The sequence below is a fragment of the Amphiura filiformis genome, chromosome 7 (genome assembly GCF_039555335.1).
Source record: "Amphiura filiformis chromosome 7, Afil_fr2py, whole genome shotgun sequence".
NCBI lineage: Eukaryota > Metazoa > Echinodermata > Ophiuroidea > Amphilepidida > Amphiuridae > Amphiura > Amphiura filiformis.
In genome coordinates, this window is record NC_092634.1 from 51,364,745 (window position 1) to 51,508,923 (window position 144,179).

Here is a 144,179-nt window from a genome sequence, read left to right on the forward strand (position 1 = left end):
CGATTACCTGGCTGATGGTGACTGTACTCACGAAGTTTTATGCCCATAGGACAGTTTTTACTAATTTGACCTCAGATGACCCCTTGTGACCTCAGATGACCCCTTGTGACCTCGAAATGACCTTCCAAAATTTGGCTCTAAATGTTGACTGTACCCACCACGTTTCATGCCATACGACAGTTTTTAGTAATTTGACCTTGGATGACCCCAGATGACCCCAAAATGACCGTCCAAAAATTTGACTCTAAAAGTTGACTGTACCACCAAGTTTCATGCCCATACGATATTTTTTACTAATTTGACCTCAGATGACCTCTGGGTGACCCCGGATGACCCCAAAATGACCGTCCAAAATTTTGACTCTAAAAGTTGACTGTACCCACCAAGTTTCATGCCCATACGACAGTTTTTACTAATTTGACTTCAGATGACCCCTGGATGACCTAGGGTGATCTTGGCCCACTAACCGAAACAAACTTGTTCTGTCTAAGGTCCAGATGCATCCACCCACCAAGTTTGAGGAACGTGCGACCCCTAGTCGCCGAGAAAATAGGCGGAAATCAGTTTTTACTAATTTGACCTCAGATGACCCCTGGGTGACCTTGACCCACTAACCAATACAAACTTGTTCCGTCTTAAGTCAAGATGCACCTACCCACCAAGTTGCATGCCCATGATGACAGTTTTTACTAATTTGACCCCTAGATGACCTCTGGTGACCTTGACCCACTACCCAATACAAAATTGTTCTGTCCCGGGTCAAGACGCACCCACCCGTCAAGTTTGAGGAACGTGCGACCCCCAGTATCCGAGAAAAACAGTTTTTACTAATTTGACCCCTGGACGACCTTGGGTGACCTTGACCCACTAACCAATACAAACTTGTTCTGTATGGGGTCAAGCTGCACCCACCTACCAAGTTTGAGGAACGTGCGACCCCTAGTCTCCGAGAAAAAAGGCGGACAGACAGACAGAGACACAGAGTCACAGACTACCAGTATTATTATATAGATTCGTTTCCAAACTGTTAATTTTCATTTATTTTATTTTATTCTATTCTATTCCTTTTTTAGTTTAGTTTAGTTTTGTTTAGTTTTATTCCATTTTATTCTGTTCTATTCTATTTTTTTTCAATTTAGTTTTAATAGTTTTAAAGTATTATTTCAATATTCTTTTCCAAACTTTTAATTTAGTTTTATTTTATCTTTATTTTCTGTTTTGTAGCCTACTATACTAATTTGGTACGATCGTATTGTTTTTTGTATAAGGCCTATTATGCGTTTTTGTTTGTTTTATTTTGTCTGTATCACTTAATTAATGTTATGTCTGTCTGTATTTTGTACTGTTTCCTTTTGATTTTGTTTATTTGGTATTGTTTTCTGAATCTGACATGTTTGGGAGTTGGGGTTTCTTTTGTTCTATTTTTGTTTTTCCATTTTATGTTTTTCTTAATTTTTTTTTTTTTGCGTATGCTTTTCTTTGGGCTTGCTTTCTTTTGGATAGGCCTTTTTGTTATATTTATGTTTGTTTTTCTATTTTTTGTTATGCTATTGTTTCTTTATGTGGTTTTACTTTCAAAAATATTTTTAGTCATAATTTTGTTTTATTTGGTCCGATTTTATGTTTTACTGCATGTGTTCTTAACTTCTTATTATTATATTGCCACTTTTGGATGGATTTCAGTGGTTCCTGTTGGGTTGTTGTTGGCATCTGAGTCTGACTCGCGATATCTGATCGGTTTGGTTTGGGTCCAAGTTGGTCTTTTATAATTTTCCTTTAACTCCCGATATTATGATCGGCGAGCTAATACACAGATCATGTGTAGGCGCCAGAATGAAAAAGCAATTTTCTTCGTTTTACCTCATTTGTTTGGCTCGAAATTAAAAGGGGATAATGCGATCAGTACGAGCTATCAATGAAAACTAACATTTAAATAGGAAGCTATTTTTTATGCAAATCACACCCGCGGTGTAAAAAGGGGCGAAACGCACAGCACAGGCCCTGCTCGCGCGGTTTTGTTTTAAATTTGTCTCGCACACTGGCCAAAAATTTATTTTATACACTTTTAACAAGTTATTAAAAGCAGGCTGAAAGTTTTAACAATCAATGGTAACTGGGAAAATATTATGAAAAATTAAAGGAGTGTTTCGTGATCCTAGCATCCTCTTTTTATGACATTTTTCAGTACATATCCACGAAAAAAGCCTATTCCCAAAATTTCAGTTGATTCCGATTTTACGTTTGCGAGTTATGCATGATTATGTGTATTACACTGCTCCATAGACAATGCGTTGTAATTTCGTTCTGGTGCACCAGAACGAAATTCATATTTCACGATATTTTTGCAAAACGAATTAATCTGCAAGAAATATTTTGTACATAAACATTATGTAGCCAGAGGTTTCCAGTGATATAAAAATCTCAACTTTTTTGAGAAAAGTGGGGGATGAGGCTGTGGATCACGAAATGCCCCTTTAAGACTACCATATTTTTCTTTATAATTATCTTCATAAAAATTCACGTATAACACACTTTAACACGAAGTTATCAATTATAAAAAATGCATGTTGAAAAAATGCATACACATATTAAAATTTAAAAATATTGTTATAACCACATACGCGGACAGTAGGGACCTCAATTTATAAAACACACACACATCAGTACACCCCCCCACACACACACACATTTGTTGAATATTCCCATGAGCATATGCATTCATTGGAGCGAATCCTTGATCTGTTACCAACAAAGGAACATACGACCCTTCCGGTCACACATCGATCGTCATGATACATCCACAACCGCCATTGCAGTGCATTGCATTGCATAGGGGGCGAGATGGCACGTAGGCGACGTGGCGCATAGGCGAGATGCCGTGTAGGCGAAGTGCGTGTGGGCGAGGTGTCCTGATACCCTCTACTCTAGGAACATGTGCGCATGCGTTGTCGTCAGCGGTGCAGTGAGCCCCCAGTCAGCTTACACTGCGTCGCGAGATCTCCTATTCATGCAGTCATGCTGTCAACTTTCTCAAATTTACTGCCCGGGAATATCTGGTAAGGAATCGGATCTTTGCTCACACATTGTCTAGAACTGTCCTATTTTGTCTTCAGCTAATTTCATGAAATGCATGACTGCTTGAGTCAACAGCAATGGCCAATGCAGACATAGACCGTAACAAACACCAAATTGGTCTATGACCTTTGACATGCATGCATTCTTTTGTGGAGAGTTGACATGGTCTTTCAATTTGTGCCGCCTTGGCAGACTTGACTATGCTTCAGTGGTCATGAAAGGATTCAATAGATAACCTCTGCCCCACTAATCCCCAGCAGCTATTGTCTGAAATTGCTCCTCGGAAGATATATAACAACTCAGTCCTCAAATGATTGATACTGATAGTCATATATGGTCATTTTCACGGTAAAGGGTGTAAGTTAACTTTTGATTTTTAGGGTCAAAATTTCAAACCACTTAAATATGTTTCTGTTTACTGAAATCATGCATAGAAGCAACTTAATTTCAAGTAAAATAATGTTTCAAGGCTTAAACCTTTTGATTTCTAATAAAAAATTTGACACATGCTGGCTTTGAGCAACGCAAACATTTAGAATAGAATCTACTCAAATGTCACCAAATGAGGGACACGGTTGAGTGACTCCAACGCAAGTAATTGCTATACTTGGTACTTCAGTCAAGTATCTGAAGTGGATGATGACATTGGACAACAGTTTATGAGTGGATTGAAGGAGATGAGTACACAAAGAATGCTGGGTGTGCAATCACCTATGAAAATAAAATCAATAAACCCTAGTCTAAAAGTTTGCGTTGAGGAAAGCCAACATGTTTGCATAACATTTTGGTTAAAATCTAAGAAAAAATGTATTTTACATAACCTCAGAAAATTTTGACATGAAAGCTGGAATACATGTGAAATTCCATTCCAAAGTAAGTCAACAGATATAAGTTAAATTTTATACCATGTTTTGCTATGTTTGTAATTGCAGTTTTGAAAATTTTAACATCAAGTGTCATTTACAATGTCAATGGAAATTTCCAAACCTGAAACATATTTTTAAGTTTTAATTGGGTTCCTAAAATAATTTGAATGTCTAACTTCATGTACAAATACTACTTGATGAAAGGAACCTCCCAGCCAAGTTTCACAGAAATTGGAGTTATTTTTAGAATTGGCAATTCAAGCGATTTGTGTTTCGGAGGCTTCAGTTAACAACACAGGTGATCATAAAAGTAAAATATTTAGCTAACTACTACAAGTTGACATAAAAAATAGGTAAAAATATCACAATTACCAATTTTCATGCTTTGCTTCTAAGTATTGAATTTCAGTTGTGACAAAAATTAAATTATCACAGCAAGTCATTTTTTTGTTTCGAGGCTTCATGTTAACAATTGTTAAACATTGCAGAAGTAGTTTTTTGAAAACAACAGTGTTGGGATCATCTAAGCTGTTATTTTCTTGTGTGTATTGAATCAATGATTCTATGCGGCAGATATTGTAGATTTATCACACATTAATTTTTTCACCCATTTGTTAAGTATGGTGTTTTTTGCATGTGAAGCCTCCGAAACAGGCTTTTTAAGGTATCAGTATATTTTTCAAACATTAACCATAAATGTCAATTTTTTTTTAAATTTATGACATTCTGCACATATCAAGTAATAATTACAATGCAGATATCAGTATGAAACACACCAATTTAGATATGCATAGATGATAATTAAGTTTACTGTTGTTTCGGAGGCTTCATTTGTTTCGGAGGCTTCAATTGTTAACGGAAAGTTTGTATTGGGTCCCATTTTCAAACGGTGATATATATCTCCACGATTTAAAAACATGTGACTTGAGGATCTAGTTTGCTACATTTTAATAAATAGATTGGATGAGCTCTTTTATTTATATTTGCACAAGCTTGCTGAACAGTTTGTTTCGAGGCTTCAAAAAGTTAACGGAAAAACGGCTATTTGAAGTCAAGATTTTATAAAAATTTTAAAAGCTTGCAAATCGGCTAATTTTTGTTACCCATTTCAAGTTAAGATAACAACTGTTATGAATCAAGAAGAAGTGAAGAAATAACCAAGAATTATGAACCAAAGCTACACCCATTAAAGTTTGTTAACAATTGTTAACGGAAAATGAAGCCTCGAAACGATAAATATCAAGTCCGGTTCTCAAAAATACAGGGCCGTTCACAATTAAATCTAATGTGGCAGTGTTTACTGAACATATGACTGTACTTTCAGGATAAGAAAATTATCCATGAACTAACTGAAGAAAACACAGGGTTTTACAAAAATGTTACTGTTTTTATAGTTTTTCAAAATGGCAATATTAAGTACATTTAAGCCTGCTAAAACTGAACGCAGTAACTCCCAAAGTTGATTATGCTACCCAAGGTAGCTGCTAACTAGATGACTTATGTGGCCAAAAATTATGGAATTCTGTGGCTTTATTAGAACACTACGGATTAAAATGTTAAAAATCCAAAGTTACACCCTTTACCGTGAAAATGACCATATTGATATAACGGAACGACCAAAAGATAATGATTAGGGGTTCATTCATATATTTTCATGACTAAACGGTTGTTTATGCCCGAGGGCCGCTTCCGAGGGCATAAACAACCGCTTAGTCATGAAAATATATGAATGAACCCCGCTCATATATACCAGAACATTTTGTGATTCTTATTTCATCAAAATAATAACAAAAAAGTTACTAAAATGCACGATTTTCCTGCACTTTTCCTACCCGGCAATCTAACATCCGGGACACCGGGCATAAACCAGGGACGGATTTAAGCAGTGGCCCGGTGGCCCGGGGCCAGTGGATTTTGCGTCGGGCCAGTAAACTTCCAACAATGCTGGCCCGGCGGGCCAATAGATTTTTGAGCCTGATATAACACTCACGAGACAAGATATCAGTGATGGTCATATTTGCAGTTTTCTGCTCTGCCTGTCATTTGAAATTTATATCTTTATTCAATGATTTCTTTTGTATAATATTTATATTCTTATTCTTGCATTGCTAGCAAGTTAGAAATACATGGCCACTTTTTACGATGATAGTAGGCCTATGTACTACTTAGCTCTTCCATGCGCTACATAATTATATCTGATGATGATAGCGATACCGCAAATACCGCCTAGTTTGAAACTTTTGGAACTAAAAAAGGCTGGACCTGACTGAACTTGTGTTTGTGACTATACCGATTGAGTACATTCAGTAAAAAACAAATTAAAATGTTAAGGTTTGCTTGACTTTAAGGGCTCGGATAGTGATGTTTCCACATGTTTTTTGTGGGACCTGAGAGCGCATCAGACATACGGTATCGAATTGCATTTTGAAAACCAGGAATATCAAATAATTTTGATTTTTTGATATTTGCGATATGATACACCTTGTATGATGACAAATGATTAAAAATTGATATAGATTTTTCCCTAAAAGCACCGACAAAAAAGTTGGGTTTTTTTTTTGCAGTAGATCATATTGAAAAAGCTGGGCCAGTAAATGTATTGCAGGGCCACTAGATTTGCCATTTCACTGGCCCGGAGGGCCAGTAGAAAACTGAAACCTAAGTCTGTCCCTGGCATAAACGCTGTTTATGCCCGGCTCTCGACCAATCACGCGCGCTGTTACATAGCGTGTATGTATGAACTGACTATCATTGCTAGGGACAGGCACATCTGAGCGAGGGCGCTATTTATTTTACTTGATAATAAAGCCCATATGTAAATCTGTGCCATTTTGTGCCACTGAAAACACCATTTTTGGAGAAAATGATGAATAAAACCAAAATTAATCTGTTTCAGATGCTCTAGTTTGCATTGACAACAGATTCAATGCTTTAGGAAGCAGAATGCAACATTGATTTCACTTTTGAATATTTTTTTCTGTGAGATATGCCTTGGTGAAAATCACCGTTTTGGTCAAAAAAAGGGGCATTTTTGGGAAAAATTTCTTTTTTGACCCAAAATTCATCTTCTGACAAAAGGGAAACATGGTTTGACAAAAAATTTCATCCTTTTCACATAACAATTCCAGTTTACTTACATTTTTTGTATTTGCTGGGAGAAAGCACTTTTTTGTTATCGCTTGGGAAAAATCATTGTTTTTGCCTAAAATGGACCCAAAATGGCCGAAAAATGGCAAAATTTGACCAAAATTAGCACAAAAATCACTTTTTTACCACCTTAAAATTTGAATTTTCATACAAAATTTCACAGATGTGTTGAAAATGATAACATACATAATATCCAACAAAAATTAGATTAAATTACAGTGAAAACAAAAAATTGACAGGGGGGCACAAAAATGATCAAGTCCCCCATGCACTCCTAATCTATGGTAAGTCTTATCAGAGAAAATGGCCCAATGTTCCGACAGTAATTTCGTCATTACTTCACTTAGCAATGCAGTAGAAGATTGGTTTTGGTGTCAAATTGTTTCTGAGAAGTTCTCTCTTCCAATAAACAACAATTCATGTTAGAATTAATTTGAAATTTTTATGCCTGTCCCTATCATTGCCATTGAGGACCGAGTTCCGCAGTCTATGCCAATGCATGCCATGATTCCACTAGACTAGTAGACTCGCTAGTGGCACTAAAGTCTTATTCAGATTCCCTTTTACAAATTAAGCGTACTGCTAGCCGTCCAGCGCGTATTATTTGCACATGGTCCAATTGCACACGCTGGACGTCGCGCGCGTATACGCGATTGTATTGGTTATTAAAAGCTGTCAAATGAAATCTGAATAAAATTTTAGCCCGAAACATCATGATTCATGCCCTGTTCCTTCCTCAGTAGGTAGGCCCTATTATACCAGACAGGTCTAATTCTGCATAAAACCGGGCAACGTTATTTCTATAGATCTGCTGCGCATTCAAATTGCATTGTATTGCATCGTAATTTCATTTGTGTCTATGCTAATTATGTTTACACAACATGAACTCACATGTTTTCAAGCAAATTACCGACGATAATAGGTGATCAAAAGCGATCGGAATGTTACAAAAGTACAGATCGCATTCAGCTTACTTCATATGAGATGATCTTTGAAAAATACGGCATAATTTGTCTTGGTGTTTGCGGAATGCCATGCAGTAAAATATTACCGTATTGGTCCGAGTATAGTCCCACCCGTTTTTTAGGTGAAAATTTTTCACAATTGGGGGGTGGGATTATACTCGAATTTCAACAAAAAAAATGCATTGAATTTGAATGCATCTAGATATCATTAACAGAGTATGACATGAATACAAAATATCAATTTTCATATTAAAAATACAAAACATCTTGAAATTTTTTTTTATTTTTTTAGGTCAACCATGAATGATCCTAGCATCTAGGTCTAGGTCCAGGGACATTACAAAACCGAAAAAAAAAACTATACTCGAACGTGGGACTATACTCGGACGAATACGGTAATACGCTGCGGCAATTCATGATTGACAACTAACAATCGGCGTGTCCTTCAGTATCCTCCACTGTCAATTTCTTATCCACTCACTAATCCTCACAAAAGCTTTGTGTTGATTACGTAATGTGTGGAGGCAAATTGCAATAAGTACAATGAAATAATGAGTAGGGCGGGCTCCGAGGCGGGTTTCTTCTTCATCTTAATACGTAACAGTAAATTGTTCTCCAAAAAAACCTGGAAGCTTGTCGTCTGGCGCTCTAGCTGAAATACAGCAAGATAATGTAAGATCAGTCTTTCAGTCTTCAGTAAATGTAAACCTGTATTTTAGCTAGAGTATCTTGAGCTACCCTATACTGCCACTGGTACTAGTTAGGCTAGCTCACATCACACACTAGTGGCGCTATTCGTCCTACAGGGAAGTGGAATCAGGAGGGTGAAAGTGCATAGGAACAATGCCGGAAACTACGTCACGCTATTGTGCGACATAGGCTACATCATTTTTAACGCATGCGTGTTCATCAATACAGCTTTAGACTCCTCCACCTTCGCAACACGGTACGTGGAGTGACTGGAATCACACTGACGGCGGAGGAGAATACTAGCTGGTCAAACAGTATAATTCTATCAAGCATATAATACCTGAACAATCATCGTCATTTGATCTATTTACTACAGAATAATATATTGTATAAAAATATACACTCAAAATATAATTTAAAAATAGTAAACCTCTTAACTATATATTTGTGTACTAAGTCTAAAATATAAGGACACATGAATAAAATCATGTAGAAGACAAAATGGCCGCTAATTCGCCTATTGTCTAGACCTAGGCTACATCTTCCGGTTTCGTCACATTATTTCAGATGCCTATCCCGACATTCATTATTCCTGGTGGAATGTGCATGTATGGTCCAAAAATGGCTTTACTGTGGGGCTCAATGGAGAAAATCACTAAAAATTAATTTTGACAACCAAAACCTAAATAAGTGATGTTGACTTTAATGTTGGTACTGGCATGATGATGATACTGGATTCATAAACTATCACATAGTGCAATCCATGTTCCACCAAGTCGACGCTCGATTTAGCTCAAAAGCAATTTGTGTGTAAATCAAGACCACCCAAAACAGCTTTCTTACAGTAAAGAATAGGAGGTCATCTGGGGTCACATACAGTAGTGTGCATTGTACATGTGCCTGCTGTCACAATTTCACACACAAAATTTTGGGCAATTTGATGACACTATTTTTGTCTGTAACTTCAAAAGTATATGCACTAGAAACATGATTGACCCCTTATTGGTTAGGTAATTTAATTCTCTTTCAAATGAAAGAACTTTCAGCTAAAAATATTGAACTTCAAAATTTTATGAACATCCCTACAGTTATACTAGTGGTGGGAGTATATTATTAGGCCAAATAAAAAAACCCAACATGTTTCACGTCCCCTCCCGCTTCCTTTTTTGAGGTTTCTTCAATTTTATTTTTATTTTTTGAAATTTGGTTACGGGATAAGCTACTTTAAAAAAAAAATATGTGATGAAGGTATGCTAGTCAGCGAAATTCGCCTAGTAGACCGGGGACCAAACACAATAGGGTGCTTGCACAGCCTACTACTGTACTTCCTGCAAGGACAAGGTCATCAAATATTGATCCAATTGGGAATTTTGCTGGAGGACAAAAAATGTACTGTGCACTGTACTGAGCAATGGGAGAAATTCAGGTTCATGACAAACTGGCCTGAAAATGTTCAGTTATCAGCAGAGGATTTGTTCAGAATTATTTCTTTATATTTTCAGCAAAAAATTTTAATAATGAAATTGTGTTTCAGTATCGGAGACAAGTTTTCCTGTCTCAGAGCATGACTTTGCATTGAAACAGTGCAGAAAACTGAGCTTGCTTGCAGGGGTAGCGTTAACCCCCGATCGGGGGTGAGTGGCCCCTAAATTTAAAAAATATCAATTTTTCACCCTCTATATTGGGAATATGTGCAAGCTCGGGGGTGAACTCTGACCCTCTACTTTTGGACCTTACTCCTACCCTGACTACACTGCACAATATTTTTCACCCCCTGAGATTTAATTTTCACCCCATGTGTTTGGATTTTCTGCAAGCTCGGGAGTGAAAAACACGGGAAAATAACCCCCGACTTTTGGGCCTTAATGCTACCCCTGCTTGCTTGTTCTCAACCACGCTTGACTGACTTCAGCACAGGTCACTTAGTTTGACCTATTGACCTACTGTACAAGGGCCATATACATTTACATGTAGAAATTTCCAATTTTTTTCAAGAACAGGTCGGTCAAGGAAACCTACATTTTTATGTTTTCTATACTTCACTTGACCCAAACATAAGATTTTTTATGGTGATGAGATACTCACACATGGAATTTTAGAGGGATTTTGATAGCAGTTCCATTAAAATAAAAGCTGCTATCATCATGAGACTAAGATCTAGAAACACCCACGTAATGCTGTTTTGGGGAATTTTGCTAGCAGAATCTTTTTGATGAAAGTCGATCTTTGAAAAGATGTAACTTTGCCACGGAAAGTGCTATGACAAAATGGTTTTCAGTTTTGAATTTCTTTACTCAGGCTTTAAAATTTGATATATAAAATGATGCAGTTTGATGGCAAATTTAAATTCACCTGGCATACCTAAAATATGTCTAGGAAGTCCTTGCTAAAAATATACAAGTCAATTTCTTGCCCCTCCCCCAGGGCTCATAATTATTGCACAGCCCCTTACTTTTTTCTCTTTCATAATTTCATATGACACCACTCTGCTGGGGGTCATACCTTCTTGGCATTTGAACAGTGATGCCAATGCCGCGCCTTAGGCGCACAATTGGGCTACTTGGCGATCACTTTCCGCTACTCAAAAAAGCATGCCGCTACTTGCCTAAAATTGGGCTCAACAGTAACAGGGAATTCCCCATGTAAACAAACAAGATGGCAGCAGCCCGCAGCAGCACAGTTTATCGTGTTGTGTCATGCTTACCATTGGTGCTGTAATTTCAGCTATTCTAACATTTACAATTCATAATTCAAAATGACTGAAATAAATGTTAAATTTTTTGAAATGTTGAACATTGGAGATATTCCTGCTGGATAAAGTTTGATCAAGGGCTTTAATTTTATTTATATATTTTTTTAAATATTTAAAAAATATAAATGGCGCCGCGCGCGACTCGGGAAGCCACGGCGCGCCACAAATGGCTTGCACGCCGCTATTTGGGGAGCGCTTCTCTAAACAGTTGTAGAACGTATAATAAACTAACGCAAAGTTTTTATCTGGTCAAAATTTCTCAATGTTTTCCATTGCGGACATACATTTTTTTCGTTGCGGACGTATAAATTTAAATATTTCAGTTTGTATGTCCGCAACGAAAAAATGACATCATTTCTTAATAGTGGACAGGGATGCAAAATCAAGACACCACATGCAGATAAGTCAGTTATCAACTTTCAAAATATGCAAACTTTTATTTGTTTGAAACTAAAAAGAAGATTTTAAACAAGGTGGTTAGAGATGGCAGTTTTTGGAGTGAACGTCTACAACAGAGGTCAATTTTCACGTTTTGTAGTGTACAGGGTAAAAAATGAACTTGCTCTGATTTTCTTAACATTGGTAACAAATTATTTATCTATATGGTCGCATGTCACAAATAGGTCACCCAAAAATGGAGGAGCCGTAACATGAAAATGCTTTCTTCCCACTTCAAGTATGATTTATTCTAAAAGTATGATACCTATTTTAGATAGTTTGGTGTCATTTTGTAGATAATTATGTTCTTTGTCAAATACAAAAATCCCCAAGTCAATTGGACAACTACTTTGAGAGTTATACTTCAATATGTAACATGTGTCAATGGAGGAGCCGGGGCGGGTGAGCCGGGGCGGGTGAGCCCCATAGGGTTGCACACAAAATTGTGAAAATATGGCAAACTTCAAACCTTTGTATCTTAAAAAGTACAACTAGCATGGACCACAAATTGCCCCGGGGGGGGCCACTCATATATGAAAGTTGTAAGCATCTGTGTGAAAGAAAACGCGGATTTAGGGTGGTTTTGAAAAGCAAAGCGAGGATCCGCGCGGATCCATGATTAGGGTCTCAAAACACTCATTTTAGTAAAAGAAGGGGTGTTTTTTTAAAGGAAGATCCTCGCTTAGGGTAATTTTATAAAATTACCCAATTAACGGACATTAGTGCATTTAGTGGTGACATATTTATCAAATTATTCGGCACAAAAGAGTGGTTTCTGAGCAATTTTACCAACCAGATTTTAAAAATGGAGCCGACTTCAACAGTGCCAATTTTAAGCTTACTGATATCACTGTACCAACACACGCAATGTCTATCCTTGTTTGGGGCAAATTTCTAACCAATTCCTCAATTAGGGTGTTTTTATAATGTCTATTGTTTTAGGGGTAAATTTCAAGACAATTCCTTGCTTAGGGTGTTTTTATTTCAGTTCAATCCTTGTTTAGGGTCAGTTTGACAAATTTTCGACATCCTAGCTTAGGGTCATTTTTGAAAGTCAATTCACGCGGATGCTTACAACTTTTATACATGAGTGATCCCCCCGGGCAAATTGCACATACATGTATATCATCCTGGATTGTAAATCTACCTCATAGTAGATCAACTGAAACAAAAGATGTAACTAATTAATTGCCTAATTAATTGCTAATTAAGACAATTTTCCCTATATGTTACTGTACAAAGTATGCACATAATGCTCCAACATTTCTAAATGGCATATCTCTTGCCTGATCGAGTCACCCTGCTTATTTAAAAGTACACATATTTTTAAGGAAATTTGATGAGGAATTCAATTTTGCTATTAGTTTTAGTGCCAGACATGGAGGAAAAAAGTTTTGATTGATAATGTCATACAAATTGTAAAATTATTTTACAATTTTTGACCACCCTGTATGTTTAACGCAAGGGATACCAAACTCTTTCTTCCTAATTTGTTTGAAGGGCCCATGTAATGTCTTTCTGAATCCATATTTATTTTGAGCTACATAGCTTTCATAAAAAAGAAAATATGGGGTTTACCATGACAATAAAGATGCTAATTTTGTTGATGTTCCACCCTGTATATTTCTTACCCACCCTGTATTATGATGTTACACTTTGTTGATTTGGCATCCTTGTAATATAAGCTTTTCAGAAATATATACTTTTAATGGTCTAAAATGTATCCATTAAAAGTTGTATTGAAGTGAATCAAAATTGGTGATATTTTTATCATTTAACATTATGTTACACAAAAGATGACCAATTCATGACATGCGACCATATGGTGATTTAGAAAAAGAATAGTTTGCACTATCTGCAATTTCAAATTACTGAGATATGGGATAAAAACAAGTTTCAAATTTTGACCATTTGGTTGACATAATTATTTTTGAGCCAAAATTGGGTCAATTTGAGAAAAATGCTTTATGTGACTCATCACCCAATACCCAAAGAGAGTAAACACAGGCAGCAATTGACAAGTACCGGTATGTACGGTCCTTCATTGGATGATATTTCAAGACTGATAGATAGTTAATGACATTAATATTTTCATATCAACATTTTCAGATTATTTTGATGCAGTCAACTTCAGTGGAACCCACAAGTACTACTAGGATAATTTCAACTGGAAGCCTGTGCTGATTGTTTGGAAATTACACTGCATCCTCTAATGTTGGTTATATAAAAAAAAAACCTCCAAGACACAGACTCATAAAAGAGTGAAACGATGAAAGGGAGAAGTTTAAAACCATTAACTTGTACATTCTGTAAAAGTAACTTTCATTCTTTGGAAAAATTGAAATCTCATGTGAACAGACATATGCTCAAATATGACCAGGCACATCAAAAGAAAAAATTCATGACGGATGATGCTAATCTTCAGAGACATACACAAAAAGACAAGATGATAATATCTCAATCTAAAAACTTCTGTTTCACAGAAGTTGATGCTCTAAATACAATCGGGACTAAAACTGAAGAGAAACTCTTTCAATGTGTGCTTTGTCAGAGAACATTTGAATGTAGATATAATTTTACAATACACATTAGAACTCACACAAATGAAGAGAATCTTTATCAGTGTGATTATTGTCAGAAATGCTTTGCGCACACAAAAAACCTTAGAAACCACATTAAAGTGCACACAAAAGAGACACTGTATCAGTATGACCATAGTAAGAAATGCTTTACAACAAATGATAGTCTCGATAGACATGTCAGAACAACTCATACAAAAGAGAAACCACATCAGTGTTATCACTGTGTAAAGAAATGCTTTGCAACTCCCGGTGACCTGAATACACATGTCGGATCAACTCATGCAAAAGAGAAACCATATCAGTGTGATCATTGTGAGAAATGCTTTGCAAGACGCAGTGATCTTAATAGACATGTCAGAATATCTCATACAATAGAGAAGCCGTATCAGTGTGATCATTGTGAGAAATGCTTTGCAACTTGCGGTGATCTCAGTAGACATGTCAGAACAAGTCATACAAAAGAGAAACCATATCAGTGTGATCTTTGTCAGAAATACTTTATAATTCACGGTGATCTTAGTAGACATGTCAGAACAATCCATGCCAAAGAGAAACCATATCAGTGTGATCATTGTCAGAAATACTTTACAAGACGCAGTGATCTTAATAGACATGTCGGGACTTGTACAAAAGAGAAACCATATCAGTGTGATCATTGTAAGAAATACTTTATAAGATGTAGTGATCTTAATAGACATGTCAGAACAACTCATGCAATAGAGAAACCATATAAGTGTGATCATTGTGAGAAATGCTTTGCAACTTGCGGTGATCTTAACAGACATGTCAGAACAACTCATAGAAAAGAGAAACCACATCAGTGTGATCATTGTAAGAAATGCTTTATAATTCACGGTGATCTTAGTAGACATGTCAGAACAATCCATGCCAAAGAGAAACCATATCAGTGTGATCATTGTCAGAAATACTTTACAAGACGCAGTGATCTTAATAGACATGTTGGAACAACTCATACAATAGAGAAACCATATCAGTGTGATCATTGTCAGAAATGCTTTGCAACTCCCAGTCAACTTAATAGACATGCCAGAGCAACTCATGCCAGAGAGAAACCATATCAGTGTGATTATTTTCAGAAATGCTTCGCAAGAAAAGATGTACTAAATATTCACATTAGAACACATACCAAAGAGAAGCCATATCAGTGCGAGTATTGTCAGAAATGCTTTGCTGATCTTAGTGGTCTTCGCAACCACGTCAGAGTGCATACAAAAGAGAAACCATATCAGTGTGAATACTGTCAGAAGCACTTTACAAGATTCAATAATCTTATAAAACACATCAGAAGAACTCATACCAAAGAGAAACCATATCAGTGTGATCATTGTAAGAAATGCTTAGCAACTCCCAGTGAACTTAATAGACATGTCAGAACAACTCATACAAAAGAGATACCATGTGAATGATGTGCTCATTGTAAGACATGCTTTGCAACTCGCTGCTGTGAGCTTAATAGACATGTCAGAAGAACTCATACAATAGAGAAACCATATATCAGTGTGAGTATTGTCAAAAATGCATCACAAGATTAGACGTTCTAAATATCCACATTAAAACACACACCAAAGAGAAGCCACATCAGTTAAGTGTGAGTATTGTCAGAAATGCTTTGCTGAATAGTGGTCTTGCATACAAAAGAGAAACCGTATCAGTGTGAACATTGTAAGAAGTACTTTTCAAGATCCAATACTCTTGCATCACACATCAGAACTCATGCCAAAGAGTAGCCATATCAATATGATAATGAAGATTGGCATATTATATAAGACAGCGTTCAAGCTTTGACTTGCGTTTGGCGGACAGAATGGTGGAAACTTAAAGTGAAAGATATCCTACTTAAAGGAACATTTTCTAGGGTGAAATTTTGTGTAGAAACTGAATCTGACATAAAAAAATGCATAATCATCAACCTGAAAATTTTCCCCATAGCACTGTACAGGCATATTTCTGCCCCAAACCCTCAAATTTGAGCGAAAATTTTTGTTAAAAAAATAAGTCCTTCAAAATGGAGATACTTAGGCCTAAACAAAAAACATGTTGCTCTGGAGAAAGGTATTGGTAAGAGCAACATGTTCTTTGTTTAGCCTTATACCTCCCAGTTTTGAAGGACTTATTTTTTAAACAAAATCCATTACTTTTTTCACGCCCTCAAAATTCTTAGGGGTAGGGGTAGCATATTGCAAGTTATTTTCTTTTCTGTAAATCTAGCTTACTTATTTGTTATATCACCATTTAGCTATTGAAATACTGAGCAAAAAGACACTTAAAACATCCCTATAGCTCCATACCATTGTGGAGATATGGCCTTTTCGATTCGAAAATGAGGCGAATATTATACTTTTTTCCAAATCAATTGTCACCCGAACCTTTGAGTTTCTACCCCTGCTACAAAAATAAAGAAATATATGGATCCCATTCAATGCTTTTAATATCACAATTGTACCCTTGTTACACACTTAGCATAGAAAATTAGGCACTATTTGATAGTTTTCATGTTCATACACTCACAGGAAATTAGCAAGTCAAAATTGTTGTCACCCCAAAACTGCCATTTTCGGCCAAAATTGGACCAAAAAATGAATTTTTCTCAAAATCAGTGAAAAATAAGGGGTTTTAAGTGCCAAAATCTGAAAATATGTGACATTTTACCCCTAGAAACATTTAAGTAATCAAGAATTTTGACTGTTTTTACCCCTAAATACTTTTTTCACACTTTGTCCGCCAAACGTAAGTCAAAGCTTGAATGCTGTCATAAGAAAATCCAGAAATAAGGTACTTTGCATAAATTATGATGATTCTGTCCATCAAATCTTCCACAGCCTGTGATTGGTTAGTATCATTTAACTAATGAAGGCACCGCCCTAGTTAAGTGATACTTGGCAATCACAGGGTGCGCTGGAAACAGAATTGTTAGGCGTGAACTAGTTTTGTTTTTCCAACTTTTATTATCGGCCCCAGAAGCCTGTTACCGGGCATGCCAGCATAACATTTGGACAGAAATTGATTAAATAAAATATAAGCATAGCAATTAAATTAAATTAAACTAGTCATTTCAATGGGGCATCATCCCAGTATATGAAACATTTGAAACAGGGTCTAAAAGAGGCTACATGTAATATGATATATTCTGTCCCTCCCGATATCACCAGAAAAAAAAAAAAATTTGAAGGTTCGGATTTTGATATATGTACTACCGTATTCATTCCAATAATCGCCCTGGGCGCTTAACAAAGTCATTTTGGGTGGGCGCTTATTTTATACATTGTTAAATTGTGACCCGGCAGCACAAATGAGCCGTAAATTCCCTAAATTGTATTCTGAGTTACGGTATAAAATGTATACGAAGGTCGTATTCATCGGTAACTTAAGCTGCCGCGACATCTGACTCATTTTGATAGTCACAACACCAATCAATAATCCTATTATTGAAGTGGATAATAAGCTTCTACCTCAGATGGCTATAGAACTTTTAATAGCTCTGGTCTTTGTTTGCTTTTGCTAAATCCTTTTCAAGTGGTGGGTTACCAGGCATTGTATTTTGTATAGGTATGCATAACCAACAATTAACAATGGGGTCAGTCCATGTCGAAACAGATTGAGTGTACACCCACCCTCTTGGATTTTGCTCTCCTTTGGCTCAGGGTACCTTTCATGGATCCCTAGGTGAGGTCACAAGAAAAAATTCAAATTCCATTTCGTTTTGCGAATGGCGGGCAATCAAAGTTTGGCGACCTCGACCAAAATTGTGAATTTAAGGGGTCCAAATGACAAAGTGCTCTCTTTGAGGGGCACTTTCTTCTTAATTGAATCAGTTGTGATCCTCTTTTTGAATGTGGTCACTCACTGGCTGTGTCTGAAATACCTAATGCCAAAAAAGATAGATTTGAATTTCGTTGGGATTTCAGAGGGGGTCAAAATCAGCACTTCGTACTGTTCAATCAAATTATCTTGATTTTGAAGGACCCATGATAATGTCACAGTGCACTTATAGGTCCTAATTATGTTCAGAATGGATTAACCATATGCCAATGTCTATGAGCAATTCAAAAAAAGAGAAATTTCTAGACCCCTACAGAATTTTAGGCCACCCCTAAAGTGGTTCAGCCACAAATGGCACTTAAAAGTCGGCAAATTTTGACCCCTAATAACTTTAGGTGTACACCAGATATGAATTTCTAGTCTTTTGCATCTGAAAGAATGTAGTTTAATGTTATTAGGAACATAAGATTTGTTTTGTATTTTTGTGTTTTAGTATTAAGTTGACGCTTTCAAAAATAGTCATTTTTGCCTAACATACCATGCATACAGGATACGGTACAAAATGCCAATTTTAGTATGATATTTTTTATATTTTTGATCACTTTATAGCCATTTGTATTATTTATCCTGATATTTCAAGTTGCTCTTGAGTCAAGTAATAAGAAAAAACTACTTTCTAATCCTCTGTATGGATTTTTAAGGGGGTCAAAAATGCACTTCCTGGCAACGATGCACATGCAAATTACAGGTTATAGGGGTCAAATTTTCAGAATGCTCCCAATTATGTCAAGTAATATATCAAATTACTCGTATGGTCATGAGGATTCCAAAATGTATAGTTTGTTATGTGTCAGACCTTTCAGGAGGGCGCTATGACGAAAAATGTTCATAGGTCAACGACCTTTTTGAAAGTATATACAAAAATACAAAACAAATCTTATGTTCCTAGTAACATTAGACTACATTCTTTCAGATGCAAAAGACTAGAAATTCATATCTGGTGTACACCTAAAGTTATTAGGTGTCAAAATTTGCCGATTTTAAGCGCCATTTGTGGCTGAACCACTTTAGGGGGCCTAAAATTCTGTAGGGGGTCTAGATATTTCTCTTTTTTTGAATTGCTCATAGACATTGGCACATGGTTAATCCATTCTGAACATAATTAGGACCTATAAGTGCACTGTGGCATTATCATGGGTCCTGCAAAATCAGAGATAATTTGATTGAACAGTATGAAGTGCTGATTTTGACCCCTCTGAAATCCCAACGAAATTCAAATCAATCTTTTTTGGCATTAGGCATTTCAGACACAGCCAGTGAGTGACCACATTCAAAAAGAGGGTCACAACTGATTTAATTAAGAAGAAAATGCCTCTCAAAGAGAGCGCTTTGTCATTTGGACACCTTAAATTCCCAATTTTGGTCAAGGTCGCCAAACTTAGATGGCCCGCCATTCGGAAACGAAATTGAATTTGAATTTTTGTCTTGTGACCTCACCTAGGGGTCCATGAAAGGTACCCCTGAGCCAAAGGAGAGCATAATCCAAGAGGGTGGGTGTACACTCAGTCTGTTTTGACATGGACTGACCCAATGAGAGACCTTCTTAAAGGAACATATTAAAATAACAGATGTGGAAATAGGAGTATAAACTAACCAGTAGATACCAGTTGTAGTCCTACTGTATATGGCATATTGGATGCCATGGGGAAAGTTAGCCCATATTAGCAAGACTATCCTTGCCTTCAAGGTGAAACAAACACTCATGTTACCCTCTGGCCATGGGTTGGCCTGGTGTCAGATCTTACCCAGGGAAAGATGACATTCCAATATTGGCCTTTAAACCTCGTTGACTTGGGGATGATTTGAAATGACCGCCAATTATGACTGTTTGATATTTATTGCCAGCAATGTGGAAAAAGAGAGCGCATGTTTAAATGAAAAAACTATAACTTTGTTGAAGGAGCAAAGTTTAACAAACCATAACCCCGCTTCTGGATATCGTTTGAAGTCAAATGATATACCATTTTAAGTTTATGATGTTTATTTTTAAACACGAAATAAAACAAAATTGACGGGGAGGAATTTACGGCTCATTCGCCGTGGACGGTCACAATTGTCATCAATCACCGTCTGAGTATTTACCGGGAGTATTTAGTTACTCACAGTGCGCCCTCAAACAAATGGTGTCCATTATAATGATATACATGTATGGCCACTTGGCCAGTTAAAGGCAACTGTCAGCAACTAAACATTGTGTTTGTTGTAAAGTCGCTGGGTGAGCGCTTATAATTAACCCTAACAGTAATAATAATAATAATATGGAGGCGCTTTTAAGTGCATAAACAAAACATGTCTCTATGCCCTTTACAAACAAGAAAATAAATGCTATCTTAAACTACAAACTTGAAATAAATAAGTGACTTTTAGTTGCGATTTGAATGAGTTCAGAGAATGTGCTTGACGAATGTGAATTGGTACTTATTCCATAGTGTGGGAGTGGCAACTGAGAAGGCACGCCTAGCATAAGAAGTTTAAAATCTTGGTGAAACAAGTTGGCGTTGTGAGCTAGAACGAAGTGACCGAGGTGGATTGTAAAAAGAAACAAGTTCAGCAATATATTCCGGTGACTGACCATTGACGGCTTTGTATGTGAAAAGTAGAATCTTGTAAATTGTGGATAGGCAACCAATGTAGTTGTTTTAAGACGCCGGAAATATGATCAGATTTCTTTGTTCTGGTGATGAGACGCGCAGCAGTGTTTTGAATTCGTTGAAGTTTGTCAATCTGAGCACAAGGTAAGCCATAAAGAAGTGAGTTGCAGTTGTCAAGATGAGATGTTATAAAGGCATGGACAAGTCATTCAGTTTGGGTATTGTCAAGATATTATTTGGTTGATCTTCCAGATGGCATATAAGTTGCAGTACGGCAAATATTTGTATGATTGTTCAGAGAGAGTTTATCATCCACAAGGATGCCCAGATCACGAGCCTCAGGTGAGGGTTCAATGAGTGATGTACCAATTGTCACAGGAGGAAGTTGAGCAGAGTTAATGAATTGGGAAGTAACATTATTGTAACGGTTATTGAATCATTGAGTTTGTTCTGAATTATCCAATGCCTTCACATCATCAATACACTGTTCTAGCCTTGAAAGCACATATTGTTTCAGATTTCTTGAAAATTGTGTATATTTGAGTGTCGATCATCAGCATATTGCATTTTCTCCAAACCGTGAGCATTGATAATATATTCGACGGAAGAAATATACATAGTGAACAGCTGTGGTCCCAAAACAGTTTATACCACAAAATACCATGATGATAAGCACTGCGCATGCATGGATCCCATGTGGCTAGTGATCAGTGATTGTGTGCCAAGCACACAAGGGGTCTACCAGGCCCGCACGCAGGATTTTTTTGGGGGTGCTGATTTGGAAAAAGTGGGACTTTTTTCCAGGGGGGGGGCGATTTTGTAAAAAGTGGACTTTTCCTTAAAAATTTGGACCTTTTTTGGCCAAAAAAGCGTAAAAACCCTGATTTTTTTGCTCGCTACGCTCGCAAATTGTCATATTTTGGGACTTTTTGTATATTTTTGCATATTTGGGGGGGGCCTGCGTACGGGCCTGGGGTCTACTATAAGGTTCGAATCCTTGGATTCCAATGAACATCTTTTTCCACAACCAAACGTGGTAATAAAACTTCTCCCCATTGCAGAAAAATATAGCACTAAATGTTGTCTTGCCTAATGAAACATACTGACAATCATAATATAAAATGAGCTAAAAACATGCAATTTTACATGTTTTTTTACACTTGTAGTTATAAAATTTTAATGAATTTTGAGTATAGGCTATAAACAGTTTGCTCATACATTTAATATTTTGTGTTAATATATTTTTGATATTTTAAAATGGTTATGAAAAAAGATTAGAAAATGAGTTTTCAAAAAAATTAGAATGCATAAAATATGAAAAATTGACTTACATGTATTGCCAGTTAGAACCAAAATAAAGGATAAGGATTTAGATGTTTCATTTGGCAAAACAGGATGAAATTAGTGCTGTATTGTTCTTGAATGGGGAGTAGTTATGTTTATAGAGCTTCATTGATCTTTTGGTTTGGCCTTGATAATTATTCAATATCATGAATGTATTGTAATGAAAAATAAATCGTACCTTTACTTCCCGCAATATGCTGCACATGCTCTACTAATTCCAATTATGAGTCCTGAGATATAATTATTTCTTTTCCAGGAAGCAATAAGTTGAACAGGTTCCCCTCTTTTTGTTGGCCATATCTCAAATGATTTTAACAATAAACTAGATGTGGATAGGATGTGAAGTAGCATTTATATTGTATCAAGGGTATTTTTGTTTTTTGGATGAAAAATCAGAAAAGAATCTTAGTTTCATAGTATACATGATTTCTCAGAAGAGTAAACAGAGCAAACTCGGAGATGCTGTCTATAATGAATAGTGATTCAACAATTCTTCCTATACCTTTGTACAGGAGCCAAGTGTTGTTAATCTGTGATGAATCCACAGTCCAGTAGCGTATACGTATGCTTAACGCATGTGCGCGTAAAATTCGTCATGCCTGGAACGTATGGGTAAACATAAACTCTCTTGTGTCATGTATGTTGGCGGGAACAGCTAAAATATTACCGCTTTATTCTTTAGTTTTATTGGTGTTATCAACAGAGAAATACCACAATCTTCTTGTAAGGTTGAATAGCAATGACAAACAGACATTCCGAATGAAAGAATCATGTGAATTAGACATCTTTAGCTTGTTTCATTGTTGGAAGGGATTCAACCATGTTTCACCTTTGTTCATCACCGATTAACAACTTGCGTCTGGCGTGTCTGCGTGGTAAACCACTCAGACAACGCGGACATGACTGATTCCCTAAATATACACTCAATGATGCCGTCTACTGGGTAATGAAGTACATTCAGTGATGCTGTCTACCAGGCCCGTAACCAGGACTTATTATTTTTTTTTTTTTTTTGGGGGGCTGATTTTGGAAATGGGGGGGCAGATGTTGAAAAAGATTACTTTAAATGGACCTGCTGTCTACTATAGAGAGCTAATACACCCAGTGATACTGTCTTCTGAAGATAGCAAATTTCCACTTTTTGATGACGTCTACTGTAGATAGCAAATACACACAGCGATGCTGTGTACTGTAGATAGCAAATACACTCAGTGATCCTGTCTTCTGTAGATAGCAAATACATTCAGCGATGCTGTGTACTGTAGATAGCAAATACACTCAGTGATGCTGTCTACTGAAGATAGCAATTATACATTCAGTGATGCTGTCTACTGTAGATAGCAAATACATTCAGCGATGCTACATTCAGTGATGCTGTCTATTGTAGATAGCAAATACATTCAGTGATGCTGTCTACTGTAGATAGCAAATACATTCAGTGATGCTGTCTACTGTAGATAGCAAATACACTCAGTGATGCTGTCTACTATTTATTGCAAATGCACTCAGTTATGTTGTCTACTGAAAATAGCAAACCCAGCAAGCAAATGTTTTAAACAGGTTATATTTTGGGTTTTGTAAAAACGTTTTAATAACATTTATAAAGGTAGTGAAAATGCTATTAAATGTTTTGTATGAAAACCTACTATAATGTCAAAATGCTATTGTAAGATATTTTTGCAAAATTGCCAAATATTTTGTCAACACTTGAATAACATGTTAGCATATTAGCAGTAATTTTTCAAAAATTATTTATGAATAATATGAAAACATGTTATACCCTTTATAACCCAGCATTTAAACATTTTCTCACCCTTTATCCTTTTGCGGATAATGTCAAAAATGTTTTGTGTTTGCCGGGAAATACACTCAGTGATGCTGTCTACTTTACATGTAGGTAGCAAATATACTCAGCAATGCTGTCTATAGAAGATAGCAAATTCACTCGGTGATGTTATCTGTATACTGCAGATAGCAAATACACTCTATTTTATTTTTTCTTATGTTTTAACGGCTAGTGATTTTCCTATAGTATACCGATAGTACATTTGCGGTTGGTTAAATGTGAAACGTGTAAACGTTGACACCCCTACTGTAAATAGCAAATACACTCAGTGATGCTATCTACTGTAGATAGCAAATGCACTCAGTGATGCTGGCTACTGTAGGACACTCAGTGATGTGGTCTACTGTATATAGCAAATACCATCAGTGAAGCTGTCTATTGTAGGTAGCAAATACACTCAGTAGTCAGTAGTGCTGTTTGTGTGTGGTATACTGTTAGTCTGTTACTGTACTACTCATCTAGCTTCAGGTTAGTACGTCTCCTTACACACGGATGGTCACGGGTATGATTCCTGTGTTGGCTGTTGGTGCATTCTCCAATTGTTTATCTGGAGTTTGCACTGACACTACTTGTTAAATTTGTAATTTTAACAGATTGGAAATGTCCTTATCTGTTGTTATGTACATTTGGTAGAACATTTGAGACTAATTTGCGTCCTAGCTTAATTTTCATATCAACAATTGTTTCTTGTAAAAAGTTTAAATTACTATCTTATTAGATGTAATGTTAAAAAGCTTTAAGATTAATTCAAATATTTTTACAAGAATCTAAATAGGAAAATTGATCTGCGCCTTTTTATGTACATTATTTGATCTATGCCTACATGTACTTATTTCTGACAAACTCTTCAGGTGTTGACTTACAAAGCTATGCTGTTATACTAACTATATGGTTTTTATAGTTTATAAAACTTTTTATTAATGTTATAGTCGGCTTATATTACATGTAGTCAGGCCACCACAGTTTATGTACAGCCCAAGATTTGAGGATACTTTACACCTAAATGCATAATTTATTTTTCTTATTAACAGTGATCTTCAGTGGTAGAATAATTTCAACTGGAAGCCTGTGTGTGTTGTCTTGAAGCCTGATCTTGCAACATGTACTTCTAATCCATGGTGAGTTCAGGGACAGGTGTATAAATCACTCAGGGCTAGAATTTTGTCACACAATGCTAGAAGCAATCATGATTTTTGCAAAGGAATGTTTTGAAGTCTTGCAAAAGTTTCTACTGCTTGAGATTCTGACATTTACAAAAGAATCAGATTTGATTCACATAAATCATTTATTTTACAAGAACCTTTGACAGAATTGATCTGTGGATCAATTCTAACCGTGATTTCCTTCTATGACACATGTTCTAATAGGGATGTAAGTTTTACGTGCTTTTTTCAGGGTTTTTTTTTTTCAGGTTTTTTTTCAGGTTTTCAGGGTTTTTTCTTCAGGCTTACATCCCTGCAATAAAAGTCCTGTGATCTTAAATTTGCTGATTGAATATTCTATCAAAAAGATTTTTTAAATCTTTTGCCAATTGTAGTTTTTGAGTGAATATTAAATCAAATGATTTGAATTGTCAATCTTTTTTATCAATCAAAAGGATTGACTCTTACTCTTTTAGCAATTGCAGTTAGAGCAAATTATTTCCGATTGTTTTTTAATATTTTTCTGATCGGCGTAGGGACAAATCCTTTCCAATTGAAAAAAAAGTTCCAAAAGAATTTGAAATTGCATTCCAAACATGCAACATGTGCCATTTGGCTGTTCTTTAGAAGTAACACGTACTTGATTGGATGGTGAAATCACTCGGAGATTTAATCTATTTAGACTGTTACAAGATTGTATGATGGGCACTCCTTCAAAACAATGGAAGCAAGATTTGAATCTGCTACTAAGTCAGGCCAGTAATAATTCACCACCTGCCAAGTGTATAACCAGTAACAATTAACTCTTTATTGGTGGATAATTTGACACTAATGACTATAATCTGAGACTGAATTTAAAATACTGTAGTTTGTGTCTGACGTCAGGGCAAAGGCTGCAGCGTGATCGATTGATGACCTGCACAGTACGGCATTTTCTATCTGGTTGTCCTGGCTGGTTATCAGGATGGGAGAGGCAAACTAGTCTTTTTTAATTCGGCCTCAGATTATAACTTTATTTTCTTCTCTGCATTTTCAGATATTTTGATCCAGTCATCTTCTGTTTGGATGATTACAACTAGAAGCCTGTGTGGACTGTCCTGAAGCCTGATCTCCTTCTGTGCATGGTGGGTTCCAGCTAGGTGTATGACTGAAACTGCATCTTTTAATGTTGATTGTATTAAATGAAAGTCCACTATACAGACTCATGAAAGAAAAAAAAACAATGAAAGTGAGAAGTTTAAAACCATTTACTTGTATATTCTGTAAAAGTAACTTTCACTCTTTGGAAAAATTGAAATCTCATGTGAACAGACACATGCTCAAATATCACCGGGCGTATCAAAAGAAAAAGTGTTGTCAAAAATTCATGAAAGATGATGCTAATCTTCAGAGACATACACAAAAGGACAAGGTGATACTATTACGCATTAGAACTCGCACCAATGAAGTGAATCTTTATCAGTGTCAGTATTGTCAGAAATCCTTTGCAAGAAATGGTAATCTTAATAGACATGTCAGAATAATACATGAGAAACCATATCAGTGTGATCAATGTAAGAAATGCTTTGCATATTCCAGTGATCTTAATAGACATGTCAGAACAACTCATACATGTATGATAAAGAAACCATATCAGTGTGATCAATGTAATACATGCTTTGCAACTCACAGTGATCTTAATAGACATGTCAAAACAATTCTTACAAAAGAGAAATCATATCAGTGTGATCATTGTAAGACATGCTTTGCAACTCACAGTGATCTTAATAGACATGTCAAAACAATTCTTACAAAAGAGAAATCATATCAGTGTGATCATTGTAAGACATGCTTTGCAACTCACGGTGATCTTAATAGACATGTCAGAGCAACTCGTACAAAAGAGAAACCATATCAGTGTGATCATTGTCATCAATGCTTCATAACACACTGTGATCTTAGTAGACATGTCGGAACAATTCATGCCAAAGAGAAACCATATCAGTGTGATCATTGTAAGAATTGTTTTCCAAGACGCAGTGAACTTGATAGACATGTCAGAACTCATTCAAAAGAGAAACCATATCAGTGTGATCATTATCATAAATGCTTTACAACTTGCGGTGATCTTAGTAGACATGTCAGAACTCACTCCAAAGAGAAACCCCATAAGTGTGAGTATTGTCAAAAATGCTTCACAAGAAAAGATATTCTAAATATCCACATTAGAAGACACACCAAAGAGAAGCCATATCAGTGCCAGTATTGTCAGAAAGGCTTTGTCGATAATAGTGGTCTTAGTCACCACATGAAAGTGCATAGAAACCGTATGCTTTGGAAGACGCAGTGATCTTAATAGACATGTCAGAACATCCCATACAATAGAGAAACCATATCAGTGTAATCATTGTGAGAAATGCATTGCAAATTGCGGTGATCTTAACAGACATGTCAAAACAACTCATAGTAGACATGTCGGAACAATTCATGCCAAAGAGAAGCCATATCAGTGTGATCATTGTAAGAAATGCTTTCCAAGACGCAGTGAACTTGATAGACATGTCAGATTTCATTCAAAAGAGAAACCATATCAGTGTGATCATTGTGATAAATGCTTTACAACTCACAGTGATCTTAATAGACATGTCAGAACTCACTCCAAAGAGAAACCCCATAAGTGGGAGTATTGTCAAAAATGCTTCACAAGAAAAGATGTTCTAAATATCCACATTAGAATACACACGGAAGAGAAGCCACATCAGTGTGAGTATTGTCAGAAATGTTTTGTCAATCTTAGTGTGCATACAAAAGAGAAACCGTATCAGTGTGAACATTATCAGAAGTATTTCTCAAGATCCACTAATCTTGCAACACACATCAGAACTCATGCCAAACAGAAACCATATCAGTGTGAACATTGTCAGAAGTACTTCTCAAGATCCAATAATCTTGCAAGACACGTCAGAATTCATGCCAAAGAGTAGCCATATCAGTGAAAATATTAAGATTGGCATATTATAAGAAAAGCTAGAAATAAAGAAACTTCTTCGCATCTGATGATCCTGTCTATCAAATTCCCCACTGCCTGTGATTGGTTAGTATCATGTAACTAATGAAGACACCGCCCTAGTTACGATAGTTGCCAATCATAGGGTGTGCTGGATTTGGATAAACAGAATCGTTAGGCGTGAACTAGTTTTATTTGTCTTATTTTCAATTTTTATTACAGGTCCCAGAAGCATGTTACCGGGCATAACTTCTGGACAGAAATTGAACAAAATATAAGCATAACAATTGAATTAAACTAAGGAGTCGTTGCATGGGGGCATCGCCCCAGTTAATGAAACATTTGTCCCAGTTGGAGAGCAAACAGGGTCTAAAAGAGGCTGATTTAATTCTGTCCCTCCTGTTTTCACCTGAAAATATATTTTGGAGGGGTTCAATTTCAATACTATTTATTTATTTATTTATTCTTTAACCTAGGACAAATAATTAGTGTACGTGCAGCGCTGTTCTCCCATGCTGTCTAGGATTTACATAAAAGGCATCAAATTATTACAGCTTAGTGGACCACAGCCCAGCACAAGAAATCTGTAAATGTTTGAAAAGCAGAAATCAGGGCATTCCACACTATTCCACTTATTCTTTGGAAATTATCATCTGTGTAAGGATCTTACGCATTCTCACAGATTTCTTGTGTTGGGTGCCAATTTTTGGGCTGTGAATGTTGTCCAGGAAGCTGTTGAATATCAGGGCATTTTGCTGTTGTGTCAGTTGCACAACTGCTTGGTTACTGACATGTGTTTAGAGTAGAGTATTGAAGTAATCCTGTGTGTAATTTTGGTTCATTTTGATGCACATGATTTTAAGATATGACCAGAGGATGATTTAAGTACTTCCCACCACCCTACTGGGTTTATTGTGCAGCATGCGAGCAGTGTGAGTAACATGGCACTACTGCTATGCTATGCTGCATACAAGTGCATTGTTAAATTTGAATTTGTACAGTTATATTTACATAAAAAACGCTGTGAAGATGCTGGTCGATTTCACGGTATCTACAGAAGGTGTGAATTATCCTTTAACACTCATTTTGGAAAATGGATCTCATTTTGAAAATCATCTCAAATTGGATAGAATTGAGACCCAATTTGAGAATGAATTTGAGTATCAATATGAGATCCATAATCACCCAATTGGTGCTTAATACATTGGTGCTACCAAATGTTTGTCATTTCATGGTCAAAGAAGCTGGGGATCATCAAAATTGTATTTGTTTACAGAGCAAGGCCTAATTACTCCAATTTAATAGCTGAAGTAGTATTGGGAATTTTTTGCTTGCAGATCAGGTTTCTCTGCCAAGAAGACAAGGTCAATTATACTATGAAACATATCTTATTATTGATACTGAATGATACATACTTCAAATGTACATATCCCACTTTAAATATCAGGGTTTTGCTTCAGTTTCACTGCATGAATTATTTCCACATAACTTGTAGCTGTTGTTCTTTTAATTTTTTGTAGCAAACAACCTGAAACCAACTATCCTCCTGGCATTTATAAGTCCTTTGTTACTGATTGAGTTTGCAATTTTCCAAGCGATTTTATGAGTATTCAGATTTTAAGTTTGTGAGATATTCTGATGTTTAAATAATTTGAAAAACATTCTCTTAATTTCATTTTGCTTTGGAAAGGAACACGAAAAATACTTTTAGATCAACTTTACCATATGGTCACCTTGTTTATGCTCAAAAGACCATGAACAGCAATTAAACCCATATTTGACCATGAGAAGTCTAGAGGCTGGTTCCATACAGTACCATACTTCCTCAACTATAACTTAGCACCCAATAAAACCTAATTGGGTGGATTATATCTCAATTTGTCACTCAAATTGGATCTCATATTGGATCTCAAATTGCTTCTCAAATCTATTCAATTTGAGACGATTACAAATATGAGATCCATTTTCCAAAATGAGATACTTTTGAATATCAGTGTAAACACACATCACTTTTGTTCTGAAATCGACCAAGTAATAATGACACACAGGCAATTTCAAAACAACATCTTTTGCACAGAGTTCAATGGGAAGTTGAAAAGTAAAGTGGCAGTTGAAACTCTAGTGATAACATGCAGTGCATGATGGGGCTTCCTTAAATCATCCTCTGAGATATGACCTTGTGTTTCATTTTTGGCTTAGTGTATTTGACATGACTCAGACCAAAGTTGGTTTATTCTTCATGTAAAACTGCATGGAATTGGATTAGCACAGAAATATTCTATTGAAGGATTATACAGCTGTATTACAGACAGCTTTATTCCATAAGCTGTGTAATATTCATACATCCCTGGCATACTTAGCCACAAATTTATGAACTTTTTTTCCTTCAATTTTCATAATATGATATATATTTTTTTTTTTTTCTTCCCTGTTTTTACATATATCTCAAAAAAAAATTCTCAGGGGATTAGACTGTCACATGTAGACAGGCAAAATTCTAATTCAATGTATTCAACATAAACAAATAAAGACAAACGATAGATGATAAATGAAATTAGTTTGTTGTGGATGTTAAGAATTATTTTGTGTGTGTGATCAAGAAAAATCAGTCTGAAGTCAGTAATATTCAATTTTCAGTTTCTTATTGGATTGTAACTAGACTTCTCCGTAGTCCACATTGTGCAAACTCTGGCTATTACATTTAAGCTTAAAACTCTGATTCAATTATTTGTGCACAATTGATAGATTTTCACATCTGATCTTTTCAGTCACCGTACTCCCTCTGTTTGTTCGCTTCCCAAGTGGACTACTGACTTTGGATTGCGGTTTACATGCTTAACACAGCTGTCTATGAGCTTCTATGGATGAGATTGTTGGATTCCTGGCCTACTAAAATTGGCCATGATGTAATGCATCTTTAAATGAATCTGGCTTGTGATTGGTCGCCCAGATCTCGTTATTGTTTAATAAATCCTCCCATTAACTATACATGGTACACAACTATCTATGGAATGCAACGCTTTTGTGCTGGAGCGAAAGTTTGTGGATGAACGTACGCATCTAGCGCGTATTGTACCACCATGCTATATAGTCTTGTGGTTAGATTTGATTGATAAACAAGTATGATTGACAGTGTGCTTTAGAGAACGAAGTCCCGGGGTAAAGTTCTGCTTAAAAGTGCAAGTCCACAGTTGATTTTTAACTCGGATAATAAACTGGCAGATTCTAAAATTAGAATTGTTCAGTATTGAAGTACCATTATAGTTATGCCATTATGATACAGGGTGTATCAAAATGATTGGTACCGAGACATGTGACATTTTCAAAAATATATCAAAAATATTAGATTGCTAATTAATATTGTTTTTGTACTATAAATAGAAAGCGGCATATGTTAACTTATTGATCTAATAATTTGACGATGAAAGGTTGATGCATCTGGGAGCTATTGTTAATTAAATGAAGATCGGCGTAATCATGGTTTTACTTATACACAACAAGATGAATATGTTCACTGCTTGAAATGTTTATTGCATAAATGCTCTTAATTCAAGTTAATAAGGTATTACGGCTTTGACATTACTATCAACCAATAAATATTGATTAGAACACATCGTGAATGAAGAAATATGCAAGGAAAAAATAAAACATTTCCAAGATCTTCAACATAAATATCATTCTCGACAGGTATTTGTAATAAAATAGAGCGCAACAGCTTGAAAACGGATCCAGCGTTACGATGAAAAGTGTAAAACACCTACTTTCCTTTAGAATCATGTAACTTCTGAACCGAATGTGCTATCTTTAAGATCTAAAATTCGTAGAGAAGATAAAACTACTATAATTTCAAATATGTAAACAATTAACCACAAACTGGTACAAAACATAGTAAAAAAAATCTGCAAAAATGAAAAGTCGTTGGTACCAATCATTTTGATACACCCTGTATGTTGCATTCAATAATATAAGCCTACGTATACTTTACTTTTACTGTCACATTATATAAACTTTTTCATAACCATTTTATACTAGTATTTTGATGTAATAAACAGGGCCTTACGTTGATCTTTTGGTTTGTTCCATAAAATTATGTGTAATTTTTTAATGAAATATGTGACGTGTCATGTCAAAAGGAGACACTTTTGGGCAGTATCTGCCTGGGGTGATTTTTTTAACAATTTAGGTTTGTTGCGAATTTGTGATGCTATTAATGTTTAAAATATTGTCTGATAGTTTCAGACCGGAATATAACTGGTATCTTGTATTTTTGCTGAACCATGAAATGGTATCAGCCTATAAGTGTGAATGTTACTAGCTTACTTACTAGCTTACTTACTAGCTTACTTACTAGCTTACTAACTAACCATTTGGTCTGAAATGGACATATCTCTAAATGCCACGAAGGTATGACCCCATGAGTGGTGTCATATGAAAGAGGAAAACATAAAGAATATAATAAAAATATTTCCAAACGTCGGAGGTCATCCAGGGGTCACAGGGGTAAAAAAAGGTCATTTTAACTGAAAATGCTCCGGTTGAGCTTAAATTTAAATGCAATGATCCTTGTGACATTCTAAACATGTTCAAAACATTTAAAACTGTATTTAAGGTCATTAAGGGGTCATAAAGGGGTCAAAGGTCAAGGTTCTCAAAATGCTCCAATTGAGCTGAAATTTAAATGCAATGATCCTTATGACATTCTAAACATTTAAAAATATTTTAAAATTCATTTAAGGTCATTAAGGGGTCATAAAGGGGTCAAAGGTCAAGTTTTCCAAAATGCTCCAATTGAGCTGAAATTTAAATAATGATCCTTATGACATTCTAAACATGTTGAAAATATTTTAATTCATTTAAGGTCATTAAGGGGCAATAAAGGGGTCATAAGTCAAGTTTTCAAAATGCCAGCTTCTCACGATCAAGGTATATTAAAACGGCAATTAATGAAACAGTCTTATTAAAATTAATACTATCCTGCACAGTATTGCTGCTTGATCAGATCGTCGCAGTCATCCGCCTAACTAATATGGTACCTCGTACCCTTGCAAAGCTGCACAGTATTGCTGCTTGATCAGATCGTCACAGTCATCCGCCTAACTTATGGTACCTCGTGCCCTTGCAAAGGGCACAGTTGCTCTAGTTCATTGTATATTCTTTACTTTTCCTCTTTCATTAACACCACTGGCGGTCATACCTTCGTAGCATTTCGAGATTATGTCCATTACAGACTCCGGGTGACAGTGGTATAGGCCTACCACAATATACTGCCGAAGCCACATGGTTCAGCTATGGTGCGGTTATCGCTCTAGTTTGAGACATTTTTCAAGGTAATTCCTACTCTCAACATTGTCAATAATATTTTTAAAGGTTGATATCTCAATTTCCAATTTTATAATACCATAACTTACGAACTCAATATCTTAGCTTAGGAATGTCCGATTTCATTGGAGAAAACGGTGTTGTGGAGCAAAATATCTCTATATTTAAGATATGTAAAAACCTCAAAATTGATAACCTGCCCAAAAGCGTCTCCTTTTGACATGACACGTCACATATTGTGATTGTGAAAAATCTTTTCCACAATATGCTGAGAATGCTCTAAAAAAATTGAATTATGGGTCCTGAGATATGATTATTTCACTTCGCAGAAAAAAAAATCAAAACGTTTCCCCCCTTTTTTTTTTTTTGTTGGCTATACCTCAAATGATTTTAACAATAAACTATTTGCTTTGGCTTGATTGTATCACAAATGTGGATAGGATGTGAAGTAGCATTTATATTGTATCAAGTATATTTTTTTATATAAGAATCTGAATTTTGAGTTTCAAATGTAAACTGAGCTCAAAAAGAAACTTATAATTTTTCACAAGGTCATATCTTAAATCCTGTCCATCAAAATGAACCAAAATTACACACAGGATTACTTCAATACCTTACTCTAAACACATGTCAGTAAACAAGCAGTTATGCAACTGACATAACAGCAAAATGCACTGACATGGAACAACTTCCTGGACCACATTCACAGCCCAATAATTGGCACCCAGCACAAGAAATCTGTGAGAATAAGTTAAAGATCCTTGCACAGGTGATAATTCCCAAGGAGTAAGTGGAATAGTGTGGAACAAGACCTGTTTCTTGAAGAAAGTGTGTAAAAAGCAGCAAGAAGCACCGTTTCATCCTCTGTGCCAGGATCTTGTATGCATTTTCACAGATTTTTTGTGCTGGGTGCCAAACATTGGGCTGTGAATGTGGTCCAGGAAGCTGTTCCGTGTCAGTGCTTTTTGCTGCTGTGTCAGTTGGACAACTGCTTGGTAACTGACATGTGTTTTGAGTAGAGCTTAAAAGCAATCCTGCATGTAATGTTGGTTCATTTTGATTGACAGGATTTTAAGATATGACCTTGTGATTCACAAGTTGTGAAAAAGTTTCTTTTTGAGCTCAGTTTATAATTTAAACATGATTACTAGAAGACTAAACAGAGCAAACTCAGAGATGCTGTCTATGATGCTGTCTACCATGCCCCTAACCAGGATTTATTGGGGAGGGGTGTGGGGCTGATTTTGGAAAAGTGGAATGGGGGGATGCAGATTTTGAAGAAGTGTGGATCTTTTTTGACCAAAAAGGCATAAATTACCTTTATTTTTACATTTGCTATATTTGCAAATGGGACTTTATTACAGACCGTTTAATATAGATAGCTAATACACCCAGTGATGCTGTCTACTGTAGTTAGCAAATATACTCGGTGATGTCTGCTGTAGATCAGCAATCAGTGATGCTATCTACTGATTATTGCAAATGCACTCAGTTATGCTGTCTATGAAGCTAACAAACCCGGCAAATAAACAGGTTATTTTTGGGTTTTATTTTTGATAAAAACGTCTCGATAACATTGACTGTTGGGTTTTATAGATAGCGTGAAACCCACAAATGTCAAAATGCTATTGTAAGATATAATTTTGTGCAAAACGTTTTAGTAAGTTTTCAAAAAAAGGTTTTTCATAGTCATGAAAACATTTTATACCCTTTATGAAACCCAACATTTAATGTTTTCTGGCAACCTTTATCCTCTTGCGGATAATGTCAAAAATGTTTTGTGTTTGCTGGGAAATGCACTCAGTGATGCCGTCTACTGTACATGTAGGTAGCAAATACACTAGGCAATGCTGTCTACTGAAGATAGCAAATACACTCAGTGATATTATCTGTATACTGCAGATAGCAAATACACTCCACGGTTGTTTGATAGCATGTAAAACAACGTAATTTTTAAGAAAAGGTGAACACTGATGGCGCTATTTATTGTAATACACTCAGTTATGCTGTCTACTGTAGGTAGCATACACTCAGTAATGCTGTCTAATGAAGTACACTCAGTATTGCTGTCTACTGAAGATGGCAAATACACTGTCTACTGAAGATGGCAAATTCACTCAGTGATGCTGTCTACTGAAGATGGCAAATACACTCAGTGATGCTGTCTACTGAAGATAGAAAATACACTCAGTGATGTTATTGTTATACTGCAGATAACAAATACACTCAGTGATGCTGTCTACTGTAGGTAGCAAATACACTCAGCAATGCTGTCTACTGAAGATAGCAAATACTAGTGATGCTGTCTACTGAAGAGAGCAATACACTCAGTGATGTTATCGGTATACTGCAAATAGCAAATACACTCAGTGATGCTGTCTACTGTAGGTAGCAAATGCACTCAGCAATGCTGTCTACTGAAGATAGCAAATACATGTACACTCAGTGATGCTGTCTACTGAAGCTAGAAAATACACTCAGTGATGTTATCGGTATACTGCAGATACAGTGTAGCAAATACACTCAGTGATGCTGTCTACTGAAGATAGCAAATACACTCAGTGATGTTATCAGTATACTGCAGATAGCAAATACACTCAGTGATGCTGTCTACTGTAGGTAGCAAATACACTCAGCAATGCTGTCTACTGAAGATAGCAATACTGAAGATTAGGATGTCTGCCTAGAACATGGATGGTCACAGGTTTGATTCCTGTTGGGTATATTCGAACTGTTCCTTTTCTCTTGATATGTACATTGGTAGACAATTTGAGACTAATTACTGACTTAATTTTCTCAGCAAATTGATGAGATTCAAATATGTTTAGAAGAATCGATTTGGGGATTTACTAACTTTTTATTAACATTATAGTCGGCTTATTTTTCATGCCACTTGGGCCAGTAAAGTTTTGTGACGGAATAAAAGTGCCACCACAGGATATGTACAGCCCAGGATTTGAGGATACTTTACACCTAGAGAAATAATTTTTCTTATTTTTCTTATTAACAGCAATCTTCAGTGGTAGAATAATTTCAACTGGAAGTCTGTGTGGGTTGTCTTTATTTATTGGGGAGGGGTGTGGGGCTGATTTTGGAAAAGTGGAATGGGGGGATGCAGATTTTGAAAAAGTGTGGACCTTTTTTGACCAAAAAGGCATAAAATACCTTTATTTTTACATTTGCTATGCTTGCAAATGGGACTTTTTTACGGACCTGCTGTCAAATATAGATAGCTAATACATGTACACCCAGTGGTGCTGTCTACTGTAGTTAGCAAATATACTCGGTGATGTCTGCTGTAGATCAGCAATCAGTGATGCTATCTACTGATTATTGCAAATGCACTCAGTTATGCTGTCTACTGAAGCTAACAAACCCGGCAAATAAACAGGTTATTTTTGGCTTTTAATTTTGATAAAAACGTCTTGATAACATTGGCTGTTGGGTTTTATAGATAGCGTGAAACCCACAAATGTCAAAATGCTATTGCAAGATATTTTGTGCAAAACTTTTTAGTAAGTTTTCAAAAAAAGGTTTTTCAAAGTCATGAAAACATTTAATGTTTTCTGGTAACCTTTATCCTCTTGCGGATAAAGTCAAAAACTTTTTGTGTTTGCTGGGAAATGCACTCAGTGATGCCATCTACTGTACATGTAGGTAGCAAATACACTAGGCAATGCTGTCTACTGAAGATAGCAAATACACTCAGTGATATTATCTGTATACTGCAGATAGCAAATACACTCCACGGTTGTTTGATAGCATGTAAAACAACGTAATTTTGAAGAAAAGGTGAACACTGATGGCGCTATTTATTGTAATACACTCAGTTATGCTGTCTACTGTAGGTAGCATACACTCAGTAATGCTGTCTACTGAAGTACACTCAGTATTGCTGTCTACTGAAGATGGCAAATACACTGTCTACTGAAGATGGCAAATACACTCAGTGTCAATGCTGTCTACTGAAGATGGCAAATACACTCAGTGATGCTGTCTACTGAAGATAGAAAATACACTCAGTGATGTTATTGTTATACTGCAGATAACAAATACACTCAGTGATGCTGTCTACTGTAGGTAGCAAATACACTCAGCAATGCTGTCTGCTGAAGATACACTTAGTGATGCTGTCTACTGAAGAGAGCAAATACACTCAGTGATGTTATCGGTATACTGCAGATAGCAAATACACTCAGTGATGCTGTCTACTGTAGGTAGCAAATACACTCAGCAATGCTGTCTACTGAAGATAGCAATACTGAAGATTAGGATGTCTGCCTAGAACATGGATGGTCACAGGTTTGATTCCTGTTGGGTATATTCGAACTGTTCCTTTTCTCTTGATATGTACATTGGTAGACAATTTGAGACTAATTACTGACTTAATTTTCTCAGCAAATTGATGAGATTCAAATATGTTTAGAAGAATCGATTTGGGGATTAACTAACTTTTTATTAACATTATAGTCGGCTTATTTTTCATGCCACTTGGGCCAGTAAAGTTTTGTGACGGAATAAAAGTGCCACCACAGGATATGTACAGCCCAGGATTTGAGGATACTTTACACCTAGAGAAATAATTTTTCTTATTTTTCTTATTAACAGCAATCTTCAGTGGTAGAATAATTTCAACTGGAAGTCTGTGTGGGTTGTCTTGAAGCCTGATGTTGCTACCTGTACTTCTAATAAATGGTGAGTTCAGGGACAGGTGCAATCACTGAGGGCTAAAATTTTGCTACACAATGCTAGAGCAATCATGATTCTTGCAAAGGTATGTTTTGAAATTATTTAATTCTTGCGAAAGTTTCTACTGCTTGAGATTCTGACATTTACAAAAGAATCGGCTTTGATTCACATAAATCATTTTACAAGAACATTTGACAGAATTGATCTGTGGTCTATGGATCAATTCTAACCCTGACTTTCTTCTATGACATGTTCTATGTTGATTGTATACAAAAACAGGGATGTAAGTTTTCTGTATTTTTACAGAATTCAGGTTTTTTGTAATCCAGATTTATGCAATTTCTTTTATTTTCAGCCTGTTTTGGGGCTTTTTAGCCCAAATTTATATGCTTTTTTCAGGATTACTTACATCCCTGCAATAAAAGTCCTGTGCTCTTAAATATGCTGATTGAATATTCTATCAAAAAGTTTTTAAAATCTTTTGCCAATTGCAGTTTTTGAGTGAATATTCAATCAAATGATTTGAATTGTCAATCTTTTTTATCAATCAAAAGGATTGACTCTTACTCTTTTAGCAATTGCAGTTAGAGCAAATTATTTCAGATTGAATGAAAAGTGGCAAGGATGTTTTTTCATCGTGTTTTAATATTATCTATTTATCTAAATTTGCAATATTATCATGTATTTAGTATTTTTAAAACCTTAATAATTATATTATGTAAATGTTGTATTGATCCCTGATCCTCAAGGAAGAACAGATGATTAATTGTGTTTTCAACTGATTGAGTGTCCCAGGTTAAAGAAGAAATAAAACAAACAAACAAACATATTGATTATATAGATGGTGAAATCACTCAGAGAGTTAATCTATTTAGACTGTTACAAGATTGTATGATGGGCACTCCTTCAAAACAATGGAAGCAAGATTTGAATCTGCTACTATTAAAAGTCAGGCCAGTAATAATTCACCACCTGCCAAGTGTACAACCAATAACAATTAACTCTTTATTGGTGGATAATTTGACACTAATGAGTGACTATAATCTGAGACTGAATTTAAAATACTGTAGTTTGTGTCTGATGTCAGGGCAAAGGCCGTGGCGTGATCGATTGATGACCTGCACAGTATGGCATTTTCTATCTGGTTGTCAGGATGGCAGAGGTAGCCTAGTCTTTTTTAATTCGGCCTCAGATTATCACTTCTTTTTCTTCTCTGCATTTTCAGATATTTTGATCCAGTCATCTTCTGCTTGGATAATAACAACTAGAAGCCTGTGTGGATCGTCTTGAAGCGTGATCGTGGTTCCTACTTATGCATGGTGGGTTCAAGGTGTATGACTAACACTGCATCTTTTATTGTTGGGTGTATTAAATGAAAGTCCACTATACAGACTCATGAAAGAAAAAAACAATGAAAGTGAGAAGTTTAAAACCATTTACTTGTATATTTTGTAAAAGTAACTTCTATTCTTTAGAAAAATTGAAATCTCATGTGAACAGACATATGCTCAAATATCACCAGGAATATCAAAAGAAAACGTTTTGTCAAAAATTCACTATAGATGATGGTAATCTTCAAAGACATACAAAAAAAGACAAGAAGATAACATCTCAATATAAAAGCTTTTGTTTCACGCAAGTTGATGTTCCAAATACCATAAGGACTAAAACTAAAGAAAACATCTTTCAATGTGTGATTTGTCAAACAACCTTTTATCATAAATATAATTTGACAAGGCACATTAAAACTCACACCAATGAAGAGAATCTTTATCAATGTGAGTATTGTCAGAAATACTTCAAAAGTTATGGTGTTCTAAAAATCCACATTAGAACACACACCAAAGAGAAGCCATATCAGTGTGACCATTGTAAGAAATGCTTTACAACACACAATAATCTTGATAGGCATGTCAAAATAACTCATACAATAGAGAAGCCATATCAGTGTGATCAATGTATACGGAAATGCTTTGCAACTCGCAGTGAACTTAATAGACATGTCAGAAGAACTCATACAAAAGAGAAACCATATCAGTGTGATCATTGTCAGAAATGCTTCACAAGAAAAGATGTTCTAAATATTCACATCAGAACACACACCAAAGAGAAACCATATCAATGTGATCATTGTCAGAAATGCTTTATAACTCACGGTAATCTAAGTAGACATGTCAGAACAGCTCATGTAGAGAAACCATATCAGTGTGATAATTGTAAGAAATGCTTTGGAAGATGCAGTGATCTTAATCGACATGTCAGAACATCCCATACAATAGAGAAACCATATCAGTGTAATCATTGTGAGAAATGCTTCGCAACTTGCAGTGATCTTAACAGACATGTCAAAACAACTCATAGTAGACAGGTCGGAACAATTCATGCCAAAGAGAAACCATATCAGTGTGATCATTGTAAGAAATGCTTTCCAAGACGCAGTGAACTTGATAGACATGTCAGAACTCATTCAAAAGAGAAACCATATCAGTGTGATCATTGTAAGAAATGCTTTCCAAGATGCAGTGAACTTGATAGACATGTCAGATTTCATTCAAAAGAGAAACCATATCAGTGTAATCATTGTGATAAATGCTTTACAACTCAAAGTGATCTTAATAGACATGTCAGAACTCACTCCAAAGAGAAACCCCATAAGTGTGAGTATTGTCAAAAATGCTTCACAAGAAAAGATACTCTAAATATCCACGTTAGAATACACACGGAAGAGAAGCCACATCAGTGTGAGTATTGTCAGAAATGTTTTGCCGATCTTAGTGGTCTTAGGAACCACATCAAAGTGCGTAATAAAGAGAAACCGTATCAGTGTGAACATTGTCAGAAGTACTTCTCAAGATCCAATAATCTTGCAATACACATCAGAACTAAACATTAAACTAATAAGGAGTCATTTCAAGGGGGCATCACCCCAGTAAATGCAACATTTGTCACAAGAGCAATCAGGGTCCAAAAGAGGCTGACTTGATATATTCTGTTCTGTCCCTCTCGAATTAACCTGAAAATACAGGGTGAGTCAAAAAAAAAAGTGCAATAGAGAAAAGAATTTTTATTTAAGAACCGATTTAAACCTTTTAGGCTTTAAAACATTTTATAAATGATATTTTCATAAGTGACCTTGTGTGAAAAAAACAAGGAATTAGCATTTACCGTATTGTTTTTATGACACATTTGATAGCAATACCCAATTTTGATGTTTGTCCAAGAAACGTCTAAAATTTAAATATCAGCCCATTCTGTGTAAGGTAGATTTGGAACAACTTCTATTTTCTTAACCTCATTGGCATTGAAATAAAATGGAGCACCCAAATTGTTATTGTCCTTGGTCTTGTTTAAGGAAAATTAACATTATTTGTTGTTATTTTCATTTTACCTCTACTTTAAAGATGTTTATTCTCTATCAAAAACATACACATTTGTAGGCGGGTTTTTCAAATGTCGAAATGAAATGCGGAGTGAATTTTAAAATATCCAGTAAGTTGGACATATTGGGATTTAAAAAATTGGAGTCGAGTGAGGTATGAAGCACTTAAAGGAATGTTAGAAAGTTTGTTTGAACAGAAAAACGAAATTAAAATAACGCAAAAATCAACCGTATTTAAGTTAAAGTCAGTTTCAGAGCTGGTGCCTTTATCATGCATTGTGTGCTCTCATTCAAAATACATGGTACCTCGTAGACAAAAAATAAAATTGGGTATTGCAGCAAAAGGACTCATAAAAATGAAACGGTATATGTGATTGACTTCATTTTTTTCACAACAGGTGACTATTGAGTGTGGCATTTGAATAAACTTTCAATAATTGGAAAGTTCAACATGGTTTTTACATAAATATCAATTCTTTGCTCTATTGCACTTTTTTGACTCACCCTGTAGGTTTTTGAGGGGTTTGATTTTGATACTATTAATTAATTTATTCTTTAACCTGGGACAAACAATTAGTAACCAGCGCTGTTCTCCCATCTGTCTAGGATACAATGTAGAACAGCATATTTACATAAAAGGCATCAAATTATTACCGTATATATATTAGAAACAAGAAATGAAAATATAAGATTATTGCCATACTAAATGATGCATCAAAGAGCAACTAAATGTTTAAAATGCCCCCATATAATTAAAGGTGTATTTTGTGATTCTAGCATCCTCTTTTTATATGTTTGAGTATATCTGAAATAGTGTATTTGACATTACCTGATAGTACACTCAGACTAGCTCGAGATACTCTAGCTAAAATACAGGTTTACATTTACTATCTTACATTATCTTGCTGTATTTCAGCTAGAGCTCCAAATGACAAGCTTCCGGGTTTTTTGGAGAACAATACTGTTACGTAAGATGAAGAAGAAACCCGCCGCGGAGCCCGCCCTACTCATTATTTCATTGTACTTATTGCAATTTGCCTCCACACATTACGTAATCAACACAAAGCTTTTGTGAGGATTAGTGAGTGGATAAGAAATTGACAGTGGAGGATACGAAGGACCCGCCGATTGTTAGTTGTCAATCATTAATTGCAACGTATTAATATTTCACTGCATGGCATTCCGCAAACACCAAGACAAATTATGCCGTATTTTTCCAAAGATCATCTCATATGAAGTAAGCTGAATGCGATCTGTACTTTTGTAACATTCCGATCGCTTTTGATCACCTATTATCGGCGAATTTGCTTGAAAACACGTGAGTTCATGTTGTGTAAACATAATTAGCATAGACACAAATGAAATTACGATGCAATACAATGCAATTTGAATGCGCAGCAGATCTATAGAAATAACTTTGCCCGGTTTTATGCAGAATTAGACCCTGTCTGACTCAGACCAAAGTTGGTTTATTCTTTATGTAAAACTGCATGGAATTGGATTAGCACAGAAATCTATTGAAGGATTATACAGCTGTATTACCATGATTACAGACAAGATCGATAAGCTGTGTAATTTATGATTTTTTAAATCAATTTCCATAATATGATATGTATATATTTTTGTTTTTCTCCCTGTTTTTACATATATCTCAATATAATATAATTATTGCAAACATTATTTTGTCTCAAGGGATCAGATTGTCACATGTAGACAGGCAAATTTGTAACACTTGCCAATGTATTCAACATTAATAAATAAAGACAAAAGATAGATGAGAAATGAAATTAGTTTGTTGTGGATGTTAAGAATTATTTTTTGTGTGATCAAGCAAAATCAGTCTGAAGTCAGTAATATTCAATTTGCAGTTTCTTATTGGATCGTAACTGTAATATCCTCTGAATCTAGTATCAACATAGCAACAGCAACACATACACACTCGTGTACATCAACTGGCAACACTTGGGGCAGATTGGAGTATGACCGCTAAAGAGAATAAAACCAAACTGAAGTTCTGATACTTATATTACATTTATATGTGTCTCTGTGTGCCTTCATTCACTAATATTACAGTAACAAGCATGTCCAAAGCTACAAGTTGCAGAAAACCCAAGGATTCAAACTAGTTCAAAAGATATGAGCAATTATCAAAATCATTATTTCCGACTTCAGAATAGTTATGTTGATCTTTTGGTTTGTTCCGTAAAAGTATGTGTAATTTTTTAATTAAATATCATGATTGTGAAAAATCTTTTCCACTATATGCTGAGAATGCTCTAAAAATTAATTATAGGTCCGGGGATATGATTATTTCACTTGGCAGAAAACAAAGTTTAAAAAGTTTTCCCTCTTTTTGTTGGCCATACCTCAAATGATTTTGACAAGAAACTATTTGCTTTTGCTTGATTGCATCACGAATGTGGATAGGAAAAGAAGTAGCATTTATATTGTATTATATACCTCATATATAAACTCCTCAACAAAAGTTTGGAAAGTTTTTTCAAGCATCTGTATCTCAAATGATTTGTGACATATTCATACCGTGTTGCATATCAATGGATAGCTACAATACGCCCCTTTACAACGACACCCCATTTGAAACAATAACATTTTTCACGGCTGAGTACACGCCTTGTGAATGTAGTGGGGTCGCAAACAGAATTTGCCAAATTGACCATTATTCTATGCTCAAACAACACTAGCCACTAACCTCAATAGCGGGTGGAAAAACTGCAGGCAGCCACAATAGTCAGGCACCTTCTCCTCATGCTGCTGACCGACCTGGTTACACGTTACTGTGGCATGGCATTCCATTATTCAACAAGGATTTGTCGCATGTCATTCTGTTTGAGACCCGACTACATTCACAAGGCGTGTACTCAGCCGTGAAAAATGTTCTTGTTTCAAATGGGGTGTCATTGTAAAGGGGAGTATTATTATAGCTATCCATTCATATGCAACACAATATGAATATGTCACAAATAATGTGAGATACAGATGCTTGAAAAAACTTTCCAAACTTTTGTTGACCATGCAGATGACGACCTTTCTCCGCCGTAGTGAGTGCAGTAATTTACAATCTGTTACATGTAAAGGATTTATACCTGCCAAATGTCACTTTTTAGACAAATTACTACGATCTGAATTGGACTCGGCAGTGTGTGGTGTGATATGAAATCGGTATGATATCAAATTATGCACCCTTGCTCTTGCATGCACTGTGCATTTAAGGGCTTAATGTACGATTTCCTTCAAATTTTAAATTTGTCATTATATACTCAAAATGCTGAAATAATACCAGTAATAATGATCGGGAATGGTTTCTGTCCATTTTGAGCTGAAATAATGAGGTAACGTGAAAGAAACACTGCTTGTTATTTTGTCCGTTTAACACACAGTTTTATGGGCGGACATAAAGTCATAATTTCTTGAATTATGACTTTATGTCAAACTTTGCTCTGTTCACCTACAAACACAACAAATTTGGCTGATTCCATTTAGGTGCAAGTTGTGACATGTGTAAACATTACAAATATGCAAAAAAATCAGGTTTGAAAAAAATTAACCAAATTCATATTATAAGATCGTACATTATGACTTTAAGCTTAAAGTCCTATGCAGTTGAAAACTTGCAGGCCTTATCAGCTCAGGAACCAATCAAATGAGAAGAATCTATATTATTCGCTATATAAAACAAATATTGACTGCTTAGTATAATTCAGGACACAGTTTAAAAATATAGGCCCTCAGACTCCGTGATGTCAAACCCATGACTATGCCCTCAGCTTCGCTTCGGGCATAGTCATGACTGCTTAGTATTCAGGGCACAGTTTAAAAATATAGGCCCTCGGACTCTGTGATGTCAAACCCATGACTATGCCCTCAGCTTCGCTTCGGGCACAGTCATGGTTTTGACATCACCTCGGGCCTATAATATTAACTGTGCCTCTCATAGCAGTCAATATTTGTATATTGTGTATTTTTGTTTTGTGGATGAAAAATAAAAAAAAAATAATTATAAGAATCTGAATTTAGAGTTTCATATGTATAATTTACATGATTTCTCAGAAGACTAAATAGAGCAAAGTCAGAGATGCAGTCTATAATGAATAGTGAATATACACTCGATGATGCTGTCCTGAATAATCAAATACATTTAGTGATCATCATGGGGGGCAGATGTTGAAAAGGTTTACTTTAAATGGATCTGCTGTTTACTATAGTGAGCAAATACACCCAGTGATACTGTCTACTGAAGATAGCAAATGCACTCAGTGATGCTGTCTACTGAAGATAGCAAATACACTCAGTGATGCTGTCTACTGTAGATAGCAAATACACTCAGTGATGCTGTCTACTGAAGATAGCAAATACACTCAGTGATGCTGTCTACTGAAGATAGCAAATGCACTCAGTGATGCTGTCTACTGAAGATAGCAAATGCACTCAGTGATGCTGTCTACTGAAGATAGCAAATGCACTCAGTGATGCTGTCTACTGAAGATAGCAAATGCACTCAGTGATGCTGTCTACTGAAGATAGCAAATACACTCAGTGATGCTGTCTACTGAAGATAGCAAATGCACTCAGTGATGCTGTCTACTGAAGATAGCAAATGCACTCAGTGATGCTGTCTACTGAAGATAGCAAATACACTCAGTGATGCTGTCTACTGAAGATAGCAAATGCACTCAGTGATGCTGTCTACTGAAGATAGCAAATACACTCAGTGATGCTGTCTACTGAAGATAGCAAATACACTCAGTGATGCTGTCTACTGAAGATAGCAAATGCACTCAGTGATGCTGTCTACTGAAGATAGCAAATGCACTCAGTGATGCTGTCTACTGAAGATAGCAAATACACTCAGTGATGCTGTCTACTGAAGATAGCAAATGCACTCAGTGATGCTGTCTACTGAAGATAGCAAATACACTCAGTGATGCTGTCTACTGAAGATAGCAAATGCACTCAGTGATGCTGTCTACTGAAGATAGCAAATACACTCAGTGATGCTGTCTACTGAAGATAGCAAATGCACTCAGTGATGCTGTCTACTGAAGATAGCAAATACACTCAGTCATGCTGTCTACTGAAGATAGCAAATGCACTCAGTGATGCTGTCTACTGAAGATAGCAAATGCACTCAGTGATGCTGTCTACTGAAGATAGCAAATACACTCAGTCATGCTGTCTACTGAAGATAGCAAATGCACTCAGTGATGCTGTCTACTGAAGATAGCAAATGCACTCAGTGATGCTGTCTACTGAAGATAGCAAATACACTCAGTCATGCTGTCTACTGAAGATAGCAAATGCACTCAGTGATGTTGTCTACTGAAGATAGCAAATACACTCAGTCATGCTGTATATTGAAGACAGCAAATACGCTCAGTGATGCTGTCTACTGAAGATAGCAAATACACTCAGTGATGCTGTCTGCTGAAGATAGCAAATACATTCAGTAATGCTGTCTACTGTAGATAGCAAATACATTCAGTGATATGCTGTCTACTGTAGATGGGCTGTTTCACAAGGAGGGTACATATTTCAAAATCCATGTTTCTTAGCATCCTGCTGCCTAATGAAAGAAGCTGAAGGATTTCTTTTAATTTATAAATGAAGTATGTCTACTCCCCTTAAAATCACACATAAAAGAAATCACACAAATGCCTTAGTTTTTTCATTATATGGTGAAAAGTTCACTTTTTTTGACATTTTGATGTTTCATCTTCAAAAAGCACATTTTGAAAGCTGTAATTTATATAGTAAAGGAATTCTAAATTTACTACTGGGTGACATTTCTAAATGTAGTTATATGCACCTAAGTTTTGAAATTAAAATCATTTGCATATTTGAATTACAGAAAAAATGCGACCCAAAGAAAGATTTGTCAAAAATCTCTAAAATAATGTCCTTTACATTTGATTTTATGAAGTACTATAAATCAATTTAAAACCCTTTCAAATTGTGCAGAATGGGTGAAAAGTTTCATGTGTGTCCTGTAATCCAAAGTATCAAAAATCATGATTGTACATCAAGTGGCGGAGTGGGGACGAGTGTTACCAAGTGATGTCAAAAAAACCATGTCCCCTCCTTTACAGCATGTTTTTAAATTACATTTTTAATAGCTCAAGGTGCAACCATTGTAGGAATAAGAACCAATTTTTGAAATTCACTATAGATTTTTTCTTTTGCCACATCCAAAAATGTCCCCTACTTTACGCTTGATAGTACAAAATCATGATTTTGTCTAATTTTATATATTCCCACACTGATAGAGTGGTGAAAAGTAGTTAAATTTCATAATAGGAACTGCTGATGATAATTAAGTGTGATTTTTGGAGAAATAATTTGCAATTCCAATTTTAAGATTTCAGCCTGTCCAAAAAAATGTGTCCCTTCCTTTACGATCAATGGTTTTTGCATTTGATTAAAATAATAGAATTGTCTTAGTTTGAACTAAAGAAAAGTGAACCTAAGAAGATGGGTTGGACACAAGCAGACATAAAAATAGCAAAATCCACTTGGTCAATGTTACTATTTTGATTTTATGCTTCAAATAGTCAACAAAAATATGTAAAGGAGGGGACATTTTTTGACACATTTTCCTTCATATCTCAAAAACGCTAAGTAGCATGACCGCCAAACTTGACATGAGACAAGATACTAACCCACTGCTTCATGTAAATGCATATTTGTGTAGATTTTACTTGTTTTGGTAAACTTGCAAGTAACTTCTCTCAGTCAAATTCAATATTTGAACCATTTCCATCAGTTTTCATGATTCTGCGAAAAATTGATGTTTACATAGTATACAATCTGTATATCATTTGAAAGCTATATTTGTCAGCAATAATATTAGACAACTTTGGAGTTGAAAAAAGGCAGTATCAAATCATTGTGATGCTGTTTGTAAACTTTGGTATTTGGCCATTATTCCTTCACATAGCCAATTAAAAAATAATATTTGAAAAACAATAGTGGTTAAGTGGCTAAATAATTGTTAGAACTTGAAAATTTGATATATTTAAACCACTTTAACATTTAAAACAATCACATTAAGATACTCCGATTTTGCACCCTCGTGAAACCCACTTGTGTACCCTGATTGTGAATTAGCCCAGATAGCAAATACATTCAGTGATGCTGTCTACTGTAGAAAAGCAAATACACTCAGTGATGCTGTCTACTGTAGATAGCAAATTATACATTCAGTGATGCTGTCTACTGTAGATAGCAAATACATTCAGTGATGCTGTCTACTGTAGATAGCAAATACATTCAGTGATGCTGTGTACTGTAGATAGCAAATACACTCTGTGATGCTGTCTACTGTAGATAGCAAATACATTCAGTGATGCTGTCTACTGTAGATAGCAAATACACTCAGTGATGCTGTCTACTATTTATTGCAAATGCACTCAGTTATGTTGTCTACTGAAAATAGCAAACTCAGCAAACAAAATGTTTTTTAAAAACAGGTTATATTCTGGGTTTTGTTTTTTGTAAAAATGTTTTAATAACATTGAATGTTGGGTTTATAAAGGTCGTGAAAATGCTATTAAACGTTTTGTATGAAAAACTACTATAATGTCAAAATGCTATTATAAGATATTTGTGCAAAATTGCCAAATATTTCGTCAACACTTAGATAACATGTTAGCATATTAGCAGTAATTTTTATTACCCAGCATTTAAACATTTTCTCACCCTTTATCCTTTTACGGATAATGTCAAAAATGATTTGTGTGTGCTGGGAAATACACTCAGTGATGCTGTCTACTGTACATGTAGGTAGCAAATATACTCAGCAAGCTGTCTACAAGCTTCTACAGAAGATAGCAAATACACTCACTCGGTGATGTTATCTCTATATAGCAAATACACTCTATTTTATTTTTTCTTATGTTTTAACGGTTACTGATTTTCCTATACAGATAGTGCTGTCTATTGTAGGTAGCAAATACACTCAGTGATTCTGTCTACTGTAGGTAGCAGATACACTCAGTAGTGCTGTAAATGTGTGGTATACTCTAGCTTCAGTTTCAGGCTAAGCCATGTTTGTATTCAAGTGGTAAGGATGTCTGCCTAGCACACAGATGGTCATGGGTATGATTACCTTGTTGGCTGTTGGTACATTCTCCAATTGTTTATCTGGAGTTGGAACTGACACTACTTGTTAAATTTGTAATTGTAACAGATTGGAAATGTCCGAACTGTCCTTTTCTGTTGTTATGTACATTGGTAGAATATTTGAGACTATAATTATTAACTTAATTTTCTTATCAACAATTGTTTCTTGTAAAATGTTGAAATTACTATATTAGATGTAATGTTAAAAAGCTTTAAGATTAATTCAAATATTTTTACTAGAATCCACAAAATGTAAATAGGAAAATTTATTTGGAGATATGATCACACTGTAATTTTTGCACTGGGCCTTATGTACATGATCTATGCCTATGCTACTTATGACAAACTCTTCAGATGTTGACTTACAAAGCTATAATGCACACACAGAAAAATCGGACCTTCATTATGTAAAAAAATACCAAGTATAATGATGTTGTGTATAATTTCGACAATTTTTTACACAGGTTAAGTAAAATTTCATCAAAATGTTTTACCAGTTGTTATGTAATTTTAAAATGCACCTATTCGAAAGGCAAAACATACATTGGCCAGATATTTTGCCGAGTTTATGTAGTTTTTACCTATTTCAGGTAAGAATATAGCGCGGACCGAAAGCAATCATGGCGGACACGATGTGTATGTGATCGTGTAGCGCATGCCTCCTGAAACATCATTCAAATAGGTAGGTTTCGAAGTCATAAGTTGGAACCAAACTGGAGATTCGCTCGATAAGCTCATGTATGGATATCTTTGAGACATTAAAAATGGCTATTTATGGGTTCATTTACTAGATTTATCAACATTGGAATTGACATTGCAGCGCACGTATTGTCGCGATCATGATTACGTGCTTTACGATATTCATTACAGTACGATACTATGCGTACTGTATACTGCGCCGGACACTGCGTGTATACATGGTACATAGCAATGTGTGTGTTGAGATAGATAGCGATGTAATACGATGTAGACGTGATAATGCATTGAAATGACTTTGGTAGGTAGTCCTACAGTAGGCCTACCAAATATGGGAATTAGGCTTGAAGCATTTCAGTGGCTTATTGTATTATTATAGCATTGTATCGTACATGTAATACATGCGAGAGAGAAATGCTTTACACATTACATTGAACATTCACTAGATAGCGGGTTGAACTGATAACAAGGAAAACAAAAATAAAATAAAATATTTCATGCATGAAATTGTATTGTTGAACGAATCTGACAGTTGACCAAGATCTGATGACTTCAAATCTATCATGAATTATGTTTCAGCATAAAATAAAACAGAAAGAAAGAAAGAAAGAACGAAAACCCCCATTCTACCCAATAATGAAGTACTTTCTTTGCTTAACTGGTATGTTTTTTACAAATTCAAGGTTGTGTGAAAAATACCTATTTGTTATGGGGTTCATATGCTACATAAATGTTATGTATGTTTTACATAAGTTGTGTAAAAAATACATAACAAATATGTAGTAAAATACCTAATAGCTGAGGTAAAAAATTCCACATAAAAGTTATGTAAATATTTTACTTAATAGCCATAGTATTTTTTTACTTATCTGCTATGTTATTTTTACATAATTCATGGTTATGTAAAAAATACCTATTTGTTTGGGAGTTCATATGCTACCTAATGTTATGTATATTTTTTACATAACCTGTGTAAAAAATTTTCTGTGTGCAGTTATACTAACTATATGGTTTTTATGGTTTATATTGTAATATGTTATTAATGTTATATATAGTCAGCTTATATTATTCAGGCCATCACAGTTTATGTACAGCCCAGGATTTGAGGATAATTTATTTTTCTTATTTACAGTGATCGTCAGTGATAGAATAATTTCAACTGGCAGTCTGTGTGGGTTGTCTTGAAGCCTGATGTTGCTACCAGTACTTCTAATCCACGGTGAGTTCAGGGACAGGTGTAGATGTTCGCTTTTCGTATCTCTTTCCTTGTTGGAAAGGTATAACCCTGCGGAGATAGGAACATGTACCAAACATCCGGGACCTACTCTGCCATATGTTTGGCTGAATAACTGTACATGAACACGGTCTTTTGTGCCTATGTAAATTAGTCATTGTGTAAAGCTGTGTTTATACCCATGGGTTACTCATCATCAGACTGAATCATTGTCGTTAACTGCGCAAGTTATGTGTGCAATTCTAGGGAATGTTGACCGACAGCGGGTGTCAATATAGGCCTATGTGTCGCTTTTGAAAAACAGCGAATCATGCGCATGCTCAGCAGGCAAATACGACGGCGATTTAGTACACTGATCATGCATGCGATTCAGGTTTCTGCAAAAGCGACTGAGTATAAATGCATCTTTAGAAATGACCGGCGATTGTGTGTTCCCAATGGGTTTTATCATCATGTTAATTAGTGACCTGACACACATTTGTATTTGGTTCGATCAAGCATTGAAATGCTTTCATTTTTTGTACTGGATCATAATTCAAGCATCCCCAACAATTTTTTCAATGTAAGTGCCTCTGGCCTTAGTGGAAGTAAAAACGGATACTATGGCCAGAGTTCTAGGGCTAGACAGGTGCATACAATCATGCAGGGCTAGAATTTTGCCACACAATGCTAGAAGCAATCATGATTCTTGCAAAGGAATGTTTTGAAGTCTTGCAAAAGTTTCTACTGCTTGAGATTCTGACATTTACAAAAGAATCAGCTTTGATTCACATAAATCATTTTATAAGAACCTTTGACAGAATTGATCTGTGGACTGTGGATCAATTCTAACCCTGACTTTCTATGACATGTTCTGTGTTGATTGTATACAATAAGAGGGATGTAAGTTTTCTGTATTTTTACAGAATTCAGGTTTTTTTGTAATCCAGATTTACGCAATTTCTTTTATTTTCAGCCTGTTTTGGGGCTTATTAGCCCAAATTTATGTGCTTTTTTCAGGGTTTTTTTTCAGGTTTTCTTCTTAAGGCTTACTTAATACTTACATCCCTGCAATAAAAGTCCTGGGCTCTTAAATTTGCTGATTGAATATTCTATCAAAAATATTTTTTAATCTTTTGCCAATTGCAGTTTTTCAGTATATTCAATCAAATCGTCGGTCACAACACATAGTGGCGCGGCGAACGTGAAGGACAAAATACGTTTCCGAGCAAATCGTTTTTGAAGGATACACTACTAGTAACGGAGTCGATACTCCACTGTTATCTCTCAGTGTCCAAATTCCATTTGAAATTGAAATTTAAGGTTCAAACTATTAAACTGTATCTTTTAATATATAGTTAACAAGGAACAGCTATTATACTAAAATAGCTAGCTCTAAACTTATACGCCACTATGTGAAATGGAAAATCGCTCTACGCCACTGTGTGTTGCGACCGACAAAATGATTTGTAAATTGTATTTTTTACCAATCAAAAGGATCGACTCTCTCATGTTACTCTTTTAGCAATTGCAGTTAGAGCAAATTATTTCCGATTTAATATACAGTGGAAAGGATGGTTTTTTCATTGTTTCTTAATATTTTTCTGATCGGTGGGGGACAAATCCTTTCCAATTGAAAAAAAGATTGAGTTCTAAAAGACTTTGAAATTGCATTCCAAACATGCAACATGTGCCATTTGGCTGTTCTTTAGAAGTAACACATACTTGATTGGATGGTGAAATCACTCGGAGATTTAATCTATTTAAACTGTTACAAGATAGTATGATGCACACTCCTTCAAAACAATTGTAGTAAAATTTTTACTTCTCTAAATTAATGTTTAACCCTGGCTGGCACTACCCTTTGGTATTAATTCCTGCCCTCTATCAGTTAGGTAATCTAATCCCCTAATTTGATCTTTTGGCTCTGGTCAAATCACATGTTTGACCTTGTTTGTCCATGTGGCTGGACCCCTGGCAGTTTTTACTTAAACCTAACTTTCTGCCACATTTTCTTAAGTAAACTTTTCAGTAAAGTTTTATTTGCATTCGGATAATGCATTCGGAATGCATTCGGATAATGCATTCGGAATGCATTCGAATAATGCATTCGGAATGCATTTGAAGCAGATGCTAATACCACAATAATTGGATTAAGTCTCCTGTTGCATTCATGTGCATTTGATAAGATTGAGAAAAAGCTTAACCTTGTTTCGTGCATACGTTTGCTTGATGCTTTAAAGCAGGCTTGGGTGATATTTTGATTAATCAAAAATAATTGATTAAAAAATTAATCAATATTGATTAAAAAATTAATCAATATTGATAAAAAAATTAATCAATATCTATTATTTTTAACAATCACCCCAGCCTGCTTTTAAGACACTCAAGATCTACTATATTTGTTGATCCTACATGTATTCTCTTATCTATTTCACTTCAAATAAAATTTAACATTTTTGCAAAGGGTGATTCCAGTTGAAATCCATAAATCCCGTATGGAAGAGACATATACCATGATCTCCCATACGAGGTGTAGATTTCAAATGGGGCCACCCATTAATCCCATTTGCAATACAATTCATTTACACATGATTTTCACATTTATGATAAATACAATTAAACAATTAACAATTGAGTATGGATTATGGAAGATTATACATAGGGGTATGTCTTGGAAATTCTGGCGATCCGATGTTGGAGGTTAGCCACACACTGTGTGGCGATCCACCAAGCCCTTAAGGATTCCAGCACACTGTGTGGCAATTGTCTGCCGCACACATGTGGTGATCCTCCGAGCCTTAATGGGATTCCTGCACACTGTCTGGCAATCCTCGGCTGTGGGAGGTTTAATTGCCAAACACTGTATGGTGATCCTCCGTGCCCTCGTCCGTCGCACACTGTGTGGCAATCACGCATGGAGGCCGTACGTACATTATCTACAAAATGTTTTAGTAAGGGGCTGTGCAATAATTATGAGCCCCCAGGGGGTAAAATTCCAAACAGCGCTCCAAAAATGGCTTGCTCCCCCCTCTCGTCCTGCCAAAAATTACTTGCTCCCCCCTCGGCCTGCCAAAAAATCTTTGCCCCTCCTTGCACATCATGCCAAATTTTTGGGATCCCAATTTGCAAACCTTATTAATTAATGGTCGAGCACAGCTAGCAGGAACATTGGCATATTTAAGCGTTTCCAAGCGTTTTATTCAAAAGGCACTCCATAAATGTGTGCCAAAAATTGCTCCCCTTTTCCTTGCCCCCCTCTTGCTTACGTTCCCCCTTCTTTCAGCTCGCCAAAACTTTCTTACCCCCCCATTTTACCCTACCACCAGGGCTCATAATTATATTGCACAGCCCCAAAGAACTATAAAGTGTACAAATTCTCACTAATTCCTTGCTTGTATACGTCAGAGATACATACATGTAGAACATACACCTGGATTACATCTGGCATAATTTACAAAACTGTAAATTTCAACAGAAACCCATAACTACAAATGTATATGCCAGTAATGCCACAATGACCATTTATATAAGCTTATATGCTTACCTTAATTGTTAGATTCATGAATATTCTCCTCTTGGAGTACTGTTACAATTAATACCATTTCCTATACTAATACTGCACATTGATCTAAATATAGTCCAGAGCCTTGGTGTGTATTTTATTCACAAAAAAACAAACAGTTCCTGTGGTAATATCACAATACCAGCAGCTCACATCCATACAACCAGGAAGCTAGTGGAGACTATAACTACCAGTATCAATTGCCACTTTTGTAGCATAATTTGAAAAAAACATGTGATGATCATGTGATCATCATTTGTGGTTGGATTAGAATGCAACCGAATGCAAATGCAAAGATTTTTGTTGAAAATAGTCTTAGTCCTTAGTTGTCAGATCTGAATGCAAAAATACCACAAAAATGTATATATTGCATTCGAAAGGATTTAAAAAATTTGTGGTCTTGCATTCGAATGCATTCAAATGCAAAATACAACAAAATGCCACATCACTACCACAATGGTAAGATACGAATGCATTCCGAATGCAATAATTGCATTCGGGTTTGTGTCTGACGTCAGAGCAAAGGCCACGGCGTGATCGATTGATGACCTGCGCAGTATTGCATTTTCTATCTGGTCGGCCTCAGATTATAACTTTATTTTCTTCTCTGCATTTTCAGATATTTTGATCCAGTCATCTTCAGTAGAAACCTTAAGTACTGCTTGGATGATTTCAATTAGAAGCCTGTGTGGATTATCTTGAAGCCTGATCGTGGTTCCTTCTTATGCATGGTGGGTTCAAGGTGTATGACTAAAACTGCATCTTTTATTGTTGATTGTATTAAATGAAAGTCCACTATACAGATCATGAAAAAAAAAAAAAAAAACAATGAAAGGGAGAAGTTTAAAACCATTAACTTGTATATATTGTAAAAGTAACTTCTATTCTTTGGAAAAATTGAAATCTCATGTGAACAGACATATGCTCAAATATCACCGGGAATATCAAAAGAAAAAGTTTTGTCAAAAATTCACTATAGATGATGGTAATCTTCAAAGACATACAAAAAAAGACAAGACGATAATATCTCAATATAAAAGCTTTTGTTTCACGGAAGTTGATGCTCCAAATACCATAAGGACTAAAACTAATGAAAAACTCTTTCAATGTGTGATTTGTCAAACAACCTTTGATCATAGATATAATTTGACAATGCACATTAAAACTCACACCAATGAAGAGAATCTTTATCAATGTGAGTATTGTCAGAAATGCTTCAAAAGTTATGGCGTTCTAAAAATCCACATTAGAGCACACACCAAAGAGAAGCCGTATCAGTGTGATCATTGTAAGAAATGCTTTACAACACACAATAATCTTGATAGACATGTCAAAACAACTCATACAATAGAGAAGCCATATCAGTGTGATCAATGTATACGGAAATGCTTTGCAACTCGCAGTGAACTTAATAGACATGTCAGAAGAACTCATACAAAAGAGAAACCATATCAGTGTGATCATTGTCAGAAATGCTTCACAAGAAAAGATGTTCTAAAAATCCACATTAGAACACACACCAAAGAGAAGCCATATCAGTGTGACCATTGTAAGAAATGCTTTACAGCACACAATAATCTTGATAGACATGTCAAAACAACTCATACAATAGAGAAGCCATATCAGTGTGATCAATGTATATGGAAATGCTTTGCAACTCGCAGTGAACTTAATAGACATGTCAGAAGAACTCATACAAAAGAGAAACCATATCAGTGTGTTCATTGTCAGAAATGCTTCACAAGAAAAGATGTTCTAAATATTCACATTAGAACACACACCAAAGAGAAACCATATCAATGTGATCATTGTCAGAAATGCTTTTTAAGACGCACTGATCTTAATCGACATGTCAGAACATCCCATACAATAGAGAAACCATATCAGTGTAATCATTGTGAGAAATGCTTTGCAACTTGCGGGATCTTAACAGACATGTCAAAACAACTCATAGTAGGCATGTCGGAACAATTCATGCCAAAGAGAAACCGTATCAGTGTGATCATTGTAAGAAATGCTTTGCAACTCACAGTGATCTTAATAGACATGTCAGAACTCACTCCAAAGAGAAACCCCATAAGTGTGAGTATTGTCAAAAATGCTTCACAAGAAAAGATGTTCTAAATATCCACATTAGAACACACACAAAAGAGAAGCCACATCAGTGTGAGTATTGTCAGAAATGTTTTGCCGATCTTAGTGGTCATAGGAACCACATCAAATTGCATACAAAAGAGAAACCGTATCAGTGTGAACATTGTCAGAAGTACTTCTCAAGATCCAATAATCTTGCAATACACATCAGAACTAAACATTAAACTAAGGAGTCATTTCAAGGGGGCATCACCCCAGTAAATGAAACATTTGTCACAAGAGCAAACAGGGTCCAAAAGAGGCTGACTTGATATATTCTGTTCTGTCCCTCCCGAATTAACCTGAAAACACAGGGTGAGTAAAAAAAAGTACAATAGAGAAAAGAATCCATTTTTATTTAAGAACTGATTTAACTAGGCTTTAAAACATTTTATAAATGATATTTTCATAAGTGACCTTGTGTGAAAAAAACAAGGAATTAGCATTTACCATTTTGTTTTTATGACACATTTTATAGCAATACCCAATTTTAATGCATGTCGAAGAAACATCTAAAATTTAAATATCAGCCCATTCTGTGTAAGGTAGATTTGGAACAACTTCTATTTTCTTAACCTCATTTGCATTGAAATAAAATGGAGCACCCAAATTGTTATTGTCCTTGGTCTTGTTTAAGGAAAAGAAACATTATTTGTTGTTATTTTCATTTTACCTCTACTTTAAAGATGTTTATTCTCTATCAAAAACGTACACATTTGTTGGCGTTTTTTTTCAAATGTCGAAGTGAAATGCGGAGTGAATTTTAAAATATCCAGTATTAAGTTGGACATATTGGGATTTTAAAAATTGGAGATGGAGTCGAGTGAGGTATGAAGCACTTAAAAGAATGTTAGAAAGTTTGTTTGAACAGAAAAATGAAATTAAAATGACGCAAAAATCAACCTTAAAGTCCGTTTCAGAGCTGGTGCCTTTATCATGCATTGTGTGCTCTCATTCAAAATACATGGTACCTCGTAGACAAATAATGAAATTGGGTATTGTAGCAAAAGGACTCATAAAAATTAAACGGTTGATGTGATTGACTTCATTTTTTCACAACAGGTGACTATATTGAGTGTGGCATTTGAAGAAACTTTCAATAATTGGAAAGTTCAACATGGTTTTTACATAAATATCAATTCTAGCATCCTCTTTTTATATGTTTGAGTATATCTGAAATAGTGTATTTGACATGACCTGATATATCTCAATATAATATAATTATTGCAAACATTATTTTGTCTCAAGGGATCAGATTGTCACATGTAGACAGGCAAATTTGTAACACTTGCCAATGTATTCAACATAAACAAATAAAGACAAAAGATAGATGAGAAATGAAATTAGTTTGTTGTGGATGTTAAGAATTATTTTGTGTGTGATCAAGCAAAATCAGTCTGAAGTCAGTAATATTCAATTTTCAGTTTCTTATTGGATAGTAACTTAAAAGGGCATTTCGTGATCCACAGCCTCATCCCCCCACTTTTCTCAAAAAAAGTTGAGATTTTTATATCACTGGAGACCTCTGGCTACATAATGTTTATGTACAAAATATTTCTTGCAGATTAATTCGTTTAGCAAAGATATCGTGAAATTTGAATTTCGTTCTGGTGCACCAGAACGAAATTACAATGCATTGTCTATGGAGCAGTGTAATACACATAATCATGCATAACTCACGAACGCAAAATCGGAATCAACTGACATTTTGGGAATAGGTTTTTTCGTGGATATCTAATGAAAAATGACATAAATAGAGAATGCTAGGATCACAAAATACTCTTTTAATATCCTCTGAATCTAGTATCAACATAGCAACAGCAACACACACACACACACTCGTGTCACATCAACTGGCAACACTCGGGGCAGATTGGAGTATGGCCGCCAAAGAGAATAAAACCAAACTGAAGTTCTGATACTTATATTACATTTATATGTGTCTCCGTGTGCCTTCATTCACTAATATTACAGTAACAAGCATGTCCAAAGCTACAAGTTGCAGAAAACCCATGGATTCAAACTAGTTCAAAAGATATGAGCAATTATCAAAATCATTATTTCCGACTTCAGAATAGTTATGTTGATCTTTTGGTTTGTTCCCTTAAATTATGTGTAATTTTTTAATTAAATATCATGATTGTGAAAAATCTTTTCCAGAATATGCTGAGAATGCTCTAAAAATGAATTATAGGTCCTGGGATATGATTATTTCACTTGGCAGAAAACAAAGTTTACAAAGTTTCCTCTCCTTTTGTTGGCCATACCTCAAATGATTTTGACAAGAAACTCATTGCTTTTGCTTGATTGCATCACAAATGTGGATTTGCAGATTTTGAAAAAGTGTGGACCTTTTTTGACCAAAAAGGCATAAAACAGCTTTATTTTTTCATTTGCTATAAAATGCTTGCAAATGGGCCTTTTTTTACGGACCTGCTGTCAGTGGCGTAGCCAGGATTTTGGAACCGAGGGGGCACAACTTGTAAATGTACCGACGGAAATATTTTTGCCGACGGAAGTTGTGAATGGTTGCCCCAAATTTGTTTTCAATGGTTTGAAAAAGTGTAGAGCAAAAAAAAGAAGAAGAAAAAAAAAATGATATCAGGCGCTAGCAACCGAAAAACAACTAATTTTATGTATATAATTCAATTTTTAAACATTTTTTATACAATTTTCCATTCTTTCTTTCATCACCGTGCATAATCAAAGTAAAATATTAGTCCATTGATCACCCAAATTATTTTTCACCAACACCTTCCATCTACCGACGGCCTCTCATGAACCGACGACCATCATGAGCGGGGGGCACCGCCTGCCTGCTGTCTACTATAGATAGCTAATCGCCCAGTGATGCTGTATACTGTAATTAGCAAATACCCTCAGTGATATCTATTGTAGATAGCGAATGCACTCAGTGCTGTCTTCTGAAGAAAGCAAACACATCCAGTGATGCTGTCTACTATAGATAGCAAATTCACCTAGTGGTGCTTTCTACTAACTGAATATCGCAAATACACTCAGTGATGCTGTCTACTGAATACCACAAATACATTCAATGATGCTGTCAACTGTAGATAGCAAATACATTCACTGATTCTGTCTACTGTAGATAGCAAACACCCAATGATGCTGTCTTCTGAAGATGGCAATCATGGATGATATCTACTGATTATTGCAAATGCACACAGTTATGCTGTCTACTGAAGGTAACAAACTTAGCAAACAAATCATTTTAAACCGGTTATATTTTGGATTTTGCTATTGGTAAAAACGTCTTGATAACATTAACTGTTGGGTTTTATAGATGGCGTGAAACCCACAAATGTTGTTAAAATGCTATTGTAAGCTATTTTGCGAAACGTTTTTGTGAGTTTTCAAAAAATGTTTTTGAATGTTATGAAAACATTTTATACTCTTTATAAAACCTGTCATTTAAACGTTTTCTGGCAACCTTTATCCTTTTGCGGATAATGTCTAGAACGTTTTGTGTTTGCTGGAATATACACTCGGTGATGCAGTCTACTGTATGTAGCAAATACAATTAGCAATGCTGTCTACTGAAGATAGCAAATATGCTCAGTGATGTTATCTGTATACTACTGCAGATACATTCAGTGATGCTATAGATAACACATACACTCAGTAATGCTGTCTCCTGTAGAAAGCAAATACACTGATTGAAGCTGTCTACTGAAGGTAGCAAATGCACTCAGAAATGCTGTCTACCGAAGATAGCACATACACTCTGTGATAAGTTGTGAATATTCTCAATCATCTGGGAATCTTAAATGAGAGATAAGATTAAAGCCATATTATAACATTTGCTGAGGAAGACGCCCTCACTGAATTTTTAAAATTTCTGTTTTTACACGATTAAATTGTACTTTATGAAACCAATATACCCTGCAAAAATCAAGACTCTAGGTGCTGTAGTTTTGTCAAAATCCAAGATTTTGAATAAAATGCCGGAACCGGCGCTTTATTATTACGATGGAATTATTAGTCGAACACATATACGATGTTCATAACACACAGTACGTACATGGCGTGCGGGACGGTGATATACACAACAAAGGGTCGTACCACAACACGACCGAAGGAGTGGTATGTATTGGCGACATGTGCGCTGGTAGTAAATTCCAATTTTCTTTGCTTTGCCATAGTTCAGCTCAAAAATAAAAGGGGATATATCTGACAGTAAAAGCTAACATTTTATGGCAAAGAAATGCTGCTCTATTTTGTTTGAAAATGTTATAATATGGCTTTAACTCTAGTCAACCAGATAAACATACCTTGGAGCAACCAACATTATGGCCAGAACCACTGACCTGGAGTTAATCTTATCTCTCGTATACTCTGTGATGTTATCTACTGAAAATGGCATATACACTCAGTGATGCCTTTTCTACATGTAAGAGCAGCAAATACACTCAGTGATGTAGTCTACTGACAGCACATAAAAATACACTCAGTGATGCTGTCTACTGACCCTCGGTTATGTTATCTACTGAAGATAGCAACTTCTCTTGATGCTGTATATTAGATAGAACATACACTTAGTGATGCTGTCTACTGTAGGTAGCAAATGTGACAAGCTCCAACAAAACCAAGAACAAGTTGTTATGCATGTTTTTGAGTTACAGGCTTTTAAAGATGATATTCCTATAAAAAAATTGGAATTCATAATTTCATGGTATTTGACCTTAGGACTGAGTGGACTTTCAAATCCTTGAAAGAAGTACTTATGAAAAAGAGGTTGACAGTTGAACTATGATAATCCTTATTCAATCCTGCGTAAAGCAGGAAACCAATTAGCCCATTACTCAGATTAGCAGTTTGGCAAAGATATCAAGGTATCATTTACAAAATTATCCATATCTTGAAAAGTGTTGATGCTATGTATTTATATAATTTTGGTATCATTTTGAAGCTTTATTGTCCCATGAAATCATGAAATGTCAAAATATCGACTTGTTCCTGGTCAGAACGGGTAGATAGCAAATACACTCAGTGATGCTGTCTACTGTAGATAGCAAATTCACTCAGTGATGCTGTCTACTGTAGATAGCAAATTTACTCAGTGATGCTGTCTACTGTAGATAGCAAATTTACTCAGTGATGCTGTCTACTGTAGGTAGCAAATGCACTCAGAGGTGCTATCAACAGAATATAGCAAATACACTCTGTGATGTTATCTACCGAAAAAGACACTCAGTGATGCCTTTACTAAGCGTAGCACATGCACTCAGTGATGCTGTCTACTGAAAGTACATAAAAATACACTCAGTGATGCTGTCAACTGATTATAGTAAAATACTCAGTTATATATTATCTACTGAAAATAGCAACTGCTCTGAGTGATGCTGTTTATTGTAAATAGAAAATACACTTAGTGATGCTGTCTACTGTAGATAGCAAATATACTCAGTGATGCTGTCTACTGAAGGTAGCAAATACACTCAGAGATACTTTTGTACAATAACAAATACACACACTGATGCTATCTACTGAAGATAGCAAATACACTCAGTGATTACTGGAGATATCAGTAGTGACGCTTACTGTATATATTAAACTGTACATAACAAATACACTCAGTACTTTTGATGTGTGGTATACTGTGACCGTCCTACTCTAACGTCAGCCATGTTTATAATGGAGGACCGACATTCAAGTGGTTTAGGACGTCTGCTTAGTACACAAGTGGTCGCGGGTTTGTTGGCTGTTGGTGCATTCTCCATTTTTTTTTATCTGGAGATAGCTCTGACACCACTTGTTGGGTATATTTGAACTGTCCTTTTCCCTTGATATATACATTGGACATTGGTAGACAATTTGAGACTAATTACTAACTAATTTTCTCAGCAGCATCTGATTTTTACAAAAGTTGAAATTAATATCCTATTAGATGTGTTAAATGTTAAAATTTATGAGATTCAAATATGTTTACAAGAATCTTTGGGAAAATCTATTTGGGGATGAACACTGTAATTTTCACACAGCGCATTACATCTACACCAGGCACAAAAAGAAACTCGTCAGTTATATTCATCCTTGCTGTTCAATAACTTGATAATTTTGGATTATTCTGAAATATACATTTTGTTAATTGGACTTTTCTTTCTCATTTGACTCCCTGTTTGTTAACATTGAGCAAAAATTGACCAAGATATGGGCCTCCAAACTCTCAAACCCCAAAATGAAAAGTTGCAATTTTAACGATTCAATTGTGCCTGTTACACTGTGTGCTTTATTGATTGGCCCGTGGTGCTTGTGTGCAATACAACGATGCGTTCCCATTGAAAATGCAACTTTTGATTTTGGGATTTGAGGCTTTGGAGGCGCATATCTTGGTCAATTCTTGTTCGTTTCTCACGAGCAGGGTGTCAAATGAGAAAGCAAAGTCCAATGAACAAAATGTATATTTCAGAATAATCCAAAATTATCAAGTTACTGAACAGCAAGGATGAATATAACTGACGAGTTTCTTTTTGTGCCTGGTGTATATATGACTAACTCTTCAGATGTTCACTGTTTTTTTGTTTTTTTAAAAAAATTTTATGAACATTATAGTCAGCTTATTATTCAGGCCACTTTAGGCCAGTAAAGTTTGAGAATAAATGGTCAAACTGGTGACAAGTGCCACCACAGTTTATGTACAGCCCAGGATTTGAGGATACTTCACACCTGTACATTAATTTATATTTCTTATTTAATAATAACAGTGATCATCAGTGGAAACAATAAAGCACCAATCTGGTAGAATATAATTTCAACTGGAAGTCTGCATGGGTTGTTTTGAAGCCTGTACCTGTACTTCTAATCCATGGTGAGTTCAGGGACAGGTGCATGCGCTCACTCAGGGCTAGAATTTTGTCGCAAAATGCAGGGCCGTTCCTATGGATTTTGCCGCCCTAGGCAAAGCCTCTCCATGCCGCCCACCAAAGCATACCCAAAAAATAATAAAATCACGGCCATCGCGTCGCGCTTGGATGGATGTGCCCCCTCAGACAGTGTAGATTTCTTTTTGACATATTTGGGGGGATGGGGTTGGAAAAATTCTTGAAGTATAGGCCTATATTGAATACAACACTTTTTGGAAACAGTATAAGTTAACGATAAAAATGCGTGTGAAGCTCGCGAAAAATATTGCTATATTGAAGCTAAACTGATGAGATATGGTGTAAAATTGGAATGAATGCGCGCAAAGCGCACGAAAATGTTCACTTTTGGGACTAAAATGGGCCAATTGAGGTTAAAAATATTGGGTGGGATTTATACCCCCATCCCCCCGGGATCTACGCCTATGCCCTCAGAAGTTAGAAACTTTTGGAAAATGGAGACCCAATTGAAGCCATTTGGTGGACCATTTTGTCACTATTATTGTGTAAAATTTTAGTTTGAAAAGTCTAAAATTTACGGCCCAATTGAAGCCATTGGTGGACAAGTTTTGACTTTATTGTATACATTATTGCTTTATAATAATGTACCTATATAGTTGGGCACGCAGGGTGTGTCAATTGGCGCAAGTGAAAAAAATTTTGCAAAATGAAGACCTAATTGAAGCCATTTGGTGGACTATTTTTGCAATATTATTCAAGACATTCGTAGACAATTTTTGACCTTTGTACAAATTGCCTGGTATTGCTTTACATGTAAACATTAAAATGCGCCAATTGACAGGCCAATTGAAGCGATTTTTGTCACTGTACTGAATTATTGGTTTAAAATTTTTGTGTCATCGTTGAACGCAATTAGAAAAGCTATGTTCACCACTGGCAACAGATACGGGAAGGGTCAGAAAAATGGCCCGTTTCTTTACTTATTCTCAGGTCCCCCTTTCATTCTCATTTTTTCTTCCGTTTTCTTTCTCTATTCCTGTTTTTTCTTTTTTTCGCCCCCTCTTTGCGCCCCTCTGCGTTCGCCGCCCTAGGCCTAATGGTCGGAACGGCCCTGGCAAAATGTTTGAAGCTCAATCTAGCACATATTTTTGTTGGATTCTTGCAAATTCTACTTTTTGAGATTTAGGAAGTCAAGTTTACAGCTTTAATTCACACAAATCATTTGCCAGAATTGATCCATGGATTTGTGCATAAAATTGTTACCCTAACTTCCATGACATTGTTCTATGTTGATTTTATTTTATAATGCAGGGTCGATGCAACTAATTTTCTAAAAAGTTGGCAGGTGATCATCAGAATTTCATCAAAAGTGTTCCATTTTGGTCACAATGAATGCACCGAAAACAGCAACTTGATAATGACTATATAGCCTCGGGCAATTTTGCTGGGACAGCCCCTACCCCCATTTGTCTTCTCAGTGCCAGAAGCAGGTAAGTGAAATAGCTGCCTTGTACGTTACACTGTGGGGAAATTGTCAAATGTTCACAGGGCAGCTATTTGCACCTACCAACTTCTGTGACTGCTTAGTACCAGATGTGGGTAAGGTGAAATAGCTGCCATGTGTTAGATGAGTATAATGATTATGCTGGACGTGTGTAAATTCCCAAATGTTCACCGGGGGCACTTGCCCAAATCTGGCACAAAAAGTCATATTTTGGTCTGTCACATCATGTCACTGAAAAATTGAATATTTCCTTATATTATTGTAATTTACTGAAGGGAGATTCTGCCATTAAAATCACTGAGCCGCTCAAAATGCCCCTTTGTCATGCAGAAGAGCTGAAAGTTCATGTTTGTGCCCTCCTAGAAGGCATATATTGCACCCCAGAATGTTCCAATTGCAGGATTGTATTAAATATCGAGGTGAATATGTGGTACTACAAGCCAGCACAGTGTTTATAAGTTGGCATGGAATAAATCTTTGAAGCTGTTATTCATTGTATAGTCAAGTCTTCTCATGTGTCTCAAAAGTTTATTTATATACAACCCTTTATTGGCAGAAAATAAGACTAATAATAAATTAATTTTCTTATCAATATTTTCAGATATTTTGATCCAGTGGTACTCAGTGGACAATCACTTTTACATGGAAGCCTGTGTGGATTGTTTGGAAGCCTGATCTTGTTCTATCTTGTGCATGGTGGGTTCAAGGTGCATGACTAACTAAAATCACACTGCATTTTCTAATGTTGCTAACAAAAAACACGACAGTCCAATACACAGACTCATATTAAAGGAACAATGGAAAGGAGAAGTTTAAAACCATTTACTTGTATATTCTGTGAAAGTAATTTCCATTCTTTGGAAAAATTGAAATTTCATGTGAACAGACATATGCTCAAATATCACCGGGCACATCAAAAGAAAAAATTCGTGACGGATTATGCTAATCTTCAAAGACATACACAAAAAGACAAGATGATAATATCTCAATCTAAAAACCTTTGTTTCACGCAAGTTGATGCTCCAAATACCATCAGGACTCAAACGGCGGAAGAGAACCCCTTTCAATGTGTAGTTTGTCAGAAAACCTTTGATTGTACAAATAATTTTACAATACACATCAGAACTCACACCACTGAAGAGAATCTTTATCAGTGTGAATACTGTCAGAAAAGGTTCACAAGGTACGGTGGTCTCAGTAAACACATCACAACTCACACTAAAGAGAAAGTCTATCAGTGTGACTTTTGTTGGAAAATATTTGCTGATTCTGGTAATCTTACAAAACACATCAGAATTCATATCGAACAGAAACCTTATCAGTGTGAACATTGTGAGAAATGCTTTACAGCACACAGTAATCTTAAAAGACATGTCAGAACTCATGCCAAAGAGAAATCCTATAAGTGTGAGTATTGTCACAAATGCTTCAGAACAGCTGACTATCTTAAAAGACACAAACTGACCCATGATAAGCCATATATGTGTATGTTTTGTCAGAAAGGTTTTGCAACTTCCAGTGATCTTAATAGACATGTCAGAACAGCTCATGCCAGAGAAAAACCATATCAGTGTGATCATTGTAAGAAATGCTTTGCAGCACGCAGTTATCTTTCTAAACATGTCAGAACTCACTCCAAAGAGAAACCGTATCAGTGTGAGTATTGTCAGAAATGCTTCACAAGAAACGATGTTCTAAAAATTCACATTAGAACACACACCAAAGAGAAGCCATATCAGTGCCAGTATTGTCAGAAAGGGTTTATAAATCTTAGTAGTCTTAGATACCACAGCAAAGTGGCAATGCATGAAACCGTATCAGTATGAGCATATAGCGCATTGTCAGAAGTACTTCTCAAGATCCAAATATGTGACCGACCATCCACCACAAATAAGCTCTGATGTCGGCAGAGCTTGATTTGAGATCTGGCCCATTAAACTTCTCAAAAAACAATAGAAAACAAAGGATTTCCCACCTCTTTTTACTGATTGTTTACCACCTTGCCAACAAGCATCAGGGACATGTAATATATCATTATAAAGCATTTTTTGAAGAGAACTTGCCTTTCTAATAAAATAAAAAAAGCACACTTTACAAAATGTGAAAATGCCGAAATCAGAGCTCATTTGTGATGGATGGTCACATATGAAGAAAAGCCAGAAATAAAGAAATTACTTCAGCTTTGGGTCAGTCCATATGAAATCAAGGAGGTCCCCCACCTGACCCCCTCAGATTTGCTTTATATTTTAGTAATATGTTGTACCTGTTAAAATATTAAAAACCTGCAAATCTGAGGTCTGTAGCTCTTACGGATTTTCTGTGGCAGCCATTTAAAGTTGGAGTAGGGTGGTCTAAAATTGGACTCAAAAGTTGCCCTAAAAATAAATTTCATCTTTGGGAGTCTGTGACTTCTTTACAAAAAGAGAGAGAGGTCTGAAACCTTGTATACACACTAACTGCATGCCCAATTGGTCATTAAAAAGTAAAAAATAAAAAAAATCTGCCCCCTAATTCACATTTTTGCGTTGTGTCACTAAATATAGGGGTCATTAAATATGCATTTTTGATATGCATCACTTTTATATGACTACTAGTCTTAAAACAAAAAATAATAATGTAATTTGTAAAGGCAGTTAAAAGTCAAATTGGCCCCAATATTGTCAAAATAAAATGGAAATTAAAGTAAATAGGGCCAATAATACGATCTAGTCATTTATTTTAATATTGTGGCCATTTTGACTTTTAAACCTTCCAATTCGCACATATGCAGTACATACAATCATAAGAAAATGGTCAACTTTGGGCTTGTCGTTTTATATGAAGTCAACCTATAAAATTACTGGGACTTACCCAAGCTGTAATTTAAGACTAGTAGTCATATAAAAGTGATGTTTTATAAATTTTGAAGGTGGACCACATCGACTTTGGGCCCCTGAAAATGTTGAATTTGCAATAAATTTCATTCATGAGGGCGCTGTTGGAAAATGTAAATGAATTGTGAGCTCAAATGTTTGATATGCATTGTATTTATCCTATATTTAGCATTAGTGACAACAAAAAATAATTAATTTGACAAAAAATGTGAATTTATGGGGGCTAAACTTGCCAGTTTACAAAACATTACATTTTTTCTTGCATATTTAATGACCCCGTGACACAAAGCGTAATAAAAATTTTTTTTTTTTTTTTTACTTTTTGACAAATTGGGCATGCAGTTAGTGCGTATACAAGGTTTCAGACCTCTCTCTCTCTTTTTATTAGGAAGGTACAGGCTCCCAAAGATGAAATTTATTCAAAGGGCAACTTTTGGGTCCAAAGTTAGATTCCCCTACTCCAACTTTAAATGGCTGCCACAGAAAATCTGTATATTGAAAATAAAATGAAAATAATAGTAAATAGGGCCAATAACTACGCATCTAATCTTCTTTTTTTTCAATATTGTGGCCAATTTGACTTTTAAGCCTTCCAAATTTGGCACATTTGCAGTACATGCAATCATAAGAAAATGGTCAACTTTGGGCTTGTCGTTTTATATGAAGTCAACCTAAACAATTACTGGGACTTACCTAAGTTGTAATATAAGACTAGTAGTCATATAAAAGTGATGTTTTATAAATTTTGAAGGTGGACACACATCGACTTTGGGCCCCTGAAAATGTTGAATTTGCAATAAATTTCATCTTTGTGAGGGCGCTGTTCGAAATGTAAATGAATTGTGAGCTCAATTTTTTGGATATGCATTGTATTTATCCTATATTTAGCATCAGTGACAACAAACAATAACTAATCTGACAAAAAATGTGAATTTAGGGGTGCTAAACTTGTCAGTTTATAAAACATTACATTTTTTCTTGCATATTTAATGACCCCGTGACACAAAGCGCAATAAATTTTTTTATTTTTTTTTTTACTTTTTGACAAATTTGGCATGCAGTTAGTTTGTATACAAGGTTTCAGACATCTCCCTCTCTTTGTAAAGAAGGCACAGACTCCCAAAGATGAAATTTATTTAAAGGGCAACTTTTGAGTCCAAATTTAGACCCCCTACTCCAACTTTAAATGGCTGCCACAGAAATTCCGTAAGAGCTACAGACCTCAAATTTGCAGGTTTTTCATATTTTTACAGGTACAACATATGACTAAAATATCAAGCAAATCTGAGGGGGTCAGGTGGGGAGCCTCCTTGATTTCATATGGACTGACCCCTTTGCATCTGATGATCCTGCCAGTCAAATTCTCCACATATCCTATGATTTATTGTTAGCATTGCTTAACTTCCAAAATTACTGCCATGGTTTATGTGACACTAATTCCAAACAGAGAAATTGCCTTTTGAAAATTGACTTTTCTGACTTAAAAAATGGGGAAGGTGAAACTTTATTTCGACTAGATATAATAATTAACCGTTATGAAAGGGCATGTCATACTTTTTAAAGATGTTAACAGTCATGTATGGATTCATACCAATTTGTGGTGTAGTGCATCCGATGGGGGGAGGGGGGCACCGACCATGATTTGGGGCACAAGCCGTTTTTTGGCAATTTTCCTATGGGATTTTCTAAATTATGCGGTTGATTTTACCCTCCCCCAGGGCTCACAATTATTGCACAGCCCCTAAGTTATGAACTTTTATGTATCTTCTTGTTTTATATTTATACCCGCATGCGAAGCATGAACGGGTATATTGCCATTCTGTGGTTTCATCTCCTCCTCCTCCTCCTCCTTCTCCTATCAAACACATCATTCTGTCAAGGCTAGCGCTAAAACTACAAGGGCCCCAGGGCCCATATGTGGTACACTTATGGGCCCTACCCCGTGGAAGTGCCTTTTGCCCATCTTGGCCCCAGAGGTCAAAGGTCACGGGCCCCAAATGTGAAAATACAAAGCACGCCGTTTCTCATCAAATGAAGCAGCCTCAGGGCCCTGAGTTGGTCCAGTGATAGCCCTAGGGGTACTCTATATTTACAAATATACAAGAGCCCCATATGTTATATATTATGGGCCCCAGGGGCCCAAATGTTAAAATATGGTGCAACAGATTGACAAGCCTAGCTCTAAAAGTACAAGATCACTGGGGCTCATATATGGCATATGTATGGGCCCTAAGTTGTAGATGTGCCTTTTGCCCATTTTGGCCCCAGATTTACAAGGCTAGGGGCCCCAGGGGCCCAAATGTTAAAACAAAGGGCCGGCCGTTTCTCAGCAAATAAAGTAGCTACAGGGTTCAGATTTGGTACACAGATAGGTCTTTATTATTATATTGTCATATGTATATATAACCTTCATATGTCACATAATATGGGCCCCAGGGCCCCAAACGCTAAAACATAGGGCCGGCCGTTACTCAGTGAATAAAGCAGCTACGATGCCCAGCTTGAGTTTACTGATAGCACTTGAAAATTATACTTCAACATATGTACATGAGCCCCATAAGTCAAATATTATGGGCCCCAGGGCCCAAATGTTAAAACAAAGGGCCGGGCCGTTTCTCATCAAATAAAGCAGCTTCAGGGCTTAGAGTTTGTACACAGATTGCAGCTGAGAATTATATTGTTATATGTACATATGAGCCCCATATGTCACATAATATGGGCCCCAGGGCCCCAAACGCTAAAATATAGGGCCGGCCATTACTCAGTAAATAAACCAGCTACAGTGCCCAGCTTGAGTCTACTGAGAGCACCTGAGAATTATACTTCAATATATGTTCATGAGCCTCATAAATCAAATACTATGGGCCCCACCAGGGTCCCAAATGTTAAAACAAAGGGCCGGTTGTTTCTCATCAAATAAAGCAGCTTCAGGGCTCAGAGTTTGTACACAGATTGCACCTGAGAATTATATTGTTACTAACACCCACCCCATACACGTAGCAGGCATGAGAATTTTCAGGTTTAAGCCTGAATTCAGGCTTTTTTGTTGTCCAAATTTCCGCACTTTCTTTTAATTTCAGCCCGTTTTTGGCCTTTTTAGCCCAATTTCACACACTTTTTCAGGCTTTTTCAAACACTTCAGGTTTTTTCATGGCTAATTATTCTCATGCCTGACGTAGGACTAAACAGATCCACAGAGAATAGTGTAATTATAATATAGATGACATCAACGTTAAGTTACATACCCATTGGCTGTTCCATTTAATTTACATACTCCCTCTGAAATGGCCACAAAATAGGCTGTTCCATTTAATTTACATACTCCCTCTGAAATGGTTGTTCCATTTAATTTACATACTCCCTCTGGAATAGCTTTCCCATAAGAAGTATATTGTTACTAACACCCACACACCCATCCACCCCATACACGTAGAACTAAACAGACATATCGTATTATATCATAATAGGAAATACCAGCGTGAAGCGTTAAGGCTGTTCCATTTAAATTACCTACCCATTGGCTGTTCCATTTAATTTACATACTCCCTCTGAAATGGCCCCAAAAAGGCTGTTCCGTTTAATTTATATACTCCCTCTGAAATGGCTGTTCCATTTAATTAACATACTCCCTCTGGAATAGTTTTCCCTAATCATATTGCATAGCCTCACTGTGAGTAAGAGATACTGACAACAGCAACCTATGGAGAGTAAGAGAGACGACTCCCCTGAGAGGGGACTTTTTGCAATTTCTTTATTTTAAGTGCTACGACAGTGCAACCTACTTTTAATTAAAGCTTGTGACTTGGACTTTCACTTTTTACACATTTTCTGCCCAATTGGGAATTTGTACACAGATAGCACCTGAGAATTATATTGTTACTAACATCCACCCAACCACCACACACACGTGAGGACTAAACAGACAGATCCAGTATTATAATAGATATATGATGGTAATTGGAAATACCAGTGTGAAGCGTTAAGGCTGTTCCAGTTAAATTACATACCCATTGGCTGTTCCATTCAATTTACATACTCCCTCTGAAATGGCCCCAAAATAGGCTGTTCCGTTTAATTTACATACTCCCTCTGAAATGGATGTTCCATTTAATTTACATACTCCCTCTGAAATAATTTTCCCCTAATCATATTGCATAGCCTCACTGTGAATAAGAGACTATTACCCATTGGCTGTTCCATTTAATTTACATACTCCCTCTGAAATGGCCCAAAAAAGGCTGTTCCGTTTAATTTACATACTCCTCTGAAATGGCTGCTCCAAGTAATTTACATACTGCCTCTGGAATAGTTTCCCCCTAATCATATTGCATAGCCTCACTGTGAGTAAGAGAGACTGACAACAGCAACCTATGGAGAGTAAGAGAGATGACTCCCCTGCGAGGGGACTTTTTACAATTTCTTTATTTTAAGTGCTACGACAGTGCAACCTACATTCAATTAAAGCTTGTGACTTTCACTTTTTACACATTTTCTGCCCAATTGGGCGACTTTTTACAATTTCTTTTTAAGTCCTCAGCAAATAAGGACTGTAAGTTTGGGTAAACCGATAACATGCGGGTATAGCCGTATTTGTGTACAAATATATAGCCTTCTAGTTTGTTTAATTGTTTTTCTCCATTTTTGCCTATGATACAATTTCATTATTGCAAACATTGGTCTCATGAGATTGTGTCACATGAGGGCGAAATTGTAAAATTTGTTAATGTATTGAACATAATAATGGAATAAAAGCAAAAGATTGATGAAGTTTAATGATATTAGTTTGTTGGGGTTGGGGTTGCATGTTCCTCAAACTTGGTGGGTAGGCCCGGAGGGATCACTCGTTTGCCAAAGTGGTATGCATGCTCGTCCCAACACCTCAAAAATGGACCCTAAATGGCGTAATCAGTGTAGAAAAATTTCACCCCTTATTGGCGTAAGGCTCCCCTAAAATATGGCGTAATTCGGTGTAAGAAACTAAAATGAACCCCTAAATGGCGTAAACTCTAAAACAAACCCATGGAAATTGTGAAAAAAAATACCCTAAATGTCGAAACTTTACCTGAAAAGCACCCTTTTTTCTTAAAACGTCGACGCCGCCCCAGACAAACAAGTACCTAGACCTATAACTTTGGTTCGCGTAGTGAAGTCAACACTGCTTAGCAACGATTTTGACAAGGACGCAAACAAGCAGACATGTTCGCGTCTACAGAACATGTTGCATTTGACACGGGCGATAACGGCGCAGCAATCACGCAAACGATCGCGTTTTTCGTTCCAGACATGAACGCTTATTTCTCCGCGTCCGACCACCCGACCAAAATCACCTTGGATACGTGGCTTCACCTACTGCCATGGTTAGGGATGGGCAGTTACAGGTCTAGGTGGTATGTCTATGGACGCCGCCACCCGGGGCCGCCACAAGGCCAAAAATCGACCTTTTTTCGACGTTTTTTGGGGACGAGCATGCGTACCACTTTGGTAAGCGAGTGACCCCCCCGGGTGGGTAGGTGCATCTTGACCCGAGACAGAACAAGTTTGTATTGGTTAGTGGGTCAAGGTGACCTGAGGTCAAATTAGTACTAAAAACTGTTTTTCTCAGAGACTAGCAGTTTGCAGTGGGTAAAGGTCATCTGAGGTCATCTAAGGTCAAATTAGTAAAAACTGTAATACGGGCATGAGACTTGGTGGGTACATGTTGACCCGAGACATAATAAGTTTGTATTGGTTAGTGGGTCAGGTCACCCGAGGTCATCCAGGGGTCATCTGAGGTCAAATTAGTCAAAACTGTTTTTCCACTATAGGGTTTGCACGTTCCTCAAACATGGTGGGTGGGTGGGTGCATCTTGACCCGAGCAAGGTAACCCAAGGTCATCCAGGGGTCATCTGAGGTAAAATTAGTAAAATTTGGGCATGAAACGTGGTGTGTACATTAAACATTTAGAGCCAAATTTTTAGTAGGTCATTTCGGGGTCACCAAGGGTCTGAGGTCAAATTAGTAAAATCTGTCATATGGGCATGAAACTTGGTGGGTGAGTCATCATTAAATTGCCTATCGATTGGATTGATCATGTATAAACGTATTTGTGATATCATTGGCTTAATAACGTCGGTGGACAATAGAATAAGAATTGATTGACAAGGTTAAGAATAAGAATTGATCGCCCCAACACTACAAAACTTCAAGGACCAGCTACAGACCATCAACATCGACAAACTGCACAAACGACTGAGTAGCAAAAATTAGCCCTCCGACTCCTTGACGCGCTAAATTCTGTGTGAGATAACCTACCAGGTGTTTACGCAGTAGCAACCAGAAGGTTTTTTACGCTTAAAAAAAAAAAAAAAGGTTCAATTTTGTCCACTTTTCACAAAATCGCCCACCCCCCCTTGGAAAAAGGTCCACTTTTTCAAAATGAGCCCCCCCCCCCCCAATGGAATCCTGCGTACGGGCCTGGTTACCCCTGTCCCCTAGCCGCTTGTCTCAAAACGAGCAAAGAAAACCGGCGTGTTTTTTTCGTATTTCAATGGGCGATTATTTATAGTGGTGTGCGCCCTGGAGTCTGGGTGACTAGCTATATTTACCAGAACCAACCTCGCGAGGGAAGAAGTTGTGAAATTGTCTTCAATATTTTCGGGTAATAGAAGATAAATAAACCCTTCTACAGTTGTTTACTATGATAATGGATACCTGGTGTAAATATTAACGTAATTATCTCGCTCCAGGGGAGTACAAACTGTCAAACTCGGCTTCGATTATAAACTAAATTAGGTAAGCTTAAAGGAGTATTTCGTGATCCTAAAGTTGTTTTCTTTAAACTTCCGTGGTCGTGCCTGTGCGTATCGCGTACACGAGCGTAAACACAAAAGCAATAAACAATCACGCTGATTGGCTGATCAATGCACTTGACAACAAGCCGGCTGACCCATTGGTCTTCGGCGCGGCGCGTAGTAGGCGACCTTGTCACTTCTACGCGATCGCAATCCACCAGCGCGTACCTGGACCACGGAAGTTTAAAGAAAACAACTTTAGCATCCTCTATTTATGTCATTTTTCATTAGATATCCACGAAAAAAACCTATTCCCAAAATTTCAGTTGATTCCGATTTTGCGTTCGATGATGTGTATTACACTGCTCCATAGATATAGACAATGCGTTGTAATTTTGTTCTGGTGCACCAGAACGAAATTCAAATTTCACGATATCTTTGCTAAACTAATTAATCTGCAAGAAATATTTTGTACATAAACATTATGTAGCCAGAGGTTTCCAGTGATATAAAAATCTCAACTTTTTTTGAGAAAAGTGGGGGATGAGGCTATGGATCACTTAAATGCCCTTTTAAATTTGATAATGCAATTATACATTTGACGAGAGCGTAACATCTGTGATGTTGACAAGGCACAACTCACAATGGATACTCAGGGGCGGATCCAGAGCCGCCACGGCTCGGCGCCCACACAAAGCCAGGCGCCGCTCTGCAAAAATACACACACTTGGAGTCAGGCGCCGATCTGCAAATAATAGAGGGGGTGCGCGCTTGGTGCGCCCCCCTCTAAATCCGCCACTGATACTCATACTCATACTAGACTTGCTTGCCAGTCCTATATACGCCGTACCTATGTATATTAAGGACTGGCTTACGCCATTTTGGATGTCAATGGGAAATACACACTTAACGATTTGCGCCAGTTAGAAACTTGAAAAAAAATCTTACAAATTTTATCAATGTATATAAAAGTGGTACCAACCTTATTGTGCTTGCTAATTTAAGACTCGGTTGAAACAAAATTAAGGATCGAATGCATTTTAGTGTCCAAAAGGCAAAATTATCTTCAAAGTTCTGCGAAATCGGCAACCTTGCGTAAGGGTTCAGAATTGAATCGAACGAAAATATCCGATCTTTGCGATCAAAAACACAAAATTACAACTTTAAACATACTATTGGCAAAAGACATTATTACCAAACAATATAGAATAGAAAATTTGACATCATTTTCTCAAAATATTGAAGAAATTTGCTCACTAGACATCGAAAAAGTACGCAATCCAATTCCTGTTCAAACGCGTGAGAAACTGAAAGTGCATAATCCCGACTAACTCATACTGATGTGTTTGGCAGTAGAATTAATAACACATGAACAACGCCTACGGTACTATAGCCTAGAGGCCAAAAAAAGTGTTTGTTTGCCCAGATATGGGGTAGTAGCCCCGGTGGGGTCACTTCCTGGCAGGGGGGACGCATAGGACCGTTACCACAAGTACAAATTACCCCCTTTTGCAGTCGATTTCAAGGACAAATCATGAAATTTTACCCCCTTTTTTACTCCAAAACAAGGACAAAATGGTACTCTGAAACACCCCTATTTTTTAGATTCCGAGGACACATTTGCAATTTTGACCCTATTTCAACATTTCAAGGAAGGGATTTTAGGCCTATGAATGGTTTTTTTTTCAGTAATTAACAAGGGCATCACAGAATTCAAGTAGTACCCCTTGCATAAATCAGAACCAAGAACAATATTGATCACGGGATGAGTACAAAGTAGGAAACCAAATTTATTCCTGTGATTTTTTTATCTGGCCACGGGATCAGGAGAAAATAATAAGAACCCCTTTTTCAATTTCGCAGACATTTGTGCAATAAAACACCCCTATTTTTCCAATTTCACGGACAATTTTGTCCGCGGACATGCCCTAAAAATGACCCTTTTTCCTTGATTTTGGTAACGATCGTGCGGTCAGTATTGCAAGTTGAGTGACCCCACCGGGGTAGTAGCAAGGAGTTGGTCGGTAGGTCATTTTTGACCATGTAATGGAAATTGTACCCAACTTTTGACATGCGACCATAGGCTATTCTCTTTAGTAATAGTAGGCCTATAATTTGTGATAAATTTAGACCTGCAAAACCTCTGAATTCTGAAAGTATTGCACACTTCAAGTCTTTGGATTTGATGGTATCTGGTTTGTGTGCATGTGGTCATGTTTTTTGAGGTGGGCACCAAAAAAAGGTGGAGCTGTCACATTTTCCAACAATTTTTCTCTTCTTATTCCTATATTTTTGCTAAAATCCATCATGAAGAAATGGTTCTGGTCTTATTTTGAAGATAAATTATTAATTTAATGAAATAATAACAAATAAAATTGAACAAATGTATTAATTAATTACAACAACTTAATTGGGTAAATTAGTCAGGGGTGGAGCCGGTAGAGGAGGAGCCGGTAGAGGAGGAGCTCTGTGTAATTCCAATGGGAAGTTGGTGTTAATAAAATTTATGCCCTTTGTTGCCTAGTAGAAGTAAAAATGCATTTGCATAATGTTAATCTTATTTTTTTAACTTTCTATAACTATTGCCTAGTTAATCTTAATTAACTTAGTAATATAGGATTTAATGAGCTTTTAATTAATGCAGTGGAATGTGTGCAGAATGCAATACAATCGGCTGTAAATTTTGCAATTCATGATAAAAGGAATGAAAATAAAGTTCAGCTGTTATAAATAGATCTTTTAAATTGTTTTATCTTTGAAATATCTATAATGAAATAAATCTTCTCAAAGGAGATTATTACAAAGGATTTAAATCTGATTACATGTTGATCTCTGGTTATTGTTAAATAGTTTATAGGCTAATTGTGCATGTATGTACATGGACCAATGTTACAAATTATTCACTGTATATTGATTTTTGGAACACCCTATATGGGAATTGTATATTTAAATATGATATTATAGCAATTCTTTAAACTATCTGGAATATATTTTCCAAATTTAAAGTGCATATGCTTACAATAAATGGCCCTTAGGGAAATTTTTCATTAAATTAAACAATTTAAAATACAACTTTTTCACACCCTGTATAACACAATGGGCTTAACAAATATAATGCAAACTATATATTTATTGAAAGGACTAATTGTGTACATTCCAAATATCAAGTTCATTTTCCAATTTAATACTATGTAGAAATATTAGAGTGGTAAAGAAATGTAATTTTTTTAGGTATTTTTCAGTGGAATCACCCTGTATATTTTTGGCACACCCTGTATACCCACTCAAACTTTACAGATTTGCAATCCTGACAATATATGCTTTCTAAAAATGTATACTTTTACATAGTTTGGGTGAAAACTTTTTGAAATATAATCAGAAATACAAAAAAGGAGTTGATTTTTGACAAATTGCAAGATGTGACACAATTGGGTCCCACCTCAAAAAACATGACCATGTACAATGTACAAGGTTTTGGTCTCAATGTCTCTCATTCTGACTTAGGTAGGTTGCTAGGTCTGCAATCGCTGCAAAATTAAAACCAAAAGATCTAGGCCTATATCTGATGCCCAGAGCCAGGAACATGGGCTGTGGAATACCCGGGGTTTGCATCGGTTTGTATTGGATATTTGCCCTGGGGGCTGGGGAGTGGCTCAAGATTTTGCCCAGGCGGGTCCAGGACTGGCAATATGTTTACCCGGGACTTTGAACTTTCAAACCCAAAATCCCTGGCCCACGACTCTGCCATCCCTGGGTACCCAGGGGTTGCATTTGATATGTGCATTAAAGGAATTTTGTGGAAATCATTTGATTTTAAAAGTATATTTAATCCGTAAATGGATGAAAGTTAGATTTGGTGCACAAGAATTTGCAATTCTGTATAACATTTAGTTATTTTGTTGAAATTTTGAGGCAAAATTGGGCCAATTTGTTAAAAATGCTTTATTTGGCGCACCCAATTTCCAATGAGACTAAACACTGGCCCATTTGTCAAGTATCAGTTGATGTATACAGTCCTTCATTTGAGGATATTTCAAGATTGATAGTTATTAACATTATTTTCTAATCTTATCAACATTTTCAGATTTTTTTGATGCAGTCATCTAAATTTCAACTGGAAACCTGTGTTGATTGTTTGGAAGCCTGATCTTGCTCCATCTTATGCATGGTGGGTTCAAGGTGCATAACTAATTAAAATTACACTGCATCCTCTGTTGGTTAGTGTTAAAAAAATGTCAAATGCACAGACTCATAGTTTTGTCAGTAATGAATCTTCGTTGTCTTCGATACCACATCACAGTGCATGAAACCATATCAGTATGAGCATTGTCAGAAGTTCTTCTCAATATCCAATTACAATCCAGTTATGATCCAATTACAAAACCCTTTGACCTACCATATCACCCTTGTCCAACCATATTAGGCTTTGACCACCGAAGTTTAGATTGACCCACTATGACACCCTTAATCAACCATGACACCCCTTGACCCACCATGACACCCCTTGACCCACCATGACTCCCACTTGCTCTCAATTACCGTATTCATTCTAATAAGCGCCCAGGGCGCTTAACAAAGTCATTTTGGGTGGGCGCTTATTTTTTACCTGGTTTACCTAATTTTTTTGTTAGGGGCGTTTATTAGAGACAAATTTATGTATGTTATAAATGGGTCCTGAGAATGTTCTAGTAGCTTTTCTGATGTAGAAATCTATTCCTCCAGCTATTTCACTGTATTGACGTCTATCCGTCACTTCAACATTGATGCTACCCGCCTTTAGCAAATTGAAAATACCCTGGGTGGGCGCTTATTGGGGCATGGGCGCTTATTGGAATGAATACGGTACACCTCTTAACCAACCATGACCTTCCCCAACACCTTCACCTCCTGAGTCCCCTTATTGTGGCACTTGAAAACCAAGGATCCAAAATAAAACTGACAGGCACAGCCCTTTTTAAAGGAGTTTAATCAATCACTGAAGTTTTCAAATTGATGTATATACATGTAAGTGATGTATATTTATTGCTTTATAAGTATTCTCTCCACCAGGAAAGTTGAAAAAGGAGGAGGAAGAACGGAATTATATCCTTGAGATAATCCCGTAGGTTATCCTGTCGCACCTTTTCATAGTCCTTTATTCTCAAGTAGTTACACATCTACTTGAAAGTAGCCTTTGATGTGATGTGTGTTGCCGACTACGGTTGATTAATGTTCACTCCAGAATTGAAACCATATCCAATGTTTCTATAGATAATTCCTTGAAAGTATGACACGTGTGTGTTAAGTACAGATGTTGCTCTGCAGGGATACCACACATGGATACTATAAGAAAGAAATGTAGTTTTGTAAAGATTCCAAAAAAATCCGCCCATTTTGGAACATATATTAATTATTTAGGAGAGTGTTTTAGGATTTTGTTAGAAACGGGATGATTTTTGATCATCTATATTTTATTGTTTTAATGTATTTTCCTGTCATTTCCTGCAAACCTAATAAAGATATTTTGATAATTGTAAATAGTCTGTATCATAAATCGTAGAGGTTGAAAGCGTAACCAAGCGTGCAAAATTATTATTTGCCATGGAACTTCGGTCATATTTTATTTGAAATAAACTGGATGTTAGGATCTGCATGCATGGTATGCATAGTATTGATGGTATACAGACACTGACCTTTCCCTAAAACTAGTAAGCAGCAACTTGTGTATCACACCCGTCATGGGTTCGAACCCTTTTGTTGTATTTTATTGTTAAACCTAAATAGCGTGATTGCTTTTGAATGAGTGGCAACACACATATTTTGTTTGAGGATAGCTGGATCTATCTCCTTTCTTTACATCTTCTCTGTCTCCACACTTTCCCATTAAAGGGAATTATATCAAAGGCCTTCAAACGAAAGATTTTTTGTCAATTTATCACCACCCATGCTCAATACAATTAGTAAATCATGCTCTATCCAGAAAACAAATTCTGATTTTTCTCTGAAAATACTGAAGTTTAATATTATTTATCATCGCTTGAATATTTGTTTTGATGAAAGTGTCTTTAAATAAGGTAAATAAACATGAAAGGAATGTCATACTTCGAATTTGTGAAATTTTAACAGTCATGCACGGATTCATATACATTTTTTAGATGCCTTAATTATGAAAAGCTGTGTGTCCAGCTTATGAAGGCTAGGACCCCTGATGATCAACAGCCATGTTGACGCACCCAGGTAAAGTGACCCACATATGATGCACCTTTCCCGGTATTAGTATCGTGTGTCATACAACTGACAGTTGCATTATGGTTAGTAAGGAATGGAAAGGCAATGTGAGGCCTGAAGGATTCAGGCTGATTAATAAATTTTCCAATATGTCTTCCTAATCATAATTATGCTATGTCAATGTTTAGAAGCTTCTATATGACACAATCTGATCCACTCAGACCAAATTTTGATATTTTGAAATTTAGTTGTATGGTATTATCATTTACAACATGCTCACCAGTACCTACACAGTACTTATTTAATTATTGCAAATGTTGGTCTCATATATCAGATCATATTGTCACATACTGTATTGTTTGTAATAAACGCTCCCCTTCTAATAAACGCCCCCCTCCAATTTTTGTGTGAAAAATTGACAAAAATGCAAACATTTTCATGCCATATCGTGTAGGTAAGCTTAAAACTTGCATCAGTAATGGCAGTCACGATCGCTAAATTGCATGGAAAAAACCTATTTTGACTCAACTCCCATCCATTCATTGCCTAATTATGGTAAAATTTCACTAATTCCATGCACTTACAGGTGTAATTTTGTTGTATTTCCCTACTTAAATTGTAATTTTCAGTGGGCGCCGCCATCTTGTATGGTCAGAATCCCTCCTTTTAACAGGAGCACCATCGGGAAATTGAACCCGATTTTTTAGCTTTTTTCACTGACAATTCACTTCCAATAAACGCCCTCCATTTGGAAAAATGCAACGCCCCCGGGGCGTTTATTACAAACAATACGGTATGTGAGTGGACCATGAATCAGCCAAAGTAGGCTCCCGGTCAATTTTGTTTTATTTCGTGTTTAGAAAATATATGCTTTAAAATTTGACTTCAAATGATATGAGCGGGGTTATGGTTTGTTGAACTGTGTTAATTCCTTCAACAAAATTGTAGCTTTCTTAGGTTCTACATGTGTCTCTTTTCCCACATTTGTGGTAATAAATCCCGGGTAATAAATATCAAACAGTTATAATTTGTTATCCACCACTTGAACAGGATTTAGCCAAAGCAAACAAAAACAAGAACTAAACTGATTCTATAGAAATAGGTAGACGCTTATTATCCTTTTGAGCAATAGGATTGTTGATTGGTTTTTAAAACAGTGTTTACAATTTTGTGGCAATGAATTGAGATATGTCCTTGATGCCCATTTTGCACTGTAACATAGAATACGATTTGCCGAGTGTATGGCTCATTCGTAGTGTCCAGTCACATAGGGTGAAATTGTCAAACTTGTCAATGTATTCACGGAAACAGAATAAAAGTAACAGATTGATGAAGCTATTATTTATTATTATTATTATTTCAAAGAACTTATAAAGCGCATTTCCCATGGACCAATGCGCTGTACAAAGAAAATAAAAATACATCAAAAATACACAGCATGGCATTAAGAACAACAATATATCACAATGTGGTAAAATATAATCCTAATTACTTCAACAATTTGAATAAAACAGATATGCGCAGCAATCTGAACCACAATTAAAATAATTAAAAATACACTTGAACCCAAATAGGGACATATATCATTATAAAATACATATAATTATCAAACAGCAATGTTTAAAAAGTAAAACTTGTACACATCGGGAGTGAATACCTGCAAACAGGTCTATGAAAATACATAAAAAGACCTAATATTTTGGAAACAGATAGGTTTTAAGCTAAATGATTGAGATTAGTTTCATTGATATAACTTGTGCTCATGGTTCCATTACAAATGAGGATGGAAAGGGTGCAACCAAATCTGGTAATAAAACTAGTTATGTTTGTTGGGCTTTGTTGATCTTTTTGTTTGTTCCCAAGTTACTTAGTTAATTATGATGGGTGATATGAATTACATATCATGATCAAAAAACTCTTTTGTATTGAAAAAAAAAATTAAAGGTCTTGATATATGATTAGAAAACAATCAAATTGAAAAAGTTTTGCTCTTTATTTCGGACATACCTGAAATGATTTTGACAACAAAGTACTTGATTTTGCAAAGTGTGGATAATACCATATTGTTTGTAATAAACGCTCCCCCTCAAATAAACACCCCCTCCAATATTTCTGTTAAAATTAAATTGACATAAATGCAAACATTTCCATGTCATATCATGTGAGTAAGCTTAGAACTTGCATCAGTCATGTCAGTCATGCAGTGACAATTCCTAAATTGTATGGACAAAACCTATTATGACTCAAACTTCCATCCATTCCATTGCCTAAATTATGGTAGAATTTCACCAGATTCTTGCTTTGATGGTGCACATATGGGTGTAATTTTTACCACGGAAATGTCATTTTCCAACCCTCCTTTTCTACAGGGGAAATTGAACCAGATCTATTAAGGCTTTTTTTCATTGACAATTTACTTCCAATAAACGACCCCTTTTGGAAAAACGCGGCGACCCCGGGGTGTTTATTACTAACAATACGGTATGTGACGTAGCATTTATTTTGTATCAAATGTATTTGTCTTCTTGTTGTTTTTTGATGAAAAATAAAAAAAATATATGAATCTGAATTTTGAGTAAACTCGATCATGCTTCTACTGAAGTTGATGATATCTACTTGGAGAATAAACGATATGAATTTTTGTTTTTACTCTACTCTACTGTGTGTTTGACAGCCTGTGTCATCATGGTAGAAGAGAGTAAAGAATAGATAAAAATTCATACCGTTTATTCTCATTCTTAGGCAATTATTATTTGAAATCACTATAAACTATAACTATAAACTATAAATTAAATTACCATCATAAAAACTCCCAGGGCTCTAAAATGAACAAAACTTGTTTACAACTTCGTCTTTTCAGAACATTGCGGTTATAGCGATTGTGTGCATAGTTAGTAGACTTATGCCTACAACATGCTAACTATGTGAGCCTCGATAATCGTGTTGCTAGTTATCAATACTTGTGATGATGTAGGGTCCATTTATGGCCTGATAGACGATACCCAAAATATAAGATTGTCCAATCAGATTTTGTGTTTGCAAACTAGACCCCGGGACTAGACCACACCCACTGAATAGAATAAATAATCAAATACATTCATGTAGTTAGCAAATACACACAGTGATGCTGTCTACTGTAGATAGCAAATACATTTAGTGATGCTGTCTACTGTAGATAGCAAATACATTCAGTGATGCTGTCTACTGTGGATAGCAAATAGACCCAGTGATGCTGTCTACTGTAGATAGCAAATACATTTAGTGATGCTGTCTACTGTAGATAGTAAATACACTCAGTGATGCTGTCTACTGTGGATAGCAAATACATTTAGTGATGCTGTCTACTGTAGTTAGCAAATACACTCAGTTATGCTGTCTACTGTAGATAGCAAATACACTCAGTGATGCTGTCTACTGTGGATAGCAAATACATTTAGTGATGCTGTCTACTGTAGATAGCAAATACACTCAGTTATGCTGTCTACTGTAGATAGCAAATACACTCAGTGATGCTGTCTACTGTAGATAGCAAATACACTCAGTTATGCTGTCTACTGTAGATAGCAAATACACTCAGTGATGCTGTCTACTGTGGATAGCAAATACATTTAGTGATGCTATCTACTGTGGATAGCAAATACATTTAGTGATGCTGTCTACTGTAGATAGCAAATACGCTCAGTGATGCCGTCTAATGTAGATAGTAAATACACTCAATGATGCTGTCTACTGTAGATAGCAAATACACTCAGTTATACTTTCTACTGAAGATACCAAATACACTCTGATGCTGTCCATAACTGTACTGTGCATAACAGTTTCAGTCACATTATTTTGTTATAACTTATATGGAGGGGTGATGTTCAAGTGGTTAGGACATATGCCTAGCATGGCACACAGATGGTCGCAGGTTTGATTCTTGTGTTGGTGCATTTTGCAAATTTTTATCTGAGTTTCTGATGACACTTAAGGGGGTACTACACCCATTTGGTAAATCTGTGACTATTTTTGCATTTTTCTCAAAAAATAATTGCACACTGGTAACAAAAGTTATGTATATTATTGGGGCAAGGTATCCAATTACTACACTGAAATTTCAGTGACTCAAGACAAGCGGTTCAGTATATATGATAGGAAACGAGGTACATCCTTGTGGTAGCTTATTTCTGATCATAAGTAACAAACTGCTTGTCTTGGGTCACTGAAATTCCAGTGTAGTTATTGGATTCCTTGCCCCTATAATATACATAACTTTTGTCACCACTGTGTTATTAGTTTTTGAGAAAAATGCAAAAATAGACACAAATTTATCGAGGGGTGTAGTACCCCCTTAACTGTTAAATTTGTAATTGTAACAGACACTACTTACTTACTTAATTTTCTTAGCAACATTTGATTTTTGCAAATGATTAAATTACTATCCTATCAGATGTAATGTTAAAATTAATGAGATTCAAATACTTTTACAAGATTCTTTAGGAAAACTAATGGGGAATTCACATTAAAATTTTCACTCTACACCTTAAAGTTGTGACCAAGTTACTTTTATGATTTGGGCACTAGAGCCCAATTTGTCCAATCTCTGGATTGACCGTTGATGCTGCTTCGATGCTTGTAACTAATTAATCGTAAGTAACTGCAAAATTGTATTGGACAATGCATTACATACAAAGATTAAATGTTATAACAATTAAACAAAAGCTAATTAATTGATTTAATTAATTCACACCCCTGGCCAATTTTGTGCCTATTTTTGCATTTTTCTCAAAAATTATTGCACATTGGTGACAAGTAAGATATGTATATTATAGGGGCAAGGACTACAACTACTGTACTGAAAATTCAGCAACTCAAAGCAAGTAGTTATTGATTTATTGATCAAATATTGGTTTTCCCTCATTTTTGAGTGTAACTCCACAACTGTTGTCTGTGCTGAAATAAAATTGCCAGTGCAGTAGTTGTAGTCCTTGCCCCTATAATATACATATCTTACTTTTCCCCTATGCGCTATAATTTTTGAGAAAAATGTAAAAATAGGCACACAATTGGGCAGGGGTGTAGTACCCCCTTAATTGATCAAAAGATCAAACTGATTTGGTTTTGGTTCTGTGTCACAACCTGGGGTACCTTTGTGTTACATACATGTAGTAAAAAAATTAAATGGTTCAAACATGTTACCTACACATCTCATTTGAAGTGGTTCATCCTCCTGAGCATTTTGACACCTTTTTTTATTGAAATTGGTTTTAAAAAGTGAGAGAAAGCGGGCAAAAACAATCACAAAGTAAGGAGGATGTAACCCCACCTCTTTTTTTCCACATTTACAATCATTCTGAGCAAGTATTGGTCTTTTAAATAAACTTCTGTAGTTATTTACTTGGTTTAGATGTTTGGGAGTCCATTTAGACATTATTTTACTAGATTCAAATTTTTAATGGGGGTTTTAAATCAAATTTACGATATGAATCCCTCCCCCTAATCCTCCTCCCCCTAATCCTCAGCCATCCTTGTCACATTTCATGCAAAACGTCATAAGAAAATAATTAAAACATATTGTATATTTTATTATAAATCACATAGCAGCCAACCAACGGCTGAATTGCATGACATTTACATTTAAAATAGCATTAAGAAAAATACATTCATTTATAGTTAAAACACTCAAACATTAAAAATATACAAATAAATTAGAACACATTATAATTGCACTTGACTGGATTTGGAACAATATAAAAAAAAATGAATGACTGGTAAGAAAAAGCAAACTACATTGCTTTTAGGATGTTGGTGAGAAATGGTAGGGGACTGTTTTGAAATCTGTTGGTCCTACATCTAAAAGAGTCAAATTTTGGTTGTCTTCTGAGAGTCATGTGGGAGTGATACTTACTAGGTGGAAACCAGGGTGAGAACCTCACAGACGTGCTTGCTTTCAGGGCAAATTCCTTGCAGATGTTTTGTCTTCTCTCAGACAACGAATGAAGTTCAAGGGTAGCTAAGGAATCTGCATAGGTAGTATACTTTCTACCAAGGATGTATTTGCAAACACGTCTCTGAATTTTCTCAAGCTGGGCCACCTGATAATGAGTAAGACCAGAATGCCAAAGTGGGGCGGCATACTCTAAAACAGGGCGGATGTACCCCTTGTACACCAATAACAACTCCTCGGGTGAGAGAGATGCTTCCTTCAGTTTACGGAGCATGAAGAGTTTACGATTGGCCTTCGCATACATTGAATCAACTTGTTCATCCCAACATAAATTGTTTTGGATCATAACACCAAGGAGTTTAACCTTGTCTGTCTACAACAGCTAATTTATGATCATCAATGGAAAGATCAACATGTGGGGTAGCTTTCTTACCAAAATAAACTTGCATGGCCTGACATTTTGAAGGGTTCAACTTCAATTTGTTGCTCTTAGACCACTCATTCAGGGCATCAAGATTATCTTGGATTGCACTATCATCACTATATGCCCGATTTTCACCTATTGTCGGGTCATCAACATATTTCCAGACTCTATTGTTTGTATGCTGGACATCATTCAATGCATAGTTGATCATGGCAAGAAAGGTAATAGGTCCCATGTTGGTACCTTGTGGAACACCTCCAGAGAGAGTAACCCATTCAGAAAAGGTTTGCTTGTACTTAACCCTTTGCTTACGGGAGGAAAGGAAGTCAATTACCCACTCCACAATTGCAGGGAAGACACCCATCTTCAACAAATTGATGACAGCAATTCTGTGGTCTATCATGTCGAAGGCTTTGGTATAGTCCGTAAGGACAAGAGTGCTAACATTACCAGCCTTTTCAGCTCCAGAAACCATATGATGGTAAACATCAATGAGGCAGTGGGTGGTTGACATTCCTTTCTGATTACCATATTGTCGGTGATCAATGTGGGGCTGAATAGCATCAAGGACCCATTTGGCTACACGACCTTCAGCAACCTTGGCAAGACCAGCTGTAAGAGAAATTGGCCTAAGTTTGTCAATGGAAGGGGGTGTTTGCTTTGGAATAGGCACTAGCTTCATTAGCTTCCTTCCACTGAGAGGGTACTTTACCTTGCCTGAGAGAAGAATTAATAATATCTGCAACAGGCCTACTGAGTTCATAGGCAAATTCTTTCAGAACTCTCTTGGTGGAACATTATCCGGACCTCCTGCTTTTGAAGCTGATAATTTCTTAAGATCACCATAAATATCCCAGGGTTGAATGATAGGGGGTGGATCTTTACTGGGCAAGTATGCAGGAAGATCATCCAGCTTGAGTGCTGTTTGAGACTGAGAGAAACTGGCTAAGTGGATATTAATTTCATTATTATTTCATATTTTAAAACAGGATAAAAACATGAGTAATAATAAATTAGCCTCAATTTAAGACCTAATTGAATCTTCTACGTGAAGGAATACTCAAGAGACAGTGTTTTGAAATTCAAGCTGCGCATCAAAATGTAACAAAGCCACCTTTTTGGATACCCCAGTATGAAAAGCTATATAATTTACTACATGCTTTTTAAATTTAATAGTCGGGTTACTGTAAAAGTCAATATTTTCGCGAGAAGATATTTTCGCGATTTTGACGATTTTTTAAATAGCTCGAGAATTAAATTTCGCGGTTTTGATATTGATACAATAGAAACCTAATGCAAAAGGTTATTTTCGCCAGTTTTTATTTTCGCGATTTTATGTCCACTCGCGAAATTCGCGAAAATATAAACCTCGCAAAAATTTCTACTTTTACAGTATTTAGTCAGGCCAGGTCAGTTAAAGAATGGAGTAACTGGTTAACTAACAAGTGCCACCACAGGATATGTACAGCTCATGATTTGTGTATACTTTTTACACCTATACATAATTTATTTTTCTTATTAACAGTGGTCTTCAGTGGAAACAAAGAACCAATCTGGTAGAATAATTTCAACTGGAAGCCTGTGTGTGTTGTCTTGAAGCCTGATCTTGCAACCTGTACTTCTAATCCATGGTGAGTTCAGGGACAGGTGCAATCACTGAGGTCTAGAATTTTGTCACAAAGTGTTTGAAGCTCAATCTTAATTCATTTGATTTCGGAAAAGAATCAGTTTTATATTATACTAGACTCTACTATACTATACTATACTATACTATACTATACTATACTATGCAGGTACTTATAAAGCGCTCTTACAAAGAAAATCAAGTATCACAGCGCTTAACAAAAGAAAATTACCAAGAAAAACAACATACAAGAACATACAACAAATCATTTATCAAATAAATGAGTCTTTAAATAAGACTGGAACTTGTCACCAGTGTTGGAGATACATGGCGGGGGAGTTTATTCTATCAAGGAGAAGGTCCTGCTACAAAGAGCCTTTTCGGGCTTGAGATTGGAATTCCAATTTCCTTTCTCATGAAGTAATTAAGGGCTGAGAGTAAAATTGTACATTAATTGATTGTGTTTGGCGAGCGAAAGGGGGGGCAAGAAATTTTGGCGAGCCGAGGGGGGGGGGCAAGCAATTTTTGGCACACGTTCATGGGGCGCCTTTTAAATAAAACGCTCTAAAAAGGCTTAGGAAATGCTTTAATATGCAAATTTTCCTGCTCGCTGCGCTCGCAACATATATTTAGACCATTTAAGGTTTGAAAATTGGGAACCCAAAAATTTAGCATGTGTAAAGGGGGGGGGCAAAGATTTTTTGGCAGGCCGAGAAGGGGGCAAGTGATTTTTGGCATGCAGGCCGAGAGGGGGGGCAAGCGATTTTTGGCGTGCTAAAAACTCATCCAGATTTATGAAAAGCTGGCAGGTGCATGACCCATTCAGAATTTCATCAAAGTTCAATCTGTAGCCAAGTTCTATAAAACATCCATATTCCATGTACTAAGTACTCACATTTTATGGAGACTCGATGTTTCGAAACCTACATTTGTCTGCTTAATGCTACAAGTTGGTAAGTGAGATAGCATCCATGTGTAGCTGCTATGTATCAAATGAGTACAATCCAGGAGGGGGGGGGCAGGGGGTAATCAACTTTAGAAGTGACAGGTATTTGCCTATACTGGTGTTGTGAAGTAGGGGCCTATCGTTACAAAACATTGTTTTAAATAGGGTCATCATTGGGTACCAACAAAATGAAAATGATGAAAAAGAGGTAATTGGGTATATAAGATTTTTTAAAAGGGGTTGTCATGTAGAAAGTTTCCACATTATTTTGTGACATTTTGATAATACCATTCTAGAAAAAAGGGGTCATCGGGTAGCCACGCCTAAAAATAAAGTTGGGTCATCGTATAGTCGACTTCAAAAGAAGGCTATTGACAGGCACATCCCATCACTTCTATAGTTGAGTGCTCCCCCCCCCCCCAGTACAATTTACTTTTGGGAAATTGCCAAATGTTCACAGGGGAGCTATTTGCACTTACAGCACCCTATATAGCACCCTAATTGCATGATTGTAATAATTATCTAGAGTGCATGTGCTACTACAAGCCAGCACAGCATTTTCTCCCTAGGGAATTGGCATGGAATGACTTTACAGTAAAAGTTTTCATAATATAGGCATTCCTTAAAAACAGAAAGTAGCAAGATTTGAAGCATTCTCATTTGTCACAAATGTTTATTTCTTTAACCTTTCATTAGTGGATAATGAGACTAATATTAACTTAATTTTCTTATCAGTATTTTCAGATATTTTGGGCCAGTGATACTCAATGGACAATCACTGAAGATAATTTTAACTGGAAGCTGGTGTGGATTGTTTGGAAGCCTGATCTTGCTCCATCTTGCATACATGGTGGGTTCAGAGTGTATAACTAACTAAAATTACACTGCTTCCTCTAATGTTGGTTGGATAAAAAACACGAAAGACCAATACACAGACTCATTTTAAAGGAACAATGGAAAGGAGACGTTTAAAACCATTTACTTGTATATACTGTAAAAGTAATTTCCATTCTTTGGAAAAATTAAAATCTCATGTGAACAGACACATGATCAAATATGACCGGGCGCATCAAAAGAAAAAATTCATGATGGATGATGATAATCTTCAAAGACATACACAAAAGGACAAGATGATAAAATCGCAATCTAAAAGATTTTTTTTCACAGAAGTTGATGCTCTAAATACAATCGGGACTAAAACTGAAGAGAAACCCTTTCAATGTGGGGTTTGTCAGAGAACCTTTGATCGTAGATATCATTTGTCAATGCACATTAGAACTCACACCAATGAAGAGAATCTTTATCAGTGTGAGTATTGTCAGAAATGCTTTAAAAGATACCATACTCTAAAAATCCACATAAGAACACACACCAAAGAGAAACCATATCAGTGTGATCATTGTCAGAAATGCTTTGCAACTTGCCTTAATCTTAATAGACATGTCAGATCTCATACAAAAGAGAAACCATATCAGTGTGATCATTGTGAGAAATGCTTTGCAGCTTCCAGTGAGCTTAATAGACATGTCAGATCTCATACCAAAGAGAAACCATATCAGTGTGATTATTGTGAGAAATGCTTTGCAAGATGCAGTAATCTTAATAGACATGTCAGAACTCACTCCAAAGAGAAACCCCATAAATGTGAGTATTGTCAGAAATGCTTTGCAATTCCTAATGGTCTCAAAATCCACATTAGAAGACACACCAAAGAAAAGCCATATCAGTGCCAATATTGTCAGAAAGGCTTTGCTGATCCTAGTGGTCTTAGAAACCACATCAGTGTGCATACAAAAGAGAAACCATATCAGTGTGATCAATGTATGAAATGCTTTGCAGCACAACGTTATCTTTCTCAACATGTCAGAACTCACTCCAAAGAGAAACCTTATAAGTGTGAATATTGTCAGAAATGCTTTGCAATTCGCCTAAATCTTAATAGACATGTCAGATCTCATACAAAGAAACCATATCAGTGTGATCATTGTGAGAAATGCTTTGCAGCTTCCAGTGATCTTAATAGACATGTCAGATCTCATACAAAAGAGAAACCATATCAGTGTGATCATTGTGAGAAATGCTTTGCAAGACGCAGTAATCTTTCTAGACATCACATCAGAACTCACTCCAAAGAGAAACCCTATAAATGTGAGTATTGTCAGAAATGCTTCAAAACAAAAGGTGTTCTAAAAAAACACATTGGAACACACACCAAAGAGAGCCATATTAGTGTCAGTATTGTGGGAAAGGTTTATAAATCTTTGTAATCTTAGTTACCACAAAAAAGTGCATGAAACCGTATCAGTATGAGCATTGTCAGAAGTACTTCTCAGTATCCAATTATATTGCATGACACATCAGAACTCATGCCAAAGAGTAGCCTTATCAGTGTAAATGTGAAGAAAAGCCAGATATAAAGAAACTACTTCGCATCTCATAATCCTGTCAGACTCAAATTCTCCACATCCCATGATATGTTAGCATTTTGTAACTTACAAAAATTACTGCTCGATGCTAAGTCAATGTTTAGAATCTTTTATTTGACATGGTCTGATCCAATCGGACCAAAGTTTGATATTTTGAAATTTAGCTATTATCATTTCCAACATGCTCATCAGTAGACACTGTACTGATATTGAAGTCCCTAGATACATCCCTGTAATCTTTGGTTGCTAAGTTATAAACTTTTTATGTATCAGTTTTCTTATGTTTTATATTTTGTTTTGGTTTTCCTCCATCTTTACCCACATTTTGCAAATATTGGTCTCATGGTATCAGATCATGTCACATAATTATATGTGCGAAATTGTCAAACTTGTCAAGGTATTCACAGAAACAGAATAAAAGTATCAGATATGAAACTAAATGAATGAGATTAGTTTGATTGATATAACTTGTGCTCATGGTTCCATTTAAAGCAGGGAAAGGTTGCAACCAAATCTAGTAATAAAACTAAACATCTCAAAAAAAGTAACTAACCCCCTTAGGGGCTGTGCAATATAATTGTGAGCCCTGGGGAGGGTAAAATTGGGGGGCAAGAAATTTTGGCGAGCGAAGGGGGCAAGCAATTTTTGGCTACCCGAGAGGGGGGTGGCAAGCAATTTTGGCACACATTCATGGGGCGCCTTTTAAATCAAACGCTCTACAAAGGCTTAGGAAAACAGTACGGAATCGCTTTAATATGCAAATTTTCCTGCTCGCTGCGCTCGCAACATATATATATAGACCAATTAAAGTTTGCAAATTGGGATCCAAAAATTTGGCATGTGTAAAGGGGGGGGGGGGCAAAGATTTTTTGGCGGGCCGAGGGGGGGGGAAGCGATATTTGGCAGGCCGAGAGGGGGGGGCAAGCGAGCGAGCCGGGGCGCATAATTATTGCACAGTCCCTTAATACGGGTGATTGTATTACAAATCTGTAAAATGCGTTGGAAGCAGATTATATTCAGGCCTCCAGAAAATTTTCTGCTGTCTGGGAACTTAATGACAAGTGCTGGAAATTTTCTGTGAAATAACTGAAATAGGCCTATGTGCGCGTAGCGGACATCACGAGCGCGAAGTCCTAACAGCCGGGGTCCAGGTCTCAGGGTTTAGATGCAATCTCGTGCAATCTGAGCCTTATTTTGGAACAGTTTTCTATAAAAAATTTACATCCTTTTTCACAAAAAAACAACTTAAAATTTCAAAGTATTACTGTCAAAACTCACAAATTTCCAACAATGTCATTTTTTTGTCGTAAGTCATAGTACATATATATAGTATATGATTGATATAATCACATCTAGGGCTCAACCGATTATTGGATGTCGGATGTCGGTAAAAAAATTCAAAAAACAATTTTTTATTTATTTTTTAACATTTTTTTAGAAGTATTCTGCAACTTTGAAGAACCACTGGACCTATTCTGAAGGGCTAGGATTATTCACAGATAATTTGAAAAAAAAATGGAAAAAAATTACGAAAAAATTACAGTTTGTTATCCTTAATATGCAAACCATTAACTTGTGTTTACCTCGTCATCTATCACATATTATAAATGCATGGAAAACCAATGCATCTATAATATGTGATAGATGAAGAAATAAACATTAGTTAATGGTTTGCATACAGGATAACAAACTGTAATTTTTTTGTAATTTTTTTTCTGATTTTTTTTTCTTTTTTTAAAATTAACTGCGAATGATCCTGAAATTTCATAATAGGTACAGTGGTTCTCAAGTTTTTTTTTTTGCATTTTTTCTGTGACCTCTGTGACCTTTCTGGGAACGCCGTTCCCGCGGTTTCTGGAGGCCTGATTATATTTCTGCACATTTTGACACCTCATTTGTAGCAATTGACTAAATATTGACGTAACAGCATACATTTAAATCAATGTAGCCCAAGATTTGGAAGTTACAGTAAATTCTATTGATTTTGCATTCAGTGTAATTGAAGGAAATCTGTGTAATGATATCTGAGTGTTTTTGTACTGTAAAAATTTGTATGTAAGTGCAACTTTCAAATTTGGAGCTCACTACATTAAAGTGACCGGTGTTTTATTGTTTTCTGTGCTATCGTATCAAATGAGGTGTCAAAATGCGCAAAAATAAATTCTGCTTCCAACGCATTTTACAAATTTGCAATACAATAGCCCCTTTTGAATAATGTCCATTATTTAAGGGGGGTTAGTTACTTTTTTGAGATGTTTAGTTATGTTTGTAGGGCTTTGTTGATCCTTTTGTTTGTTCCCAAGTTCCTTAGTTAATTATGATGGGTGATATGAATTAAATATCATGATTGTGAAGTGATCAAAAAAATCTTTTGTACATGTATAATGAAAAAAAAAAAAAATTAATTAAGGGTCTTGATATATATGATTAGAAAACAATCAAATTAAAAAGTTTCTGCTCTTTATTTTGGACATACCTGAAATGATTTTGACAACAAACTACATGATTTTTGATTGATTATGTCCATAGTGTGGATAGTACCGTATTGTTTGTAATAAATGCTCCCCTCTAATAAACATGCCCCCTCCAATATTTTTTCCGTTAAAAATTGACAAAAATGCAAACATTTCCATGTCATATCATGTGAGTATAATCTTAAAACTTGCATCAGTCATCTCAGTCATGCAGTGACAATCCCTAAATTGAATGGACAAAACATATTATGACTCAACTTCCATCCATTTCATTGCCTAATTATGGTAGAATTTCACCAGATTCTTGCTTTGATGATGCACTTACCACGAAAATGTCATTTTCCACCCCTCCTTTTCTACAGGAGCACCATTGGGAAATTGAATCAGATTTTAAAGGGTTTTTTTCATTGACAATATTCACTTCCAATAAACGCCCCTTTTGGAAAAATGCAACACCCCCGGGGCGTTTATTACAAACAATACGGTATGTGAAGTATATAGCATTTATAAATATTGTGTATTTGTCCTGTTGGTTTTTTTTTTAATGAAAAATAAAAAAAAATATATGAATCTGAATTTTGAGTAAATTAACTTGATGATGCTTCTACTGAAGGTGATGATGTCTACTTAGAGAATAAACGATATGAATTTTTTTTTTTTTTTTCTCTACTGTGTGTTCGCCTGCCTGTGTCATCTATCACATGGTAGAAGATAGTAAAAAAAAAATTCATACCATTTATTCTCATTCTTAGGCAATTATTATTTTAATAACTATAAACTATTTTTTAGCATAAATTAAATTATCATCATTGTGTGCATACTTAGTAGACCTACACCTACAACATGATAAATATGTGAGCCTCAACAATTGTGTTGCGGGTTATCAATACTTGTGATGATGTAGGGTCCATCTATGGCCTGATATGATAGACAACACCCAATATCATAAGATTGTCCAATCAGATTATGTGTCTGCAAACTAGACCACACTGGCACCCACTGAATTAAGAATGAATAATCAAATACATTCATGTAGTGAGCAAATACACCCAGTGATGCTATCTACTGTAGATAGCAAATACATTCAGTGATAATGTCTACTGTATATAGCAAATACACTCAGTGATAATGTCTACTGTAGATAGCAAATACACTCAGTGATAATGTCTACTGTAGATAACAAATACACTCAGTGATAATGTCTACTGTAGATAGCAAATCCACTCAGTGATGCTGCCTACTGTAGTTAGCAAATACACTCAGTGATAATGTCTACTGTAGATAGCAAATACCTTCAGTGATGATGTCTACTGTAGTTAGCAAATACACTCAGTGATAATGTCTACTGTAGATAGCAATACCTTCAGTGATGCTGCTGTAGGTAAATACACCCAGTGATGCTATCAACTGTAGATAGCAAATACACTCAGGGATGCTGTCTACTGATGCAGACAACTAATGCACTCAGTGATGATGTCTACTGCAGATAGCAAATACATTCAGTGATGCTGTCTACTGTAGATAGCAAATACACTCAGTGATGCTGTCTACTGTAGATAGCAAATACACTCAGTGAAGCTATCTACTGTTGATAGTAAATACACTCAATGATGCTGTCTACTGTAGATAGCAAATACATTCTGTGATAGTGTTTACTGTATATAGCAAATATACTCGATGATGTTGTCTACTGTAGATAACTAATACACTTTGTGATGACATCTGCTGTAGATAGAAAATACATTCAGTGATGCTGTCTACTGTAGATAGCAAATACATTTAGTGATGCCGTCTGCTGTAGATAGCAAATACACTCAGCGATGTCTACCGAGATAGCAAATTCACTCAGTGATGCTGTCTGCTGTAGTTAGCAAATACAATCAGTGGTGCTGTCTACTGTAGATAACTAATACACTTGGTGATGCTATTTGCCCCCCCCGACCAAGAAAGCTGGCTATACACGCCCCTGCTCTCATTCCAACCATGCAACACATGCCATTTGGTAGAAGTAGCACATGATGAGATGGTGAAATCATTTCCCAAATGTGTAAGAGTTTACTATAACACCAAAGAGAAACCATATCAGTGTGATCATTGTCAGAAATGCTTTGCAACTTGCCTTAATCTTAATAGACATGTCAGATCTCATACAAAAGAGAAACCATATCAGTGTGATCATTGTGAGAAATGCTTTGCAGCTTCCAGTGAGCTTAATAGACATGTCAGATCTCATACCAAAGAGAAACCATATCAGTGTGATTATTGTGAGAAATGCTTTGCAAGACGCAGTAATCTTAATAGACATGTCAGAACTCACTCCAAAGAGAAACCCCATAAATGTGAGTATTGTCAGAAATGCTTTGCAATTCCTAATGGTCTCAAAATCCACATTAGAAGACACACCAAAGAAAAGCCATATCAGTGCCAATATTGTCAGAAAGGCTTTGCTGATCCTAGTGGTCTTAGAAACCACATCAGTGTGCATACAAAAGAGAAACCATATCAGTGTGATCAATGTATGAAATGCTTTGCAGCACAACGTTATCTTTCTCAACATGTCAGAACTCACTCCAAAGAGAAACCTTATAAGTGTGAATATTGTCAGAAATGCTTTGCAATTCGCCTAAATCTTAATAGACATGTCAGATCTCATACAAAAGAGAAACCATATCAGTGTGATCATTGTGAGAAATGCTTTGCAGCTTCCAGTGATCTTAATAGACATGTCAGATCTCATACAAAAGAGAAACCATATCAGTGTGATCATTGTGAGAAATGCTTTGCAAGGCGCAGTAATTTTCTAGACATCACATCAGAACTCACTCCAAAGAGAAACCCTATAAATGTGAGTATTGTCAGAAATGCTTCAAAACAAAAGGTGTTCTAAAAAAACACATTGGAACACACACCAAAGAGAGCCATATTAGTGTCAGTATTGTGGGAAAGGGTTTATAAATCTTTGTAATCTTAGTTACCACAAAAAAGTGCATGAAACCGTATCAGTATGAGCATTGTCAGAAGTACTTCTCAGTATCCAATTATATTGCATGACACATCAGAACTCATGCCAAAGAGTAGCCTTATCAGTGTAAATGTGAAGAAAAGCCAGATATAAAGAAACTACTTCGCATCTCATAATCCTGTCAGACTCAAATTCTCCACATCCCATGATATGTTAGCATTTTGTAACTTACAAAATTACTGCTCGATGCTAAGTCAATGTTTAGAATCTTTTATTTGACATGGTCTGATCCAATCGGACCAAAGTTTGATATTTTGAAATTTAGCTATTATCATTTCCAACATGCTCATCAGTAGACACTGTACTGATATTGAAGTCCCTAGATACATCCCTGTAATCTTTGGTTGCTAAGTTATAAACTTTTTATGTATCAGTTTTCTTATGTTTTATATTTTGTTTTGGTTTTCCTCCATCTTTACCCACATTTTGCAAATATTGGTCTCATGGTATCAGATCATGTCACATAATTATATGTGTGAAATTGTCAAACTTGTCAAGGTATTCACAGAAACAGAATAAAAGTATCAGATATGAAACTAAATGAATGAGATTAGTTTGATTGATATAACTTGTGCTCATGGTTCCATTTAAAGCAGGGAAAGGTTGCAACCAAATCTAGTAATAAAACTAAACATCTCAAAAAAAGTAACTAACCCCCTTAGGGGCTGTGCAATATAATTGTGAGCCCTGGGGGAGGGTAAAATTGGGGGGGGGGCAAGAAATTTTTAGGAAAGGGGGGGGAAGCAATTTTTGTAGAAATTTTTTGGCACACATTCATGGGGCGCCTTTTAAATCAAACGCTCTACAAAGGCTTAGGAAAACAGTACGGAAACGCTTTAATATGCAAATTTTCCTGCTCGCTACGCTCGCAACATATATATCTAGACCATTTAAGGTTTGCAAATTGGGATCCAAAAAATTTGGCATGTGTAAAGGGGGCAAAAGAATTTTTGGCGGGCGAGGGGGGCAAGCGATATTTGGCAGGCCGAGAGGGGGGCAAGCGATTTTTGGCGAGCCGGGCCGCATAATTATTGCACAGTCCCTTAATACGGGTGATTGTATTACAAATCTGTAAAATGCGTTGGAAGCAGATTATATTCAGGCCTCCAGAAAATTTTCTGCTGTCTGGGAACTTAATGACAAGTGCTGGAAATTTTCTGTGAAATAACTGAAATAGGCCTATGTGGCAGAGCGACATCACGAGCGCCAAGTCCTAACAGCCGGGGTCCAGGTCTCAGGGTTTAGATGCAATCTCGTGCAATCTGAGCCTTATTTTGGAACAGTTTTCTATAAAAAATTTACATCCTTTTCACAAAAAAACAACTTAAAATTTCAAAGTATTACTGTCAAAACTCACAAATTTCCAACAATGTCATTTTTTTGTCGTAAGTCATAGTACATATATATAGTATATGATTGATATAATCACATCTAGGGCTCAACCGATTATTGGATGTCGGATGTCGGTAAAAAAATTCAAAAACTATTTTTATTTATTTTTTAACATTTTTTAGAAGTATTCTGCAACTTTGAAGAACCACTGGACCTATTCTGAAGGGCTAGGATTATTCACAGATAATTTGAAAAAAAATGGAAAAAATTACAAAAAAAATTACAGTTTGTTATCCTTAATATGCAAACCATTAACTTGTGTTTACCTCGTCATCTATCACATATTATAAATGCATGGAAAACCAATGCATCTATAATATGTGATAGATGAAGAAATAAACATTAGTTAATGGTTTGCATACAGGATAACAAACTGTAATTTTTTTGTAATTTTTTTTCTGATTTTTTTTTCTTTTTTTAAAATTAACTGCGAATGATCCTGAAATTTCATAATAGGTACAGTGGTTCTCAAGGTTGCCGAAAACTTTGGGGGGAAATTTTTTTTTTTTTTTTTTCATTTTTTTTCTGTGACCTCTGTGACCTTTCTGGGAACGCCGTTCCCGCGGTTTCTGGAGGCCTGATTATATTTCTGCACATTTTGACACCTCATTTGTAGCAATTGACTACTGACGTCACAGCATACATTTAAATCAATGTAGCCCAAGATTTGGAAGTTACAGTAAATTCTATTGATTTTGCATTCAGTGTAATTGAAGGAAATCTGTGTAATGATATCTGAGTGTTTTTTTTTTTGTAAAAATTTGTATGTAAGTGCAACTTTCAAATTTGGAGCTCACTACATTAAAGTGACCGGTGTTTTATTGTTTCCTGTGCTATCGTATCAAATGAGGTGTCAAAATGCGCAAAAATAAATTCTGCTTCCAACGCATTTTACAAATTTGCAATACAATAGCCCCTTTTGAATAATGTCCATTATTTAAGGGGGGTTAGTTACTTTTTTTGAGATGTTTGTAGGGCTTTGTTGATCCTTTTGTTTGTTCCCAAGTTCCTTAGTTAATTATGATGGGTGATATGAATTAAATATCATGATTGTGAAGTGATCAAAAAAATCTTTTGTACATGTATAATGAAAAAAAAAATAATTAAGGGTCTTGATATATATGATTAGAAAACAATCAAATTAAAAAGTTTCTGCTCTTTATTTTGGACATACCTGAAATGATTTTGACAACAAACTACATGATTTTTGATTGATTATGTCCATAGTGTGGATAGTACCGTATTGTTTGTAATAAATGCTCCCCCTCTAATAAACATGCCCCCCTCCAATATTTTTTTCCGTTAAAAATTGACAAAAATGCAAACATTTCCATGTCATATCATGTGAGTATAATCTTAAAACTTGCATCAGTCATCTCAGTCATGCAGTGACAATCCCTAAATTGTACGGACAAAACCTATTATGACTCAAACTTCCATCCATTTCATTGCCTAATTATGGTAGAATTTCACCAGATTCTTGCTTTGATGATGCACTTACCACGAAAATGTCATTTTCCACCCCTCCTTTTCTACAGGAGCACCATTGGGAAATTGAATCCGATTTTAAAGGGTTTTTTTCATTGACAATATTCACTTCCAATAAACGCCCCCTTTTGGAAAAATGCAACACCCCCGGGGCGTTTATTACAAGCAATACGGTATGTGAAGTATATAGCATTTATAAATATTGTGTATTTGTCCTGTTGGTTTTTTTTTAATGAAAAAAAAAAAAAAAATATATGAATCTGAATTTTGAGTAAATTAACTTGATGATGCTTCTACTGAAGGTGATGATGTCTACTTAGAGAATAAACGATATGAATTTTTGTTTTTACTATCCTCTACTGTGTGTTCGCCTGCCTGTGTCATCTATCACATGGTAGAAGATAGTAAAAATAAAAATTCATACCATTTATTCTCATTCTTAGGCAATTATTATTTTAATAACTATAAACTATTTTTTAGCATAAATTAAATTATCATCATTGTGTGCATACTTAGTAGACCTACACCTACAACATGATAAATATGTGAGCCTCAACAATTGTGTTGCGGGTTATCAATACTTGTGATGATGTAGGGTCCATCTATGGCCTGATATGATAGACAACACCCAATATCATAAGATTGTCCAATCAGATTATGTGTCTGCAAACTAGACCACACTGGCACCCACTGAATTAAGAATGAATAATCATATACATTCATGTAGTTAGCAAATACACCCAGTGATGCTGTCTACTGTAGATAGCAAATACATTCAGTGATAATGTCTACTGTATATAGCAAATACACTCAGTGATAATGTCTACTGTAGATAGCAAATACACTCAGTGATAATGTCTACTGTAGATAACAAATACACTCAGTGATAATGTCTACTGTAGATAGCAAATCCACTCAGTGATGCTGTCTACTGTAGTTAGCAAATACACTCAGTGATAATGTCTACTGTAGATAGCAAATACCTTCAGTGATGATCGATGTCTACTGTAGTTAGCAAATACACTCAGTGATAATGTCTACTGTAGATAGCAAATACCTTCAGTGATGCTGCTGTAGGTAAATACACCCAGTGATGCTATCAACTGTAGATAGCAAATACACTCAGGGATGCTGTCTACTGATGCAGACAACTAATGCACTCAGTGATGATGTCTACTGCAGATAGCAAATACATTCAGTGAAGCTATCTACTGTAGATAGCAAATACACTCAGTGATGCTGTCTACTGTAGATAGCAAATACACTCAGTGAAGCTATCTACTGTTGATAGTAAATACACTCAATGATGCTGTCTACTGTAGATAGCAAATACATTCTGTGATAGTGTTTACTGTATATAGCAAATATACTCGATGATGTTGTCTACTGTAGATAACTAATACACTTTGTGATGACATCTGCTGTAGATAGAAAATACATTCAGTGATGCTGTCTACTGTAGATAGCAAATACATTTAGTGATGCCGTCTGCTGTAGATAGCAAATACACTCGGCGATGTCTACCGAGATAGCAAATTCACTCAGTGATGCTGTCTGCTGTAGTTAGCAAATACACTCAGTGGTGCTGTCTACTGTAAATAACTAATACACTTGGTGATGCTATTTGCCCCCCCGACCAAGAAAGCTGGCTATACACGCCCCTGCTCTCATTCCAACCATGCAACACATGCCATTTGGTAGAAGTAGCACATGATGAGATGGTGAAATCATTTCCCAAAAGTGTAAGAGTTTACTATTTGCAATATTTTTGGACTGTTAATAGGCACTCTTTCAAAACAAATGAAGCTTTGAATCTGTTACTGGATAATTTGACACTAATGGGTGACTAACATAATTGGTCTTCTGCATTTTCAGATATTTTGATCCAGCCATCAGTAGAAACCGTAAGCACTGCTTGGATATAACTAGAAGCCTGATGTGTGGACTGTCCTAAAGCCTGATCTCCTTCTGTGCATGGTGGGTTCCAGGTGTCTGACTAACTACCATCTTAAATGAATGGTTACTTTACAGACTCATAAAAGAAAGAAACAATGAAAGGAAGAAGTTTAAAACCATTAACTTGTATATTCTGTAAAGGTAACTTTTATTCTTTGGAAAAATTGAAATCTCATGTGAACAGACACATGATCAAATATGACCGGGTGCATCAAAAGAAAAAATTCATGATGCCGATGGATGGTGCTAATCTTCAAAGACATACACAAAAAGACAAGATGATAATATCTCAAGCTAAAAGCACTTGTTTCATGGAAGTTGATTCTCTAAATACAATCGGGACAAAAACTGAAGAGAAACGTTTTCAATGTGTGGTTTGTCAGAGAACCTTTGATTGTAGGTTTAAATTGTCAATGCACATTAGAACTCACACCAATGAAGAGAATCTTTATCAGTGTGAGTATTGTCAGAAATGCTATAAAACATATGGTGGTCTAAAAATCCACATGCCAAGACATGTCAGAACGAACTCCCATAAGTGTGAGTATTGTCAGAAATGCTTTGCAAGTAAATGTAGTCTAAAAATCCACATTAGAACACACTCCAAAGATATGCCATACCACTGCCAGTATTGTCAGAAAGGCTTTGCCAATCATAGTGGTCTTAGAAGTCACATCCTTGTGCATACAAAAGAGAAACCATATCAATGTGAGTATTGTCAGAAATGCTTTTCAAGAAGTAATGGTCTAAAAATTCACATTAGAACACACACCAAAGAAAAGCCATATCAGTGCCAATATTGTCAGAAAAGGTTTGCTGATTCTAGTGGTCTTAGAAACCATGTCAGTGTGCATACCAAAGAGAAACCATATCAGTGTGATAATTGTAAGAAATGCTTTACAACACACAGTCATCTTAAAAGACATGTCAAAACAACTCATACAAAAGAGAAACCATATCAGTGTGATCAATGTAAGGCATGCTTTGTAATTAACAGTGATCTTAATAGACATGTAAAGATAACTCATGCCAAAGAGAAAGCATATCAGTGTGATCAATGTAAGAAATGCTTTGCAGCACACACTTATCTTTCTCAACATGTCAGAACTCACTCCAAAGAGAAACCCCATATATGTGAGTATTGTCAGAAATGCTTCGCAACAAAGGGTGTTCTAAAAAAACACATTACAATACACACAAAAAAGGAGCCATATTAGTGTCAGTATTGTGGGAAAAGGTTTATAAATCTTTGTAGTCTTACATACCACAAAAAAATGCATGAAACCGTATCAGTATCCAATTATATTATGTCCACATGAGATCTCATGCCAAAGAGTAGCCTTATCAGTGTAAATATGAAGAAAGCCAGATACAAAGAAACTACTTCCCATCTCATAATAAATCCTGTCAGACTCAAATTCTCCTGATATGTTACATAGCTTTGCGTAACTTACAAAACGTTACTGCCCTAGTTATGCGATACTAACCAAATAATGGTTATGCTGGAGTTGGTGTTTGGATCACTAAAAATTGCCTTTTTTGACAAAAAATAAAAATATGGAAGGTGAAACCTTATTTTGACTAGTAATATGTACAATTTGTAGGTCTTTTGGGGAAAATGTGTTATCTTCAATACAAAAGGTCAAATGTTTTGAATGATCAATAGTTTTTCCTCCTAGCTACATGTACGTACTCTCTTAAGTACATCATCATGATCATTGGATTAATTAATTTTTTTTGAGGACTGTTAAATATCAAATATGAAAAATATCAAGTTTTAATAATTTGCCAAGGGGAAGCAAAGGTTTTTTGGCAGGTCAAAAGGGGGGGGGGGCAAAGATGTTTTGCAGACCACATTAAGAATTCACCACCCCGAGGGTAAACATATTTCAATTTGTTACTGCAGAATATCAGGTTTGAAGATACCTTGATGAAAGTATACAAGAAGTTTTTAAATTTCGCAGTGCAATTTTCATGAGCAAAGAAGTCGAACAAGTCAATCTACATTTTGAAAGTGTGAGTCCGATTTCCAAATTAGTCTTAGCTGATTTCGCTGAAATAAGACAAAATCAGATTTGATTAAGCATCAACTACTGCCCACGGTGATCTGATAATAATTATGCTTATCACAATAGACCATTATATACTAATATGGTTAATATATACCCAACTGTGTCCTCCCAGCACAAAAGTGTTATGATTGCAGACAGTTCTGCTCCACTTTTTAATCTCTAATTTTTGGTTTTTGAACAATATAGAAACTAAACTAAGTATTTGAAAAGACCAATTCTCCAGGCCCAAAATCACCAGAAATTTTAAGGAGTGGATGCAGACTATATGTGTATGCACTTGATCTTGGATGTGTGGTAGTCTGTAAAAACACCATGTAACATTACTGAATTTAACAACTTGAACTCATCAATCATGGTATGTACATGTACCTTTTATGTACCGTATTCATTCCAATAAGCGCCCATGTCCCAATAAGCGCCCACCCAGGGTATTTTCAATTTGCTAAAGGGTACCATTAATGTAGAAGTGACAGATACACGTTGATAAAGTGAAAAAGCTGGAGGACTACCGGTACAAGTTCTGTGTAAACTTGCAATATATTTTCTGCATCAGAAAAGCTCACGAGAATGCATCAGGACCCTTTTATAATGTACCGTACATAAATTTGTTTCTAATAAATGCACCTTACGAAAAAAATCAGGTAAACCAGGTAAAAAATAAGCGCCCACCCAAAATGACTTTGTTTAGCGCCCTGGGCGCCTATTGGAATGAATACGGTAATATAATTTTGGTTTTTCTTGTTCCTTTCCCCCATGTACAATTGTAGACAACATCAGCTAACACTAGTGTGGGGCAAGCAGGTTAACGACTAGATTTCATGGACAATACCTCTACTCTGCTCATTCAGTATCATAAAACAAACATTCTCATGCAGTGCTAAAACCCAACCATTTCATTTAATATTTCAGATGTTCTAGCATTGAATCACTTATAGCACCACCAAGATAATACAGAAGTAAATGTGAGAAAGACATCTTGGCTTGAACTGACTGCAGTGAAATTTGTACGTTGGCATAAGCTAGAGCAACATCTTTGTGAAATCCATTTTAACACCAATTACTGTTTGTAAACAAGAATTATGGAAGTGAAACTTCTGAAGCCATTTATTTGTAAATTTTGTAGGACAAGGTTCTATTCTTTAGACATATTTGAATCACATGTACAGGCTGAGTCAAAAAGAAGTAACCTCTTATTTGAAGGGCTGTAACTAGAGATCTGTAAAGAATCTGCTGAAAATGAAAATATTATTGGAAAGAGTAAATTCTACACGTCTAAATAAAAAAAAGAATTGTTGTAATTGCGCACAGCAAACTAAAGTTATACTCATTTGAATGCAATCACCCATTTTTGTAGCTGCACACGGCCGATTGATTTTCATCCATTTCAATTTCGAATCAACAAAGTACTAACAGGATTTATTGTTGAATTGACAACTATTGCTTTTAATTAATTACAAACGGCATCCCCAGAATGAAGTTCATGACGGTACTGTAGTTTGTAGGGATACCAATTCAAGTCTTACGAACGATCTGGCAGAAGCTTGACTGGGGAATGTTGGGTAAAGGATTGCCTCTTGAGCTGATCTTTGGGTCTTGCTGTAACGCATGTCTAACTCTAGCAATGTTCACTTGTGATCTAGCAGTTCGTGGTCTGCATGAAGCTTCCGGCTGTCTGTTCCACAGTGTCCCATGCACATTGTGCTTGTTCAAATTCTTATATCTGCTCCCTTACATAGAATCTGATTAGCTGTGAGAGATTGGACACAAAAACGACGCTGAACTTCAGTGGGACTCTTAGTTTCATGATACTTCGTCGACAGAAACGTGCGCTCATTGGCCATGTTGTCATTTGGCCCGTTTCATTATAATGTAGTGCAATTAGGTAAGATTCATATTGGAAAGAACCCTTCGATATGTACGAATCATTGATCGAAACCACTTTTACATTTGAATATAGCGCCTTACCAAACAATATAATAGGTACTTGGGAAGTGAAACCGTGTGCAGCTACTAAAATGGGTGGTCGTATTCAAATGAGCATAACGTGAGTTTGCTGTGAGCAATTCCAACAGTTCTTTTTTAAATGAGACGTGTAGAATTTGCTCTTTCCAATGATATTTTCATTTTTAGCAGATTCCTTACAGATCAATAGTTACAGCCCCTCAAACATGGGTTTACTTCTTTTTGACTCAGCCTGTATATAGGCATATGATGAAATATGTCCGGGCTCTTGAACATAAAATGTGTGTGTGTTGGCATAAGACCTTTGTAATTTCTGGTAGACTTAAAAAGCACATCAGCCCTTCACAAGGTGATATATACCAATACTGTAAATATTGTCAAAAGTTTATGACTCCAAATGATGAGAATCAGTTTCAATGTGTGGTTTGTCAAAAAACCTTTGATTATAGACATAGTTTTACAAATCATATTAAAACACACACTTTAGAGAAATGCTATCACTGTGATTATTGTCAGAAATGCTTCACATTAAGACATGGTGATCTAAAAATCCACATTATGAGAACTCATACCAAAGAGAAACCTTATCAGTGTGAATATTGTCAGAAATGTTTTTCTCTCAAATCTAGTCTTATATAAACCACATCAGAACTCATACCAAAGAGAAACCGTATCAGTGTGAGCATTGTAACAAATGTTTTGGTCACAGCAGTACCTGCATAGACACATCAGAACACACAAAGAGCAACCCTATCAGTGTAAATACTGTCAGGAAAGCTTTGCTTATTCTGGTAATCTTTCACAACACATCAGAATCCATAAAAATATGAAATCATATCAGTGCGATCATTGTAAGAAATGCTTTGCAACTGGCCGTAATCTTAATCGACATGTCAGAACCCACTCCAAAATAAAATCTCATAAGTGTGAGTATTGTGAGAAATGCTTTACAAGAACAGATGGTTTAAAAAGCCACATTAGAACACACACCAAAGAGATGCCATATCAGTGCGAGTATTGTCTGAAATGCTTTAGATGTCGTAGTAATCTTAACAGCCACATCAAAGTCCATACAAAAGAGAAAGAACCTAGATCAGTGTGAATATTTTAAGAGACACTTTTCTGTGCACAGTCATGTGAAATGACACTTCAGTAGTCATGCCAAAGATTATACCCATATTGTAAATATGACATATTAGGTAGGTGCAAGGAGATTCGATCCTCAGATGCCAGTTTCCAGATTTGACATATTACTCTATTCTGTCCCTCCCAATTGCACATGACAATATTTTTTTGAGGGGTAACAGTGATGTGTGTTAGGGGCTGTGCAATAATTATGAGCCCTGGGGAGGGTAAAATTGGGGGGCAAGAAATTTTTGGCAAGTCGAAAAGGGGAAGCAATTTTGGCAAGCCGAGAGGGGGGCAAGCAATTTTTGGCACGCATTCATGGGGCGCCTTTTTAATAAAACGCTCTAAAAAGGCTGAGGAAAACAGTACGGAAACGCTTAAATATGCACATTTTCCTGCTAGCTGCGCTCGCAACATACATCTAGACCATTTAAGGTTTGCAAATTGGTTCAAGGGGGGCAAAGAATTTTTTGGGCGGGCCGAGAGGGGGGGCAAGCAATTTTGGCGGGCAGAGAGGGGCAAGCGATTTTTGGCGAGCGGTTTGAAATTTTATCCCGGGGGGCTCATAATTATTGCACAGCCCCTTAGCTGTACACAGGCATAAACCCACAAGCCTCAGCACACTTTTCAGAAGGCATATAGTGGTACATACTAGCTTTCAAGCTATAGTATAATAGACTTGTGAGGTTGTCATGGTGACGAATAAGGCTATCTTAATGAAATATATACATACTGTAAAAGTCAATATTTTCGCGAGAAGATATTTTCGCGATTTTGAAGATTTTGTCAATTGCGCAAGAATTAAATTTCGCGCTTTTGATATTGATACAATAGAAACCTAATGCAACAGTTTATTTTCGCGAGTTTATATTTTCGCGATTTTATGTCCACTCGCGAAATTCGCGAAAATAAAAACCTCGCGAAAATTTCTACTTTTACAGTAGTTTGATTCAAAGCTCGTCAGTGTTGGGGAAAGTTTGCAAGCAATATGCCTGTTGCAGAGCTGCCAACTCTCCCTCTTTTTGCAGGAGACTCCCTATACTTTTAAACCTTCAGAACCCTTAATTTTTGGTCATCTCCCTGAAAAGGAAATGGTTTCATCCATTAAGATGTACACATTTTGACAAATCTCCCTGATTGCAACAGGAAATCTCCCTTTTTTCAAAATTCAAATGTTGGCAGCTCTGCTGTTGAGAATGTTAATTCTATGCAGCTTCAAATTCATGTATTTAATACATGAATTGGTTGTGCAGAATTAATCTGCTGTGGTATTGCCCATCTACGTATGCCATACACTTTCATTTTAAGAATGCAATATCTGCAGGGATGTAAGTTTTCCCCCGGAGTTTTCAGGCTTTTTTGTAGTCCAATTTTAAAAGCATTTCTTTTATTTTCTGACCGTTTTAGGGTCTTTCTGGTCATTTTCACACGAGGCTGTTTTTCAGGTTTTTTTGTTAAAAGTGGACTTTCATCCCTGCAATCTGCCATTGTTAGTTAGAGGATAAATCTTTGCACAGGATAAATCTTTACATCAACATATAGCTGATTTTGCACATGTATGCACGTATAGTGTCCATTCTAGTATATTCTGATATACATTGTAGCAGGAGTGCGCTTTTGTTTGGGCAGCTAAAGTTGGAAATTGTTCCAAATTGTGGCAGGCTGTATTTTAATTAAGCTTTGGCAAGGGGAGGACAATATTTTAGTAATTATATGCTCATTGATGCTATCTGAGGTAGGTAGCAAGTACACAAACTATTGTTAGTGATTCCTTGAATGTAGCAAATGCATCTGGTGAAGTTGTCTACTGTAGGTAGCAAATACATGCACACTCAGTGATGCTGTCTACTGAAGATAGCAAAAACAGTGATTTACTTCTGAATATAGGAAATGCACTCTGTGATACTGTCGAGTGGAGATAGCAAATAGCAAGCTTACCCTCTGTGATGCTGTCTACTGTAGATAGGAAATACACCAAGTGATGTTGTTTACTGAAGATAGCAAATACACCAAGTGATGTTGTTTACTAAAGATAGCAAATACACCAAGTGATGTTGTTTACTAAAGATAGCAAATACACCAAGTGATGTTGTTTACTGAAGATAGCAAATACTTTCATCCCTGCAATCTGCCATTGTCCAAAAGGGCATTTCGTGATCCACAGCCTCATCCCCCCACTTTTCTCAAAGAAAAGTTGAGATTTTATTACCACTGGAAACCTCTTGCTACATAATGTTTTTGTACCAAATATTTCTTGCAGATTAATTTGTTTAGCAAAAATATCGCCAAATTTGAATTTCGTTCTGGTAGAACAAAATTACAATAGTGGCCTATTAGCTTACTTGCAGTTCGCCATTATGCACTATATGTGGGGAGAGCCTCGAACTGGCAGCATACATGAATGGGAATTGAACTAGTCATAACGTTCTGTGTAAGGTTACATAATTCTTCCTTTCATGTATGCTGCCAGTTCGAGGCTCTCCCCGCACATAGTGCATAATGGCGAACTGCAAGTAGCTTGAATGGAGCAGTGTAATACACATAATCATGCATAACTCTCAAACGCAAAATCGGAATCAACTGAAATTTTGGGAATAATGTTGCCAGTGCCACTATTGAGATATGCTCCATTGAACTTAACAATAAACAAAAGGAAACAAAGGATTTATTGACTGTTTTATTGATTTTTCACTACCGGTACTTAAATGTCAAGTACTATAGACATGACATACATCATTTTAAAGCTAATTTCAAGCAGAATATTTTGGTTGAATATCTCAAAAATGATGATTGGCGACTTCAGGGCTCAGTTGTGCTGGATGGTCACATTTAACTTTGCTGAAAAAAGTAAAATAAAAAAGAGGTTTTTGCTTGATTGTGTCACATGTGTACATCCATGTCAAAATGATGCACTTAATTGTTAGCTGCAACATGCGTCTTATTTAACATAATGGCTAGGAACAGACTCATCGCAAGTGGAGGTCAATTCAAATCATCCCCAAGTCACAATTTCTCTGTATTCCTAAACCATGTGACTTCCACTTGAGATGAGTCTTCCTAACTAAATATTATGTAAAAAGAGACACATAGCAGCTGACAAGTACATCATTTTGATATGGATGTACACACATGTGATAGGATGTAAAGTAGCTTATAACATTATATTTTGTATTTTGTTTTTGTATTCATTTTTCCATTTTTTTGATGAAAAATAAAAATCTGAAAATGAATATCTGAATATTGAGTTTCATATGTATAATTTACATGATTTCTCAGAAAACTGAATATGCACCTAGTAATAGTGTCTACTGTAGGCGGGAGAGCGATGCCTCAGTAATGAATGGTTTGGGCACTTGCCTTTAGTTTAGTGCATGAAGTCCAGGGTTCAATTCCCACCAGTGGAGATTGCAGTGGCGTACCTGGCATTATTGCCAGGGGACAAGCCTGTATGGGGCGGGGCCCAAAGCCACTCTCATAATTTTATGATAAAAACGCGCTTCACACACTGAAATTTTATTATTACTCTGTCCTTTGGAGAGGACATTAAGCCGTTGGTCCAGGAATAGAGAGCCATACCTGTACACATATTTCGCAGCCAGTTTCCAAAAGAGTAGACTGTTAAACTGTACGGGTGTTCAAGTGGACCTCAATGGAAATAAGCTTCAATAGAGGCTTTCTTGGGTTATCCAGGGTTGTCAAAAGCCAAACAAATGAAATCAAATCTTGTCTGAAGATAGCAAGTATTCTAAATGATGCTGTCTACTGTATATATAGCATATATACTCAGTGAGGCTGTCTACCAAAATCATAAGACTGTCCAATCGGATTTTGTGTTTCACACCCACTAAATAAGAATGAATAATCAAATGCATTCATGTAATCAAATACACCCAGTGATGCTGTCTACTTTAATATACTGTATATAGCAAATGCACTCAGTGATGCTGTCTACTGAAAATAGCAAATACACCAAGTGATGTTGTCTACTGAAGATAGCAAATACATTCAGTGATGCTGTCTACTGAAGATAGCAAATGCACACAGTTATGCTGTTTACTGTATAGGCCTATAGTAAATACACACATGCACAGTGATGTTGTCTACTGTAGATAGTAAATACACTCAGTGGTGCTGTTTACTCTAAATAGTAAATGCACACAGTGATGTTGTCTACTGTAGATAGTAAATACACTCAGCGGTGCTGTCTACTGTATGTAGCAAATACATTCAGTGATGCTTTCTACTGAAAATAGTAAATACTTGCACATAGAGATGCTGTCTATACTGAAGATAGTAAATACACTTGGTGATGCTGTCTACTGGCACATTCTCCGATAAAGTGTTCAAAATGCCAAATATGTGTCACCCATAGTTTCAAGTCGTATTCAGACTTGTTTCGTCAGAAAGAAATAACTTTTATTAATATAACTTATACTTAGGAGTTGCTTTTTAAAATATGTGAGGCTAGAGGTTGTAACATGCCTAGAAAGTATAAAACAATAAAGCTGATTATGCATGTCCATTGTTTTCCTCCATGTCGCCAGCCAAGGTGTGTTCCGTATAATGTGTCCCTGCTCTCTAAACATGCGCGCAAATAATGGATTATTAGGTACTTTTCATTAGCTGGTATCATGCCCTAATTATAAAGTATAAATCATCACAACACAGATTATTATCTTTTTCCAACAGGTCTTTCAGACTATGTAGCCAATATTGTTCACAGATACGTTACCATATTTCTAATGGATAACAATTTGTGAAAATAATTGGCTAGATGAATGTTCTCATATGTGATGGATCAAGCAGGCTCCATAGTTATATTATATATATGGAACATAACACAATGGTTTAGTAAAAAAAATCAGGTCTATTAATGGCAAAAAGTCCTGACGTTACGTTCATGCCGTCACAGATACGTTACCTAAATTCTACTCCCCTCGGAAAAAACGCTGTGATAAATGAAGCCAAATACCATACCAGACTTTAGTACATTGGGTCATGACTGATCAAGTATGGGAATTAAGTCGGTCAGTTTTAACACTTGCACGATTAAGACAAAGATGGGAAAGGGTTTCACAGATACGTTACCACTGATACGTTACCCCCAATACGTACAAGTAATATTGCTCAAAAATGAAGCATTGTTGAAAAATCACCCATGCATTATTTTGTGTTCTTAAACTATTAAAGTTTACGATTCTGAATGAATTTTATGAATTCTTTGTAGTTGGCATTTTGTCATTCCTGAGACCAAACTTGAACGCTTTAACGGAGAATGGGCCTACTGTAGATAGTAAATACACACAGTGATGTTGTCCACTGAAGATAGCTAATACACTCAGTGTTGCTGTCTACTGTAGACAGTAAATACACTCAGTGATGCTGTCTACTGTAGATAGCAAATACACTCAGTGTTGCTGTCTACTGTAGATAGTAAATACAGTGATATTGTCTACTGAAGATAGTAAATACATTCAGTGATGCTGTCTACTCTAAAAAGTAATACACACTGATATTGCTGTCTACTGTAGATAGTAAATACAGTGATGTTGTCTACTGAAGATGGCACATACATTTAGTGATGCTGTCTACTGAAAATAGCAAATACTTGCACACAGTGATGCTGTCTACTGAAGATAGTAAATACACTGATGATGTCTACTGTAGATAGCAAATACACTCATTGATGCTGTCTACTGTAGATAGCAAATACATTCAGTGATGCTGTCTACTGTAGATAGTAAATACATTCAGTGATGCTGTCTACTAAAGATAGCTAATACTGCACACAGTGATGCTGTCTACTGAAGATAGTAAATACACTCAGTGATGCTGCCTAATGTAGATAGTAAATACACTCAGTGATGCTGTCTACTGTAGATAGAAAATACACACAGTGATATGTAAATACAACCAGTGATGCTGTTTACTCAAAAAGTAAATACACACACTAATGTTTTTACTGTAGATAGTAAATACACTCAGTGATGCTGTCTACTGTAGATAGTAAATACATTCAGTGATGCTGTCTACTGTAGATAGCAAATACATTTAGTGGTGTGATCTACTGTAGATAGCAAATACATTCAGTGGTGCTATCTGCTGAAGATAGCAAATACACAGTGATGTTGTCTACTGAAGATAGTAAATACACTCAGTGTTGCTGTCTACTGTAGATAGTAAATACACAGTGATGTTGTCTATTGAAGATAGTAATTACATTCAGTGATGCTGTCTACTGTAGATAGTAAATACACAGTGATGTTGTCTACTGAAGATAGTAAATACACTCAGTGTTGCTGTCTACTGTAGACAGTAAATACACACAGTGATGTTGTCTACTGAAGTTAGCAAATACACATGCTGTCTACTGTAGATAGTAAATACACTCAGTGATGCTGTCTACTGTAGATAGTAAATACATTCAGTGATGCTGTCTACTTTAGATAGTAAATACACGGTGATGTTGTCTACTGAAGATAGCTAATACACTCAGTGATGCTGTCTACTGTAGATACTAGATATACAGTGGTGTTGTCTACTGAAGATAGCTAATACACTCTGATGCTGTCTACACTCAGTGATGCTGTCTACAGTAGATAGTAAATACATTCAGTGATGCTGTCTACTGTAGATAGTAAATACACAGTGATGTTATCTACTGAAGATAGCTAATACTACACACAGTGATGCTGTCTACTGAAAATAGCAAATACTTGCACACAGAGATGCTGTCTACTGAAGATAGTAAATACACTCAGTGATGCTGTCTACTGAAGATATAATTTGGTTCACCTCAAGTTTGGTAGTGACGTCAATGCCCTTTCGCGGTTGCACCGCAAGCGTGCCGACAAACCGCCCATGTACGCGTGCGTGTACACACAGGGCGTGTAACTTTACGCACGCGATTCGATATTGCGGCGAGCGAAATACACTCAGTGATGCTGTCTACTGAAAATAGTAAATACACTTAGTGATGCTGTCTACTGAAGATAGCAAATACATTCAGTGATGCTGTCTACTGAAGATAGTAAATACACTCAGTGTTGCTGTCTACTAAAGATAGCTAATACTGCACACAGTGATGCTGTCTTCTGAAGATAGCAAATACAACAAGTGATGCTGTCTACTGTAGATAGCAAATACACACAGTGATGCTGTCTACTGTAGATAGCAAATACATTCAGTGATGCTGTCTACTGTAGATAGTAAATACATTCAGTGATGCTGTCTACTGTAGATAGCAAATACACTCATTGATGCTGTCTACTGTAGATAGCAAATACATTCAGTGATGCTGTCTACTGTAGATAGTAAATACATTCAGTGATGCTGGCTACTAAAGATAGCTAATACTGCACACAGTGATGCTATCTTCTGAAGATAGCAAATACACCAAGTGATGCTGTTTACTCTAAATAGTAAATACACACAGAGATGTTGTCTACTTAAAAGGGCATTTCGTGATCCACAGCATGCATGTATTTGGGGGGCTTTGGGGGCGACAGCCCCCCCCCGGGGTCAAGGCAAAAGGGGGCGGCCAAAACAAAGGGGCGGCGACCCTGGGCGGCGAGAAGAAAGGGCGGCAAAAAGAGGGGCGGCGGATTAATTATCAAAGAAAAAGGCGGAACATGTGAAAAATGTACTATACCGGTACATCAAAATATGTTGTTGCTTTTGGGGCGGTAACGCCTATAAATCCTTTTGGGGGGGCAACCTTTTCGGGCTGTTGAGGAAGGGGCAGCAAAATTGGATTTTCTTCAGCCCCGGGAAAGGGCGGCCACAGTACGCCACTGCACAGCATCATCCCCCCACTTTTCTCAAAAAAAGTTGAGATTTTTATATCACTGGATACCTCTGGCTACATAATGTTTATGTACAAAGAAATTCTTGCAGATTAATTAGTTTAGCAAAGATATTGTGAAATTTGAATTTCGTTCTGGTATACCAGAACGAAATTACAACACATTGTCTATGGAGCAGTGTAATACACATAATCATGCATAACTCATAAGCATAAAATCGGAATCAACTGAAATTTTGGGAATAAGCTTTTTCAGCGGATATGAACTGAAAAATGTCATAAAAAGAGGATAGGATCACGAAATACTCCTTTAAGCTAGTAAATACATGCAGTGGTGCTATCTACTGAAGATAGCAAATACCTGCACACAGTGATGCTATCTACTGTAGAGAGTAAATACATTCAGTGATGCTGTCTACTGATGATAGCAAATACACCCAGTGATGCTCTTTTGTGCCCTTCACTCTTGCATTTTTAGGCCTACCATAAACTTATTCAATAGGTCTATACTTCAAGAAAAATTTTCCAACCTCATGCCCCCCCTCCAATATGTCAAAAAGAAATCTACACCACCGCCTTTTTTGTATTTCTATGTCTACCCAATGACCCACTTTTTTTTTCTAGAATTTTATGATCAAAATGTCACAAAATAAGTCACACACTTTCAAATTATCTGATTTCAGCAAAATTAATTTGTAGGCCTATTTTCAAAATTTGAGAAATTTAGTGGAACAATTAGTTTTGCTCTCATTTCAAAATTTTCTACCCGATGACCCAATTATTGAAATTTTTATTCCCAAGGCCCCTTTTCTTCAAAATATTACATCCAATTACACCGGGGGGGGGCACTCCAACTTTGGAGGTGACGCGTATGTAGGGCTGTTAAGACCCCCTTTTTCAGCATCGCTGTCCCAAAGACCCCATATTTTTTGACGAACACATGCTCTGTCACCCGAAGACCACCTATTTTTCCATTTGATCTGTCATCCAAAGACCCTTACAAGTTCAATTTGAACAGCAACTTTCACTTATCACTGATTTTGTTACTTATTTTGAAAAAACAAAGAAATTTGAAGCCATTTAGAAATAGAAGTTAGATTTTCGAAGCTTTTCGAGGTTTCTGTGGCGCTGTTTCGGCTCTCACCCAAAGATTCCATTTTAAAAAAGGTCACATACTGCAGTTACTGTCCGTTTTCCTATACACAATACACAGTGCTCTTTCCCATTGACGCGTGACCTTTACAAATAGCCCTACGTTAACAGTATGGGGATATGACTAGTTAACGCCGCTGTGTGAAAAATAACCGGCCAATATTAAAAGTACTCTTCTAAAGTTCTAGAAAATATAGTTTTTTAACATGTCCTAAATTTTTAGCTAATTTAGATGTTTGGAAATATTCGTACTTTGGTGTTTTAGTTAATGTTATAGGTAATAGTACATTGCCTAGTTAACGCCGCTGTGTGAAAAATAACCGCCAATATTAAAAGTACTCTTCTAAAATTCTAGACAATATAGTTTTGTAACATGTCCTAAATTTTAGCAAATTTAGATGTTTGGAAATACTCGTACTTTGGTGTTTTAGGAAGGATATGTAAACGACAGATAACACCAAAAATATGAAGAAATTATGTCTAAACCGTGTTAAGTCAAAAATCATTATGTTGCTCATTTTCAAGAATGCTGGTTTACAAAAAGCACGACATTGTCTGATTTCGTGAACAAAGCCACACATAACATTGTTTCCTTTCGTTTCCTTTATAATCGGTTACCCAACTGAAGCTATGAATACCAGCTTTATTGCGATATCGCACATGAAAACAGTCACTTGTGCACAACCAGAGAAGATCCGATTTAATCAGTTGAGCTATTTCAATGAGTGTTATCTTGGTTTAATAGCTTTTAATGGGGTTAAGTCCTGCAAAGGTCGAGATGAATTCTACTGTAGACATGACTGCATCATGATGTTCTCACACAATGACCCCATATTTTTACATTTTGCTCTCACCGAATGCCCCTTGGTGCGAAAGTGCCAGCCCTACACCTATATCCATTTCATATTGAAGTGCCCCCCCGGGACAATAACCCCCTCCCCTCACCCTTTTTTTCGTTTGTTTTTTGGTAGGCCTGCCCAGTGACCACATAGTGCAGTGAGCCCGTATCATCTCCGGTAGGTGGCGTCTGGGTGACTAGCTGTATTTACCAGAACCAACCTCGAGGAAAAAAGTTTTTAAATTCTTCATTCTTTTCGGGAAATATGAAATAAATAAACCCTTCTACATGTTGCTTGATAACTTACTATGGTAATGGATACCTGGTGTAAATATTAACGTAATTATCTCGCTCCAGGAAAGTACACATTACGCGTGAATGAATTTTGCATACTGTAAAACTTCCTTCATTTCATGACCACATGTGACATGATTTATTAGGTAAGCTTAAATTTGATCACTTTGACTTTGACTTTGTCGCCAACGTGAGAAAGGCGCAGGATTGGTTGTTTTAGTAAATTTCCTATACTTAAGGTATAGGGAAATTTTACATTTCGCCACATATATAAATTGTACAAATAGCACAAATAGCTAGAAGTAAATGCAAAAGACAAGGGTTCAAAGGGCTTTAACGTACTGGCCATATAAGCAATTTTGAACTAGCCGTCAGCAATTTGTGCAATTTATGCAATTTTGAACTTAGATTATTTTTCTCATATCCTAGTTGCTTCCAATGATCGCTATTTGTGCAATTTGTGCAGCAAAAAAGGGCGCAAATCCAATCAGAAACGTTGTTATATCGTGAGTACATGTATGAATACCAAATAATATAGAACAGAAAATTTGACATCATTTTCTCAAAATATTGAAGAAATTTGCTCACTAGACATCGAAAAAGTACACAATCCAATTCCCGTTCAAACGTGTGGGAAACTGAAAGTGCATAATCCCCCACTATTATTTGACCAGACTAATGCCAACTTGCCAAAATAAAATCCTGGAGGCATCCTACGGGAGTACTACAACTTGAGAACAAGTCCTCAAACTTTCAAAATTTGTAGTTACTACAACTAAGTCACATTAGTTTTCAATAAATTAATAAATTTCCCATCCTTTTTTCATTTATAATTCTGCCTGCTGCGCCCCACCATTTTTTCTTTAATAATACTGCTGCCGCCTTCATCTACCGCTGGCGCTGCCCCTTCTTTTTTGCCGCCCCCTGCTTTTGCCCCGGGGGGGCTTGCGCCCCCAAAGCCACCCCCAAAATCTGCGATGTTGACAAGGCACAACTCACAATGGATACTGATGCGTTTGGCAGTATTCTATGCATTACATAAATGTATGGAGCCGGTATGATAGCGTTCAAACTTTGACTTACGTTTGGTGGCCAGAATGGTGGGAACTTAAAGTGAAAGACATTGTTGGCAGAGGGTTCAGACCCCCACCCTTTTTAAGTAATTAATTTTATCATTTTCAGAAATAAATCTGTAACAATTGATCCAGGTAGATGTTGACAACCTATTTTAAAAATCAAAATTAGCCTTTCTTTTCGGACTGTTTCCGATTATGAACCAAATTCTGTATTCACTTGCCAACACATCTTAACAACCAAAAATTGCATTTTAATCTTGTAACTTTTATCTTCTAGCCAATATAATCATGGGTAATTTCAATTGCTTGGCACATAAGATAATGTGATGATGGAGGTAGAACTTCTTGAATGACCCTTCTACATTGTAGCACAGTATTCAGCATCGAAGTGGTTATGTAATTCTCTTGGTTACCGGATCACGCTACTTTGGTATGCCTTCGAGTGCCATATACTTTATGTGGTGATCATTTCGATCGTGGTTCATTACTCTAGCGCGTGATCCCGTTGACATACATGTAGTAACATTACGTAACTTCGATACTGAATTTCATTTTAGTTATAAAATAACTATTAGCTGTGTCAGCAAAATCGGGCTCTTCCATTTCAAATCCACACTACCCCTTTGGAAGATTTTCCACAGAGGGAGTATGAATTTTAAATGGAATTAGCACATTTGGCAGTTCCATTTGAATTTCATGCACCCTCTGAGAAAGATTCAACCTGAAATTCTTCCACAGAGGGAGGCTGAGTTTCAAATGGAGCTGCTAATATGCTCATTCCATTTGAAATTTGTACTCTTCCTGTGGAAGATATTTCCAAAATATTCCACAAGGGTAGTGTGGATTTCAATGGAATAACCCAATCTCAATGTTGCAACAAACCTGATGGGCCAACACTTTGAGATCTATACAAGATTGATACCGGTATGATAGTATATAATTTAGATTGGCATCATAATTCCAATGTAGCATGGAATGTGTCACTTTCATGCAGGATTGAAAGGATACCTGCCATGTACATGTACTTTTAATTTCATATGAGAGATGAAATGGAGTTTGTATACAGTAACTATTCAATACTGAAGTTACTGTGTAAAATTGTATAACTTTTGACACTATGATCTTTGATGTTCCTAACTTGAGAAGAATATACATCAAACTAACATTTTCTGAATCTGTATGCCCTGAATTGGCTTAGAGAAAAACAAAAAACATTTTCAAGTACTGCCAGTACAAGTTAAAGCCATATTATAACATTTGCTGAGGAGAACGCCCTCAATTTTTTTTTTAAATTCTTGTTTTTACACAATTGTAATGTACTTTAGTCAATAAAGATGCTCTGCAAAAATCAAGACTTTAGGTGCTGTACGTTTTGTCAAATTTTGAGATTTTGAATAAAACGATGGAACCGGCGTTTTATTATTACGATGGAAATATTAGCTGAACACGTACATGTATGCACAGTACGTACACTGCATGCGGGATACACATACACACACACTCCCGAGGATCGTACCGTATTACAACAGCAGGAGTAACATGCATGGGCGCTAGTAGTAAATTCCAATTCTCTATGCTTTACCTCACTTGTTTGGCTCAAAATTTAAAGGGACATATCTGACAGTAAAAGCTAACATTTTATGGAAAATAAATACTAATCTAATTTTACAGAAATGTTATAATGTGGCTTTAATTATCTGTCATACATTTTGATGCAATTTATCTTTTTAAATTCACAGATTCAAGACATAGTTAATACAGCATCTCACTCATTAGTAAGCAATGTTTCAACCAGCCGGGCAAGCAGAAATCTTGCGTTCTAACCAAAAGGACCAATACTATGTCGGTTATCTTCAGAGATCTCTGGCAGATATACTTCAAGGTGTTGCAGGTTAGTATCCAAAATGAGATATTTGAGTTGCAAAATATGATGTAGGCCTACTAATGTCTGACAGCTCCACAAAGGATTTGTGTGATCAATCGATAGAAAAATGGATCTGCTATGATAACGATTCTGAATGTGCCCATCATGAAGAATCCAATTTAGCCCTGCAGAGAAATGTTAAACTGGTAAGGTCATGACCCGCAGAGTTATCACATTGTTTTGGTGACATGTAGCAACCTTTGTTTGGATCCTGTTTTTTTCGGCCAATCAGAGCGGGCCATTTTGTTTGTTTTGTTGCTCAGGTCACTGAAGGGGAATCACATCACTATCAGCCTTCATTGGGTTCGGTTAGGAACTTCTACTGTCTGCAAGCTCGGAACTTCTACTGTCTGCAAGCTCGGAACTTCTCACGGGCTCCAGCCAGTTGAATCAAATATTAAATCTTCTAATTGATAATGCTGAAGGCTTCAGCTTATCAATTTTGTTTTTGTTTCCAAAGTATCTCACTTTCAGCTATTTGAGGTAATTTTACAATCAGCTTTTTGCTTAACGGGTTAGGCCATTTTAAATCGACTTTCGAAAAGTTTTTTGATACATTCATTGATTTCTCAAAAAGTAAAAATCGCAGTTTAACAAATAACGGTTCAAATGAAAGCCATTATTGGGGGCTAATTGTTGTATCACTATGAAAGGCCTGACACCAATATAAACACTTATTTCGGTGACCCAAGTTCATGGTCATTTCTGCTCACGCACTTTTTACAGATGGCCTAGAATTTCATATTTCGGTTTCAGCGATTGCCCGAAAAAGGTGGTATGTTTTTGAAAAGCGTTTCCGCTTGGAATGTAGATAGTTGTTGTTGCTATTACTGTTCGCGATTTTAATTTATGCACTTTTTAGCCGACAATTTTCAATGCATTTTACATAATAGAAATGTCGCTGGCATAAATACCGATATTTTTAACAGTATCGTTTTTTTAAACCAAAATACCATCCAAAAGAGTTCCCAATACTTTTATGAAACCATAGATACCAAATCGGACTGCAGGTGATGAACAGATTTTGAACTAGAATTAAAAGAACCAGCGTAGGCCTTCTCAAAATGTACTTTTTAAAATATCGAGTTGTTTAATTTTGGACTGCTTTTTCCTTGTTTTTATAACAAGAAAATGCTTTACATACCCCAAACTTCTCACATAGTCTTGGCTAAGTGTCCGTTACTGGTTGATATTATTAGAATTAAGCGATTTTCATGATTAACTTACTTTTACCGCAATGTTTTCCCTCGCAATGTTCAAATATATCCCCAAAATGGCGTTGCTTTCCGTCTCACATTAATGACAAGGTTATCCCAAGATGTGTGAGAGTTTCTGACACTATATTCACGGGTATTCTATAGCTATTCAAACATATACAAATTTGGCTGGTTTGCGATAAGCTATACCATTTTCACCCTGATGTGGTAGACTGGATCCTTCAGTTTTTCAACAACTACGCACGGTCATCGGGTTGTGCTGTTGGTGAATAAGGCAACGGACGGAGTGTGGGTAAATAAAAGACGCCGTCATTAGAGGCCAGAAGGATTCAGGCTACTGATATGGCAGTGACATCAGCACTGTATGAATTTCATTACACTCCCTAGCGTTCGATCAAAATGCTGGTGTACACTCGCACGCGCTTAAAGACGCCGCATAGATGCGCGAGCGAAACAGCTGCTTCAACGCGTTGACGTCACTGCCACATCGGGGTGAAAACTGGTATAGGTCAGGCTTCCTCAAATAGGTTTGTTGAAGCGCCCAAGCGCCACATGAAATAAAAAGACTGAAAAGCGCCACTCAATGGCTGCGAAGCAGCTTTTCATGTGTGCTTTAGCACGGCCGGGGAGTCAGAGGGTGCCCCTGTGAAGTTATCGTGTGTTTTTTTTTAAAGTTGAGGTGCAATTGACGCCATTTGGTGCAATATTTTGCACTATTTTAGCCTGTCTTTACACGGAGAACATGGGAATTTATTTATTTATTTATTTATTTATTTATTTATTTATTTATTTATTTATTTATTTATTTATTTTAAATCTAAACGGCGCCTCGCGCCACTCGGGAGCCACGCTATTTGCGGACCCCTGGTATAGGTAATAGATGACTATGAAAACTTTCCGCATACCGAATATGGGTTTAGCCCATATTTAATTGCCTTTAGGCCCTATGATTTATTTTTAGAAAAGAAAGCCTAAGACTGGAGCCTAATCAATTGAGAAGGGAATGGATTTTGTCACAATAATATCAAAATTAATATCGTCCATAACAAGAAGGAATGCATCACGATTTTTGATATCCAGCTATAGTATTTTAATTGATTTACACTGAACATGAAGCTATAATATCTCTACTATATAGCTTCATGCACTGGACATTTGCAGACCGACCTTCTCCATGTAGCGAGTACCACATTAGATTGTGTTTACAAGAAATATATAATAAGCGCCACTTCCACGAAATGTCCTATATGCCAGCAACTTTGATGATAATATATTATCTACAACATCACACCTGTTTTTCAAGAACTCTCTTTTATCTATTCACCTCAAAGAAAGGATTAGAATTATTATAATAGAATCCCTGACCTGATGCAACGCATTTTTAATGAGTTGCTGAGGGACTAGAAATCTTTTATGGTCGAATGAACAACGTATGACCACTACACAGGTCAATGGCCTTATTGTGTTCTGGCGGGTTATTTAAAAGCACGGTCCCTGAATTTTTCCAGACAAGGAACAATAGGAACAAATTGCCTGGCAATGGGGTCACATATAATCCCAGTCTATAGTGTGATCAGAACATTATAGGCAGGTAATCATTATAGTATAATCAGTACGAAAAGTCCAATGCGATTTTTAATGTATTTTAAACAATTCAAAGAACCACTTTTTAGCGGGAATTTTTGCAAGTTACACACCTGAAGTTGTAAAATGGTTGAAATACTACAATATTACGGCGTAAACAAGAATATGTTTGTTTGGTCTTTGTTCCTATAGCCACATCCCTTAAGGGGGTACTACACCCCTGCCCAATTTTGTGCCTATTTTTGCATTTTTCTCAAAAATTATAGCGCATTGGTGGCAAGTAAGATATGCATTGTTCTTGCAGGTGCAAGAGCGTGGATGAAATGGAGGAAAGAATTGGATGTGCTAGCAAATTTTCTCTACTTTGGATTAACTACAGTTTCAGGGTATCAGACACTTGGAGAGGAATATGTTAACATCGTACAGGTATGTTGATGTCAACATGTTTAGCACAGTTAGGCTAATTACATGTAAAAGCTTTTATTGCTGAAACTACCAATAGCTGTCAAATTAAGATTCCACCCTTTATGCAGTATTATAAATCAGTAGAGGTATACCCGTATGGCCGTAGGCTACGGAGCCTTTTACCCTTCAAAACCCACAGTGGAAGACATTGGCTTAATATAGATTTTACCAAGTTCAAGTACATGAATCAGAATGCATCGGAGCTATTTATAGAACACAGGCAGCAAGTGCAATTGTTTATACCATGGTCACTGACTTTTGAAAATGCACATTTTCGGATTTTGAGCCCAATCCTTTACCGATCGCAACCAAATGTGATGCCCAAGATTCGACCGAAAGTAGCTTAGGACACTCCCCATATTTTCCTTGATCTCTCGTATAAATTACAGCCCAATCGGACCAAGTTTAAAATTGACCTTTGACCTTCGACCTCCGATTTCAACCGAAGGTAGCGAGGACACTCCCCATATTTTCCTTGATCTCCCATATGAATTACAGCCCAATCGGACCAAGTTTAAAATTTGACCTTTGACCTTCGACCTCAGATTTCGACCGAAGGTAGCTTAGGACACTCCCCGTATTTTCCTTGATCTCCCGTATGAATTACAGCCCAATCGGACCAAGTTTAAAATTTGACCTTTGACCTTCGACCTCGATTTCGACCGAAGGTAGCTTACGACACTCCCGTATTTTCCTTGATCTCCGTATGAATTACAGCCCAATCGGACCAAGTTTAAAATTTGACCTTCGACCTTCGACCCCCGATTTCGACCGAAGGTAACGTAGGACACTCCCCATTTTTTCCTTGTTCTCCCATTGAATTACAGCCCAATCGGACCAAGTTTAGAATTTGACCTTTGACCTTCGACCTCCGATTTCGACCGAAGGTAGCTTAGGACACTCCCCGTATTTTCCTTGATCTCCCGTATGAATTACAGCCCAATCGGACCAAGTATAAAATTTGACCTTTGACCTTCGACCTCCGATTTCGACCGAAGGTAGCTTAGGACACTCCCGTATTTTCCTTGATCTCCGTATGAATTACAGCCCAATCGGACCAAGTTTAAAATTTGGCCTTTGACCTTCGACCTCCGATTTCGACCAAAGGTAGCTTAGGACACTCCCCGTATTTTCCTTGATCTCCCGTATGAATTACAGCCCAATCGGACCAAGTTTAAAATTTGACCTTCGACTTCGACCGAAGGTAGCTTAGGACACTCCCGTATTTTCCTTGATCTCCGTGATGAATTACAGCCCAATCGGACCAAGTTTAAAATTTGACCTTTGACCTTCGACCTCCGATTTCGACCAAAGGTAGCTTAGGACACTCCCGTATTTTCCTTGATCTCCGTATGAATTACAGCCCAATCGGACCAAGTTTAAAATTTGACCTTTGACCTTCGACCTCCGATTTCGACCGAAGGTCGCCTTACGACACTCCCCGTATTTTCCTTGATCTCCGTATGAATTACAGCCCAATCGGACCAAGTTTAAAATTTGACCTTTGACCTTCGACCTCCGATTTCGACCGAAGGTAGCTTACGACACTCCCGTATTTTTCTGCATCCCCGTGCGAATTTGGCGAGGCTGGGATCAAAACTGACGGAGCCTTTTACACACATACACACACGCACACAACATAAGGCAAATTATAGTAAGATTGTCACCAGTCCTTGCCACAAGTCCATATGTGACCGAATTTGGGGTCTATTTCCTTAAACTTTACGAAGCTTCGTAAGTCTCAAAATAGTCCGTAACTTACGACGTAAGTAATAGGAATTTACTACAGAGACCCTTCATAAAGTTGCGTCTAGTATTGGGTATTCGTAACTTTACGAACGATTACCCCGGTACTTGAGTTATGAAGGGTTAATAATTTAGGCTAAAGTCAGAAATTTTGAAAACTGAGTTACTACCATTACTAACTTGCTCAGTACCTACCAATTACAGATGTTGAATCCCCAGGTCATATTTTCATTCCCAAGTTTAAAACAAGAGAATCTCTTTTCTTTCTATCTCAGATTATTATCTCCCTTTCATTCTACATTACAGGTGGATCCTACACAGCGTGCAGTACCTTCAGTCTCAAGGCGATTGGCTTTAGTTGCGCTACATGTCTCCACTCCATACTTATTAGACAGAGCAATACATAAGTTACAAAAGTTTATAGAATCAAGTCCTCGTGCTGCAGGTAATGCTGATACTGGTAATGTATAGATGCGAAAGGGGCAATCACTAAGAAGGGGCAAGGGGCAATCACTAGGCAGTGGAAAGGGCAGGTTCAGGTACTCATGCCACTTGTTGTGATCAAAGAAGGACTGTGTTAGAGTAGTGTAGCTTGCATGCTATACTAGAGGCTACATGTAGCTGCATGCATGTTAGAAAGCTTCATTATTCCTGCATGCCAGCTCCACAGTAGATTTAGTTAAAACCTATTAGATTGCCACCAGAAGAGAGATAATACAAACATGTGCTGTTTTTATACTTGGTGTTGGGTACTGTCATCTGACTAATTCAACCTTGCTAGGGTGCTAGCTGTCATGTACTCCAGGGTGGAGAGGGCAGTTTGAGATCATGGTTTGTGAAGGGCATTGGTATCTTGAGTAATCATCACACAATTAAGAGCTATTAAAAGGAGGTGGGTCTTTCTGCTGCTGAGCCAGTTTAGGGAAATATGTTTTCCCGGAGCTGCCAAATTGTTTGTTCTAAAATAAATCTGAATCAGTTTTTATAAATTATGCATGGGCAAAATAATAGGCATAGCACATTTGTTTCTGACAAAATCTACCCTACCAATGAAATAATAACGCCAATATGCATTTCATGTGACTGTTTATGTTGTCAGGTATTCCTCATGAGACCAGGCAGAGATTACTTCAGTGGTTACCAGGTTTACGTTATATCGTCATGTTTGTCCATAGATCTCATCTGGCTGTGTTTTATGTGTCTGGATTATTCTATCACCTGGCTAAAAGGTTTACCGGTATAAGATATGTAAGTAATTGGAAAGAAATGAACCATTGAACTAAGGGCAGGCCATCTTAATTAAATCCTGTGTCTCAAAGCTTGTTAGAAATTCAAAACCTAATGCGGAATGCGATGTTTTTTACTGTATTTTTTTTTTACTTTATTTTTTTTTATGTGTCAGTACTGGATTTCGGATAAGCATTTTGTGCAAATAATATCCAATTTTGTAAATGTTGGAATAGCAGACAAAAAAGTCACTGCTACAAACTATTATTCATCTCTTTTATTGTTTTCATGTCCAAAGTTTGCGAAAAAATCAAAAACTTAAAAAATCAAATACGAATTTTGAGTTTTATTTTCGCCTTTTTGTTAAAAAAAAATAAGAAAAAAAGATAAAAAATGAATTTCTTGATTTTCAAAGAGGACTACGCACACGATTTTACTAATGCGTGCGGCAGCTTTGAGAGACAGGATTTAATTAAGATGGCCTAATATGAATTGAGGTGTAGCATCCTAGTGTTATGTTATCACATATAATGTCAACCTTCAGCAAAGATATAATAGGAAACCAGCAAAAGTTAGCATAAATGGAGGAATGTAAACCCAGGTAATAAAGCTTGACAGCTGGGGAAAGAAGAATTACGCATCACACACCAGCACAATTAAACATGAAATTACAAATGGAAACATGACAAACATTGGCAGATATGCCAGATTAAAAACTACGGACATACCTACCTGTGCGGTGATTTGAACCCCAGACCTCTCGCTAGCGGGGTGAGCACTCTAACCACCAAGCAACACAAACTGTCGCTGATAAACAGGATTCAAGTCTGGTACTTAACTTGGATATGAACAGTCAGGGTAAACGGTACAAACATGCAGAGTAACTAAAGTCAACATACTGGTTTAGTGTTATTACTAAATTGGGAGTGATATCAATTTGATAATCATAATTTAGAACCTTTTCAAATCAAAGATTTCTGACACAGTTTATAGTAATATTCCCTGTCATCATATACAGCTATTGGGTGCAGCATGTACGCTAGCTGCGCTTTGCATAATGTGTGTCACTGGCGAGTGCTTACATGTGTATGTGAATTTATGCGAGCGTCCTTATTGCACCTGGTGCACATGTTCTGGTTCTTCGAACGTTTCCGATGGTGATTTGAAAACAGGGATGCAAGTTTTCCTGCTTTTGCAGGAATTCCCGTACTTTTCTTAATTTTCAGCCCGATTTGGATGCTTTTGGCCCAGATTCAAGCACTTTTCAGGCTTTTTCCTTCAGGTCATCCCTGTGAAAAGGTCTGTACTGATATCTTCACTCAAATGTTTCTCAAAAATTTCTTTACCATTTTGCAATTGCAGCTGATGGTACGCATGGGTCTTAGCTCTGGGTCTACACAGCCCAGCTTTCATCTGTTAGGCTGGTTACTACTCATACAACTAGGCTTGGGAGTTCTTCATGTGCTAAATCAACTCAGGAAAAATCAACTAGGAGAAAGAAGAACTTCAGTAGTGGCTTCAGACACAGGCAGGTGAGTGACTGTGATAGTAGGGAAGGGAATGTTAAATGCATGTACTGATAAACTCATGTATGTTAAACAACAGTACAGTTGAAAGTAACGAAATCGCAAGATAACCTCAATAATTTACATGAAACTTGGCTCAAAACATTAATTCTTTAACAATAAAACATAATGAATGCATAATTTCTGACATGTTAGGACCGTTGCATTTGCAAATTTTACCTCCTGTACGGCGCCATTGGTACTAGTATAATAGAAATTCATGTTTTGTGAGCTGCACCGCACCTATCGTGTATTCATGAAATCTTGCAGCCGGACTTGTATTTCAGCTTGACATTGATGTGTGTTAATATGTTAAACGCACGCATCACTGATGCGTTAAACATTTGAGAAAGTAAACGGAATAAGACATCCCTATTTGATAGTCCCAAAACAGTAATTAATGACACCCAGAGGTTTTATTATTCTCACAGATGCTAGGGTGCTGGCAATTTACTGGTGGGTGGAGTTAGAATTTTCTGAGCCATTGTAAGCCATGTTCTAACAGAACCAAAGAAAAAGTGCAATTTTTAAGGTAATTTAGCCCAAGGATCCTGTGTTCTGATTAAACTTCATAATTTTTCATACTAATACTGACTATTATTCAATCCCCAGTTCTGAACCATGTGATTCCAGCTTAAGATGCTCTCTGTGCCTTGAGCGAAGGAAGAATACAACTGCTACACCATGTGGACATTTATACTGCTGGCAGTGTATAATGGACTGGTGTTCCACTAAGGTAAGTTGAAAATGTGTTTTTCAAGAGATTAGTACAGGGCTCAAAATATTGAGGGCAGGGCAGAACGAGCAACTTGAAGATGTATTATTGAAAAAATGGCGGAAAATTATTGTTAACTAATGTAACTATTTTGGTCGCCAACAGGGGCTGGAGGAGGTGTGGTGTAAGGGGGTGTGACACCTCAAATTCTTTAATATGAACAAAAATTTTGATCCTACCCCCAGTTGTTCATTTTTCATCCTATAAATCTTAATCTGTATGTGTATATAAGATTTGACTTACGTGCATGTGGTTTCAAAATCATTACATGTTTCTAAGGATATTGATCCAAGTTGAATTAATCTTTTTTCTTTATTCCTTTTTCTTTCAGCCGGAATGCCCTCTATGTCGTGACAAGTTTCAGATTTCGCGATTGATATGCCTTCAAAATTATGACTCCCATGAGAGGTAACATGAGTATGATATGATTGCAATATGATTTATGTTGACAAAACTGTTACTACTATCTATTAATTGGATACGCCAACCTTTTCAGGTGGTGCAGCCTTTTACAGTAAGAATTTCAAATGAATGAACAGAGCGTGACAAGTTCCTGTATTCCTGCGATTCAACCATGACAACACGCCCACAGGGAGGTTACCAGACATGTACTGGATGCAGTGGACACATGTAATTATGTGCAGGTCTACGATGCCACGCTGTGTTCATGCATTTGAAATAATTACTGTAAGTGTAACAGGCTCATTTGTGACACCAGGAAAATTAACAGCTGGAACAAGAATTACTTTTCCGCTGTTTCCTATTGTGTAAGATACTGTCATATCTCAAAAAAGTAACTTGTTCACTGTTTAGTGGGAATTTCTAAAAAAATGATTTTGTAGAAAAATCTAAATTGAATATGGTCAGCAGCATCCGACTCATTGCTTGACCGCATCATGTTTACATTGCAGAAGTTGATAAGGTGACTCAGGTCTGAGAAATTTGTATTTCATGTACATGTAAGTGTAACTTGTCTAACAATTTAATTATTTGATAACATTAGCATTTTCATTTTCAATAAAATCTAGTTTTTTAATTTCCGACTTTGGTCAATCTATTCAGCTTCTTGCAGAAAATGAAATTACTATAATTTTATATTTGTTCCACAAAAATGACAGTACTGTACAGTAAGTAAGAAATTCAGAGTGGTTCAGCACAGCAGCTGAAAGGAGTATCCCATTATGCTTTGAGGTACCAAAATAAATCTATATTGTCATTCAAAATGTACACAAAATCCCTCATAATTTCAATTTTCAAAAAATTGACCCCCAAGTATTGTGAAACTAGCCTTGTGGGTCTCAATATTTAAATTGCTCTCATGTTTTGTATACATTTGCTATGGAGCAAGCAGATACCCTGCATTGCATGATAGGATATTGCCTTCAGCTGTTATGGAAGTGCAGACCATTTGTGACGTGTCATGTCAAAAGGAGACACTTTTGGGCAGGATTGTGAATGGAGAAATAGCCAAAAATCTGCCAGGGGGCGATTTTTTCACAATTTGGGTTTGTTGCGAATTTGTGATGTTATTATTGTTAAAATATTGTCTGAGAGTTTCAGACCGGAATATAACTGGCATCTTGTATCTTTTGAGAAATTTTTCAAGGTAATTCCTACTCTCAACATTGTTAATAATATTTTTAAATGCTGATATCTCAATTTCCAACTTTCTAAAACCATAACTTGTGAACTCAATATCTTCGCTTAGGAATGTCCGATTTCATTGGGGAAAAGCGGCGTTGTGGAGCAAAAATATCTCTATATTTAAGATATGTAAAACCTCAAAATTGATAACCTGCCCAAAAGTGTCTCCTTTTGACATGACACGTCACATTTGTTATGTGTAATCAGAACAGTAATGGGAAAGGTGCAGAAGTGCCAATGATTTTTATGGCCAAGGGCACAGTATTCTTTCACAAAGGATACTGCAAAACAGTATAATTTACGGAGAAAATATAAAAACTGCCCATTTGAAATTAGATCTATATTTTATCATACATATGAGCGAGAGAGTTGTGAGATTTCGTTCAGCAGACACAGCAATATTGAAAGTTATGAGGCTGTAGCTGGCCTTAGGAGGCCATAAGACGCCTCAACAGAATTGGCAATATTAAAAGATATGGCTATATCTGGCCTCGGAGGCTATAAGAGACCTTAACATAAAAGTTAATCATTTGCAAACTCGCCATGAAATTGTTTAATGGTTATGGTTATGGGAGTAGGCATGTACCTTGCAATGCTTAGCTTTTTTTTCCACAGAATTACTATGTCATATAATATGAATAGTGATGAACATGTTACAGGCATGAGAATTTTCAGGCTTAAGGCTGAATTCTGGCTTTTTTTGGTCCAAATTTATGCACTTTCTTTTAATTTCAGCCCTTTTTTTTTGCCTTTTTAGCCTAATTTCAAGTGCTTTTTTCAGGCGTTTTCAAACTTGTCAGGTGTTTTCATTGATGATCATTCTCGTGCTTAATGTTAAGATGGTCATCTATCCTCCTTAATGGACAGAGTGTAGTTTCGCATTTAGTATTTACTTGATGTGACTCAAATTTGGATGATGTCACCAATATCCTTCTAGTTCATTTCTGGTAAAGTCAAGCAGAATAATTCATACATGTGAAGTTTGAGCAGGAATACATTTACTTGGAAATTCAAAGTTACTATCTTGGTCCTCCTCCCATTGTTTTCCTCTATTTCCCTTACTATAGTCTTGTATCTTGCCTTTTGGTGTTTTTGGTATGCAGCTCTTGTTGGTTTTTGACTGGCTTGTACTTCATGTGAGGAAATAAGGAAATCCACCATCCAGGCATTATTCATTGTGCCTTTTGGCAGGCACTTTTAAACCACTTCCTTGTTCTTCATGTTTCTGTTTCCAGTAATTGAGTTCATGTTTTAGTTCAGTTACTTCCTTCGTCAAGTCTATATTTTCATCTGTTAGTTTCTGCAGTTTCTGCACTAACTGGGCATCATAGTACAGAGCTGTGATTTGCGTTGCCTCCCCAATACAAACCAGGACAAAGAAACAAGCCAAAGGTTACAATGATATTGATGCAACATAATGTTGTCTTCCACTGGCCTAAAATACATGGAGAGATACAATGTATAACAAAAAACAAAAAGTACATAACACAATATGATGAATTAAAGTCTTCCATCCTAGTACTACTAGTAATAGCCGGGGGGCACGTGTATTTCAAGTTGTTCTATTCCAGGGAACCACAACTTTTATCAAAGAAGTTGCATGGTTTTGATAATTCCTTGGTGCAAATCATGTGTAAGATCAATCGCTGTAGTTTCAACAAACATACTTCAATGCATGCTTTAATTCCTTAATTATTGCATTCAAATGTGTCAGTTGTTAACATCCACAAGTAAGTTTTGAGCTTTGAGATTGTCTGCATCCAAATAATAATAAAGACAGATTCATGTTGTCTTGTTTTAAGCGAAATAAACAAGACGTCTTTGGGTGTGAAAGGGGCATGTCCTTTGTATAGCAAACTTCCAAATAGAACCACAGAATTCTGCCCTCTCGTGAACTTGTTAATCTCAGCAATCTCCTTCTGTGCTAGTTTTTCATGCCTCAACAAGTGTTGCTAGTCAGTCCATTTAGGTCACTTGTTTAATGGCCACTGCTTTCTTCCAGTATGTTCTTTGAACGACTCGGATATTACTTCTTGGACCATCAGCAGTCTTAGCTTGCCATTAGGCTAAAAAAAAAAAAAAAATTGTTTGTTTGTCCTCCACAACCATTTGAAAATTGGTGCGGGCGGGCGGATTTTTTATTTTTTTATTTTTTTGTTTTTGTTTTTAAGAGCATACAAAATGCACATATCTGAACTGCAAATCGGCAATGGTAGCCACTGTTTCAGTAGGAGAAACAGTACTCCACGGTCCATTTCTTTTCTCCCCCACCGCTATCTCCAGGCCGGTAAATTGATCATCAGCAGTAGCGGAACATCTGACATTACATTATTAAATAATTCCCGTAAATTTAGGGATATAGGGGCACTTACAAGGCGATCTACAATCACTTTCCTTTCGCGCAAAACACATACGCAAACTGCGTAGGTCGCCATGTTTGGACTGCATCACTTGAACGTTGTTATGCAGACAATATAAATCACCACGTGAAAATATTTAAAAATCAAAAACTATTACATATATCATTCAAATATGTATTTCAAATGTATGAAAAATATTTTAATACAATGTATTTAGTACATTTTTTGTAACTTGTGAGAAAAATCGGTATATTTACACATTTTCACCCTGCGTTTTTGTCCACAAACAACGCTAGCTATACGATATAAATTCAGTTCTTTTAATAGTACGATCGCCGAGTACAAAGTTCACAACGAAATATAGATTTGTATAGTGAGTTTGGACATGCGCCCACGTATGATATGGTCTGCGTAAAATGCCTAAATCAACACGTAAAATTAGTAGAAAGGTAGAAAATCCAACAAAATCGATGTTTTTAACTTACAGTTGTGGGGAAAATGTTAAAAAAAAAAAAAAAAATAAAAAAAAAGTTGTAGGCGCGGGCGTAAAAATAGGTGCGGGCGGTCGAGGACAAACAAACAATTTTTTTTTTTTTTTAGCCTTAGGTTTCTCTACACAAACCAGAACAGAAACCCACCCAGTTGGGTCTGTGACCTTCTGTATCACATTCTATTCACTGAGTTGGTCTGGTTAAGCTTTTATTTTGGGCTTCACTGTGTTAGATCTCTTGCATGGTGGTGTGACTACTGCATGATGTCACCATTCATTTCCAATTGTCTTTTGCCTGGCATTTTACCAAGACCATTGAAGTCGTCTGCAAAGCCTATTTTTACTTTTTGTTTTGACTCGATACTTGTGCCTGAGGTTTCAATGAATGCAATATTTTCATAGTGCACAGCAATGAGCTTCATCTGCTCTGCTTTGGATTTACCAATCAAAGGTACAAATCTTCACAACTAAGAATCTAAGCAAATTCTTCACATTTGTGATAAGTAGTCTACATATTCCCAATACTGAAACTACTGTCTTATTGTACAGTGAAAGCTTGGTTTTACATTTTTCGATTCTTACTTTCCTGGGTACAAACTTCTTGGGAATTATATTGCGAGTAGCTTCACAATCTACCTGTGCTTGAATTTCAGTACTACCTTTGACCTTGAAGGTCGCCATCACAGCGAACCATATAAACATGATAAATAAAAGCATCAAATGAAACATTGCCTTGATTTTGAATTAAAACAAATGAAAGATAATTTCAAGCACAAATGTACTTGAACATGTAAGCAAATTTTAAGTCAAAACATCATTATAAATTAAACAATATTTAAAATATCAACTGAGATAAGCATTACAATTAATTTAAAACAAATACAAAAATGAATGTTCTAAATGAAAGTTCTTTGGCCATGCTCTTATTACAAGAGTATGTTGATGTGACAATAATTCCTCACATTATTCATACTAAATAATAGGTTTGCCGTTTCTGCACCATTTCTATGCAAAGAATTCTTCCCATACATATAGTCTTCTCACCTTTTGGCCCCATTTCTTCACTGCATAGTCCATCTTCATTAGGTCATCCACAGTGAAGGTTTCATCTTTCAGAATATATCATATGTGTTTGATTATGCCCATTTTAATGGGATAATGATTCGTTCACACTCATTTTGTCAAAAAACCCTTTTTGACATTTTGTTACAAGTGAGTCTTAAAAATGTATCAAATAATAACATAAGACTCATTCCTCATATATTTTTAAAAATTTAAATCAAGTTTGGCGAAATAAACAAAATTTCTATTCCTAACGAATTCAAAATATCCTGATATCTGGATAACCTAAAAAAGTACAAAACCCCATTTCAAACTGATGTAGGGATGTGTTTTGAGGTGCCATCATCTTTGTCATCCAAAACACATGCCCTGTGGAAAGGTAAGCATGAATGCCTAATCCATCCCAATGAACTGGTGCAGAGTCATTTGACAAAGTGCTTGATGTGAAAATGTCAAATCCTCACCTTTTAATCATGTGCATAATCAATGAAATACTTGTGTGTGGTTTGTAAAGGAATACAATGAATCAAGTAATCATTTATTGTGTCAAGTGCAGCACTATATATCATGGGGCGAACTGAAAGTCATGGCATTTTGACAAATTAAGACTCCCCTGTTTCTTCTTGAGGAAGATCACCAGCCTGTGTGCTTTATGTGTTGACCATTAGGAAGTGATGTCGGCCAAGTCTAACCCTGTGTCTAACACCATAATGAAATTTCATACTTAAAGAAATCAGGCATTCTAGCAGGTGTAATATCACGATAAGTTCCCAGTATTTTGTAATAAGTCCTGGTAAAAGTGTATCGCCATACGTCAGCTGGCCGTACGTAATGAGCTGTAATGTTCTGACAAAATGGTCGACCGCAGATCCTGCTGCGGATACCGCTTTTTCAATTGGAAATGAACTTTGCTGTTTGGATGGTGTTACGATGAGGTTAGCATTTATTCCGTATTGTATTACTCCCCGTTCCTTCTTGAGGAAGATCACCAGCCTGGGTGCTTTACATGTATGTGTTGACCATTAGGAAGTGATGTCGGCCAAGTCTCTGCACATGGTATTGTTCTGTCAAGATGTGGTGATAATGTATGAGATTGGGCAGTATTTTGGCCTAACTGTTGTGTGACATATAATTGAAGTATGGATAATTGTGATTTCAGCAAGACGGTCATTTTCTTGGTTGATGCGTACTAATGCAATCAAATGATTACAGACCTGTATTGGAATCAAAGTGCCTCACAGTTGTTTCTTCCTTAGTTTACAACCGCTACATTTTTTGCTTCTTCAGAAATGGCTCATTGCCACGTATTCCTTCACAACTATAGTGAAACCACCTGTTACATGCAATAATGTTGTCACCAGTGTCCGCTGCATTCTCTTTGCATTCCTCTCCACAAATGCCACAGGGATAGTCCATTCTCCATTCCTTTGGAGTACATTCTAGCTGAACAAGCATAGTGTCCATAGTCTTCTTGACGGCTCTTTCCCTTTCACAGGGTCGTCTTTTACATTCTCATCATCATCATCTGCATGTGGCGATTACATGTATAGGAAACATTGCCTCATTGTCCACATTTCCATCGCCATATGTGAACAAATTTATTCTTATAAAAAGTTCCTGCTTCAAGATTGACATCATTCATTATGATGATATCTAAATCAAGAGCATGTACACACCACAATCAGAAATAATGTATTGTACAAATCTCATGAATGGGGGAGCATCATTACAAGATTTGACAGGATCAGAATTGTGTTAAAATGATCCCCTATGTGAGGAGGCATGCTGCTTTCCGGGACATCATCAGACCTGATCTTTTTTGTTCTTGAGAGCCCCTGTGGAAGAACTCTTTTGCTCGTGCTTGGATTTGCAACATCAGCTACTCCTACCAGTTTCAAAACATCACCATATCTGCCTAACCTAAAGAAATATAAAAACCTATTTCTAGCTGATGTAGGTATGTATTTTGAGTTGACAACATCTTTGTCACCCATAACACGGTCCCCTGTGGAAAGATAAAAATGAACACCTAACCCATCCCGATGAACTGGGGCAGAATCATTTGATATAGAATTAATGATAAGTGCTTGACGAGACAATGACATATCCTCATCTTTGAATTCATGTACATAATCAAGAAAATACTTACGTGTGGCTTGCGATGGAATACCATGAATCAAGTTCTCATTTATTGTGGTAAGTGCATCACTGAATATGCCATGGGCAAATTGAAAGTCATGGCAATTTGACAAAGTCAGACTCGCCTGATTCTTCTTGAGGTAGATCACCAGACCCAGGTGCTTTATGCACTGGCCACTAAGGAGGGAAGTCAGTCGAGTTGCTGTATTATTGACAGATGACTGGTTGGACTGTGTCATTCTATCCCACTTTCTCCCTAATGGCGTTGATGAATCTGCACCTACAGAGTTACCAAAAAAGTAAATTTGGTCAATACAAATGTACGTAATATTCTCTGTCTTGTCTGAAAATATGGGTATCAAGTATATGGTACATGTAAACATTGGAGCGAACTTGGAAATAAAAAATATGAGAATCAACAGTTCTGTGTTTGCGGTATCCTTGCAGAATCATCAAATAATAAATCATACATCGGATCCCCAAACTCTGTCATGAAACGGACATGGCAACAATTGTTGCTGAAATTAATAGCACTCATGACCATCTGCATTTGGCGATTACATGTATATGAAATATTGCCTTGTCCACATTTCCATCGCCATATGTGAACAAATTTATTCTTGTGAAAAGTTCCTGCTTCAAGATTGACATCATTCATTATGACGATATCTAAATCAAGAGCATGTACACACCATTGAAACACACCACAATCAGAAATAATAGCTTGTTTAAACCCCAGGAATGGTGTAACTTCAATACAAGATTTAACAGGATCAGAAGAGTGATGAAAAGAATGATCATCTTCAGGAGGCATGCTGCTTTCTGGGACATTAACAGATCTGTATTCATTTTTTTAAAGCAAACTACTTTTTATCATGAAATGAAAGGAATAACACACATTTATTGGGCTAAATGAAATTTAAAATACAATACAATAAACAATAAACGGAATTTATATAGCGCCTTAGCATAAGTATGAACAAAGCGCTTAAATACTAGCATGGTGTCTATATAAAATTGAAGAGATGAATCCACCAAAAAACAGGTATTTTATACAAAACAACACAGAGGATGGAGAGGCCGCTTGTTAGGCGCACCACCATCATATAATACAATTTATAGATTAATAATTACCACAAAAAGGCAGAAAAAGATGAATTTTTTATAAAGGAATGAAAATGTATATTAAAAACAGCTCAAGAATATAATTATGTGTATTTAAAAGGTCTAAAATTGAAAATCATGTAATGTTTTGTTAGAAACATTAATATATGATAGCATCAATCAACTGTGACAAATCTTTTGCTGGTGCTTGGACTTGGAACATCAACTACTCCTAACAATTTCAGAACATCCCAATATCTGTATAACCTAAAAAGTACAAAACCCTATTTCGAACTGATGTAGGTATGTATTTTGAGTTGATAACATCTTTGTCAATCCAGAATACGGTCCCCTGTGAAAAGATAATGAATGAACACCTAATGGTGTGGAGGATTTAGACATAGAATTATTATTAAGTGCTTGATGTGAAAATGTCAAATCCTCACCTTTTAGTCATGTGCATAATCAATGAAATACTTGTGTGTGGTTTGTAAAGGAATACAATGAATCAAGTAATCATTTATTGTGTCAAGTGCATCACTGTATATACCGTGGGCAAACTGAAAGTCATGGCATTTTGACAAATTCAGACTCCCCTGTTTCTTCTTGAGGAAGATCACCAGCCTGTGTGCTTTATGTGTTGACCATTAGGGAGTGATGTCAGCCAAGCCGCTGTATTTTTCACAGATGACTGGTTGGACCGAGTGGTCCCACCTTCTTATGAAGTTGACAAGTTTGGATAAACATGGCGATTAGAGGTGATATTACACCTGGATATTACAACCACAAGTGGATTAGTGTAGTGCTGCAGGTTGCTATGGCTGGTAAAAAAACAGTAACAAAAGGTCTTCGCTATTTCTACCGAGAAAAATCAAAACAGAGAAAGAGTTGGGTGCATGTAAGACTTTCAACCTGTATTTTGATCCCAACACACACACATGACACAACCATAATGTTATAGGATATCATTTAAATCCTAGCATTGATTTGAAAATGAAAGTTTCAATTTTATCGTTAAATTGATCAGATTTACTATATTACACCCAACACACATCCTGCCACTATGACACGCAAGTCTTATCTTGTTGTCTGCAGACATTTCTAGTTCCAAATACCTCATCTCAATGTAGCCCTTGCTGCACCTGTGTGAAACTTCCCCGGCAGTCTAGTTTCAGATTAGCTTTGGTAGACGCTTCTCCTAAATATATACCGCCCAGTTGAGGATGGTGTTCACCTCCCTGTATCCAGGATAACAATGATGATACCTGAAGTACCCATTCTTCATCATGGAGCCTTCACGTGCGACAAAACACTCCTGGTCCCTGTCACATCTCCTGTAAATTAGCTCCAACTTGGCCTGAATTTTACTTTCCTCACTCATTCCATCACTTTAGCTTGGGCGCTGCCATTTCTACCTCTTGTTAGACAGACATAGTCCAATGGTGCCTTAAAATATATGTTCATGGTTATTTACAATGATCGACTCTGTAAGGACTGAAAGATCAATACTTTCTGATGATGCAAGGGGGTAAACCCCTGCCACACTTTCTGTTGCTGTGGCATCTAATCCTCCTGAAAGGCACTCATAATAATGAAAAAGAAATCTAAATACATTCAGGGGCTCAAACCCGTGTTCCACTACGCCTGAGGCAGATGCCGTATCAATTGCGCCACAGAGCTGTGTAACTTCAACAGGCTTAAACTATAATATAATGCTATTCAAGATGCATGTATATAAATATACGCTCTACAGACTGTCACCGTTATTCCTTCAGGGCCTTTTACTATGGTCTCATACAGCAACGGTGCCATATCTCTTCTCCTTTTGGCGCTCTTACAGTGCCAAAGGTGCAGACTTATGTCATCTGCATTGATTTCGCGGAATGAACCTGGGCAGTTCTGTGATCTTCAAGTCTCAGCTCTCATGATGCCAAAGGTACCCTCTTTCCACAGGGTCGTCTTCTACATTCTCATCTTCATCTGCATGTGGCAATTACATGTATAAGAAACATTGCCTTGTCAACATTTCCATCGCCATATGTGAACAAATTTATTCTTATAAATGAAAAATACCGGCTTCAAGATTGACATCATTCATTCTTGACGATATATCTAAATCAAAACGCATTACACACCATTGAAAACACACCAATCAGAAATAATGTATTGTACAAATCTCATGAATGGGGTAGTATTATTACAAGATTTGACAGAATCAGAATTGTGTTGAAAATGATCACCTATGTGAGGAGGTATGCTGCTTTCCGGGACATCATCAGACCTGATCTTTTTTGTTCTTGATAGCCCCTGTGGAACAACTCTTTTGCTGGTGCTTGGACTTGGAAGATCAACTACTCCTAAAAATTTCAAAACATCCCACATCTGTATTATAACCTAAAAAAGTACAAGACCCTATTTCAAACTAATGTAGTATGTATTTTGAGTTGATAGTGATTCGCCAAAAGTTTGGCAGTGGCACATACTATAATTAAGAAAAGCAATAAAAAATAATTTTTCTAATCCATTGCAAAGACAATAATTCTTAGAGTGACAGTCACATTTTAAATACAATTATAAGTACGGAAATAAAGAGAAAAGGACATTTTCAAAAGCAAAAAGTGTTAAAAACTGGCCATTTGTGCATGTCTTAGAAGGGCTCACACCACTAAATAAATTGTTTGGTTTGTGATAAGGATGGTGAAAGATCACTACTTTCTGATGATGCAAGGAGGCGAACCCCTGCCATACTTTCTGTTACTGTGGCATCTAATCCTCCTGGTATTGTCAAAAGGCATTTCCAGATACATGTGGCTTATCTCTAAGCCTCTTCTCGCCACACCTGTGCGAAACTTAGCAGGCAGCCTGATTACGGATGAGGTATGGTAGTCGCTTTTCAAAAATGTATACCGCCCTGTGAAGCATGGTCTTCACATCCCAGTATCCAGGATAATAATGATGATATCTGAAGTACCCATTCTTTATCTTGGAACTTTCATGGGCAAGCAAGCAGTCCTGGTCCTTGACACATGTGCATAATCAATAAAATACCTTTAAGTATTATCACTGATCATAAATATATTTCCTTTGCACAATAATAATGAAAGTAATTTTGTAAAATAAAAGTTATAACAAGTTGTAAACTTACCTTTATTCTTTGGATTCTATATCAGGGCAGTTCTGTGATCTTCAAGTCTCAGCTCTCATGATGCCAAAGGTGCCCTCTCCAAGGTTGTTCTCCAAACTTACGTCATCTGCATTGATTCATGGAATGACCCGTGGCAGTTCTGTGATCTTCAAGTCTCAGCTCTCACAATGCCAAAGGTGCCCTCTCCAAGGTAGTTCTCCAAACTTACGTCATCTGCATTGATTCTCGTATTGAACCAGACCGGGCAGTTCTGTGATCTTCAAGTCTCTTTTTGTTACCTCTTGCACTGCTATGCATCGCATCTCTTCCTCTTTTTTCAACTTCTTTCTTGAGTCATTTACTGCTTTTGCATTTATAAATAGAGGGACTATGTGTATGTGTCTGTTATTATTTGCAGCCTATATGCAAATATTTGCTATATCAGATAAGATAAGAACTTGCACTGTCAAGTTGCGATATTGTGCTTCAAAGTGTTGTAGTTCATTTGTTATTGGCCCAAGGTCAGTATAGCCAGTCAACTTTCCTGTTGATTTTGAATATGCTAGTTCTGCTTTTATTTTCACTTTGTCAAAGATCAGTGTGACATTATGCTTAAATCCAGTCCTTGGAGAGGAATTCCAAAACATCTTGTTTTGGGTTTGGCAAAATGCATATATTTTAAAAATAATAACAAGTTGTAAACTTACCTTTATTCTTTGCATTCTGTATGAGGGTGTAGATTGTCGTACCCTATCACAAGCATTGGTAATTTATTTATGCCTCTCGCCAAGGGCCTCCCTTCAACGGCTCCCACTAACTTCATGAGTGACGGGTGTGAAGGGTAGCTTAAAAGCATACCCCTTCACACGCATACGGTGGCTAAACCTATGGGACTTGTCTGTTTGAATGTTTTCACTGCCACCTTGCGCCCATCTGAGAGAGTCCCAGCTCTCACAATGCCAAAGGTGCCCTTTCAATGTTTTTTTCCAAACATATGTCATCTGCATTGATTCACAGAATGAACCGGGGCAGTTGTGTGATCTTCAAGTCTCAGCTCTCACAATGACAAAGGTACCCTCTCCAAGCTTGTTCTCCAAACTTACGTCATCTGCATTGATTCGCGGAATAAAGCGGGGCAGTTCTGTGATCTGTAAGTCTCGGCTCTCACGATGCCAAAGGTGCCTTCTCCAAGGTTGTTCTCCAAACTTGCGTCATCTGCATTGATTCACGAAAATGAACCAGGGCAGTTCTGTGATCTTCAAGTCTCAGCTCACACGATGCCAAAGGTTCCCTCTCCAAGGTTTTTCTCCAATCTTACATCATCTGCATTGATTTGCGGAATGAACCTGGGCAGTTCTGTGATCTTCAAGTCTCAGCTCTCACGATGCCAAAGGTGCCCTCTCCAAGGTTTTTCTCCAAACTTACGTCATCTGCATTGATTCGCGGAATAACCCGGGGCAGTTCTGTGGTCTTCCAGTCTCAGCTCTCACAATGCCAAAGGTGCCCTCTCCAAGGTTGTTCTCCAAACTTACGTCATCTGCATTGATTCTCGGATTGAACCAGACCGGGCAGTTCTGTGATCTTCAAGTCTCTTTTGGTTACCTCTTGCACTGCTATGCATCGCATCTCTTCCTCTTTTTCAACTTCTTTCTTGAGTCATTTGCTGCTTTTGCATTTATAAATAGAGAGACTACATGTATGTGTCTGTTATTATTTGCAGCCTATGCAAATATTTGCTATATCAGATAAAATAAGAACTTGCACTGTCAAGTTGCGATATTGTGCTTCAAAGTGTTGTAGTTCATTTGTTATTGGCCCAAGGTCAGTATAGCCAGTCAACTTCCCTGTTGATTTTGAATATGCTAGTTCTGCTTTTATTTTCACTTTGTCAAAGTTCAGTGTGACATTATGCTTAAATCCAGTCCTTGGAGAGGAATTCCAAAACATCTTGTTTTGGGTTTGGCAAAATGCATATATTTTTAAAGTAATAACAAGTTGTAAACTTACCTTTATTCTTTGCATTCTGTATGAGGGTGTAGAGTGTCGTACCCTATCACAAGCATTGGTAATTTATTTATGCCTCTCGCCAAGGGCCTCCCTTCAACGGCTCCCACTAACTTCATGAGTGACGGGTGTGAAGGGTAGCTTAAAAGCATAC

General features: G+C 36.5%; 3 protein-coding genes across 10 annotated transcripts; all 3 read left to right on the forward strand.

Moving 5' to 3' along the window:
* Positions 1 to 2,995: 2,995 nt before the first annotated feature.
* LOC140157307 (uncharacterized) lies at positions 2,996 to 64,191 on the forward strand. 6 transcript variants are annotated; one of them, XR_011859660.1, is made up of 6 exons: positions 2,996 to 3,056; positions 25,168 to 25,254; positions 26,315 to 26,402; positions 38,192 to 38,278; positions 39,498 to 39,591; positions 64,120 to 64,191. XR_011859660.1 is itself a non-coding variant. In XM_072180450.1 (5 exons), exon 5 carries the CDS (start codon positions 39,684 to 39,686, stop codon positions 41,163 to 41,165), a length of 1,482 nt encoding a protein of 493 aa, XP_072036551.1. In that variant the 5' UTR covers positions 2,996 to 3,056; positions 25,168 to 25,254; positions 26,315 to 26,402; positions 38,192 to 38,278; positions 39,498 to 39,683; the 3' UTR covers positions 41,166 to 42,492. The 6 variants fall into 6 exon arrangements, 3 of the variants coding, with proteins under 3 accessions (XP_072036551.1, XP_072036550.1, XP_072036552.1); XM_072180450.1 differs by lacking the exon at positions 64,120 to 64,191 and having other exon boundaries at positions 39,498 to 42,492; XM_072180451.1 differs by lacking the exons at positions 2,996 to 3,056; positions 64,120 to 64,191 and adding an exon at positions 20,759 to 21,090 and having other exon boundaries at positions 39,498 to 42,492.
* LOC140157309 (uncharacterized) lies at positions 64,189 to 106,498 on the forward strand. 3 transcript variants are annotated; one of them, XR_011859663.1, is made up of 6 exons: positions 64,189 to 64,223; positions 66,342 to 66,436; positions 89,467 to 89,572; positions 91,247 to 91,361; positions 103,189 to 103,290; positions 106,251 to 106,498. XR_011859663.1 is itself a non-coding variant. In XM_072180452.1 (4 exons), exon 4 carries the CDS (start codon positions 91,465 to 91,467, stop codon positions 92,776 to 92,778), a length of 1,314 nt encoding a protein of 437 aa, XP_072036553.1. In that variant the 5' UTR covers positions 64,189 to 64,223; positions 66,342 to 66,436; positions 89,467 to 89,572; positions 91,247 to 91,464; the 3' UTR covers positions 92,779 to 93,485. The 3 variants fall into 3 exon arrangements, 2 of the variants coding, with proteins under 2 accessions (XP_072036553.1, XP_072036554.1); XM_072180452.1 differs by lacking the exons at positions 103,189 to 103,290; positions 106,251 to 106,498 and having other exon boundaries at positions 91,247 to 93,485; XM_072180453.1 differs by lacking the exons at positions 64,189 to 64,223; positions 66,342 to 66,436; positions 103,189 to 103,290; positions 106,251 to 106,498 and adding an exon at positions 79,463 to 79,552 and having other exon boundaries at positions 91,247 to 93,485.
* An 11,954-nt stretch (positions 106,499 to 118,452) lies between these two features.
* LOC140157310 (peroxisome biogenesis factor 10-like) lies at positions 118,453 to 130,773 on the forward strand. The gene is made up of 8 exons (XM_072180455.1): positions 118,453 to 118,665; positions 121,335 to 121,486; positions 124,625 to 124,746; positions 126,838 to 126,976; positions 127,631 to 127,779; positions 129,121 to 129,290; positions 129,936 to 130,059; positions 130,430 to 130,773. Exons 2-8 carry the CDS (start codon positions 121,378 to 121,380, stop codon positions 130,508 to 130,510), a joined length of 894 nt encoding a protein of 297 aa, XP_072036556.1. The 5' UTR covers positions 118,453 to 118,665; positions 121,335 to 121,377; the 3' UTR covers positions 130,511 to 130,773.
* The last annotated feature ends 13,406 nt before the right edge of the window (positions 130,774 to 144,179 follow it).

What these genes read in the sequence shown, in the direction of transcription:
- LOC140157307 (XM_072180449.1), top strand. Translation starts at nt 14,203, where the DNA reads ATGAAAGGGAGAAGTTTAAAACCATTAACTTGTACATTCTGTAAAAGT.
- LOC140157309 (XM_072180452.1), top strand. Translation starts at nt 91,465, where the DNA reads ATGGAAAGGAGACGTTTAAAACCATTTACTTGTATATACTGTAAAAGT.
- LOC140157310 (XM_072180455.1), top strand. Translation starts at nt 121,378, where the DNA reads ATGTTTCAACCAGCCGGGCAAGCAGAAATCTTGCGTTCTAACCAAAAG. An exon ending in ATCAAGTCCTCGTGCTGCAG is followed by an intron (nt 126,977 to 127,630) that starts GTAATGCTGATA and finishes TTATGTTGTCAG; the next exon opens with GTATTCCTCATGAGACCAGG. An exon ending in GGTTTACCGGTATAAGATAT is followed by an intron (nt 127,780 to 129,120) that starts GTAAGTAATTGG and finishes TTGCAATTGCAG; the next exon opens with CTGATGGTACGCATGGGTCT.